Source organism: Myodes glareolus, chromosome X (assembly GCF_982192425.1).
Source record: "Myodes glareolus chromosome X, mMyoGla1.1, whole genome shotgun sequence".
NCBI lineage: Eukaryota > Metazoa > Chordata > Mammalia > Rodentia > Cricetidae > Myodes > Myodes glareolus.
In genome coordinates, this window is record NC_142053.1 from 39,247,001 (window position 1) to 39,381,555 (window position 134,555).

Below are 134,555 nucleotides of genomic sequence, written 5' to 3' on the forward strand. Positions count from 1 at the left end.
GTCTCTGTATGCATGTGAATACTGGCACCAGAGGAGGCCAGAAGACAGTGCTGATCCCCTGGAACTGGACTTATAGATGGTTGTGAATGCCTGATGTGGCTGTTGGAAGCCGGACTTGGGTCCTCTGCAACAGTAGGCATGCACTCTTAACTGCTGAGCCATCTCTCTGGGCCCCATCTTTTTTTTATTAATTAATTAATTTCTTAAAACGATCTTTTCTTATTTTATTGATTTTTTGAGCTCTACATTTTTCTCTGTTTCCCTCCCTGCCTCTCCCTTCCCCTTCAACCCTCTCCCAAGGTCCCCATGCTCCCAATTTACTCAAGAGATCTTGTCTTTTTCTACTTCCCATGTAGATTAGATCTATGTATGTCTCTCAAAATGATCATTTATTTTACATACCTATCCCACTCCCACTCCTTCCCCCTCCTCCCGTTCCCGTTCCCCCTGCTCCACCCTCTATCTATTCCTCAGAGAGGGTAAGGCTTCCCTTAGGGAGTCAACAAAGTCTGACACTTCTCTTCAAGGCAAGATCAAGTCCTTCCCCACTATATCTAGGCTGGGCAAGGTAGCCCTCCAAAAAGAATGGGCTCCAAAACGCCAGTTCAAACAGTAGGGATAAATTCTCATCCCACTGCCAGTGGATGCAAAGACTGCCCCAACCATCCAGCTGTCACCCACATTTAGAGGGCCTAGTTTGGTCCTGTGCAGGTTCCCCATCCAGAGTCAGTGAACTCCCACTAGCTCAGGACAGCTGTTTATATGGGCAGGCCCCATTATTTTTTTTTTAAATCCTTTTTACCTTTAGCACTGGTTTTAGGTGTTCTATTTTGGGGATTTTTTGTTTTGCTTTTGTGTGGTTTGTTTGTTGTTTTGGAGACAGGGTTTCTCTGAGTAGCCCACACTGTCCTGGAACTCACTCTGTTGAACAGGTTGGCCTTGAACTCAGAGACCTGCCTGTTTCTACCTCCTGAGTGCAGGGATTAAAAGCATGCACCACCACTGCCTAGCAGTTTTTTCTTTTTCCTGTCAAGGTCTCAAGTAGCCTAAACTGGGGCCTTGAATGCATTCTTGCTTCAGCTTCCAAATGTTGGGATTACAAACCTGTGCTACAAGGTTTAGCTTGATTAAGAACCATGTTAAACCAGTTGGGTGGCACACGCCTTTAATCTGAGCACTTGCGGGGGGCAGAGGCAGACAGGTCTCTGTGAGTTTGAGGCCAGCCTGGTCTACACAGTGACCTCCAGGTCAACCAGCACTATACAGCTAGAGCCTGTCTCTAAAACAAGCAAGACAATAACAAAACAATGTGTTGATCTAGTTTTAGGGGAAACGGGGAGTGGTTAGTGGGTTGAGTGGCTTGCCCTGGTGAGGCCTCTGAGGTGATTTTAGCCTTCTTCCTCATTTTCCCCACTTTGGCAACAAAATCTAGAAAGTTTGTTGGCTGTTTACAGAGTTAAGTTTAACCAGATGATGTCTCTGTTTAGACTAGGAGTGTCTAGAGGGCCGAGACCTGGCCTTCTTCAAGCCTGTTTGTTCTCAGGGAGGGAGCACTTACTTAGCCCGCAGCATTCAGCCTCCTGCTTGCTTGCACCTGGGGTTGTTATTTGTTATTTGTTATTTGTTAAGATTTGCAAATGACAAATGGGGCAAGAAACCCTCCCCAACCCTACCTGCCCCGGGAACATAAAGAGTAACAGGATGCAATGTAGGATGAGAAAGAACACTGTATGGAACATAGTTTGGAGAGAAAGGAGGATGGGCAGAATGCAAAATGAAACACTGGAGAACACAAATAGTGATCCATCAATACCCGCCAAGGCTTCTTGTGTACCTCTCTCCCCTTTTCTCAGTCCCCTTTCACCCGGGGGTAACTTAAACTGAACTGCTCTGCTATCCTGAGATGCTGCTTTCCACACCTGACTTAACCTTCAACTGACTGAGGTGCTGAAAAGGAAGGGAGACCAGAAGCTCCCAATTTGCTTCATTCTGGTAATTCTAAAGATCTCAATCAGTAGGATTCTTTTTTTGTCATAGGGCTATGCTGTTTTACTAGAGAGACAAGGCTTTTGATTGCAGAACAAAGCAGAGAATTAACATAATTATCCTTGTGGATTTAGTCCAAGGTTGGTTTGGAGCCCAAATTACCCTGGGACCCTCAAATGCCCTGCTTTGTCTGCTAAGCCTCAGGAGGGCAGGACCCAGTCCAGTGTTGTTCCTAGGTCTCTATGCTACACCTAGATAGCCTGTGGTGGGCCATTGTGGATGATAACTCTTGCATGAGTGCAATGGTTTGTGGTGTCCATAGGGTGCCCCTGTGACGGTAATACAACATGAACATTGATTCTGTATTTTAGAGTTGGGGGAAGGGACATACAATGAAGTACATGGCATCAGGCAGGCACTGCTTCTTGGTCACATATTAGGGTTTGCTTGAGTCCCTGCTGCTAGTTATCAACAAGACAGGACTAGGCTCTGGCTGTTACACTTCTCCTAAACAATCTCCTTTCTAGCACACCAAGGTACCTTTCTGAGTGTCCTGTTCTGGGTCAGTAGGTGTTAGGGACGGGAGAATTGAGAAAGCCAATCTTCCTGAAACAGGTTGTTCTGGCATTTAACAAAAGTGTTATATTGAAAAGAACTATGGATGTGGAGGCAGGGCTATAGGGATTCCTGGCTCAGAAACTCACTAGCTGTGTGACCTTGAACAAGCCACTCAGAGATGCTTAAGAGTCTCAGTTTCCTCAATAACAAAGCCAAGAGTTGTAGGGAGAAACAAATAGAAAGATAGAAATGAAAGGACATTATAAACATTTTGATGCTGTACAAAGGTAAGGCATTCTTATTGTGGCTATGCTACAGTGCTGGCCTCAAATAAAATAATCATTGCTATCTACATGCTTTAAAGGTTTCCCACAACTCTCCCTACACTGATCCTTGGTTTCCCATCATCGCCTCTAGGGCAGGAAGTCTGGCCCCCAACAGGAAAGGGCTCAGAAAAAGCTACAGTTTCACCCAGGAAACAACCATCTTGCCCCAACCTTCGTTTTGCCGATAAATGATGCAGCCAAATGGTAAGCAGCCCAGTGCACATTGACGTGTCCAAAATCCATTTCAGCCTCAAAATGGGGAGCAGAGTAACCCTAAGGTCCTAGGTCCTTAAGATTAGTGGTGATTTAGTAATTACCAGGATAATTAAAATCAATGAAAACAGTCGACTTAAAGCAGGGTCTGCAATAGCAAGCCACATGGAGGTGATTTCCCTCTTAAGTAATGCATATTGAGTTCATATGTTGACTAACTTAAACATACTTCTGAATCTTCTTTTTTCCCTTGGTGCCGAACACTTTTTAAATAGGTGTGTGCATGTATATTGGAAGACAGGTGTGGCTAAGTAAAACAGCTACTGAAGAGCAAAATATTCCCAAAGCAAAATATGATTTGCCCTACTATGTGCACATTGCTGGCAATTAGTGTTAGGTTGGTGAGGACACGGGATATGGGTAACAGAACACCAGATTTTAGCCAAGAGCAAAGCCACCACAGCCTTAGTTAGGTGCTTTTATACTCATGCACCTCCCTTAGACCAGGTGAGGGAAACATAGCAGGCAAGTCTCAACTGCCATCTGTGAAATCTTTACCAGGCAAAGAAAAAACACTCACCCCTTAGTTTAGAGTTGGAACCTCTAGGCCTAGAGGGGTGGGAGTGGGGGGTGTATGTGGAGGGGGTAGGGAGAAGAGAAAAATATCAATCTTGTAGGGTTTTGTTTTAATTCAAATGATCCCCCAGTTTCCTTTGCATAGATAAATATATAGTAAATAATATCAATGTATCTGGACATAAAGATTATTTTTCCAGATTCTTGTTACATTATTTCACATTCTGTTTAGAATCCTCTAGGAACTGCTGGGCATCTCTCCTGATTCCCTCCGCGTTGAGACAAACTTTCAAAGTCCTCACCGCAAGCTCAGGGTTGGAGCTACTAAGAAACAACTTAAGACTGAAAACAAGCCGGCCAGCAGCAGCTTCATCTCCGTCGCTAAGCCTCTCTCCCTGGAGTTAAAGTCATCAGAGTTCGAAAGTGGACCACAAGCTTCCAAGCCCTTCAAGTGCCAGGGATGGCCTGCGATATAAACACAGGAAGGATTTATTCCCTCGGCTAAGCAGGCAGTCCTGAGGGTAAAGGGGAAGGGTCAGGGGGCTCAGATTGGTGGCTCGAGAGCCCAGGGGAAAAGCAAGCACACACGAAGTCCTTGGTACTCTTTTAGCCAGGCTTTTCTCTTTAAGACTTGCAAAGCTTCCCTCTTTATAGACCTTTCGTTCCCCTCCTTCCTCCCTCGGGTCTCCCCGCCAACCCAGATGCTTCCACACCCAAGCTAGGGATGTCCACTGAGGGTGACCCAAGGTTTTTGCAGCCTGGAAGGTTGCCACGAAGAGTGGGCCAAGCGGGAGTCGCGAGATGAGGCGATGAGACCAGGCATTTTCCTTTGCCTAGCACCTGTCCTGTCCCACTTCAGCGCCCTGGCTGGGGTTTCGCCTGTGCGCGGCCTGAGTTCTGGAGCGCGAGAACCACGCACGGAGGTCGCCAAGGGTGGGGGGCCGGAGGAAGGGCGGGGTGTCTGGCGGGGGCGTTCCCCTCAGGCAAGACCCCCGCCCTCCTACATAGACCGAGTCAAAAAACGGGGGGAGCGTGTTACATATAAAACCTGAGCGAAAAACGATCGCTCTCCGACCCCGAACGGCGTTGCGGCACCCCCCCTCCCTTCCTGGAGCAGAGGGCTGGCTGGGGAAGGTGGCTCAGTTCTTCCCCTGTGGCCAGTGCGGGGTCTGCGGCTGCCCGGCGAGGTTCCGGCTTCCCCGGGGCTGGTAGGGGGGAGCCCCGAGAACTGCAGGCCCGCCCCCTTCTTCCTCCTCCTTCCCCCCTCCTCCCCCACGTGTCCTCCCGGAGCCCAGCGGCCTGATCCCAGCACCCCCCTCCCCGCCACCTCCCTCCTACTCCCGCTTCGCCCGCTTCCCGGGCGGTGTGCAGAAGAGCAAAGTTGCGACAGCAGCCAGGGGGCTCTGCCCAGGTGAAGGGGGCGCTGTGACGGGGGCGGGAACGGCGTGGCCCTGCGGCGGGGGTTGGGGGGGGAGGATAAAGAAACTTGGTTTCCGCAGCCCCCACCCTGAGCGGGTTCGGATCTTGAGTGAACCGAGCCCTCGTGGAGACGCTGCAACGCCGCCAGAACCGAGGCCGGCACCCCGACCCGGACCGAGACCGGGACCGCGCGCTTGGGCGGGCTAGCGAGGGCAGGCAGGCCGGCACCCAGGCAAGGGCGGGGTGGGTGACCGGACACCGGACCGAACCACGGACTCCGGTGGCGTGGGCGCGGGCCGAACCCGGACCGGGCCGAATTGGGTGGCGAAGTAGGACGTGGATTCGGGGGGCGGGGCGCAGCGGGAGGGGGGAAAGCAGGCCTGGCCTGACTGGCCTGGCCGTGGGGGCGGGGGGCGAGTTCGGGGCACTTGCTGGGCTCTGGACCGAGCGCTAGGGCGGGGCGGCGCTAGGGGCTGGGCCCGACCGGCGAGGAGAGGGCGAGGGGAGGGAGAGCAGGGGGTGGAGTAGGGGCGTGGAGTTGCAAGCGGGGTCTGGCCTCGGCCGGGGGCGAAGGTAGATCTGCGGGGCCGAGAGCGGAGAGTGGGAGGCCCGAGGCAGCGCGGCGGCGGCGGCGAAGGCCAGCTTCCGCGGAGTTTGTGCCCGGGCTTCCCGGCTGGGCTTCGGCCGCCTTATGCGCACAAATGGGGTTAGGGGACTGACTGGTAAGCAACTCCCAGTGTTAGACGGTGGTCCGTGGCGATTCCCGGAAAACTGAGGCAAGACGCCGTCTGCAATATGCCGCACCCCCCACCCACCTCTTAGCATATGGATTCTGCTCTTCGGGGGCCGCGGACCCTCCCCAGCACAATCCTTTCACTCTTTGAGCACCTCTTCCGTCTCCTCCTCATCCTTGGCCATCTGAAGCTCCCAGGGGTATGCGTTTGAGGGGTGGAAGGCGTCGGGGGTTGCACTTTCCCTCCCTTGGGGGATAGTGTAGTTTGTATCATATTCGTGTGAGGTAACGTCGCTTGGCGTCGTGTGGACATTGGGGTTTAGATAATTTAACCCTCCCTTCCAAGCTCTTTGATGGCTTTTAAGGAAAAGGACGGATCCCTGGGTTTTCATGGCTAGAATGGGGTTTGAGGACTGGGATTTACTCTCAGCTCACTTCCACTGCCAGCCTCTTTGCTGTGAACCATTTCTGTGGGGACTCGAACGTGGAGGGTGGGATTACGGGAGCATTAACGTGCTTCTCTGTCTTCCTACAGGGTCGGCGTGGCGAAGGACAGCTAGTGTCAGAGGAAAAGTAGACACCAGTTCAACTCCGGTCGTCCCCACTATTACTTCGGTGAGGGGGACAACGCTAAGGGGATGCTGGTGGGTTGGGGCCCAGTATAAGAGTAGGGAGTAGGGGTGAGTTGTCGTCCCCAGAGGGATTCTTTCCTGGTGGGGAGAGAAAGGCGAGCCCCAGCTTCGGGGAGGGTTCCGGGGAAGGAGATGGAGGGTGGCGACGACGGGGGGGGGGGGTGCGGGAAGAATGGAAGAGTCACACCCTACTTGCAAGGGGAGCCTCCCTCGGGCTCCTGGGAAAAGGGGACTGAATACGTGTGCTCTGTGGTATCGGGGCAGGGGAGGTCTGGGGATGGTCCAAAGAGTGATTTGCACACTGGTTCTGCCACTAGTGGCCTGAGAAAGTCAGGTCGGGGCATAAGGTGGAGAACGTTGGAAGGAAGGCAGACAGCCAACCCCTCTGGCCTCAGCGCCCTGACCATCTCTCTTCCTCAACCTCCCTCTTGAGGGTCGTCGGGGTGGGGGGCGTGGAGCTCTTGGAGCCCCGCGGATTGCGTGCCTCCGCCTTTCTTGGGAGTCTATCTTTTTGCCCAGCTTGCTACAGCTACCACTGCCTCCCTCTCCGGAATCCGCTCGGTTCTCTCAGCGATCCCCTCCTCCTCCTCCTCTCCCCTCCCCTCCCAGTGTCACCGGGGCTGCTTGGCTCTGCCCCCTTCGCCGCCGCTCGCTCCCAGCTTTAGTCCCTCCCTCTCATGCTTGCTCCCTCCCTTCTCCTCCTCCTCCCCATCCCCCCCCGTGTAGGCAGCATTTTGGGAGTTGTAGTATCTTGCAGAGCTGGCTGGCGCCGCCCGCGAACAAGGCCGGACTCCACTTCCCGTCGAGCCCTGCGACCGGCACCCACTCCACCAGGCTTCGCTCACACACACAGACACACACACACACACCGCTCTCCCCCTCACTCTTTCGCTCGCCGCGGCGCTGCCAGTGTGTGGCTCTGTCTCTCCTCGGCTTTGCTGAGCCCTCCCTTCTTCCTCTCAGTTCCTAGAGTCCGACCGTCGCCGCCGTGAGAGAAGAAGGAGGTCGGTGGCGATAAGGGGCGGAGGGGGGCATCGGATCCCAGCAGTGTTAGGCGGGTGGTGGTTCAAAGAGGGTAAGAGGGAGCTCGGGTGGCGGCCTGAGCCTCCCTGCGGAGCCGACCCGGGAACAGGTGCGTCTTTTTTCTCTCTCCCCCAACCCCTCCACCCCTTTTGACTCCCCGGCTTTTTCGTATTCCCCCACCCGCTTCTTTCTATCCTAAGCCTTTCCCCAACCCTGTCCGTTCCTCTCCTCAACCTCTCCGCTTGCCCCCCGGGGGCGCCGTCCTCTCCGTGTCCCCGGACGTAGAGCTCCCTAGAGCTCTCTCTGTCCTCGCCCCTCCCTTCGGGACAGCTCCCCTCCACTTCCCACCTTCGTACCCCATCCCTGCCCTGCCCTATCCCCTTCTCGATCTCCTTCTCTTTTAGCCAGGTGAGACTTGTTCACCACGATCCAAGAGAGTCTTCCTCTCGGCTGGGCGGGGGTCTCCATGGAAACGGGGGTCGGTAGATACTGGTGGGGGGAACCATAGGAATTACCCCACTCCACAGAAAGGGAGGTGGAGGCTACGGTCTTGGAACTACCTGGCCCCAAACCCTGATCCAAGGATCCGACGATCCGAAGGGAACCTGGCCAATAGGGCAGGGCGAGAAAGGGCTTGTTATTTTTTTGGGGGGGTGTCCGTGATGAAGTCTTGAAGAGACCGGGAGAAAATGCCCTCCAACCTTAGAGGTGGAGGTGCGACGGGTGCTCTCTCAGGGTTGCTTTCTCCCCTGTTCTGGGGTGCAGGAACCGTAGGGTATGGGGGTACCCCTAGGTGGCGGCGGGGCCTGGGTTCGGGAGTGGGAGTGCTGTGATGGGGGCAGGGGCAATTATCCGAGTCCCTGGAAAAAAGGCGGGGGATGACTTCGGAGCGCCCAGGCTCCGCTGCCCTCGCTCTAGGGGCGGGGGCTACCGGGCCAGGCGAGGCGGAGAGGGTGCTCAAATTGAAGGAGGATGAGATGGGGGCAATTCATACTGGCCCCGGCAAGCCTGGTGGGAGACCCGGTTTGCAAGCCCTCAACCCGCTTCGCGCCAGGCCTGGAGGCAAGGGGTCTGAGAGGAAAGCCCAGGGCTGGAAAGGAGGGAGGCTCCGGTTACGGGGCCGAATTTCGGGATCAGGGGCAATCCCCTAGCCCTTGGAGAAGGAGGGAGAGGGATGGCCGCGAACCCCAGGGTTCCCCCACCCTGGTTCCTAAGGGGCGTGAGGAACAGACAGCAGGCCCAGCAGAGCTGGATTCGTGCAGACCGTGGCCGGGGAATGGGGGGGCTTAGTGGTGGTCTTCGGGGGGGGGGGGGAGTAGTCCGGCGGCGGGGCGGGCGGGCGGGGCGTGGGGCTCCGGCGGGCGGCGGGGCGGGGCCGGGGCGGCGCTGCTGCCGCTGCCGCCGCCGCTGCTGCTGCTCCTGCTGGGGCCGCCACCGCCGTTGCCGCCGCCGCCGCTTCTGGGCGGGGAACCGAGGCCAAAGAGAGTCCCGTGCCGGGGCAGAGGGCACAGGCGGCGCGCGGTGGGGAGGGGGCCTTTCCGCGGGCGGGGGCAGGCTGGGGGTGGAGTCCCCGACGGGGGGGGCGGTACGAGCCAGGACGACGACGACGAGGAGCCCCGGGGGCCCGGTGCGTGGAGAACGAGGTGCAGGGAGAAGGAAGGGGGGGTGGGTCCCGCGACGGGCCTCGTGGGCTTGGCTCCCGGAGGTTCGGTTTCGGGACGGAGCCCTGCAGGGGCGCCCGGAGGCCAGGAAAGGGATCGAGAGGTGAACTGGACGGTGGAGGGGGCCCTCCTCGCCAGGGTCCCGCGGAGAGGAAGGCTGGGCCAGAGGGACGTCCGGGCAAGGCTGGGAGGAGCCGGCCGCACCAAGGCTGGGGTTTTCGTGTTATGGAGGTGCAGGAGATTGTTGTACCGAAAGATGTGGTCGAGGGGAAAGGCGGGAGGCAAGCACGCTGCAAACCCAGGAGGCCCAGCACCACAGGCCGGTGGGGGTGCCCTTCTGTTCCTCTGAGCCTCCCCTCTCCTCGCTGTATTAGAAGCACTGTTTTTGTTGCATTGTTTTGAAATTTTCAAGGTTGCCTGATCAAACTGTCGACGTGGTGATACTTTCTCATTCTTGCTGTTTTCTAGAGTAGGCAGTAAGGACAGCCTTCACTTGGCGAGCATTCTTCTAGCCCAGCGTTTTGGGGCTTTTTGCATGAGTGTGGGAAGGGGGCCTGTAAAGCAAGTCAGAGATGAATACTTTCAAGGCGACTTGGAGGTCGTCCCCATGACACAGGGGTAAAGTACAGTTGCAAATAGCTTTGATCAGACTTCTGGGGTACACTTGAAGGCTTCAAGGGTTAGTTCCATGCTTCTTTCAACTTAGAAGACTATTTCTCAGAATCACACTGCAGAAACACTTCGTGGGAAAAGGAATGGGGCATGAATTTGGAGTTGGGAGTTGATTAGGTTCATAATAAAATTCCAAGGACGGAAGGGAGTTATCTTTTTTAGTGGCCATCTTGTGCTATTCTCTTTAGTCTGTACTGCCCTTGAGTGTTGGAATTGAGGGCCCTTTCTTACTGGGTCACTGTAGGTGGCATAACCAAGGATGTTTGGGCAGAGTTTTGGGGTATTCAAATTGAACTTGATGTCACCATGTGGTACTGAAGATGACAGTCTGCAGGAAGAAATTTACAAGATTCCACTGGGGATTAAATGAGATAATCCCATTCCAAGAGTCACCCAGAGGCTCCAAAAGGAAGTGAATGGTTGAAGAGGAACCTGTAAAATTTTGACAGGGTAGCGAAGGTAGCAGGAAAGACTGATGGAGCCATGAGGACTTAGTGAGTCAAGTTAAAAGAGTCTGAAGTTCCATGATATACTTGAGAACTGACATGGCCATGTTGTGTAGTTTATGAGGATATTGATAGCAGGTAATTTTTGCGCCTGAGGAAACTGTCTTGAGGTTTTTCTGGGAGATGAGAGCCACAGGTCTTAGCAGAGGCTTGCTGACACTGACTTTGTTTAAAAGGGATTTTCACATACACTTAAACACAGGCATTGAAAAGAGAGACGAGAGACGGGGGCGGGGTAGGGGGCGGGGGGGGAGGAGCTATGATATGGATTGGACTAATCAGGGGAAAGTCACTCTAAAACTGACTTTTAAAAGTCTGGCTCTTGTTGGGTGGTGGTGGTGGCGGCAAACGCCTTTACCCCAGCACTCAGGAGACAGAGGCAGGCAAATATCTGAGTTCAAGGTCAGCCTGGTCTACAGAGCAAGTTCCAGGATGGCCAATGCTACAGAGAAACCCTGTGTGTGTGTGTGTGGGGGGGTGATTCTCTTACCCGATTTGCAGGAAGTATATGTAAGTTTCTTTTTGTTCTGACTCTGAGATGAAGAGAACTAGATACCCACTTGATAGAGGAAAGGGAAAGGATGCAGAAGTCTGGATTAAATAAACTAGTTCTCTGAAACAGAGCAATAAGGAAGGCATGGTTAATTGTTGGGATAGGGCAAAGGAAAGTTAAGTGAGTCCTAGCCAGCTTTGCTGTTGAAGTCTGTACTGTTCAAAGTAGAGGGAAGTTCTAGAAGAAATAGGGGTGGCACCAAGGGCACTCTTAAGGATCTGGCTTTTTTTTTTTTTTTTGATTTGCCCAGGAGGAGGCCCAGGGAGAGGAGATCCTTTTCTTTCTCACTGGCTTAGAGGCTCTTGGTAAGCAAAGGAGCCATCTCAGTGGGTGTGTATGTGTGCCTTATTCATGATGCAGTCTACACAGGCAAGTAAATGCTTGGTAAAGGTGGCAGGGGATCTTATGACATGATTAATCTGCACTGTAAGCTTTAGGGAAGAGCTTTGCTGAGAGAAACAGAATCATAGGAGAAAAAGTTTTCTCACTAGAAAGAAGACCAAAGAAGTCAGAAAGAGGGTCGGTAGGGCAGTGAAAGGGGAAAGGAAGGTGTCTGTCACTGTTCCCATGTCAGGTCTAACTAAGGAGAAAGCAGTACCTTGAAATCTCTAGGGTAATATTTTCCAAAGAAAGTTTGAGGAACCCTTAAGGCTCTTTACACTTTAGTGCTAGAATTGCTGGAGCAAGAAAGAAGATCTTGGATAAAAATAGGGCTAGGGAGAAACTGGCATTTAGAGAGAAATATATTTTCCATAAAGAAGTAAAGGTAGTATACATGCTAAAAATGTAAAATGCACAATGTGGGCTGGGCGTATAGAGTGCTTGTCTAGCATGTGTGATGGCCTGCATGCAAGCCTCAGTGTTGAAACAGAAAAAAAAATCCACAATGTGAAAGAAAAGGAGAGTAATAAAGAGCCATAGGAGAGAAGCATTTAGATGCTGTATGGAACTGGTGTTGAGGAGTGTAAAAACTCACTTGTCATAGCCACTGCTATGGAAGAACCCAGGAAATGGGGTTGGGATTAAGCTGAAACATTTCTTCAGAGATCCTGATGAATATAAGGATTCTGTATGGGGAAAGGGAGTCTTGGTGTCAAGTAGAATGGAGAATAGGAGAAAGTGGGAATACACCAATTTTCCGAGTCTGTAAGTGGGAGGAATCCTAGATAGAAGGAGGTGAGTGATGGAAATTCCAGAGTGAAACAAACAGGAGAAAGAAGAGGGACCTGTGAGTCTTGGGTCAGAATTGGAGGGTGGAGTTAAGGGCATCAAGAAGAGAATCTAATCAGGATTTGACTGGACCACATTTACACTGGTTTGTGAATTCTAGGTGGAGCTGCCTGGGACTGATTGGGTTGGTTATTAGGTGCACAGAGCTTTTTCCCAGGGCCAGCTAGCCTCTGAGAAACCATGGCAGGAATCCCATGTTGAGTTTGGGTGGGAAAATGAGCACTAGAGGGGAACTGAGAGACTATGCAAGGTGAACATTGTTACTTAAGTAAGCTGAAAAGGGGGGAGAAAACACTGGCGGAGTATGTGAAGGAAAGGGGAGCAATTCGACCTGAGGGTTTTGTTTTTAAAGAAAGGAAATTTCTTAATGTTAGCATTGGAAATCAGTCTGAGTCTGTGTCTGCTTCAGTGTTTAGTGTCATAACAGTTAAGGAGGGAGGAAATAAGTAATCTACCTTTCTGTCACTAGGGGATTCCAGGGCAGTATTTTATATGATCTCTTACATGAGCTAGGCATTATTCATGCCAGTTTGTAAAATGTAGGAAATCATCCTCTTTCTAAATCATATCCCTTTCTGCTATTCATAACTTTAAAATGGTCTTTTATGTTGAAAATGTTTTTTAGTGAACGAAAGTTGTGTTCTGGTCAAGAGGAAAACTTAATCCCAATAAACTCTTGTAGTTTTCCTTTTTTTTTTTTTTTTTTTTTGTAAAGTGGTAGCAACTCTTTCCTCATAAAACATGTAAAAATGGGTCATTTAAGGAACAGGGAAGAAAAAAAAACTTCAGTGTATGTGGTGCGGGGTAGAGGAGAGGGAAAAGAACTTCAAGGGAAGAATACTTTAGACTTTACTTTTTTTTTTTTTTTTGTGAGACAGGGTCTATGTGGACCAGACTGTCCTTGAACTCACAGAGATCTGCCTGCCTGTGTCCCTACCTCCTAAGTGCTAGGATTAAAAGTGAACACTATTATGCCCAGCCTTTTTTTTTTTTTTAAGTAAACTGCAGGCCAGATGTAAGGTTGTATTTTTCCTGGATAAATTGTGATGAATTTAAAGATGCAGCTTGTTATTTGTAAAATGCTGTAATTTTAAGAATTAGGTAAGGCAAAGTGTGACTTCATTTGGAGTTAAAGAATTTGACTTGGGAAGGACTGAATTTTATGGAGCGGTAGCTTTGTGTTTGAGGCTTCTTTACTGCTAAGAAACAAAACCTCCCTACTTCATAGTGTTGGTTTCATTTAAGGGTACAGTAGAATTTTCTCAGTGAAGGGGTATGAGGACAATAAGATTTTTATTTTTCCAAGTTCTGTGAAATGTGTAATACACAAATATTATCCCAGGGAGAAGATGTACTGAATACTCGGATCTATGGGATGGTTGAATATATTTTCTCATGAAGAGTCTATGCTCAGTTGAACTTGGTTCTACCATGCCCAGGTGAGCTTGCGTCCTAATTAATTTACTGCTTTGGAGACAGACCTGTGTTAGAGTTCTTCCTTGTTCTTCAATTTCCTAGCACTATGGCAGGAAGCAAGTCACTAACTTTTTTGGGCCTCGGTGTTCTCATCTAGACAATGGAGATGATACTAATATCATAGGATGGTTAGAATTATGTAAGATAAAATGTATGTAGTAACTGTTAATGTACTTAATACATGGGATCTATTTTTTAACTTAAATTTCTTACTGTGTCTTATGATTGCTTACCATATACAGTGGCAGAGTGAGAACAAAAATTCATTCTGCTACCTCCCCCTCCTCGTATCTTAGCCCTTTGTCCTTTTTCTCTACAATCCGTTTTAATTATTATCCATTCAGCATTTACTACATGGTAGGAAGTAATACCTTAACTCATTGCTGCATCTACCTCTGAGGTGAATGTGGTAGTTTCTTTAACAGGTGTACCATGACACTACTTACTGTTTCAGGAGAGGAATTGAGGACTGTATACCCAGTTGAAACTTTAAGGGATCTTTTGGGCTGCAGGTAACCTTTATTTAAAAAAAAAAAGAATGGTCCAGTTGGTAAAGTGCTTACTGCTCAGGTATGAGACCCTGAATTCATTTCTTGTGGTTTTTTGTTTTTTTTGTTTTTTGTCGAGACAGGGTTTCTCTGTAGCTTTGGAGCCTGTCCTGGAACTAGCTCTTGTAGACCAGGCTGGCCTTGAACTCACAGAGATCTGCCTGCCTGCCTCTGCCTCCTGAATGCTGGGATTAAAGGCGTGCACCACCACCTCCTGAACCCTGAATTCATTTTTTAGTGCCCATGTAAAATGTGGGAATTGTGATGTGCCTGTAACCCTGAGGCTGGAGATGGAGAAACAATCAGATCTCTGGGTCTACCACTGACTTCTAGGTTCAGTGAAAGAATTTCTCCAAAAAAAAAAAAAAGAATAGAGTAGAGAGCAATTGAAGATGACATTTGGCATTGACCTTTGGACCTTAAACACATATGCATGTGTGGTGAATGTATGTGTATATGATATCACTTTTTATTTATTTATTCTTACATATCTGTATTGTCAAATAACCACTTTAAAGTATTTTTTAGAGATTTATTTGTTTTTATTTTATGTGTATGAGTGCTTGCCTAAATGTATGTGTGTGCACCACATGCATGCCAGGTGCTTATGGTATCAGAAGAGAACATCAGAATCCTTGGAACTGGATGTATAGATGGTTGTGAGGGATCATGTGGGTCCTCTGCAAGAGCAGAAAATCTTCTTAACAGCTGAACCATCTCTTCTCACCTTTTATTTGTTTTGAAATTTTATTTTATTTTTTCTTCTTTTATCACTAATTAAGAAAATGTGAAATTTTATTTTGTGTATATGCGTGTTTTGCCTGCATATATGTCTGTGCACTGCCTGCATGCCTGATGTCCTGGAATTGGAGGTAAAGACTGTTGTGAGCTGCCATGTAGGTGCTGGGTATCAATCCTGGGTCCTTTAGAAGAGCATCCAGTGCTCTTAGGAACTGAATCATCTCTCTAGTCCCCTTTATTTTATTTTTAATCGTGCTTAAGTGGTGTGTGTGTGTGTGTGTGTGTGTGTGTGTGCGTGTGTGTGTGTGCGTGTGTGTTGTTTGGGTATGTATATGTGAGTTCAGCTGCCCATGGAGGTCAGAGGTATCAAATTCCATGAAGCTACATGATGATGGTGGTACTGGGAACTTAGCTAGGATCCTCTGCGAGAACAATGCATACTCTTAACTACTTAGCCATGTCTCTAACCCAAAATACTGCATTCACTAAATGGTTATTGTGTTAAATTATGGCTGGTTAGACTTTCTAGCTGTCTCTGGCAATTCTATGAAAGCTGATAGAACCTGGAGCTGATGTGCTTCTATGATAAACATGCTCATCAATGATTGAATGGGAGAGAATAATGCTGAAGAAAGCACTGAGTTCCCCAAAACAAACTTCTGGGCAAAGGAAAAACAGTTGCCTTCAAAGTAGATCTCCTCTGTGCAGCTGGAATGGACTTTGGTGTCAACAATTGAGTCTCTGTTAGCTATGCCAATATAGGGAGAGGCCGATGACAGGCCAATTGAAAACAGCAGATTGGCTGACAAATTAACAATTTCTGTTTGACTTAGAAAACACATTGTTATTCTCTACCTATTCTCCTACCCCCTGAAATTTACCTGCCTATTTTCATTCTGTTTAGGCAAATATTATGGTTGTTCCCTGAACACACATCTATAAGTCACCTGGGTTTAAAAACTAGCTGTGGATCTATCACACTGAGATAGTTGCTTGTATTATTTTGCTTGGCACAATTTTATTTTAGTTCTGTGATTGTCTTTATTATAGAGATATAGCAGGAAGAAAGTTGATGTGAGAGCAAGGCAGTAAAAGGAATACTTCCATCTAGTGCTGTTTTGTTTTGTATATTGTGTGTGTATATACATATGCACATGTGTGTGTATATACGTATGCACATGTGTGTGTATATACGTATGCACATGTTTGTGCATGTGCATGACAGCTTGTAGTAGATGGCTCTCTCCTACCATGTGGGTCCCAGGGATCAAATTCAGGTCATAAGGTTTGGTGGCAAGTGCTTTAATCCATTGAGCCATTTCACTGGCCCTCTTTTGTCTTGTTTTATTTTTGAAACGAGGTCTCATTGTATTGTCTAGGCTAGTCTTGCACTTTGTGGGTTCAAGTGATCTTCCTGCCTCAGTCTCCTGACTATCGTTGACTATAGGCATGCACCATTATGCCAAACTTAACTAATATTTTCTCTCTGGGGTGCCTGATCTCTGTAAGATACAGAAAAGGTGGGGCTGGAGATATGGCTCAGTGGTTAAGAGCATCGGCTGCTCTTCCAGAGGTCCTGAGTTCAATTTCCAGCAACCACATGGTGGCTCACAACCATCTGTAATGATATCTGGTGCCCTCTTCTGGCGTGCGGGCATATATGGAGGCAGAATGTCGTATACATAATAATAATAATAATACAGAAAAGATTTGGTTTTCTCTGATAGTTTAGCAAGCTATTTATTGATCCCATGTCATGTGACTTATATCATGCTAGACCCTACTGGAATAGGGCCAGTAAACCTATGGATGGGTAGTAGAGTGAGTCATTATGGAATTTGAAATCCTTTGAGTAAATACTGTATAATAAAAGGGATAAAAATGAAACATAGATTCAGATGAATTATATACATGATCTATATGTAGTCAAAGCAGAGTCTCATCTCTGGTAAGAGAACTGAAAAAAAAATAACTTGATAGTGGTCTCTCCAAATATGTGTGTATGTGCATGATTTGGAGAGTTTTACAAAAGTGAAACTTGGAAGAGGAGGATTCCTCTTTCTATGGAAAAGTCTATGTCATAAATACAATATACTGATGGAGACATCAGAGGGCCACTGTCATAGTCTGTGAAAGGAAGGACATAGAAGCATTGCAAAAGTGATTCAGATCTTCATATTGGGAGTGTGAAAGATACAGTAAATGTTCTCAGGGTCCTGCTGAAGATCAAGATGGAGGAAAACCAACTCTTATTTTTTGATTAACAAAAATTAGAAGTCTCTCAAAATGTCTCTATTTGCATCGATATCTTGGTGAATTGGCTTTGCGTTTTAAAATGACTAATTTCACAATGTTGACTTAAGTTTTCTAGCTATCTGACAGGTAAAAGTTGTACAAAATCTTTTTAAAGATTTATTTTCTCTGTGTCTCTCTGTGTGTGTGTGCATGCATGCATGCATGCATGTACATGAATGCAGTGCCTGCAGAGGACAGAAGAGGGCACTGGACTCCCTTGCGATGCAGGTATCAGGCAGTTGTGAACCACTTGACATGTGTACTCAGAAAGGAACTCCAGTCCACTGGAAGATGACTGCTAAGCCATCTTCTAGCCCCAGTTGTAGAAAATCTTATAGCTAGAGCCTGAGGGTAGTATATAGCTTTGAATACATTGATATATTTTCCTTAGATAGAATAAACCAGTTTCTTCATAGCAGGAAATGAAAATGAATGCTGTGAATAATAGGGGAGAAAATCAAGGCAGATTGTGGACAAACTAAAATAATCTCATGGTATGAAAATGTAAGGAAACCATGAAAACTTTTGTTTCGGCTCACTCATCCTCAACATATTACCTCTTGTCCTTGTAAGTGCTTCTGTGTTATGCTCAGCTCTTCGTTATTTGGCAGATGTAGTTAGAAGTGGACATAGTAGGATGGTCATGCGATGATGGCCAAGAAATGGGGGAGGGAACTGTTCTCTAAGGTTTCTGACACCGTTTAGGCTGTGAGTCCTGTACTGCATCCATTTAATAATTTTACTATACGATGGCATTCTTTTTCTTTTTCCATTTTTTGAGACTGAGTCTTATTATGTGTAACAGGCTGTCTCTGAAGTACCTATGTAGCCCAGGATAGCTTGAAACTAGAGATTTTCCTGCCTAACCTTCCTAACTTCTAGGTTTATACCTCCACACTTTTGGTCCTGAGTGGATTTGGATGTTCCTAAATATCCTGTCACCCCTAAAAGCATGGGATTTAGCACCTACACTAGTGAAGATATCGAAAGGGTGTATAGAATGCTCTTAGAATTCCATGTTAGTACTCTTGGGAGCGCTGTAGATTGTTGTAAGCCCTTGATCGTCTAGTTACTGAGATGACTATCCAGCCTCCCAAGGTGACTGCATTGGAGGGAACTAAATGCATTGGAATGAGTAAGCTTCCATGTGTTTAATAGACAGTTAACATTCCTTTGTATCCAGCCTCATAAATGTTTATAGGCACAATTTTCAAACATGGTGGTACCCAAGTAGTTTGAAGGTATCCACGCTAGAATCACATGCAAGCAATTCCTTAGCCTTCTTGTTAAATACAAAAATTAAGATATCTTGGAAGAGGATGCAATATGCCTTGTAAGTCAGATCTCTGGTAGTAGACACCTGTGGAAATATTCAGATAGGACAAAAAATCAAGGGAGCTAGGAAGTGTTACAATACATTAAGTCAGACAAAATGAACAACAGAAAAGATCCCCTCCCTTGTTTAAATTACTGAGTAGATACTTTCTAGTTGGTCTTTGTGTGTGTGCTGTCATATATTGTGGTAGAAGGACCTGCTTTGTACGAAGGAAAGCACAGTAAAGCAATTGGTACATGTCTACGCTATTTGAGTTTCAGGTACTGATAGTTGATAAGTAGCTAGAAAAGATAAGGAGATATAGATATAGGGGGCAGGGAGCAGAATATAAGAATGCTCTCCCATGGGAAATCACTAAAACAGAACAGTTTAAATTGGGAATGCATTCTCATTGGTGTTAAAGTTTGGGGTATGTAATGAATGGGAAACATAAATGTTACTATCCTGTTCAGTACACATGGAAGGAGGCAGAGCAGTGATGCTGCTTTTCCAAAAGTGGGAGGGATAGTAGGGGTAGCCTTTTTCTTGCTTCATTGCAGTTTTCAAGTTTTTTCTTCCTTATGGGAGTGGTACCCTGTCCAAAGCTCTGCATTGTTTTTTGTTTTGTTTTGTTTTTCTGAGACAGGGTTTCTCTCTGTAGTTTTGGAGCTTGCCCTGGAACTAGCCCTTGTAGACCAGGCTGGCCTCGAACTCACAGAGATCTGCCTGCCTTTGCCTCCCAAGTGCTGGGATTAAAGGCGTGCGCGACCACCGCCCGGCAGCTCTGTGTTTCTATTGGAATAGTAGCTCTCTTTCTTCATTAGTCACCACTGACTCAACCCTCCTCCTTAAATTGTCTACTGGCCACACCTATAGTACAAGAACAGATTTAAGGCCAGGCTTAAAGTTGAATATTCAAGGCCAGAGTCAGCTATGTAATGAATTTGAGGCCAGCCTGAGAAACATGAACCCCCATCTCAAAACAAAACAAAAACTGCTCCAAATTGATAAACAAACACAAACCTAACACAAATCATCTACTCTAGTGTAAAATATTTGTCATATTCTTGCTCTGTTACCTCCCTCCATGTTCTTCTCTAACTCAAATGCAGTGACGACCATGCTTTTGCTTTTAATTGTTGTGAAATTTACTTGTTTTATTTCGAAACAAAATTGTACCCTTTTGTAAACTCTTTGCATGTTAGAGCTGCCAATGGTGCTCCCAACCATTGTTTGGTCTAGAACTTGCTATATATACCTTTTCTTCCCTGTTTTGATAATGCATTCTCTCTAACCTCTTCTGAAAAACTACAGTGCTTCCCCACAGTATTTCAGTTTGGCCCATGATGGTGAAATAGTTCAGGTTCCGCTATTTCACTTTTCCCGTTTGATTGCTATATGTCATGGGCTTCTCTTTTATGCCTTCTGACTACACACTTTATGCAACCTATTTGCTAGATACATTTCCTATGATCTCAGTCAGTCTATTTCTTCTATCTATATAGGCCTTCTAGGTGGCAACGTTCTATTTTTCATACACACTTGCCTTCTTATGTAGGCACGTGGAACGTGTTCTTTGTCCTTATCACGAATTAGATAAGACTTTTGAGTTGCTTTGCCCAAAGTGAGGCTAGTTTACTTTGCCCATAGTGAGACTAGTGGTCCCACTCATTGCTTTCTGGGCAGTGACCAGCATTTGAGTTGTGGCTCATCCAGCTGTTCTTACCAATTACATGGTTGTGACACCTGGGAAAATCCTTTGAGGTATTTTATATCCTTGTGTCTGTGATTCCTGGTCATTTATTTGGGACTACCAGGTTTATTCCAAGTTTCTTTTTGGAATTTCACCTTCTATATAATAGTTCTTATGGGGGGGGCAAAGAAAGAGAGAGAAGTAGGGGGAGAGAATAAGAATAGCAATGTGGGTAAGTTTTTTTTTTTCCTTTTCACTGCCCTGTGTGCTTTATAGTGAATGATCACTAACTTGATTGGACAGGGCTGTAACAAAACAAAGACCTAGGCTTACTGAATCAGAAAATGTGGAGCTGAGACCTAAGATACTGTTTGGAACCAGCTTCTCAGTGATCTTGGCTTGGGAAACACTGGTTTGCATTGACTGTTCTGGTCCTGATCCTCCTTTCCGGCAGAAGCCTGTTCTTTTAGTGCAGCATTTGATGCTACCATTGGCTTCCTCTCTTGCTACATGAATCTTGCCTTCTTATGTAGGCCACTTAGTTCAGTATCCTGCCTGTGTGTCTGCTGTTTTCTACCCCTTGAGCACAACGACTACTGTTAATTAGCAGCAGTGGACTTCAGATGGTCAGGAGTGCTGCTCTACTAAGATCATGAGGAAAGTTACGGGGCCAAGATTTAAGAGGGTGTTTAGTCTTCAAGATTTCATGACAGCTAGAGGGCTGGGTGATTCAATGGTCATGAATGTGTACTACTCTTACAGAAAACCAAATTTGATTGCCAGCACCCAAATCAGGTGGTCTACAACCACCTCTCTGACTCCAGCTCCAATGATCCAACACCTTTAAATTTTAAAAACGATATCCTCCAAGCTTCGGGTGTCAGTTTTGCTCTCTAGGTTGTCATACGCTACATCATGAACATGTTTGTTTTTAGCTTTTGTTTTTTTTTTTGCTTCTACCTTTTCTTTTATGTTTTTGTTGAGCCTAAAAACTCTTTATCTCGGTGATATTTGGCATATTGCTCTGTTTCCAAGCACTGGGAATCCCACCTTGACTTCTGTCCTAGACCTGCAAATAATTTTTGAAAAAACAAATAATTCTGAGTGAAAATCATGTGGTCACTGACATAGCTGCTGCCTTCAGATACTTAGGTAGCTATTAAAGCTTATACATGGTGTTGAAATTTATCTTTTAGCAAGAGTAAGTCCTTCCATTGTCTGATTCCTCTAACACTTCCTAGAGAAGATGAAAAATACCCGGTGAATTAGCCAGCAAGCAGAATCATTATTTCTTTTTTTCTTTCTTTTCTTTAGAGACAGTTTCTCTGTGTATCTCTGGCTGTCCTGGAACTCACTCTATAGATCAGGCTGGCCTTGAACTCAAAGATCCACCTGCTTCGCTTCCTTGGTGCTGGAATTAAAGGTGTGCTCCACTACTACCTGACTAAACCATTTATTTTTAATCTAGGGATATTCTAAGATATTCTAACAAATGACTAAAACTTCATTAGCAAGAATACTCAGGGCATGGACTCATTTTTTTGAGACAAGTTCTTCCTATGTAGCCCAAGATGGCCTTCAACTCTCAGTCTTCTTTGGATTACATGCACTGCTATGTTTAGCAGATGGGGTCTTTGTTAAAAGTGTTTCTAAAATTACCTTAACGTTAGTAACGTTAAAAGATAATCTTCAAACTGGGTGGTGGTGGCACATGCCTTTACTACCAGCACTTGGGAGACAAAGGCAGGTGGATCTCTGTGAGTTTGAGGCCAGTCTGGTCTACAGAACAAACTCCCGGACAGCCAGGATTGTAGAGAAACCCTGTCCCAAGCTCCCCCCAAATAGATAGCTATCAGGGAAGCATAAAGCACTGTGACTCTCTAAACAGATTGAAAAATGAGCACATATTAAAGATTGTATTTTTTTTTAATGAGAAAGCTATATATGCTATAGCTAGTGTAAAGAAAAAGTCAAAAGCCACAAGTTTATATGGAGTAAGGGAATAGGAGTGCAAATGGAGGTAAGACTGATTTTTTTTCCACAGTCGGGGAGGTGGGGGCAGGAGGTCAATCCCAACTTTATGGGGTCGTGACAGAGTTTATATACCCATCAACTGCTTGCAATTTCAAGGTACAAAACAGGGCAAAGATAGTGAACTGGTGTAGCCTTGAAAGATGTACTATAGATAATATATGGAATTTTTTGGTAGCAAGCAAGCATATAGTAGTCACTTTTTCAGTTTGGTTTATTTTGCTTCTTGTGATTTCTCAGGGTCATTACCTCAGTTATAATCTAGAATTCAGTCCCATGTAGGATGGATTTACTGAGGCATCCTTACTGTGGGTAAAACATTGCAGAGAAACTAAAGACAGAAAAAGGATGTTACTCCTTAAGTCTAATAAGTGATTGTGTGGTGGAGAGACAGACATGCCATGTCCCCTGCTAACTCAGAGCAAAGGAAAACCCATGGTAGAATAGAGGAAAGAAGGAAATGTTTGAGGAGAACCAGAATGGGAGGGGTCAACGGTTCTTGAGCTGAGGCTAGGGGAATGACACAATGACATTTAAGTGAAGAAGCAGCAGAGTCCTGAAACTGGATGATCAGGAGCTGGGAGTGGCATGGATGGCAGGCAAAGGGTAGGACAAAGCAGAAGAGTGTTCAGAGGAGGTTTGAGGCCAGGTCCTAAGGGCCCTGAAGGCTGTCCTAAGAATTCTGGCTTGAGTGCTAGCTTGATTCTGATGGCTTTTGACTAGAGTAGGGAGGTCTGATCGAAGCAGCATTTCAGAAGATGAATTGATTGTGGAATCAAGCGATGGGATGCTGAGAGCAGTTAAGAGACCAGAATAATATTCCTGGGGTGAGATGATGAAGGCAGAGGCAAGAGGGGTAGAAAGAGAAAGGGAGATGGCTTTATCTAGACTTGACACCTGATGTCATTGGGTGATGGGGAGATGAGTTGAAGACATTTCAAGTGAGAGGACGGTGGTGCTAATAACTAAGGAAGCATGCTGTGACGACACGGTGAATGGGCTGGGGAGTACATTTATAGGGACAGATAACGAGTCAAGTTTGAGATATGGTGGATTTGCGGGACTTAGCATCCAGTTAACAGCAAGTTGCTGGCATCTGGAATTCTGGTCTAGACCTATGGAGAGAGGAGAGGATTAGAGAAATAGATGTACATCTAGGGGCGAATTGGAATTGTGACTGCTGAGAGAGATGAAGGGCAAGGCTGGCATACCCAGCAAGGAGAAACACAGAAATAGACCCAGAATGAAGGGGAGATAGACTGAAAGATGAGAGGGGAAAGAAGCAGAAGGTTGGTGGAGAAGTGGGGATGAGAAAGAATGAAAGGGGAAGCAAGGGAGGGAGGAAGGGAAGAATTACAGTGAAGAAGAAATGGGAATGCTGAGGATGAGATAAAGTAAGGGAAAGTCTGAGAAGACAAGCAGGACGGGAAATTGGAAGAGGCTGTGTTCAGAGAGTTGTCAGAAAAGTGGAGGGGCCACAAGACATCTGAGAGACCAATAGGAGAGATGAATGAGAGTGAGGAGAGAGCAAGGAGAGGAAGAGAGAGAACAAGAAGGAGAAAAAAGGAAGGAGGAAGAGATAGGAAGAAAAGGAAGGAGGAAGGGGAAAGCTCATCTTCAGTGAACACCCGGGTTTCTGGGGTGGATAACAAAAGGACCACATGCACAGAAGCCAGCTAGCACGGAGCCAGGAAAGGCAGGACAGGGAAAGTATAAAGGAAAGGGGTCAGGACAGGAAAGGCAGGACAGGGAAAGTATAAAGGAAAGGGGTCAGGACAACAGAGCCCCTTGGCTGGTGCAGAGATAAGATAAGATGAAGTCAAAGATAACAGTGGGGAGATACATCTCACTCTTCTTTCCTTACCACCTTCCTTGAATCCAACCGTGATGATTTCCTGGCTTTTTGTTGCTCTGAACAGGCAGCCTTCTGCTTTGAGAACTTGGCTTTCCTCTGTCTGGAATGTTCTTCCCTGTAGGTATCTACATTGTTCACTCCTTCATATCCCTTAGGTTGTTGAAATGTTTTCTCTTGGTGAGGTCTATGTTGATCACCCTATTGTGAATCAGCCCCTCCACTTACTCTCCCTGACATTGTACCCATGCTCTTTAGTCTATGGTGTGTAGCTTGGGATGTACTATGACAGAAAAATTTAATATGCTTAGTGTCCTTCCTGTCACCACCTCTCCAGAATGTAAGCACTCTACAGGTATGAATTTTGCCAGATTTTTTTAGTTGTTGAATCCCTAGTACACAGGACAAATGTTTGTTGAATGAGTAAGTGAATTATGTTGAATATGAGCAATTTGTGAAAATTGAAAAGAGGATAAATGGAGCAAATCTCTGATATGATTGTACATTACTGTGACTTTGCAACACAGACAACAGCAGAAAATTCTAATCACCATAGGGCTCTGTTCAGTTGAACTTTGGTGAATGATGATTTTAGCTAATAGGTTAACAAAGCAGGCTTACTGAATGAGGCTATTTTTCTCGATACTCCCTTTTCTGTCAGAGATGAAATGGCTGTGCAGTGGTTGTCAATAACAAATAGACTCTGGCTCGTGAAAGGGTTATTAGTAAGCCATGGCAGGGCAGACAGACTAATAGGAAAGGATAAGGACAGAAATGCGTGGTTCTTGATGGAGGCTTGTTTTTTATTCATTTGTTTGTGGCCAGAGTACAAGGAGTATTGCACCTAATTTGGAGGGAGCTCTCCACACCTTCCATAGTTGCATCGTGACCAACTTGGAAGCAGAGCAGAATACTTTTGAAAGGCTTATAAAGAAAGTGTGTGCTTCCTCTGGAGAGCTTAAATTGGCTGTGTCACTCAGATCCTTCCCTATCCATGGATTAGAGAGCAGCTGTGAAAAAGACCCCCAGTTGTCTTTCACTGCACTTGCTGCTCAGGTATGGATTCAGCACTCTGACTGGGTTGCTTGGGCTACATGTATGTTGACAATATACTGTCCCTCAACTGTATGCAGTAGATTGAATTTCCTCAAAACATTCAAGCATATGTGTCTTTGAAGATAATTTAAAAATCACTCAGGGTGATTGACGGTGTCCTCGTCTGCATCCTGAAATGTGGATTACTGGAAAACTAGTGTGATCTTTTCCTTCTTTGGACCTTCATTTTCCATAGCAGGCTGGCTTGGGAGAGTGATCACTTTAGCATTTCGATGCCATGATTACCTTAATTTAAGTGTTTCCATGTAAAAGGTGGCAAAAGTAGCTATGCTTGTTCTCATTTTTAATTTTTTTGGCATTCCTTTCCCCAGGGGGAGTGGCCGCAGCAGATTCTATCTGGCAGTGAGTGGCTGTCATGATCTCTACAGCACCGCTCTACAGCGGCGTGCACAACTGGACCAGTTCTGACCGGATTCGCATGTGCGGCCTCAACGAGGAGAGGTAAAGCTGTACCTAGTCACTGTTGTGGGTAGGACTTGGGGACAAGATTCTTCTTTGCTTTTAATTTTCCTCAATCATGGGGATCACCTGCTTTGCCACACTGTCCCTGTTCCAGTGAAAATGAGGAAGTCATCAGATGACTTTTGCCACCTAGTATTATCTGTGTCGTTATTAAGAGTTGTCAGATTGTGGAGTAAAGAAAAGCTCAGGTGCTTGCTGTTTCTACTTTTTATGTCAAAGTTGGCTGCTTAAAACTCCATGTAAAGAGATTTTCGTCTCTTGTCCAGGGCTTGGAAGAAAGTTGATCATGTAGCTTTTTAAATAAATATAACTTATTTATTTTTATTTCATGTGCAGTTGTGTTTTGCCTGCATGTATGTCTGTGTGAAGATATCAGATTCCCTGAAACTGGGGTTACAAGCAGTTATGAGCTGCCATGTGGGTGCTGGAAGTTGAACCTGGGTCCTCTGGAGGAAAAGCCAGTGTGCTCTTAACTCCTGACCCATCTCTCCAGCCCCTCATCATATAGCTTTAAGGTGGGAACTGGTCGCCAGAGTTTTGGGGGCCAGTACTTCCTGCATCAAGAAACTAGCAAAAATTTGTCAGGAAGATCTTACGTAGTATCCAAGGGAGATGAGGTTTTAATATAAAATTGAGTTGCTGAGGCCTGCCTGATCTGTATGTGTGTTTCAGCTTTCTGATATTTAGTTGACCAAGACAGGCCTTTTAAAAATTATACCTCATATCAAGGGTACCCAATTGTCCTTCAGAGTTTATATTTTTCTTTTATAACCCCTGGCCAAATTGCTCTGTGTGGTGGTCATGAGACTGGTATTTTAATCTATTGACTATTTAAATTCAAATATGCCATAGGAATTACAATAGGACTTTCCCTCCAGGTTAAGATCTGGTGTCTTCAAAAAGAAAAAGAAATAAAGAGCGTGGTTTAGGTCAGTTGAGATGGTTCACTGGGTAAAGATGCTTGCTGCGAAGCCTGACAACCTGAGTTTGATCCTCAGAGCCCATTAGGTGTAAGGAAAAAATAAGTCCCACAGGTTGTCCCCTGATCTCCATATGGACACACCAGTGCTACCCTACACCCCAAATAACTCAATGAATGTAAAAAAAAAATACAGCTGGAGTTTTCCTGGTAAACCTAAAAGCCGTCCATGTGTTGGGAGAGGTAATGTTGATAATTTTGAAGGGAAGAAAGAATGACAACTTTTGCTTTTATATACTAGGTTTTTGTGGTTCTAGTGATGAAATACTGGGACTCAGGAATGCTTAGCTTCATGTTTGTGGGTTTTTTGTTTTTTGTTTGTGTGGTTGGTTGGTTTTGGATTTTTAAGACAAGGTTTCTTTGTGTAGCCCTGCCTGTCCTGGAGCTAGCTCTGTAGACCAGGTTGGTTTGGAATTCACAGAGATCCACCTGCCTCTGCCTCCTGAGTGCTGGGATTAAAGGCATGCTTGTTTTTTTTTTTTAAATGCTCTTTTTCTTTAGTTCCTAATTAGAGAAGTATGTACTTGTCTGAGACTAAGTTTAGGAGAATAAACCCTTTTATTTTCTTACTCCATTAGCACCTGATAGCTTTTTGGTTTTGTACTGAGGAATGCATTAGAGATGGACTTAAAAAAGAAATTTAATTTTAGAATACAAAAATTAAAACCAATGAAAATAAGGTGAAATTCTTCTGGGAGATAGCAGAAAGAAAAAAGATTTTCCTTTGTGTATGAGGTCTGTTCTCACATCATTCTGAGAAATGATCTTTGGCAAGGCAAGGTGGTGGTTGTGATTTGTGAGTACACACTGGTCGGCCATGTTCTAGTTATAAGTAGTTGAGGCTAATTTAGAGCTGTTAGCCTGAGCCTTCAAGATGGTAGGCACAAGCTAGGTGTGATTACTCATGTCTGTAATCAGTACTCAGGAGGCTAAGGCAGGAGTACTGTGGATTTGAGACCGCGCCTGGGCTGCCTATTAAGTTTTAGGCTAGCCTTGGCTATATAAGTGAGACTCTGTCTCAGTAAAGCCAGGGCGGTTGTATGCTAACCTGAGAAATTAAAAAGCAGTGGACAAATTACCTTGGTTCACTGTCTGTGCTACATTTCTTCCAAGAAGGGAGTCGGAAGTAGATGTGAAATATGATTTTCTATTTTTACAGACCTTTCTTTAGATGCTAAATTAGCAAATATGCCCAGTGGTTAAGGTGACCTTTTAAGCATTGTCATTTCTTTTTTTTTCCATTTTTTAATTTTTTTTTAAATTTTTTTCCCCACCTTTAAAAGTTGGAAGGCATTGTCATTTCTGATCCCATCTTCTCTTTGTCACCTTCTTACCACAGTCTAAGCTATGTTACTGCTGATTTCCAAAATGTAATCTCACCCTATGTGCTTTTTTTTGAGACAGTGTCTCTTTCCTGCTGCCCAGGCTGACCTGGAACTTACTATTATAACCTAGATAGACCTCTGACTTGTAGCAATCCTACTACTTCAGCCCAGCTGCTAGGATGTCATGTGTGAGCAGCCATGCCTGGTAATTAATATTATGCATATATTATATAATATGTCCTTTCTATATAAATCTATATATTTTCTGTGTGTATAGGTGTTTTGCCTGCATGTATGTCTGTGCACTATGCGTATGCCTGGTACTCATAAAGATCAAATAAAGGGCATAAAATACCCTGGAAATGGACTTGCAAATGGTTGTGAGCTGCCATGTGAGTGTTGGAAATCAAACTCAGGTCCCTTGAAGAGTAGCAAGTTCTTTTAACTGCTGAGCCATCTCTCCAGCCCCCACCCTCTCCCCCATTTTGGAAACAAGAATTTTGCTATGTAGCATGGGAAGAAAGTCTTCCTGTCTTAGCCTCCAAAAGTACTGTAATTATAAGCATGTGCCACCAAGCCCAGCTTTACTCTATGGAAAAACCATCTTCCCTCATCCTTTCCAACTTAATGTAGACCTTACAGATTTGAGGTATAAAGCTGTATTTGGGGATAAACTTAAAATGCCATTGAAGAAATCTTCCCAGCTTCATCAAATATGATTGAGAACAGGAGGCCTTGCCTTTTTGACTGTTCCAGGTGGTTGGTCAGCTTTATAGTCAAACCTCCAGCTAAATCGGCTTGCTTGCTTCTGGCATTTAATTAAGTATTTATTCAATACAAGAGCAAACCGGTAGTACATCTTAGTACATTGCTGGTAAGTGCTGAGGTGTGGTGTGAACAGGTCCTATGGAGTCTCGATTCGAGAATGATGCATTTTCATGGGACTATCAGAGGACAGTGCCATCTGAGTCCAGGCTAGAGAGATGAATTAGGAGTTTGGGGTGAAGGCCAATATCCACATTTCCTTGAGTGTTTGGGAAAGGCCTTGGCTGGAGTAAAGGGGGTCCTGGAGCAGCAGTAAGACTTCAAATAGGAAAAGTCTCAGGGGCTGGTAAGAGGCTGGTTTCATGCATTCTAGGTTGACTATTTTCTTAGACCCAGGCCCAACAGGAACTGAAAAGGGCCTGCACGACAGGTCCAGGTGTGTTAGCCTTTAATAATTAGGAAAACAGCCCTGAGAGGTGGTGGCTCATTTTGGTTAAGTTCAACAAAGCCTTGAGCATACCAACTGGCTTCTAATGGGAAGAAACAGAACTTATTTCCAGTCCTGACGGGAATCTCCTTATATTCCCCCCCCTCACCTATATCCCCATAACCTTGCTCAGTTGACCCAGCCCCCCCCCCACCCCCTGCCTCTGCCTTTCTGATCCCAGGCTCCTCTCTCAGCGGAGCGTTTTTTAAATATTTGCTCAGCTTTGCATCCCCCTCAGAGGATTTGAAACATCATCACACACATTTTCCCAGAGCTTGGGGGCTGGTGGTGAGGCTTAGGCATGGCTGGAGTAGCCAGAAGTGCTGCTTCTGCTGCCACCACACGCTTCTCTGCCTGACTCTAGGCTTCCCTGGTAACTGCTGGCTTGCAAGAACATAGCTTCTGCTTCAAAGCAGGATTTCTGCCCAAGGAGGAGCCCACCAAGTGGGGAGGGTGCATGGTCAGGAGGGGAAAGAATGTAAACAAATAGTGCCTTCCCATGTGGAGTTTTGGAGGCAAGGACTGCTGTTTCCCCCTCACCCCCACAGCCCTCCCTCTAAACCATCCCTGGTGATTCTAGTTGGAACATGCTTCTTCAGCCCAAGGCTTGGTGCATATAGGTCCTGCTTTTCTGGTCTCTCAGGAGCTGATGTGAAAAGTGTGTTTTCCCTTTCCTTGGGGCCCTCCCCTTCCTCAAGACCCCCAACTGCCTCCAAATCCCTTGCCTCACAGTCGCTCTGTTTGTTCCAGCAGTGGAACCCTCCCACTTCTGCCACCCTAGCTGATTTTTAAAGGGAACTAGCCTTTCCCCCTTGGTTATCCCCTTCTGGAACACTGAAAAGATGGGGAGAGGACTGTTCTGATCCCCATTGTCATTTTGGGTTCTTTTACCCCAGGTACAATCTGGAAGTCCCTGTTTCAGTCAAAGGGAGAGAGTTATTTGCAGGGTACTCCTCCTTGTTGGAGTTGGCTGCAGGCACCCAAAATACCTCTAGACTAGAGTGGTTGGTAAGGCAGGGGCTGACTTTTCTTCACAGGCTGTATTGGATCTCTGGCAGGGCTCCAAAGATGGCAGGCAAAATCAAACAAAGAGCAGGCAGAGTAGTCTTATGCTTTGCCCACCAAGAAAACCTGCTGCAGCTTTGTTCTTTGACCCCCACCTCCTCTGCAGCCACTCCCACCCTGGCGGCTGCCCTATTGATATGCTCCCTAGTGCAGGGGCAGTGTGTTCCTGCTGCACTTAGAGTACCAAACTTTGGGTGTTTGTCCTTCAACTTTAGCAGTTTGATCCTTTTGTTTATTTATTTGTTTTGTCAAATGTAACATTTTTGAAGATTCTTACCTGAATTTAAAGAGTTCTTTATGAACAGGTGGGGGATACAGTTGGGTTTTTATCCTTTGAGCCGCAGCTTTCTGGCCTTAAGCCTTTACTTATGGCTCATACCAATATGAACGTGAAGTCCGTGGCTTTGAGAGGCTCCCTTTGGGAAGGGAGAAAATGTGGTGGTACAGAGAGGCTGAAGGGAAGGTGCTCCCTGTGTGTTATGAGATGGGAAAATGCTGGCTGGAGCCAGATAGAGTTCTAGAACCATTCCTTTGGAGAGAAAGAAGTATTTGTTCGTTCATTTGTTGTATTGTTTTGCCATGTTTAAATTAAGATAGGGTCTTACGACGTAGCCTTGCTTTTAAGGGCTTGGAAATTCCTTATGTAGACCAGAGTCTAGGCTGGCCTTGAACTCAAAAGAGATCCACCTGCCTCTGCCTCCTGAGTGCCAGGATTTAAAAAGATGTGGATCACCGCCACATTTACTCCATTTAGCTGTTGTTTTGAGACAGGGTCTCCTGTAGCCCAACTAATTTTGAGTTCCTTACCTTCCGGTCTCCACTTCCTAAGTGTTCAAATTACAAACACATGACACATGCTTGGCTAAATGTAGTATTTAAAGAGCCTCTTAGTGTCAGTGACCAGATAGCCTCAAATCAGAGTCGTTGTATGTGCTGGTAAATGTGAATGTGTACAGTCTCCAGGCATGCTCAGCCCACTGGATGAACAGGGGATTCAGATTTGGAGTAGACTTAAACACAATGGGAATGGTGATTTGTTTTGGAAGAGATTTACTCTAATATGGCACTTCCCATATAGACTTGAAGCAAACTGAGATTTAAAATAAAATAAATTGGCATGCCGTTGAGGCTTACAGGTCACATCTATCTCTGTTTGATGATGCCCTGTATTCCTAGATTGAAATGGTCACCTTGATGGGTAAGCTCCAGGGCAAAGGAGAAAGTGCTAAGATGGGGTTCACCCACACTTTTTGTGAGAACACTAGAAAGCAGGATAAGTAGCCCCAAATTCTGGTCAGACAAGGCTCCTATTGAAGAACTTGCAAAGCCACATGCAGAGACTCTGCTTTGCCTCCTTGATCCCCTTAGTACTCTGCTATCCCCTGAAGCCACCATGGAAAGTGAGGTAGAGTTTTGTGGGAAGGCAGGCAGGCAGGACTGTCTAGAGAAAGTGTCAGAGGCCTAAGTCTGAGCCTTATGTCCCTTTTCTGGTTGTGTCTTCCCTGCCAGAGGAGCACCTCTTTCTGATGAGGAATCCACGACAGGTGACTGCCAGCACTTTGGATCTCAGGAGTTTTGTGTCAGCAGCAGTTTTTCCAAGGTAAGGATCTATGTTTTGTCATATGCTGCCCATCAAAGGGTGAGCTTTCCGGGGGGTTGTGGCTGAGAATGGCAGCAAGAAGACAGATGTTGCTCTAGATGAGATAGAAATTGGTACATTGGTACTTTGCAGTTGGTTGAGTTGCAGAAAGGACCAGCAGTTACCTCTTAGGGGCCTCAGGATACTTGGATCAGCTGCCGAGAGCTTGCTAAGATGGGCATGCTGTTCTTTCATTGCAGGTGGAGCTCACAGCAGTTGGAAGTGGCAGCAATGCCCGGGGGGCAAACCCAGATGGCAGTACAACAGAAAAACTTGGGCACAGGTCAGAAGATCAGCCTGATGATCCCCAGCCAAAAATGGACTATGTTGGGAATGCAGGAGAGGCTGAGGGCCTCCTGGTGCCACTGAGCAGCCCAGGAGACGGGCTTAAGCTGCCCACTCCTGATAGCACTGAGGCCAGCCATAGCAGGGCCAATTGCTCCTGGACTCCCCTAAGCACCCAAATGAGCAAACAGGTTGACTGCTCGCCAGCCAGAGTAAAGGCTTTGGACTCTCGGCACAGTGTTGGGGAGAAGAACACTTTCATTTTGGCAACTCTGGGAACTGGAGTCCCTGTGGAGGGAACCCTGCCTCTAGTTACCACTAACTTCAGTCAGCTTCCGACACCTATCTGCCCTCCTGCCCCTGGGTCGGCCTCTGTGACCCCATCGGTTCCCGATCCATTCCAAGTTCCCCTTTCTGTCCCAGCCCCAGTGCCCCACTCAGGACTAGTTCCAGTCCAAGTTGCCACATCGGCTTCAGCTCCTTCTCCACCCCTAGCACCAGTGCCCGCTCTAGCTCCAGCACCGCCCTCGGTGCCTACTCTCATCTCTGATTCAAACCCTCTCTCCGTGTCAGCCTCTGTCTTGGTGCCTGTGCCCGCGTCTGCTCCCCACTCAGTCCCAGTGCCACTGTCGGCTCCTGCTCCTACTCCTCTCACTGTCTCTGTTTCTGCACCTCCCTTGGCCCTGATCCAGGCTCCTGTGCCTCCTTCAGCTCCCACTTTGGTCCTTGCTTCTGTCCCAACTCCAGTTCTAGCTCCCATGCCAGCATCCACGCCTCCAGCAGCTCCTGCCCCTCCATCTGTGCCAATGCCCACTCCAACCCCATCTTCTGGCCCGCCTTCTACCCCCACCCTTATCCCTGCTTTTGCTCCTACACCGGTGCCTGCACCCACCCCGGCCCCAATCTTTACTCCAGCCCCCACGCCCATGCCGGCTGCCACACCAGCTGCCATCCCCACCTCAGCACCCATTCCAGCCTCCTTCAGTTTGAGTCGAGTGTGTTTTCCTGCAGCTCAGGCGCCAGCTATGCAAAAAGTCCCCCTTTCTTTTCAGCCAGGGACAGTGTTGACCCCTAACCAGCCGCTGGTATACATCCCACCTCCGAGTTGTGGGCAGCCGCTCAGTGTGGCTACACTGCCAACCACTTTGGGAGTCTCTTCCACACTCACGCTCCCAGTCCTGCCATCTTACCTACAGGATAGGTGTCTTCCCGGTGTGTTGGCCTCCCCAGAGCTCCGCTCTTATCCATATGCATTTTCTGTGGCCCGGCCTTTGGCTTCAGATTCGAAGTTGGTCTCTTTAGAGGTGAACAGGCTCTCCTGTACGTCCCCATCCAGCAGCACTAACACCCAGCCTGCTCCTGATGGGGTCCCTGGACCTTTGGCAGATACCTCCCTCACCACTGCTTCTGCCAAGGTGCTTCCAACTTCACAGCCTTTGCTGCCAGCCCCCAGCGGAAACTCAGTCCCACCACACCCCCCCAAGATGCCAGGTGGCACCGAGCAACAAACAGAAGGAACTTCCGTTACCTTCTCTCCTCTCAAGTCACCTCCACAGCTGGAGAGAGAGATGGCCTCTCCACCCGAGTGCAGTGAGATGCCTCTTGACCTCTCTTCCAAGTCCAACCGCCAGAAGCTTCCATTGCCGAACCAGCGTAAAACACCTCCCATGCCTGTTTTGACCCCTGTGCACACCAGCAGCAAGGCCCTCCTTTCCACAGTCCTGTCTAGGTCTCAGCGCACAACTCAGGCTGCCGGCAGCAATGTCACTTCCTGCCTGGGCTCCACTTCTTCACCTTTTGTTATCTTTCCTGAGATGGTGAGGAATGGAGACCCAAGCACCTGGGTAAAAAACTCAACTGCTCTGATCAGCACCATTCCTGGCACATATGTGGGAGTGGCCAACCCAGTGCCTGCATCCCTGCTGTTGAACAAGGACCCTAACCTGGGCCTTAATCGAGATCCTCGCCATCTCCCCAAGCAGGAGCCTATCTCCATCATTGATCAAGGAGAGCCTAAGAGCACTGGTGCCACTTGTGGGAAGAAAGGCAGCCAGACTGGTGCTGGTGCTGAGGGACAGCAAAGCACAGTCAAATCCCGTTATACCCCAGCCCGCATTGCCCCTGGGCTGCCAGGGTGCCAAACCAAGGAACTATCTTTATGGAAACCTACAGGGCTGGCAAATATGTACCCACGATGTTCTGTCAATGGGAAACCCACTAGCACCCAGGTCCTGCCTGTTGGCTGGTCACCATACCACCAAGCATCTCTGCTTTCTATTGGCATTTCCAGTGCTGGGCAACTAACCCCCAGTCAGGGGGTGCCTATCAGGCCCACTAGCATTGTTTCTGAGTTTTCTGGTGTGTCATCTCTTGGCTCCAATGAAGCTGTTCATGGACTTCCTGAGGGGCAGCCACGGCCTGGGGGCCCCTTTGCTTCAGAACAGGATGCTGTCACAAAGAACAAAACTTGCCGAATTGCTGCCAAGCCTTATGAAGAACAAGTCAATCCTGTCCTTTTGACTCTCAGCCCTCAGACAGGGACCCTGGCACTGTCTGTTCAGCCTAGCAGTGGGGACATTGGAGTGAATCAGGGACCTGAAGAATCTGAGAGCCACCTCTGCTCTGATAGTACTCCGAAGATGGAAGGCCCCCAGGCAGCCTGTGGCCTGAAGCTGGCGGGAGACACAAAGCCTAAAAACCAAGTGCTTGCTACCTATATGTCCCATGAGCTGGTCCTGGCCACACCCCAGAACTTGTGCAAGATGCCTGAGCTGCCTTTGCTACCTCATGACAGCCACTCTAAGGAACTCGTTTTAGACGTGGTTCCAAGCAGCAAGAGGGGCCCCAGCACAGACCTTTCACAGCTTGGAAGTCAGGTGGATCTAGGGCGGGTGAAAATGGAGAAAGTGGATGGTGATGTGGTCTTCAATTTAGCCAACTGCTTCCGGGCTGATGGTCTCCCAGCAGTTCCCCAAAGGGGCCTGGCTGAAGCTCGGGCTAAAGCTGGGCAAACTCGCGTCAAGCGGGAAAGCGTTGGGGTCTTTACTTGCAAGAACAGTTGGCAACCAGATGAAGAGACAGAATCTCTGCCACCCAAAAAGGTGAAGTGTAACAAAGAAAAGGAAAACGAGGAAGAGCCACAACAGCAGCAGCAGCAGCCACCGCCACCACCACCGCCACAGCCACATGATAAGCCCGTGGTCCGGAGTTCCCTGGGAACCAAGGTCTGTACCAGTGTATGGCTGAGAACTCCTGATGGTCTGCTTCATTTGTGGGTCTCTGCTGAATTTGACCCCCTCCCTCCCCACTCCTAGACAGTGTTCTTGAGCAGCTTAACTGTGTGAACAGAGCTGATGAATGGACAGAGCTTTTAATTCGTGGTCTCTCTATATTTTTTACCTGGAAAGGGCAAAACTTGTTTCATAGGATGTAGGAAATGATTTCATCCTTGGGGCCAGGGAAGCCATTGTCCTAGATAAAACTGGAAAGCAGAAGAACGTACTGGCGAAGGAAATCACTTAATCACAGGCTTTTCCCCAAGGACCAGTTCTTCCTGGTCCTTTAAAGATGATGGACCACTGGCCTTAGCAGTTTGGGGCCCAGGGAAGGAAGGAACTTTTTGATAGGGTTTTTTTGGCCCTACTTCTTCCTAACTCTGTGACATTGATTAAGCTTGCTAGTTAATCCCTCTTACCCTTAATTCCTTCATCTCTGCAATGAGACAAATAATAGTACTTATTCTGAGGGTTGGTGGAAAGGTTAAATGAGATGTTGATATGAAATATCCAGAATGGGCAAATTGATAAGAGAGAAAGTAACCTGATAGTTGTCTAGGGCCAGGGGATTTGCTGAATAACCAATTAATGGGAGTAGGGTTTCTGTTCAGGGCGATGAGATAGTTCCTGTAGGAGACCAATGGTGATAGTCACACAATTCTGTATTTACACTAAAAACAATTACATTGTACATGTAAGTAAACAAATTGTACAGCATAGCTCAGTAAAGCTGTTAAAATTGATGAGATAGTATACAAGTGCTTAAAATAGAACTTGGCACGTAATTAAGCACTCAGTTGGTGTCAGTGGCTCCTTTTGTTTTTAGTATCACAAATAGAATGACTCCTGCCCTCATGGAGCTTATGTCTTGCCATGTTGACTTAATGATAGGTAGGCATAGATAGCTCTTCCTGTAGGAGATGATTAGTTCAGTAGGCCATTTGGAAAATGAGTGGAGCGGAGAATAAAGTTACAGGATAAGGAGAAAGCAACCAGCACTTCCAGTCCCCCCACCCTTTGGGAACCAAATAATCCAGGTGTTTTGTTGGGTCACATTTTCTTGAGAAACACATGACTGATAACTAAGCTAAGGTGAGGCATTAAATCAAAACAGCCCATTGCTAGGAGTGGCCAAGAGGCAGACTAGGTTCCTGTTGCTTGCTTGAATTGTGTTTCTTTCAAAATTATTATTGCATTTATATTTATTTGTGTGTGTATATATGTGGTACATGCATGCTGCACCATCTGTATGGAGGTCAGTGGACAGTTTCAGCAGTTCTTTTCCTACTGAGTGGGCATCTTGCCTGCCAAAGAATTGTTTCATTTGATGCTGCCTATCCTTTATTCTTGTTAACTCTGTTAACCTGAACACTGATCTTGATTCTCCATCCTCCCAACTTCTTGTGTAGTTGGAGTGCATCATATATTTTTACTTTCACCGCTTCCCTGACAGAAGATACATACAGAAATCTCTTCTAGATGTTTTGTTATGTCTATTTTAGGATGTAAAAGTTAATGATCTATACTCAAAAGAGACAACTAAAAACAATATTTAGAAATAAATAGGACATGTTCAAGTTGTAGTGTATTGAACTTTATTTCTCCTGACTTAAAATAGTTGTTCTTTGAATGGACCTGAAGGCCAGATTTTAAGCAGTCATCTTCATTTTCCTCTTTTCTCCCTAGGTCTTTGTTTCTTGACACTTTGGTTCATGGGAACTAGCAGTAACTTGAGTTTCATTCAGCTTAGTCCTCTGCTGAGTAATGGATAATGCCTGTACCTGGAGAATTGAGGGTTCTTTCCCCTCAAATATCCCATCAGTGAGAGAGCTGTCATCCTCTTTGCTGGAACTGGGGTTTGATAACTGTACTGGAAGGTGATACAGATGTGATTAGGGGAAAAAGCGCCAGTCTTCATCCTAGTGACTAAGTAGCTGAGAAAACAATGAGAGAAGAATAGTTTGTTTTGGCTCACGGATTTGGAGATTTCAGTCCCTCATAGTGGGAAGAATGTAGTGGAGTAAAACAGCAGACTGTGGCAGCCAAAAGGGAAGGAAGGAAGGAGAGAGGGAAAGAAAGAGAGACTGCAAATACTATTGGATGTCTGCAGTACTGGGCTCCCATTTTCCTATTTTGTGTTTAGGTGTGCTCTTGTGTGTGGGTATACATGTCCCCAGGTACCTGTGTAGGCCCAATGTCAATCTTGGATGTGAGTCTTCGTTAGCTGTCTATTTTGTGCTCTGAGACAGGGTCTTTCTCTGGAACCAGGAGCTCACCAATTATAATACAGTTGTTGAGGGATACACCTAGCTCTGCCTCCCTAGTGCTGGGGTTAAAAGCATACACTACCCCACTTAGTATTTTTCTGGTGAGGAAACTCAGGTCCTCATGCTCTTGTGGCAAGTACTTGACCTACTGAACTACCTTCTCAGCGCATCACTTTTCCATTTTCCATCTGAGTCCTCAGCCCGTGGTTGGTATGATGTTCCCTACCTTTACAGCAGGTCTCTTCCTTTCTTAGTTAATTCTCTCTGGGGGAAAAAAACCCACAGATACACCCAGATTTACATAGCAGTTTGTCAATTTAGCCAAGTTGAAAAATCAAGATTGACCACCACATAACTTCAAAGTTTTTTGTTGTTTTGTTTTGGTTATTTTTGGTTTTGTTGTTGCTGTTTGTTTGTTTTTTAGTTATTGAGACAAGATTTCTCTGCGTAGCCCTGGCTGTCCTGGAACTCGCTCTGTAGACCAGGATGGCCTCGAACTCCGAGATCCACCTGCCTCTGCCTCTTGAGTACTGGGATTAAAGGCGTGCCCCACCATGCCTAGCTGATTTTGAGTATGTTTAATGCTTCCTGTTTAAAAACTTAATGATTTCGCATTCCTTACATCTACAGTACTAGAAACAACTATTTTATCCCATTCTTTTTTTGCTTGTTTATTTCTGTTTTTTGAGATGATTTTTTTTTCTGTAACCCAGGCTATCCTGGAACTCACTCTGTAGACTAGGCTGGCTTCAAACTCACACAGATCCGCCTGCCTCTGCCTCCCAAGTACTGGGATTAAAGGCGTGCGCCACCACCGCCTGACTTATCCCATTTTTGTTTAGTGTCATAGAGGGACCTGAAAGCTTGTGAAAATTTGTGACTTTTGGGTAGAGTTCCTATAGTGTGTAATCTGATAAGCCAGCAGTAGATGGGAATGGGACTGAGCAGCAACAGCTGATGAAGAGACAGCAAATAGGGAAGGAGATTTTTCAAGGCTGATGAGAAAAGGCCCAGATCTGAGGGCCAGAAGTCCCAACTCTATCTTTCTTACTGCAGGTATAAATGAGCTACTTTGCAGGGTGGCCTGGTAAGTAGCATCCCTTGAGTTAGTATGGACGCTAGACTGTGTGTGGCCCAGGAAAAGTCAGTTGACCTATTGTCTTAGAGTCTCAGTTTCTTCATCTGTTCATTGAGATAGTTGTTATGATAAAGCAAATGCTAGAGTTCTAGGTGATAGATACAGAGTGTAAAGCAGCCTTTAATGTATACTCAGCTTCACTATAAATGGTATACCAAACCAAGCCCTGTCCATTATCTTCACAGGGAGATGGAAATCACACCTCCTATGTAATGTTCCTCTCATTGCTGTAGTTAAATCCATTTTATAGCCTTAACTGGTACATGAGAAAAATTTTTCTTGACAGTTCTCAGAATTATTTTCAATTGATAGTAATACTATTCACAGTGATGTTGCTTAAACTATATAGCTATACAACTTGCGGAAGAGGCATTTTTCTTTAATCCCTATCTCTTATTTGTGTATGGGTTTGCACAGTATGGGTCCTGACTTTGGACCTTTTAAAACAACTTTGGATGTGTGTTCAGGGGCCATGAATACAGATTTTGTAGACATCTTTAAAATTATATGGATGCCTGAAGGGACCAGCAAGGGCATTTGACTCAGTCCAAGAGAGCCCTTATAGCCCACTGTGTCCTATATTGCTATGACACAGACACCCCCAGTCTTAACTCTGGGAAGTTCATATCCATGCGTGAGCAACAGGCACATAACTTGACTGTGGGAGAGCATTCTTAAGAAGCAAACCTGACCTCAGATCTGACTCTTTCTACCTTTTCATAGTGCCGGAAGCTGCCTGGAGACCCCCAGGAACCCACCACGAAAAGCCCCAGAGGGGCTTTAGATTCAGGAAAAGAGCACAATGGAGTCAGGGGAAAGCACAAGCACCGGAAGCCAACAAAGCCAGAGTCCCAACCTCCAGGAAAACGAACTGATGGTCATGAGGAAGGTAGGTCCCAAAGACTATGCATGACCTTGTAGCCTAAGCTCCCAAGGGATCCAATGGAATTTTGGTGGGGAGAGAGTAGTTGAGAGATTGAGTAGAAAATGAATCCTTCTCTGCTGTGGAGTAGAGATAGAATTGGAACCTCTGAAGTCAACAGCCAAGGAGGATGGATGTATCCTGGCCTAATGCATTAGAGTACCACACATTCTGAAGTCTTAACATTGAATAAGGTGACTTGTAAACAGATAGAAGTTCTACAATAGAGTCACTAACCCAGGAAGTCAGGATTGTGAAGGGGTGCATCCACCCACTGAGACGGCAGGGCTGATCTAATGGGAACTCACCAAGGCCAGCTGGACTGGGAGTGATGGAGCATGTGATCAAACCGGACTCTCTGAATGTGGCTGACAATGAGGGCTGACTGAGAAGCCAAGGACAATGGCATTGGGACGAGGGCTGACTGAGAAGCCAAGGACAATGGCACTGGGTTTTAATTCTACTGCATGGACTGTCTTTGTGGGAACCTAGTCTGTTTGTTTGGATGCTCACCTTCCTAGACCTGGATGGAGGGGGAGGATCTTGGACTTCCCACAGGGCAGGGAACCCTGACTGCTCTTTGGACTGGAGAGGGAAGGGAAGTGGGGAGTGGGAAGGTATTGGGAGGAGGGGAGGAAAAAATTTTTTAAAATAAATAAATAAATAAAAGACTCAAAGAAGAAGCAGCTGTAAGAATACTTAGACAAAACCAGCAGAATTGGGATTCATAACACTGTTTTCTCTACCTTTTGGTATGTTGGAAAACTCCCATTCTAAAAAGATTAAAAACCAATAGCTGACTAGCTAGCTTGCTAGAAAGGTTTACAGATGTCTCAAGCCCTTTTTCAATCATTTAAGGATACCCAGAATGTTTGGATTGGGTGTGGGGTATACTTGACCTGTGTACTCTGTTGTGAACGGTCCCTCAATGTTTTTATGGGAGATGACCCAGGCATTCCTGGCTACAATAGTCCACGTTCATGATCTTGCTCATTGGACATGACCTACCTCTTCTACTTTGTTTCCATTTGTCTACCTCTTCCTGCCTTAACTTGCTACAGCTCAGTTAGAATGTAACAAACAGAGTTAAGTTAACCTTTGAGTTATGTAAGCAGATATTCTACTTTGGGGTATGCTGTTGAGTTGATTGGATGTATTGCCTTTATTGGTGCCAGTAAAAATGACCTAGCCCCCAATTTTCAAAACTACCATTCCCAAAGAAATGGGTAGTGATGGTGGCATAAGGAGAGTTAGTTGGGTAAAGCCAGGGTAACTGCAGGGTCAACACTAACCTTTTGGTTTTCTCATTTGAACATCCCATGTGGGCTTTCTGGTTTATAGATTTCTAATTGTGATATTTCTGCCTTCTGCCTCTAAACCACACATCACTCTAGGTTCCTTGGAAAAGAAAGCAAAGAGCAGTTTCCGTGACTTCATCCCTGTGGTTCTGAGCACTCGGACACGCAGTCAGTCTGGTGAGTAAGACTAAGTAAGAGTAAAATCTTGCCTTGGTGTCCTTGAAAAAGTGGGTTGGATGGTTTTGCTACTGGTACAAGTAGACAATTGGAATTTTGCTTCCCTGTGCTAAAATGACAGTCTCCTTGCAGGGACAAGAGAGTCCTGGGTGTGGGCAGAGGGATCACCTACAATCTTAGCTTTGTTAGATTAGGGATTTGGCTTTATCTCTTGTTAAGAGCCAGTGATGGGAGCCGGGCAGTGGTAGTGCATGCCTTTAATCCCAGCACTCAAGAGGCAGAGGCGGGTCTCTGAGTTCGAGGCCAGCCTGGTCTATAACAGCTAATCCAGGACAGGCTGCAAAAGCTACAGGGAAACCCTGTCTCAAAAAACAAAACAAACAAACAAAAAAAGAACCAGTGATGGAAAGAAGAAAGACCCGTGCCACTCAGGAAATTTTGATAATGCCTATCACATAGGATGATGAGATTAAGCCTAAAGGTCTGTACTTGAGATGAGCCTCAGTGATCATGAGATGGATCTGTAGCTCCTTTGCTGGTATGGCAAACTGTGATATGGGAAGCCAGGTCTTCCCTTCAGGAAGAGGAGGAGGTGCTTCCCACTGCAACTAAGAGGAGAAACGTGGAAAGGCCATTGAGTGTTCTGGGCAGGCACTATCACTTTTGATCCACTGAACTCGTCTAGGGTCTAAAGAAGTCATTTCCAGTTTGTGCTCTTTTCTGCTGGCTCTCTGTTGGTAAACAGGATAGAGATGATTGCCTGCGTTCACCCAGATTTCCATGCAAATTGCAAGGAAACATGACCCAATGAAAAGTCAATGATCTGACATCTCCTTAACTGGCACCCCAGCACATGACGAGCTCTGTGGTAATTGGGGCTTATAATGATGACCTGGAGGCTTCGAAAAGTCCTGAAGTGTCCTCTGATTCATCAAAGAGTGATTACATTATGGCCAGTCCCATTTTTGTGTTAAACACATTGAGCTGTATTTGATTCTTTGGAAATTGGTGGTTTCTGTGTGATCTCTATGGTGATTCTGTATTAACAATAATATTAGATTAACTAGAACACACTGTTCCCGGCCTGGTCCATATAATGTAAAGTTTAGTGGGATAGTTGCTATCTTTAAATAGTCTGACCAACTTGAAGCTTTGGTCAAGGATGTCTTTTTCCCTCCAACCATTGCTGTCTTCCGCTGACCTCACTGGGCTCTAGGGATTGTTGTGTTAACAGCTGGGCTTTGGGAGAAACATGGTGGTGTTGTTTCTGAGGAAGCTGCTAGATCTCCTATAGTGTAAAACTAGACCAATTTTAGAATTGTGCTTTTATTGTTAGCAGAGTTAAGGCTAAGTGAGGAGAGAGAAAATAGCCTCTTGGCAAGGTGGCCCAGCAGAGTAGGAAAGATGCTGTTTGTCCCCGGGTGATCAGGAGTGGAGGGGGTGTGCTTTCCCAGCAGCAAGGAACAGCTGCAGTGGATGGGCAGATGGACGAGAAAGAAAACTCCACCCTTAAACTTCTGGCTACTCTGTAGGGGGTGGGATCAGTTTAATGGAAGCGGGCCTGCTGTGTTCTACTGGGACATGCCTAAGTCAGGCTATGTCCATAGGAATGGGACTCCTTGCTTCCCTGTTAGAGAGAGACACTCTTTTGTGATGATTCTGCTTGGCCAGGGTAGCTCTGTTGGCCATAATGGTGAATCACAGAGAGTTGTTTATTCCTAAGTTGTAACACCAGGCTTCCTTACCTAACTCTTGCCTTCAGCTCAGATGGTCTTTACCAAACAGCAGAGCACTTTAGTTCTCTCCTGCCCTTTATGCTGTGTTTAGCTCCTGGTAAACACTAGGCAAGAGTTTGTGAAATGAATTCAGGAAACACTGTGCCATGGATGAGTAAGGATGATTTTTACTACTTAAGAATTGTATGTATGGTATTTTGTACTCTATAAAGTAAGTACTTAAGCATAAAAGACTGTCGTGTAAATATACCACTAATAACTGACAAAGCCTGAACTTTGTGAAATCCTACTTCAGGATAGTTGTATCAATACCATACTTAATTCCATGAAGAAACACCTGAAAGCCTTCTGTATATTTCATTCATAGGAAGCATCTGTAGCTCCTTTGCTGGTATGGCAGACAGTGACATGGGAAACCAGGAGGTCTTCCCTACAGAGGAAGAGGAGGAGGTGGCTCCTACCCCAGCTAAGAGAAGAAAGGTGAGAAAGACCCAAAGGGATACCCAGTATCGCAGCCATCATGCCCAGGACAAGACCCTGCTGAGCCAAGGCCGCAGACATCTGTGGCGAGCCCGAGAGATGCCCTGGAGGACAGAGGCTGCCCGGCAAATGTGGGACACCAATGAAGAGGAGGAAGAAGATGAGGAAGAGGGCCTGGTGAAGAGAAAGAAACGGAGACGACAGAAGAGCCGAAAATACCAGACTGGAGAGTACTTGACAGAACAAGAAGAAGAGCAACGTCGGAAAGGGAGAGCAGGTAAGGTTGGCTATGAGACTGCTATCCCTGTTGGGAAGTCAGCCAGGAAGCTGCAGGCACAGTGGCATTCATACCACCTCTTCACCAGTATGTGGCATCAAATCTAGAAGGAATGAATTTAGACTAGCCTACTGGTAAACTGAGGACTTGGAAACCCCTGCCTTACACCTTCTTATAAACATCTGAACCTGTGGTCCATGCCATGGTGACTTTCTTGGCATGGGCCACTGTTGTACTAGGGAGTTTTGGTTGGCTTGAAAGAGTCAAGTCTTTGGAGAATATAGGTTCTCTCTTTTGTAATCTTGGGTTTTAAAGTGGGAGGGCTAGAGAGATGGCTCAGAGGTTAAGCACACTGGCTGCTCTTCCAGAGGTCCTGAGTTCAATTCCCAACAGCCACATTGTAGCTCACAACCATCTATAATGAGATCTGGTGCCCTCTACTGACCTGCAGGTATACATATAGTATATATATGTATAATATGTATCCATGCACTGTATACATAATAAATAAATTTTAAAAAAAGAAAGAAGAACCAGGTGTGGTGGTATAAGCCCATTATCAAGCACTCAGGAAATTGAGGTAAGAGGACAGTGAGTTTGAAGTCACCCTGGGTTACATAGTGAGATCCTGTCTTAAAACAAATAAGGAGGACATTGGCTGCCATACCTGGGATGCCTTTGCTCATAAACTAAAATGAAAAGTAGTAGTTTTCTAAAGGCAACAGAAAAACTTGAAATATGTAAAATCTGGTTTCTCAGTTAAAGCCACAGTAGTTTTTCAGAGTCAGAGTAAAGTTTTGAGGTGACATAGGTGGCAGAGTATTTGCTGGTCCTGAGCTGTGAAAGCGGGTAGTTCAGAAAGAAAACTTCCTGTGACCATGTCAGATGCTTTAAATAGGATCATGAAGGGATAGACAAGAGGCTTATACCAGTATCTTTCATTAGCTACAGTTCAGGTTCATTCCCATAGTAAGTTTCTAAATGAACAAAAAACCCATCTCTGGATCCTATAGGAACATGTTCGTCTTTCCTTATTCACTGACCATTTCCTTTGAAGCAGCAATCAATTGTTTCTTATAGTGTATTCACTCTGAGCTGCTGATAAATATGTATAGCTCCCTTATTGTCTAAAGTAAAAGCAGCTCACATTGAGTAGTCAGTAGATCCTAGGTATACTATAATGCAAAGAAGGCTACACCTCATTTCTGACTCTGTTTAAGTAGAGATGTATATGATATCTATTCCTAAGACTCGAGGGTAATTGAGCTCATTTTCATCAACTATCTGAACAAGGGCAATTTTCCCCTTCTTTTGCCAGAACCGAAATGGATTAGTCATGAACAAGCTGTCAAACCATTGGTCTCCACCTCTTGTTGGGATGACAAGAAGCTTTTGTATCACTCAGTCCTCTCTAATGAAGGCTGCTTCCCTAGCTTGGGAGCTTCTCATAGAGTTATCAGCTCTTTTTTATTTTTTCTTCTTTTTTATTTTATTTTTTAGGAGATGTCTCTGTTATGTAGCCCTGGCAATCCTGAAAAACCTCTAGACCAGGCTAGCCTTGAACTCACAGAGATCCAATTGCCTCTGCCTCCTGAGTGCTGGGATTAACAGTGTGTGCCACCACTCCCAGCTTGAGTTCTCAGCTGTTTCAATGAGAGGAACCTCTTTGGAGTTGCCTGGTCCTATTTGCTACTCAGGACATACATAGAGAGATAAGTTTCCACAGCATCATGGTAGGGACTTACTAGCCTTTGCTAGAACATCTACCAGTAAACATAGAGGACAGCAGTGATTAAGGTATCTTTGGAGGCAGCCCAGATTGTTGAAAAATATATCATTCTTCTTCTTGGATATGCCTGGGAGCTTTGAATTGAGGCCACTGGTGTTGGCATATCTCTTCGTGCAGATTTTTTTTTTTTTGGTTTTTCGAGACAGGGTTTCTGTGTAGCTTTGGAGCCTGTCCTGGAACTAGCCATCTGCCTCTGCCTCCGAGTGCTGGGATTGAAGGTGTGCACCACCACCACCTGGCTCAGAAATTTCTTTGTAAACTGTATTTTTATTATTTTTTTTGAGATTTCTTTTGTTTATGAGCGTTTTCCTTGTATGTATATATGTGTACCACATACATGCAGTAAGTTAGGAGGTCAGAATAAGGCATTAGATCCTTTGGATCCTCTTTAACTGGAATTACAGATAGTTGTGAACCCATGCGGGTGCTGGGAATTAAACCTGTGTCCTCTGGAAGATCATCTACTGTTCTTAACCACTGAGCCATCTCTTCAGCCCATGTGAGAATTTCTTAATAACATTTCTCCTCAGAAAGCTCCAGGTTCCCTTACCTATTTACTATCTGGCTTTGAGGTCAGTGTCAGAGAAGTAGGCAATGGACAAACTAGACAGATCACCCTACTCCTATCTAACTCTTGTAACCTCTCCTTTCATCCTGTGCATGACTGTCTGCCTTTTTATTCTGTGAAAGAGGTAGAAAGACCCATTTCCATGCACCTACCCATCACCTTCACTCTGTGCTTTTGTAGGCTAGCATAAAGCTCTGTTTCTTCTGCAACTGAATATACTACAGAGTTTGCCCTGCCCTTGGTACATGGAATAGATGGTTATTTATTTTCTTCTTTATTGAACTCTGTAATGTGGTTTCCCCATGTTTCCTGCAGTTTTCACAAGGCATAGTTCTGTTCCTTCCTCTTGCTTTAACCCAAACTTGTTGGGTCAGAAGGCGTCGATTAAAGCTGGGTATGGTGGTATATGCCTTTATTTGCAGCACTCAAGAAGCAGAGGTAGGTGAATCTTCATGAATTCTGGACTAACCTGGTCTACATAGTGAATTTCAGGCCATCCAGTACTATATACTGAGACCCTGTCTTAAAAACAAGAAGTCTGATGGTGGTGGTGCATGCCGTTAATCCCAGCACTCGAGAGGCAGGGGAAGGTGGATCTCTGAGTTTGAGGTCATCCTGGTCTACAGAGTAAGTTCTGGGTCATCCAGGGCTACACAGAGAGACACTGTCTCAGAAAACAAAGCATAGACAGAACCTAAAAGATACCTGCTGGGAAAGTGAAAATCAGTTTCTTCAATGGAGAGACACTGGGTATATCATCTACACTCCAGGGCACCCATGAATAGTTGGGCAACACAAAATGGATTTCATGTTTTTTTTTTCTTGCTGGGATGTTTTTTTGAAAGAGAGAGAGAAATAACATGATGAAGTTGGGTAGGTGGGGAGGATCTGAGAAAGGAGAAACATTTTCAAAATATATTGTCTGGAAAATTTTTTAAATAAAAAAAAAATGAAGAAAAAAGTCCCGAGTTTGAGTGCTCTTGCTGGAAATGTCATTAGAGACCATGTAGCACAGTGTTTTTTGGATATACTGTGAGAACCCACTAATATACTAGGTGGAAAAGGGGATAGGAGGACAGCTAGGGCTTCTTTCTTATATGCATAAGCTATAGCCAATTCTTCATTCCTTTTTGTTGTTGTTATTGTTGTTTTTGAGACAGGGTCTCTCTACATATAGCCCTTGCTGTTTTGAAACTTGCTTTGTAGACCAGGCTGTCCTCAAACTCATGGAGCTCCATCTGCCTCTGCCTCCCGTGTGCTGGGATTAAAGGCGTGAGCCACCATACCACCCAGTTTTCCAGTTTTGAATGAGGACTCCTACATCTGCATCTGCCCTTGGCAATTTCACATATGAGAGTCCATGTCAAGTTTGGGGTGGGAGTAAGTTGAGAACTCTGGGATTTCAATCCCTTCATTTCACAGGTGGTAGAAACTGAGGTTACAGTTAGTTCATAGCCGTGTTGACCTTTTGTGTGCTAGGCTGTGTTCAATCTTGTACTGAAGTCATATAATATTAATGCCTTAATCTTTATAACACTTTATGGAAAATTTTGCTTGTATCACCTCAATTCTGCTACCATTTCTGGAACTTGAAATTTATTCTTCCCATTTATAGATATGAAAAATGAGGTTCAAAGAGATTATGAATTGCTTCTATTCCATTGCATAGTTAATGGTAAGCCAGGGATAAGAATAACTAGTTTTTAATTGGTTAGGATGCTTGCTTATAAAGCACAAAGGATTGGGTTTGATTGCCAGTACTATATAAACTGGCTGGGGTGGAATATGCCTGTAATTCCAGGAGGGAGGTAGAGGCAGAAGAATGAAAAAGGCAGAGCCATTGGCTACACGTTGAGTTCAAGGTTAACCTGTTACATAGTGCAACAACAAACAAGAGAGACCTTGCCAAAATACAAGGTAGAAGCAGAGAACTGAAACCTGATGTTGACCTCCGACCTCCATGTGCTCACCATAGCACACAAGTGTCCATACTCACACAACTGCATACATATACATTTACACATACAAGCCACACAACTCTATTGTGAGTGCAAGTGAATGTTTTATGTCACCTACACAAGAGGTTTAGGACAGGCCCTATGGTGTGAGGCTCTTGCTAGTGGAGTTTGTAGCAGGCCTTTTTGAAATTGCACTTCTAGACACATGTTGCCTTGTACCAGTGATACCAGTGACTTGATTTCCAATCAAGGAAGGCGGTAGCTTTCTGCCATTACACATAAGTTAAGTAGGCCCATAGCACCTTCTGAATTGGGGAGTTTCTGTTGTATTGATCTTGGTGTCTTCAGAGAGTGACAAACAGGACAGTTGGATGGGGAGAACTGAGACCATAAAGTCAGCTTCTACTTTAATCTTACATCCCCACTGTACTTGACTATTCAGCAAAGCTGCTAAATTGATTTTCATTTTGGAGAAAGAAAGAGAATGGAGAAAAGGCTGAAAAGAGATTCTGGTTTGCTCTGGGCTATGGGGAGAGCCTTTTCAAATGACCCACATTTTGGGGGCTAGCTAGATGGGCTGCCCCCTGCTGGCAGGGCTGGAAACTCTCTTATGGGTAGAGGAGGGATTTTTATGGCAAAGCACTAAAGGATGGTGTGCCATTTCTCTTACAGTCATTCTTTCCTGTTTCTTGTTCAGATTCAAAGGCCCGTAAGCAGAAGACTTCCTCCCAAAGTTCAGAGCACTGCCTCAGGAACAGGAACCTTCTCTTGTCCAGCAAAGCCCAGGGGATCTCGGACTCACCAAACGGTTTCCTCCCAAATAACCTGGAGGAACCAGCCTGCCTTGAAAATTCAGAAAAGCCATCAGGAAAACGAAAGTGCAAGACCAAGCACATGGCAAGCGTCTCAGAAGAGGCAAGGGTGCGTGGACACCAAAGAGATCAACATGGGGGGATATGAGCTAGAAAGGTAGACTTTCTACCAGATCCCTCTGGTAGTAATTTCCTCAGTGAGGGTGAAGGGAACACGTAGATAAGGGAGGTCAGCTGCTGTGTATGAAAGTATTCTAAACTAGTTCTAGAAGGCTTGGGACAGATTCGAAAAGTGGAGACTAAAGTTATAGGTAACTATATGGTTTCACCCCGATGTCTTTGCCCCAACCACCTTTGTGTCTCGTTTGAGTTAAGGTGTGGTTAAAGGATATGGCAGGGTGCTAGCCTGCATAGATTGTTAGCTTCTAATCGAGAAGCTTTTGTCTGAGCTTAACTCAGACACCAGTCATGGAGCTTTCTGAGACAATCAGGGTAGACTACATCTTGTAGAAACCAGGATTTTGTTGTATAGAGCAGGGTTTCTTGAGGGTCTAGGTTATCTGTTTTCCCCACCCTGACCCCTGTTCCTTTGCCTCATGAGGAAGCCTAGATTGAGCACTCACCAGTTAGGCAGGCAAGCATTCTTTGAATCTTTTTCAAAATCACCAGTTCATTTTGTTCTGATGTTCATGACAACTGGTGTTGGTATCAGATTCTTCAGGGTACCACTAAAGAAAAAATAAGACAGTCCTCATGTTGAGTGAGTTTTACATTTGAAGGAGGTGAAGGTCCAGTGTGTACCTATGATAGGTAGGCATCTGTCATTGACAACCTAAAATCAAAAGGCCGTGTTGGTTACTTACGATTCTTACTCTTCTGTCTAGTTTTCAACTAGGAATTCCTGAATGGTACTAGCAAAGAAAGGATGGATGCTTGTCTTCCCCCACCCCTTCCTCCTTCCTCCCTCATGGATCCTTGTTGCAGCTTACACAAGGCACTCAAGTCTATTTGTTCATCTTTAAAACTGGAGCTGATGCTCCTCGTCCTTTCTGTCTCACAAGGGTGCTTGTAGGGAACAAAGGAGGCAATGTCTGTGACAGGCTTTGATAGCGGTAAAGTGTTCTCTCAGGGTTGGTATGCCTCCTTGCACTTCAGGCAGAGACAGAAATGAGAGAACAAGAAGTACAGCATGATTAACTGGTCTGGCGTGGCAGGATGTCCATTCCCTGTAACCCATAGATTATAAGAAAGATAGGAGCCCACTGAAGAGTACAGAAACCTGCTCTGCATGAAAAGCATCTTTCCTGTTTTCAGTCTTTATTTCATGTATGTTCTTGTATCATGTGTATATGTACATTCAGGTGTATAAATGCAGGTTCATGCCACAGCACAAGTGTGGAGGTCAGAGGACAACCTTGATTGAAGGTCTTTACCTTCTACCTTGTTTGAAAAATTCTCTTTGTTGTTTTCCTGCTACATATATGGGATGAAGTAGCATGAAATTTTGTGTCAATTCTTCTGTATCCACCTTCCACCTTCCCGCAGAGCTCTGGGTTTATAGGCACTTGTATCACAGCTCCAGCTTTGTATGGGTTCTGGGGATTCAAACTCGGTCCTCAGGTTTGTATGGCAATTGCTTTTACCCACTGAGCCATCTCCCCAGGCTCCCTGGTGTCATTCTCAATCCTTGAGTGCTTTTTAGAGGTAGACACATGGATTATAGTCATTTAAAGGACTTGTGTGAGGTGACTCAATGGTCTTGCTTGCCAGAATCAAGATGTGAAACAAATTTGTCTGCCTCAGGAGGAGCCCTGGTTGTCAGTGTGCCTTGCCATCTTCAATAGGTGCTTTCTGCCTATTTCTGGGACATCCCTGGCAAGTCGATAGGTAGGCAGAAAACACTGCCACCTTTAAGCAGTTCTGAGAGAGGTAGAGATCCCAGGATCCTGCCCTCTCCTCCCCATCTTTTCTGGACACTCAGATGGCCCCATCCCACACAAAGGTAACCAGCCGCTTGACGCTCAGCAGCACACTCTTATGCCTCTGTCTGTTTGTTCTGTCTGGCGATGTGTCTGCTAAAACATTCTCCTGGAGAGGGTTTTGTCTCTCCCCAGGGCCTCCCTTCCTCCCTCCCGCCTTTCTTTCTCTCCCAGTCATCACCACCTGCTCCAGTTGCCCCCATGGCATGGGGCTTTGTAGTAGCAAGGCAGGGGGAGGGTTGGGGGACTCTCCTGCATCACTAAAGCGGGGCATTGGCCAAGGGCTTCTTCCCACAGAGGCTCGGAGCCAGAGGGAAGAGGAGGGGGAATGGGTCCCCCTTCTTGTTCTCACTCCTCCCCCTCCCAGCCTTCTTGCCTGCTCTAGCAGCCTGGCCTCCAGAAAGAAACTTACCCTTTAGAGTCTGGCTTAGCTTAGCAAAAAAAAAAAAAAAAAAAAAAAACCTGGGTACATTGCCCTGTGTCGTCTAATCCTGCCATTGTATTCTCCATCTTCCTGGTGGTAAAACAGTATCATAGCCTCATGGTTGGTGCTTTCTTGCTAGGGATTGTACCCTTTTGCTATGGAGACTAGTCATGACTTCTCATGATCTTCAGATTTACTAGAGGGCACAGATTCCCTGGACCTGCATCTTTTGTCTGTTAGTGTTCCTTTCTTGACTTTATGTAACTTTCTAGGTAACTCTTCTGACTGCTCAGGGCTTTCTACATGGAAATCTTGAATCAAGTAACACATAATTGTGATTGATAATGTACCCAGCTCAGACATCAGTGCTAGAAGCAACGGAGGAGAAGGTGACAGTATGAACTGTCCCCCTAAGGAGCTTAAGAACTAGATAGAGAGCCAGGTGTAGAGGGTAAAGAAAAGTTGCTTGATCCCTGAGTTGGAGGTCAGCTTAACAATGTAGTGAGACACAGTCCTAAAGGACATTTAAAAAGGAAAAAAAAAAGAGCCTTATTAGGGGATACACGACTTACCCATAGAAAACAGCAAGAAAATAAGGAAGTAGGGTGTCGGACTATGTGATTCTAAGTAGGCTCTGGATATGCAAAAAGAGGGCAGTGGGGCTAGAGCATTGTAGAATAATGTAGCAGACATAGGTTAAGTGAAATCTCGATGCTCTGAGGGTTTTGCGTAAACATACGTGTCAGCTCCATTGTGGTGTAACAGATCACTCCAAAATCTAGTGATTCTGCACAACAATAAGCATCTATTGTCTCATAGTTTCTGGAGCCCAGAAATTGAGGTGCAGCTTAGCTGACACCAGTGGGGAGTTTTGCATAAGGTTGCAGTCAGGTGTTAGACAGGGTAGATGTGCTCCCAGTGTAGTCCATACACATGGCAGGGGTGATGATGCTGGCTATTGGCAGGAGGCCTCTTTTCCTTTCCTCACGGATTTCCCCAAAGGGCTGCTCGCTTTCCCCACAGAAGATGAAAGTCACGCCCCACCCTTTGCAATCTCCTATTACTTAGGTGAGCCTTATCCCATGTGGGAAGGGAGCTTGACTGTTGGGGTAGGGTCCTCAGTCCATCATGGTGGCCACCCCTTAGTCTTCTTTCTGGCTTCTAATGGATTATGTCTCTCTTGTATGTGGGGTATACTTAAGCCCTGCTAACAGCCCTCAGGGGTCGCTCATATCTTAGGCTTGCAGCTGTGTGGAGCTGAGGCTGCTTCCACTTTTGAATACAATGGTGCTTTGAATACAGTTACTTCAACACAGTTATTCCTCATCTAGAACCTGAGTTTGAGGTACAAGTGACTAAGGAAAGCGCTGGATAACAAGCAATAGGAACCTTCTGTGTAGCTTCAATTCAAGGTAGGGGCAAAGGGAAGCACCCATGGGTCACTTATGAGGACACAACTCTTAGAACATTTGTAGCCCATAGCCTTTGTAATGGTTATCTCAAAGGCCCTCCAAGGGAGAAAGTAATGCTCGGAGGAGTTAGGTTGTGCTTCAGGTGTTATAACTAGTGGATGGCAGAAGCAGACTTCAAACCCAGCCCTGTCTGTTTCCAGAGCCCACAGTCCACTGCCCTGGGTGGGCCTGAACATAATCTTAGGCCGCGGTATGATGAAAGATGGGAGAAGCCTGTGAGATTGGATATGGGGCAGGTTTATATGAAAAGAGTGAAGGTATTGAAAATTATTACTAGTCAGACTACAGTCTCTTGTGTTTCTTTGTTCTTCTTGTTACTTACAAACATTGCTTATCCAAAACCTCATCAGTAGGTAGAAGAGGCATGTCAAGTGCTTTAGAGAAGATGAGCTGCCTCTGCCCAGTTTTCAGTCCTCCTGCCATGCCATGGTTTATTAGGACCTTATATCTTTATATCTTAGATCTTATATCTTTAATATCCTCCCATGGAAATGTAGAAGCTTTCCTCACTTTGAAAATAACCTTGCATAGTTAGTGACTAGCCTAGCCTCCAGTTTCCGTCTCAACACTGGGTCACTTGGCTTGTTGTCAGTAAAGCACAGCATGGGAACAGATGTTGTGAGGTGGCTTTGGCAGCCAAATGGCATGGCCATGATGAATTGGGTAGCCAAATGCTGCCTGGCCTGACCTAGAACTTCATTTCTTCTTTCCAGAGCAAAGGTCGTTGGAGCCAGCAGAAGACACGATCTTCTAAATCTCCCACTCCAGTGAAGTCCACAGAACCATGTACACCCTCCAAGTACCGAAGTGCTGGCCCAGAAGAGGCCTCAGAGTCACCCACTGGCCGACAGATTCCCCCAGAGGCACGGAGACTCATAGTAAACAAAAATGCTGGTGAGACCCTCCTACAACGAGCAGCTCGCCTGGGCTATAAGGTGAGTAAGCTCTTCCTGAGCAGGCAGGCAGTGACAGGATGCTGTTAGCCTGGACCTCAGGGAACAGCTATGCCATTGGCTCCTCTGGGGCCTACGTCTGCCTGATCTCCCTCTACTGTCCACATGCCTTTGAGGCTGCTTTGCCCCTTGTCTTATCTCAGTATATGGGAAGGTAAGCTCAATGAAAAGTCAACTCAGGATAAATGTAATTGAAATAGTAGTGCAATATCTTCTGCTATATCCCTAGGCTAAAAAGGAGATTTGGCATTTTTATGTTGTCTTAATTTACCTGTGTAGTGGCTCTTCCAACCAAGAGGAACACAGGGTGATTATTGTTTACACTTTAACTCCTGTAGTTTCTCCACATTTTGGCTTTCTTGTAGAAGGGGCAAGAGCATGTTCAATAAACCAAGCCAGAGCTAACTTCACTTCCTTATACTGGGAAGGAAGGCAAGCAAAGCAGTATTCCTGGAGCGCTTATTTTGTCATATTAAGGACTCTCATGTAAGCCTATCAAGGTAGATCTTATCACAATCAACTCTAGGGTGTTAGCAGTATTAAATGATATGACAAGATGGGTGTAGTGAATTACCCAGATGGAAATCCCAACCCCTAGGAGGTAGAAGTAGGCAAATCAGCAGTTGAAGGCTAATCTCAGCTACTTAATGAATTCAGAGCTAGCCTGGGCTACCTCTGACTATCTCAAAAATAAAACAAGATAAGTTGTGTCCAATATCATTTATGACAGTATTTTTGTCTGAGTTCAAACAAGTCTTTTGATTCCCAAGTGCTGAGAAATGGCAGGACTCCCTCATTTACCTTGATGAAATTTACCTGAGGCTGAACGTTGGCATACATTTTCATTCTTTCCCACTTTCTGTTGACACAAACGCCCCTGACTGTGTATCTTCACTCTCCATGATGATTTCCTCAGGATTTACTTGTGGATGTGGGCTTAACTGCAGTTCAGAGTATGCCTTCTTTATTAGACTTTCTGTACATATAAGCGTACAGACTGTTCTGTGCAGCTTCATTTGTGTCCGTATCAAGCAGCCAGTTTACCTTTCTGGAATATTTAGAGTGAATGTCTGCATGGCTGTCAGGGAGACCTGAATATGTTCTGAAAGCCAATCTCTACAGAACCAACAAACAGGCAAACATTGGGGAAGGAAAGACCAGCGCTGGAACTTGGTCTGGGAAGCAGTGGGCATCTGTATCAGTGACAGTGTAGGAGGCCCACGTAAAGGTAGCAGAGTGCTTTCCATATGCAGGAAACAACAGCCATAGTCCAGGCTCACAGTAGCTTTCTCTACCTGAAAGTGTTGACCTCAGAACAATAGTAGGTACCATGTTCTGGAAGCCAGTCACCCTATGGCACTGCCAACCCCCATCCCAGCTTATTCATAGCCTTGTCCTAAGCTAACAGAAGTGCTTCAAGTCATTTGAGTTCCACCTCTGGGTCCTGTCACCTTGTCACCTCAGCCCCAGGAAGGTAAGCATGACCTGAGGCTGAGTGACAGAAGTGTATTGTTGGGCTAGAGATGTAGCTCAGATGCTTTGCCTAGCAAGCACAAAGTCCTGGGCTCAATTCACAGCACTGCACACATTGGGTGGAGTGCTCCATGCCTGTAACCCAAGTATTCACGAGGCAGAGGCAGGAAGATCTGAAATTCAAGATCATCTTTGGCTACATATAGGGAGTTTAAGGCCGGCCTGGGATACAGTGAGACCCTGTCTCAAAATAAGGGAACAAAACGGAGTTGTGCTTGGTGCCGTGACCCTGTCAAGAACAGACCTCCCCATCTGTGTCCTGTAAAGCTCAAAGAGGTGAGCTCTGAGCAGCAGGGGGCCAGCTCTGAGTCTATCCCAGTGATCACCACCTAGATGAGTACTCTTAGTCATAAGAAATGTCTTCCTTCTGCCAAGGGAGCAGCTCAGAGCTGGGGCTCTGGCAGTGGAGGCTGAGGACTGACTTTGTCCACAGAAGATTTTGAAATGTGTCTTTTGTTCCCTAATATAAAGGACAGACTTTGAGATTTGTCAGACACTTGTGGAGTGGTGAGTCTAGCAGGAATGATTCCAGAAATTAGACTTTTGTCTGCTCACAGAGCTGTCCCCATCCCCACAGGACGTTGTTCTCTACTGCCTCCAGAAGCACAGTGAGGACGTGAATCACCGTGACAATGCCGGCTACACAGCCCTGCACGAGGCCTGTTCCCGGGGCTGGACTGATATTCTGAACATCCTATTGCAACATGGGGCTAATGTGAACTGCAGCTCGCAGGATGGCACAAGGCAAGAAAGCTGCTCCTCTGCCAAGTCTCAAACCGTGGTTCAGTCTTTGGCTGCGGAGGTCTCACTCCAGCCTGGGTACTTGCAGCACACCCAGCTGCTGACGTTAAGAAGGCTTCCCAGGAAGCCTTTGAAAGGGTTTCTGTGGGCTGAAGGGAGCCAACTTAGGGCAGGAGCTGATGAGTTCCTGAGTGTTCAGTCCGTACTGAACTAAGGAAAGGCTGAACTTGTCCAGGGTTCATTCTATCCCTTGTCAGGTTCACTCAGTCTTCCTGATGGGCCACTTGTCTCATGTGGAATTGATGCCTTCGGATCAAAGCTGGAAGCTAATCTTGGGCTAACATTCCAGATTTGTTTTTTGTAATTTGGTCTCTGTGCATTTAAAAAATTAGCTGCCTGAGTCTGTAAGATTAGCTTGCTATATAAAGGTACTATATAAAGGTACTTGCCACCAAACCTGAAAACCTTGGGTTCCCTATGATATAAGGAGACAGCTGATTCCTGCAAGTTGTCTTCTGACTTCCACACACAAATATTCATGCATACACACACACACAATGAACGAATAAGTAAATGCAATAGCATATTAATACACACACATGCACAAACATAAACACTCGCTGTGTTTTGGATAAGTCACGTCCGCTCTTCTCAGAGGACCTACTTCAGGAAGTTCCAGGGGATGCCGCATACCAATTAGAAGGACCCAGATCAAGATATGCAGGCTGTGCTTGGCTGCCACCTGGTATGGAGCCTCCCTATACATCCTTGCCCTTGAGCAGTCGCCTGGGTCCTTCCTCTTCAACAACCACCTGTAGCTGCTTTAATTTGACTTCCACCAAGGGGCCTGTTCTCTGCTCAGCTGGTAGTACATCTACACTGTGCTCCACATACTGTCCCCAGATGGAGGGGAATGTAAAGGAGAGATGGATATGAGAGAAGAAAAAGAGGTGCAGAGAAGATAAAGACATGGCCACATAGGATAAGAGTTTCAGGCCAGAGGTGGCTTCTCTGATCTAAATCTTACCCATGTTGTATTGGGGATACCCTGAGGTCATCACCGTAGCATCTCACCCCCTCACTCTAATGTGGTAGCCTGAAGCCTAAAAACTTACCCCTTAAGTTCTGTCTCACTGACCCTATATGACCTCCACAGGCCAGTTCATGATGCTGTGGTCAATGACAACCTAGAGACCATCTGGCTTCTGCTATCCTATGGAGCTGATCCCACACTGGCTACCTACTCGGGTCAGACAGCCATGAAGCTGGCCAGCAGTGATAACATGAAGCGCTTCCTCAGTGGTAAGCATGGATCAGAATTGCAGCCAGAATCCTCAGGGCTGGCCTGTGTTGCTGCTGGTGATGGTGGGGCTCTTCAACAACTGTCCTAGACAGCCCCCACGAGGAGGGTCCACCCTCTTCACATATTCCTTCAGTGTCTTGGGACTCTCTAGCTACTTTATAAAGCCCCTTGTTGTGAGTGTCCACATCACTACCTCTGTTAGGCCGCAACCTAACCTCCTAGAGGGACTCATTTCATCACTAGGTGTCCAGAGCAGGCTTTCTGGCAGGAGATTGGCTATTCTCTTAGCTGGGAGCAAGATATGTCGACCTGTGCTATGAATGGAATGTCAGTGTTAGAGAACAGATAATCCCCATTTTGCTGTTTCTGCCGTCTCCCCTTGATTGTAATTAAAGTGGTGCTGCTGAGACCCTTTCTGAAGCTTTATTCTTCATGGCCCTTCTCCCGTTGTAGCTTTGCTATTCCCTGTGCATTCCAATATTCCACTTCTCTCCATTCCTTCTCTCTTCCCCACCCTCCATCTCCTAGTGAAGTGTCATGGTCAGGCCCATGGCCAGGGCCGGAAGCCACTGCATTGATTTTCCTTTCTAGTAGGTAGCACTGTGTGTCTGCAGGTGGGCAGGTTGCTCTTACTGAGCTGGGCAGGTGGGATGGAGGAATGAAAGAGGGAATCTAGTTTAGTAAGCTCAGGGTCAGTCCCTTTTGACTTTATCCCAGGGCATCGGAACCTTCAGCTTCTTGTGACAGCATGGCTTAGTTCTGCGGGTTGCCTGAGTGATGGATGCTGCAGTTCTGAGTCAGAGCCATGACCCTTCCCACAGGCTTTAACTGTAGTAGAGTAGTCTGTTTCCTGCTCTCACCTAAGCTTTGGCCCCATTAGTCACCAACCATCCCTGCTAAGGATGCATTATTCAGTTCCCAGGTAGGGAGTTGCAGTTACTAAAGAAAGGTTCACTAAGTAGCTGTTAATGGAGGAAGTGAGAGAACCTGTACTAAAGGTTCCCATGGAAGGGGAAAGAGGTGGGAAGTACTACCTTTATATTGTAGAGGCTGCAGGGGGCAAGGGGATGACAGGTCACCTATGGAGGTTTTTACTTGAGCTCAGTCAACCTCCAGACAGGTCCCAGTGAACTTAATTAACCCTTGATGTGTAGGCTTCCGGCCCTGCAGCCTGACTTACGTCAGGCTGAGGGACTGGAGGCTTCCTTTTCCATTTTTTCCCCCCTGGCTCTAGGTCCTTGGGCATCTGATCATCATGAGACATAGCCACTTAGGAATTTCTTTTCTTTAATCCCTTGACTTGACCAGTGATGACTGGTACTCACCTTAGCAGAACCGCCCCAAGGGTACAGCATCTGTAGCATCCTCCCACATGTACACTCTGTCTTAGATATTGGCATGGCCCTTTTGCAGTCTGGATTCCCGGGACCATGTATGGACTAACATGTAGAGTATGTCTGTATAACAAAGACATTTCATGAAACTTGTCTTTCACAATTTGTCTAATGGGAGGGAAACTCTGGCTAGAAACTGCCCTCTCCAAAATCGAGGGCAAGTAAAGTAATCCCTCTGGTTACTTTAGTGGGGCAATGAACTCCCTTCTCTAAAACTCCAAAGGAATTTAAACGTTGACTTTTTGTTTTTGAGACAGTGTCTATGCAGTTGTGGCTGTGTCTCAGTTGTGGCTGTGTAGACTAGACTGGTAGAGATCTGCCTGCCTTCGCCTCTTGAGTGCTAGGATTAAAGGCATGCACCTCTACGTCTGATTGACACTATTTTTATTGGCTAAAAAATGAGAGAGAAGCACTTCTTCCATTTTATTTTTATAATCTTATCCCAATCTCCTAGGTATTTTTAAAAGACTTTCTGAGATAGTGTCTCACTATTTGGCTCTAACTGACCTGGAACTTGCTATGTACAACAGGCAGGCCTCAAACTGAGGTCGAACCTTTCTCTTAAATAGCATTCACCTGCCTCTGCCTCCCGAATGCTGGGATTAAAGGTGCCACCACACTCAGCTAAAAAGATTTTTAAGGCGTATGTGCGTGCGTGAATGAATACCATAGCCTGCATGTGGAGATCAGTAGACAGACAACTTTCAGGAGTTCAAACTTAGGTCATCAGGCTTGTGCAGCAAGCATGCTTATCCACTGAGACATCTCACTGACATATAGCTAGCCTTTAGACACCCCTTTCCTAAGTAAAGTGCTTCTTGTTGTTATAGATCCCAAAGGAGACTTTTCCAAACTCTAGTGCTCTTGCTGATCTGGGCAGAGCATCTTCATTCAGGTCTTGGCACATGTTTCTCAATTCATGGGTAGAGAGGTCATGCTCCAAGGGAATGTTCATAGACTAGGGCAACACTTCTCCGTGTAAGGGCAGGGCTCTTGTTACTAGGGAAAGTTCTAGCAATCTCGGCCCAGACCTTGGCATGATCCTCCAGTGGAGGCAGGCATTTGTAGGCGTCAACAGGTCCCCCATGCAGGAAAGACTTAGACTCGAAAACTCTTTCGATGAGGGGTGACTGAGAAGGTGATAAATAGAACTTTAAAAATGAAGGTGAGGTAGCTGTATGTGGTGTCACACACCTGAAGTTTAGCCCTGGCCGGAGGCAGGAGACTAAGGTAGGAAGGTGGCTGGTATCGTGAAGCTGTCCTGGGTTATATAGTGAGTTCCAGGCCAGCCTGCACTAAGGTGAACAGAAAGACCCTGTTTTGAAAAGGAAATGGGATCCATGCAATGTAACAAAGTTCAAGTGACTAATTCAGTGACATCAAGAGCATTCACGATGAGTAGTCACCACTGGCCGCTCTCGATGCGTCACACTGAGCATTCCCTCTCTCCTCTTTCATCCCTGGTCCCCAGGAGCCAAAAGGTAGAGGGATGTTCTTTTTTTTTTAAAAAAAAAAAAAGATTTATTTATTTATTATGTACAGTGTTTTCTACCTGCATGTGTACCTACACCCCAGAAGAGGGCACCAGATCTCATTATAGATGGTTGCGAGCCACCATGTGGTTGCTGGGAATTGAGCTCAGAACCTCTGGAAGAGCAGTCAGTGTTCTTAACCGCTGGGCTATCTCTCCATCCCCCATAGAGGGATGTTCTTAAGGGTGGAGAGTAGGGAAGTACTCCTGATGCTAGGCTATATATATATATATATATATATATATATATATATATATATATATATATATATACATATACATGAAATTCAGATGGATTTCTTTATTTATTTGGGCCTTTTGAGATGGAGGTTGTTTTGGTTTTTTGTTTTCAATTTCAGCTCGCCATTCTGGCTGTGCCATTTGAAAGTGTTCTCCCTTTCATCTTCAAGCACTTGCTTGACAGGGGCTCCAGAGATGAATTGTCTTCATCCTCCCCTAGCAGAGTGTCACTGCAGAAAATGAAGCAAACCCATGCAGGTTGCTAAGGGCTCTATTTTCTGTGCTCATCATAGCTTTTCTCACTGTGCAAGACTCCTGCTCTGCAATGGTTGCCTGGGACTGAGCCCTTCTAAGTCTCCAAAGAAACATCACTACTTTATAGTATTCCTGTAGTAAAGCAGGGGGTGACTGACTTGTTATAAATGTGGACTTCCTTAAGATGGGTTGACTCCAGCCAAGGCCCATTTCTCCTGAGCTCATTTGTTCTTTTGCCTATCCAATTATTGAGCTTCTATTAGGTTCTGGATGCTAAAGACCAAATAGTAAACCCTTTCTACCTTCTTGTGGGGATTGGAGCATGGAGCTGTCCAAACCCCAGGAGATCTTTGAAAGGCTTCTCCCTTGGGCCAAATTACAGGCCTGTTACTCATTTACCTTTGACCTTTAAACAAAAAGAGCAACAGCCAATTTGGTTGAGAAGGAAAAGAGACCCCATTTCCCCTCCTCTGTGGGGAAGAACACAGGTTGAAGGAAACTGTGCAGTTTGGGTTGAGGCATTGTTGAGCTGTGTGGACTTCTTTTCCTTTTACTGATAAAGGGGTGAGCCTTTGACCATTCAAGGTCACTGAAGCACAGATTTTTGTTTCTCCTGCCAGAGACCTCTATGGTATGACCCCATGTCAAAGACATCTCATTTCTTAGGTTTTCTCCTTTCATGTCCCTCAGCTGGTGACTTAGCGGTCGGGAGGGGTGTGATGGGATGCTAGGATCTAGAGAAACTACTGGCTACCACTCCATGGCAACAAGGAATTCTGTACTTAACCATGAGATTCTGAGGGTGCTTTCAATCAAAAAGTAGTGTAACGTAGAATTCATGATCACAAAGTGATTAGTTCAGTGCCTTTTAGTTCATTTATAGCATTCTCCAGCCAGCCACGACTTCTGTCTAGGTCTGAAACAATATCATCATCCTGCATAGAGCTTTGAACCAGTTAAGTATTTGCTTCCCAATACTTCCTCTTCGCTGTTCCAAACAGTTGCCACTCTGTAATCTTGTCTCTGTAGATCTACCTCTTCCAGACTTCATATAAATGGAGCCCTATAACCTGGGGCTTCTGTGTCAGCATAATCATGTAGTATAATGGTTTTGTGGTTCATCCATATCCTGGCATATTTCAGTATTCATATACTAGTATCTAAAATTAATTCCCCCTTTGTGTGTGTGTGTGGGGGGGTGTCAGAGAATAAGTTGTAGGAATTGAATCTGTCTTTCCACTATGCGGGGCCCTGGGATTGAATAGAGATCATCAGACTTGAGGCACCTTTACCCAATGAGCCATCTAACTGGCCCTACATTCTTTTCTGCCTGACTAATAACATGCCATTGTGTGTATGTATGCCACTTATATTATCTGCTCATTCGTGCGTAGTCATTTGCACCATGTCCATCTTAGCTTGTCAGTAGCGTAGCTTTGATCATACATTGCCCACATAACCTGTTTTGATTACTCGTTGTCATCTCAGTTGTGTGTATACCTAGAAGGGGAATAGGTAGGCCTAGGGCACTTTCTCACCCAAAGGATAAAATCTTGAAAGTTTGGTGTGGGTGGAAGGAGAATTAAAAAAAAAAAGGAAGGTCACTCATTTTGATGGTAGTCACATCTGAGAAATGTGCATTAAAGCTACACTATCAAATGACTCCTCCCTCCCATGTGTCTGTCACTGACAGGCCTGTTCCAACTTTAGCATCTTTGCTCATGCCAGTTAACTTTGAGCTGTCTCAAAAAGGCAAGTTCACCTGTCCAAGACAAAGCTTTGCAGGCGGCAGAGAGAATTAAAGGAATGTGCCGTGGGTTCTGAAGGCACTTCCTAGTGAGGAGCCCAGGAATGTGGTGACCCGTGGAATCCTTGTGTGGGGGGTGGCGGGTGGAGGGTGGTGAACGACATGACAGGAGCAGCAGAGTGCCTGTGTTTTGGCATGGTGTTGTTCTCTCCTTTCCCCCTTTTTCTACTCTCCTTCCTTCTCTAGTCTGTTAAGCTCTCTTAGGTCCCAGGTCCTGGACTTCTAGCACAGGAGAGACAATGGTAAACAGGATAGACCTGGTTCCTCCATTTTTCTAAATAAATGCCCCCTTTCCTTTATTTCCTATGACCCAGCACAGGACTACAAGTAGATCGACTCTTACCCAGCAGGTTCTTTTAGAAGGAAGTCTTGTCTCAGGTGGTACAGTGTATAGAAGAGGGCCTTGGGCCGTCTGTGTGGTGTGCAGAGGTCTAATCTACACAACTTAAGGTCCCCCCTTCTGCTATTACGTTGAAAGCTGTTCCCTGGTGCCTTTCCAATGGAACAGCTCTTTGTGTCCCAGAAGATAGCTAAGAAAGGATTGGCTTTGGTAACTTGCATTAACAGGCAAAGTATCTGCAGCACTGATACTTTGCCGTGGAGGAAGCAAGCTGCGCTCCTTGGGGAACAATTGCCAACTTCCTCCTGGGATTGGCTTTGCAGGTAGTCACCCTCACCTCCTTGTGTTCTTTGGACTCTCTTCTTTCCTGTTGCCTAGGTGCTACCTGAGAGCTGGTGGCAATCACTCACAGCTCAGTCAGTCTGCTAATTGTACTGTTTGGCACACTGGCAACTTCCAAACTGCACTCGCAGACCACAAACTTAATCTTGACAGGAAAGTCAGTAGGCCTACTTTGTATCTGTGTGGGAATAAGAGGTGAACCCGTTCACTAACGGATGTCTAGCTAGGAAACAAGGAGGCTGAGGGTGACCTGGGCTCCATCTTGAGAGTGAGGAAACAAAAGGCAGGTGTTTGGATTGTGGTGGCGCACACATGGGAGATCTTTGACTTTAGACAGTTGAGTCATGGAGTGTTGTTGGCTCTCACAGTGTGTGCTGCTGTCACCACCGCGTGCTTCCAGAACTTAGGGAAAACCCAGCTCCAATCTCAGTCACTGCCCTACCCCTCCCACTCCTCTAACACTGACATACTCAATTTGCTTTCTGTCTTTTTGCTTTTTGTTTTTTGAAACGGGGTTTTTCAGTGTAGCCTTGGCTGTCCTGGAACTTGCTCTGCCTACCAGACTGGCCTTGAACTCAGAGAGGCCTGAGCCACCACTGCCTGGCTTTAAAATGGGAAGGTTTAAGCTGGGCGGTGGTGGCGCACACCTTTAATCCCAGCACTCAGGAGGAAGAGGCAGGCAGATCTCTGTGAGTTTGAGTCCAGCCTTGTCTTCAAGAGCTAGTTCCAGGACAGGCTCCAAGCTACAGAGAAACCCTATTGCGAAAAACCAAAAAAAGGGGAAGGTTTACCTTGGTCTTTTGTTTGTTTTTATTTTTTTCTGCTTTCTTTCTTACTGGCCTTGCCTAGTGTAGACATTTCCTTGAGATGGAATTATATAATATGTGGTTCTTGTAATTAATTCTTATACTTAGCATCATGTTTTCAAGGTTCATCTATGTGATATATTGGTACTCTGTTCTTTTATATGACCTTTTGTGTCTGGCTTCTTTTAGTTACCTTCCATGTTCCTTTTTATGGTTTAGTAATATTCTTCTGTGTGAACTTTACCTGGTTTTATGTAACTCATTGGACATTTGGGCTGTTGCCAGCTTTTGACCCTCATGAATAGAATTCATTCATGAGGACAAAATTTTGTTTGAATACTTGTCCTCAGTTCTTTTTTTCAAAAATTAATTTAGTGTGTGTGTGCATATATTTGTCACCCTATGCAGGCTGCATCATATGTATAGAAGTCAGTGGACAAATTATGGGGTGTTGGTCCTCTCATTGCACCTTGTAAAGCAGAATCTGGTTTTGTTGCTGTGTACTCCAGCCTAGCTGGTCTGTGAGCTTTCAGTTGATTCTCCTGTCTCCACTTGGAGCCTTGTCACTGGAATTCTGAGACAGTAAATGCTTACTACTACACCCATTTTTCCATGCCTTCCAGTGATGAACCTCATGTCACCAAGCTTGTATGGCAGGCACTGTTACCTACTGAGCTGTTCTCTAAGCTCTTTAGGGTAGAAGCAAAGGGGTTTTGTTTTGTTTTGTTGCGACACCATTTCTTCTAGGTGTCCTAGGGTGACCTCGAACTTGATTCTCTTGCCTGAGCCTTCTGAGTAGTAGGGATTATATGTGTATGCTGCCATGTCTAGCTTTACTTTGTGTGTGTGTGTGTGTGTGTGTGAGAGAGAGAGAGAGAGAGAGAGAGAGAGAGCACTGTAAATTAAACTAGAATCTTTCACATGCTAAGCATGCATTCTGTCAGGAAGCTACACCCATAGTTACTTCCCTTTAAAGAATCAGATCATGACTGGGTACATTAATACTGTGATAGGCATAGGATTCTGCTTATAGAGGAATGGCCTGTGCTCTTTGAAACTGAGGTCCCCAAGCTACAAGTCTCCTGGCTGATGTGTAAAAAAGAGAAGAAGCCCAGTGAGGACTGGAGACTGTACAAGTCACAGCTTCCTCCAGCCAACTGTTGACATACAGGAATGCAGAGGCAATGCTGCCAGATCTTTAGATTTTTAACCTATTTTTTTTAAATAAAAAGTTGGAAATCTAATTTTTAAGTGAAATCTCCCTGTTTTAAAATACTGGAGGCTGTTTTTTAAATCTTTTTATTAAAAACTAGGCCATATATTGGTGAGCTGCATGGGACTTCTGCCTGCTTGCTTGTAGGCTGTCGTGAGCAGGAAGTGAACCTCTTTCCTGTCACCCTGGCCCCTTTCCCCTCCCCCCAATCCCACAGGGATAATCCTCACTATTTCTTCCTCGGTTCACGTCTTCCCCTCTCTCATCAGATCACCTCTCGGATCTTCAGGGCAGGGCAGAGGGCGATCCTCGTGCATCCTGGGATTTTTACAGCAGTTCTGTGTTGGGTAAGTTCTGAGTGGAGAGACTGGCTATATGTATGTATCTATATCACCAGTACTTCTTGGAGGTAGGAGCCCCCATTGTGGAGGCAGCCATTCCTCACCTGGTAGTAGTTTATAAGCCCTTTCAACCTTTCCCCCTCAGGCTCCAGTCACTAGTATGAAGCCTGAGATGCCACAGGGATTTGCATAAAATCTTCCTCCCCTGCCTTCTACCTCTCTACCACCCTGGGCGCTTTGTAAATCCTAGTGTTAACCTCTTGTTGGTACTGCTCACACTGTAGGAAGTGTCAGCCACTCATCTGGCAACTCTCATTCTCTGTCATTCTTCCCCTATGATGGCAGTCCTTGGTTTTTGTTTTATTTTCTTCTCTGGATTTGATTTTGATTTCCTTTGCTTTGTTTTTGAGATGAGGTTTTACTAAGTAACTCTGGCTGGCTTGGAAGACTGAGATCCTTCTGCCTCTGCCTCCCAAGAGCAGGAATGGAAGGCAACAAAAGGGATTAAAGGTGCGGTCCACCACCCCAGGGCTCAGCCCTTATTTTTGACATTGCTGGAGCCCTTAACCCTCTGGCCTAAACAGCAGGCAGCCCGAAGATCAGCACTCCTTTGTCTGTGATCATTCAGCATTTATCCAGTGTGAGTCAGGGGCTGAGGATGAAGAGCAGATTGGTCTTAAAGGCAGTGGGACACACCCACATGATTGGTTGGGGAGGAAACCTTTTAAGTCCCTGGCCGACAGTCAGGGTCAGGCAGTGTGGCAGATTGGGGATGCTCTAGGTAGAGGACAGGTGTTTCACCTCACTCGAGCCCTTGCCGGCTGCTAGTTATCTTCTGCCTTCCATCTGGAAGAGCTGAGCTGCCATCCTCTCAGAGTGCTTTGGCAAATTTTTCCAGTCAGAGGGTGGAGAGGGATAATGGACTTCTGACCACAACATACTTCCTTCCAAGTTTTCATGTGTCCTTTCAAGGATGTGGGCCCATAGTAAATCCAGCCAGGGACTTGTAGCCTTGTATTTATCTCCTGAGCAGCCCCTTTGTATCCCTTTATCTGGCTGGAAGTTTTTCCTTCCTTCAGTTTTATGCTACTAGCTGATCTCCTGGGTACTCACTTTACAGAGAAAAAAGACGGGTTTGCCTGCGACCTCCTCCATAATCCTCCTGGGAGTGCCGAGCAAGGAGACGATTCAGAACAGGATGACTTCATGTTCGAACTCTCAGACAAGCCTCTTCTCCCTTGTTACAACCTCCAAGTGTCAGTGTCCCGTGGGTAAGTGTCTGGGAAGTCTCCAGGGACTGAGCGAGTGTCCTGGCAACCACTGACCTGCCTCCCAGAGAAGGAAGAGCTCTCCAGAAGGAGGCAGGTGCAGCCTGGGGAATGAAGGCTGGGGCAGAGGAAAGCTGCTCTGCTCCCCACTCCAGAAGGAGTGCAGTTTACATCCAAGTCAAGGGTCACAGATCTCAAGTTTGGCTATCAACTTGGTGTATTTCTGGGCCCTCAAATCTGAGGAACTTTTGCACTCTTACTCTGTGTAGGTGGTAATCTGGGAAGTATTTGAGATGATGAGCTATTAGAATCTCTGGAAATTTTTTTCTGGAGAAAGCTAGACAGAATATTGGCAATTGGGATTCTTGGAAAAACCAAGGCATATGGTTGCCATAGCTTTGGATCTACTAGGATCCTTAAGCAATCCACAGCACAGCCTCTCATAGCCTTAAAACCAGCAAGGTGATCAGCACTGTTGGTTCAGGTGACTGTGCCTACTACAGGGGAGACCAGAGTATACCTATATTAGACTGAGCCCAACTGACTCTTGGTTAATTCAGAATTGATGGAATTCTAACTCAAAGGGAATTTGTCAGCCTTCAGGACCATGGATTTTGATGGGTTTTCCAGTGCATCAGAATATGGAGGTGCTGGGTAGGTAGATAAAAATGCTGGATCAGGACACTAGAGAGATGGCTCAGCAGTTTGGAGCACTTAAGGATGGCCCAGGTTTGAATACCACACCCACATGACAGCTCACAACCATCAATAACTCCACTTCCAAGGGACCTGATGCCCTCTTCTGGGCTCTGCAGACACCAGTCACATATGCGGTGCGTATATATGCATACAGGAAAACCCTCATAATATAAAATAAATATAATTTTTTAATGCAGGATCAGTTCCCCTTTTGTTCCTAGACTCCTTGTTCTGGGCTGAAGCTGATCCCAGAGGATGGGCCAGGCCTCTGGGACATAGTGTTGCACAAATTCCTCTGAAGTATTCAGCATCTCCTTCTCTGAAACAGGATCTTGGGCCACAGGCAGTAAAAGGACCAGAATAGTTTGCTTTAGGTACAGACAGAACATGAACAACCAAAGGCCACATGCCACCCTACAAGCCAAGGGATATGGGTGATTTGCCTGCGGATATATGTGAGCCTATTGCCTGCAGAGGCCAGAAAGAGGGCATTGGGTTTCCCATAACTGGAGTTACAGTTGTGAGCTGAGTACATGTGTGCTGGGAATTGTACCCATGTCCTCTGGAAGGGCAAATAGTGTTCTTAACCACTGAGCGAACCATCTCTCCAGCCCTTTAATCCTCATTCTTTTTTTTTTAATAATTAACTTTATTTTATGTGGATTTTGGTGTGAAGGTATCAGATCCCCAGAAACTGGTGTTACAGACAGTTGTTAGCTGTCATGTCGGTGCTGGGAATTGAACCTGGCTCCTCTGGAAGAACAGTCAGTGCTCTTAACTGCTATGCCATCTCTCCAGCCCCAATCCTCATTCTTTGAAAGAGATTGTTCAAGTATCTATCTCTTAGCCTAGAACATTCCATTCCCTAATTTTGTAATGTGACAGACTTTGCCATCATGTGGAAGAAATGTTGAATTTTAGGAAAAAGGATTGAGTTGTTAGTGAAGGCGTATTCGATAGGTATGCTAAAATAACCAGACCAGCTCAAAACAGCAGATATAATTTAATAATTGAAAACAGGGAAACTCAGGCGACCGGAGTAAAAGTTCCGATGTCCAAACGGGTCAGGCGAGCACCGCGCAGAGAGCCCTTGTACCTATCTACCCCCGTTTATCTACCTGGCTCCAGGTGGCCACACCCAAGCCAGATGTGATTGGCTGAGCTTCCCCATCATTGAGTCTAAATATGTGAGGATGTTTTGTTGATACAGGGTCTCTGTGTAGCCCTGCTGGCCTAGAATTCACTAGGTAGACCAGGCTGACCTCAGTCTACCTGTCTCTGTCTCCCAAGTGCTGGAATTAAAGAGTTGAGCCACCGTGCCCAGCTAGATAGGTGTTTCAGTTACTGTGTAGAGTGATTGATTTTTAGAACCATGTTTTATGCACTGGATCAAACTTTAAGATCCACAGCACAGACAATTCAAGCCTTCAAAAAACTCAGCCAAGTGTAGTAGACAGATAAGTGTGCAATTAGCTTTAATAAAAGACTAAATGTTCTAAGCAGGTTTATTATTGTAAAAGGAATGTCAAGTGAAAAATAAAAAGTTCAGTCTGTCTTGAGCTCTATTCCTAGGCACTAAAGAAGAGCACAGTTTATTTTGATTTTGTAGCCTTTTGGATATGGGCTGTTGGAAGTATCATAATAGGGCTGAGAACCAAGTGTCATGAGCCCATAGAAGATTGACTTAACACTTAGTTTCTTTGAGGTTTTGTAGGTTTGGACATGGCATCTGAGCTGGGCTAAAAGGAGAGGCATAGGGATGGCATAAGCAAAAGCTTTGCAACAGAAAGCAAAAGCCAGACATGATGGTACACACCTTAATCCCAGCACTCAGGAGACAGAGGCAGGCGGATCTCTGTGAGTTCAAGGCCAGCCTGGTCTACAGAATAACTCCCAGGCTAGCTGAGGCTAGCTGAGGTTGTATAATGAGAGTCTCTCTCTCTCAAAAGGGGGCTGGAGAGATGGTACAGAGGTTAAGCACATTGGCCTCTAGGACCTGTGTTCAATTCCTGGCACCAAGTGTACATAAAGCACAGACATCCATCAGGCAAAACATCTATACACATAAAGTCTTTAAAAATTATGTTTCTGGTAGGGCAGGTGTGCACTGTGGTAAGTGTATGTGGGGGAGCTGGAGACTGAATTGAAGAGGTTGAATTGGGGTCATCTTTGGGTGGTCTGTCTTAATATCATGCTAAAGAATTAGAACTTGCTGATGACCCAGAACTTACTATGTAGACCAGGCTGGACTCAGATTCACACAGATTTTCCTGTCCCTGCTTCTCAAGGGCCGAGATTAAAGGCCTGTGTCACCATATCTGGCTATTATGTTATTTTTAATTATATGTATATGTGTGCATTTCCATGTGGGTATGTGCACATGAGCACAAAGGAGGCCAGAGGGGTCAGGTCTCCTGGAGTTGGAGTTGCAGTTATGAGGTACCCAATGTGGGTGCTGGAAATGGAATTTGAGTCCTCTAGAAGATGAACATGTACTCTTAACCATTGAGACCCAAGCTGGTATATTTTTGCTAGAAGCCATTGGAGGCTATTTAGTGAGGGAATGGAGGATCATATTTTCATTTTAGAAAAGAGGATCCAAGTGACTATTTGAGAAACCTATACCTATACCTATGTTCTTGTGCATGTCTTACTTTCTGCTCGGCACCTCTTTTTTTTTTTTTTTTTTTAAACCCATGTGCTTAAGCCTGTGCTAAAATAGCTTTCTTAGTCCCCTCCTCCATCAAGAGAAAGGATTCAACAGAGACAGATGGCAAGTGTAAGGCCTTTCTTTGCCACTTCTGGTCTCCACTACCCTGCAAAGGCTAGAAATGGGATCACTAACGAGGGGAGAACGCAGTATTTCTTTCTGGAGAGAGCTGATGGAAGCCCTAGGCTGGTGACGGGCCTCTGCAGCACCCCTCCCAGCTGTCCTTAGGCTGCCGCCCAGTCGGATGTGCTCCACAAGGGCAGACTGGCTGTAATGTGAGCCCCGGGCCTGCAGAAACATTGGTGCTGCCGCTGCTGGAGGAAAAAAACGTTGTCTAATGCATTCCGGAGCCAAAGAGAAATGCCTTTTGGATTACCCACAGTTTAGGCCTTTCTCCACAGCTCCACCTCCACTAGAGAAGATCGAGAAGGACAAGTGAGCAGGAGAGAGATCAGGGGAGAGAAGCCAGGCAGGGTTGCAGGTCAGAAACAATTGGTCCCAGCAGACAGTAGATGTCAGGCCATGGGCTAGCTGGCTAAGAACCAGGGAAAGCCCTAAGAGGCCTTTTTTCCCCTGGCTTGCCCTTTGTGGGAGAACTAGCCCATAGGTGTGCGCACTGACACTCAGAAGCTGAAGCAGGTATTGTGTTGTCCCAACCTCATCCCAGAAACTTGTGGTTTCCTGGGAGGTAGAAGGGAGAGTCTCAGAAGTATGGGAGTAGGGGGGGTCACTTGGTCTCCTAGACTTCTATAATGCTTCTGGGGCCCCCACCCTTCCTCCCGAACCTGCTTCCCTAACTCCATTTTTATCTTTCCAGACCCTGCAACTGGTTCCTCTTCTCCGATGTCCTGAAGAGGCTGAAGCTTTCTTCAAGAATCTTTCAGGCCCGGTTTCCGCACCTTGAAGTCACCACCCTGCCCAAGGCCGAGTTCTACCGGCAGGTGGCTTCAAGTCAGCTGCTGACCCCCGCTGAGAGGCCTGGGAGCTTGGAGGACAGATCTCCCCCAGGCTCTTCTGAGACTGTGGAGTTGGTGCAGTACGAGCCAGAGCTGCTGCGGCTCCTAGGGTCTGAGGTGGAATACCAGTCTTGGAGCAGTTGACCGAAACAGCCCTCTGCGTTCTTCTTTCTCCTCCGAGTTCACCCTTTCCCCACTGCCCATGTTTCCCCCACCGAGCACCAGACTGCAGAATGAGGCAATAATACGGACCAACAAGAAGCCGCCTTATCAATGCCAGCATTAGTGACTGGAGCTTTTTTCTTTGGGTTACAGTTAGTTCTCATCTCCCTGTTGTTGTGATTGGTGATGGGGTGGAAAGTTGAACTCCACTTCTGAAGACAAGAGGTGTGGAGATGGTGGGAAGTGGCACCAGGGTCCCTGGGACTGGCTTCTATGCTTATGACCAAGACCAAACGTGGGCCTGGGTGACTGTGGCCTGTCCTAAGGAGAAATGAGAAAAACCCAAATCTCTGAGTGCCCCTCCCCATTTTCCTGTACTCTTCTGTCTTCCATAGTATTTATTTTATTAGTATTTAATTTGTATTGTTTCATTGATTTCTGATAAGTCTGTATCACTGTGACAATTTGAGACAACTTGTTGTATTGAGGGACTTTCTTTACCTCTTTTCCTTTTTCTTCCTGGATAAGCTTTGGGGATGCTCGCTCCCTCTATGAAACTGATTCCCAGGTTGTCCTTCCCCAGCTGGGGAAGGAGCAGGGTGAGGAAGGATAGGGGACATCATCACACAACTAAACATCCTGGCTGCTGCTGGTCCAGAGCTGGGGAACTGGGGGCAAATCCCTGGCCTTTGGTGCTCCCCCACCCCCTGCCAGTTTTGCCCCACCCCTGCCCTTTGTAGCAGCTCTGCCATCTTAGTGTTTACTAGGGAGAGGGGTTCCTGAGTTACTCTAATAAAGGCAGATTGAGAATGGGCCTGAGGAGTGAGGGGGCCTCCCTCACACTGCTCTGCTCAGAGTGCACAGTATGAACTTATTCTGGCATCTTTTGCCCTGTACCCCTCCTTGCCTCACCCTACCTCCCTGGGCTCCCCATCTTGAGATACTGAGCCTTTCACCTCCCAGCCTTTGCCTTGCCACCCCTACCACAGACTTCCAGCACCCTTTCCCTTGTCTCCTCCACCTGTCCCTGATTCTCCTCTGGAATCTGTAAGGGACCCTGAGGCTGACTAGGCAAGGGCAGGGACAAGTCTCTAGTCTGACTCTAAGCCCACTTGGGGACTTGTAGCTGTAGAGTGGCTTGTGGGCCTTAAGCCTAGTGTTAGACCTGTTACAGGGCGGAGGGAGGGAGGAGGAGCTTGGGTTGTTTCCATGGTCCTGCCCTCCATGGCATTGTCTTTCCCACTCTTCTTATTTTTCTATAGATTGTTATTTTGAGTATGTACCATCGAAAGGCAAGAGGCTATGGTTGGCTCTGGATGGAAATGGTACAGTTTATTGTACAGGTGCTAAACAACAACAAAAGAAGAAAATGGAAAAAAAAGAAAAAAAAAAGCCAGTTTGGGGATGGGACAATCTGTTCTCTGGAGGCTCCTGACCCATTTAGGAGCATTGTTTCTTTTAACTGTGTGTGATTTTTGTTCCCATGGGGCCCCCTTCTGTAGGACAACCCCACCATCCTGCCCAATTGGTTTTGAACAATTGTTTTCCCTTTTTAACAACAAAATTTATATATATATATAAATTATATATATATATATTAAGTTGAGGGGGCTTGGATTTCAATTTTCTTTGTTTTGTTGAGATTTATGATACTGTGTGGTTTATTTTGTTTTCTGTTTGCCTTTACTTTGTTTTGCATTTTGGTGTGTACTCTGGCTGCCCTTTTTGTTTCGTTTTAAGCAACTGGCTGTGGAGTCAAAAACACTTGCATACTGAAAAACCTGTGTCAGGGCCTTTGTCTTCTGTCCTCACTCTCCTCCCTTTATGACTTTTGGGGTGTTGAGTGGTCCCTAAGGACATGGTGGGTGAAGGCAAGGCAGAATAGAGCTTTTGGTCATTAGATCAGGTGGGAATCTGGAAAGGAAGGACAGGGGTATGTCCCAGGGCCCCTGCCCATGAGGATAAAATAGTCCAACTTGGGGTTGCCTTGATTTGGAGATGTGGAAGGAGCATTTCTTGTTAACAACTAGAGTAACAGTAGTAGGGGAGGGTCCCCCTTTGGCTGCTGGGTGGTGGTGTGATCCTACCTAATACAGTCAGAAATATCTGCCTGCTGATTCCTCTTCATGCTGGGACTGCCCGCCTGATTGCGCTGTGTAATTCCCTACCCTGCCCTTACCCTTGCTAGCGTCCTCACTGTTGTCCCAGTGCCTTACCTTCCCATCTGAGTCGTGCTGCCTGCCCATGGTTCTAGTTGCCAACGACAGAGCTGTAAAGGCAAGGCACCAATCCCTAGTTTTATAATTACTCCCACTTTTCGATAAACAGAAGCTAAAATTCTGTCTGCAGGCCCCAGAATGTGTCTGCTATTCTTTAAGTTAGGACGTTTTTGAAGGTCTGGATCCTACAAACTCTGAAGCTCTGTAGGGCCTCTCACTGTGGCATGAGTGGGCTGGACAGAACAATGGTGTGGCTGGATTCTTGGAGTCCGCCCATTCCCCAGAGGTAAACTTAAGTCCCTCTCCTTGCCCACACCTCGGAAACTTGCTTCAGCTTGAGTCTTCCCAGATACTGGAAGCTCACTAATCTGCTTCACTGCTTGTTTCTCTCCCTGCTTTCTGATCTCAGGCCATCCCACACACCCCATAGTGTTTCTAATACAGGTCTGTCCTCTATTTGAAACTTGCAATAAAAAGGCAAGCATACATAGTGGCACATGCTCATAATCCCAGCCTTGGGGGAGTGGGGCGTTGAGGCCCAATGATTGCTGTGAATTCTAGGTCAGCCAGGGCTATATGGCAAGACCCTGTAGCAAAACAACAAGCAAGGCCTGATGATGCGTGCCTGTAAAACCCCTTCTCTGAAGGACAGGGGCAGGCAGGTTTGAGGTCAGTTTGGGCTATGCAGATGAGACATTGTTTCAAAATAACAAAAAGAAACTTGCAGTTCAGAAGTCAGGCATGTCATTAGGGTACAGAAGCTACATTGTGGCTTAAAATAGGCCCAGAATGCTGTGGGAGCTCAAAGGGCTAAACAAGGGACCTAGATGATTGGAACAGAAGGCCTAGGAGAGGTGATGAATGGTGCACACTTAGAATAAATAGTATGGAATGATGTTTGGATTGAGGGCACAATCTGAGCAAAGGCTTGGAGAGAATTTTTTAAGAAGAGTCAACAGTTTCACATATGTTCATGCTTATGATGGGCTCTTATCCACACATTAACTGGAGACCAGTGTCAGATTATAAGGATCAAGGCTGGAAGCATAGGCTGATTTTAAAGCCGGTAACCTCTTAAATAATTTATTTTAACTTCATTTTATGTGCATTGGTGTGAAAGTGTCAGATCCCCAAGGAAATGGAGTGGGCTGCCATGTTTGTGTGGGTGGGAACTGAACCCCAGTCCTATGGAAGAGCAGCTAGTGAGTGCTCTTAACCCTTAGCCATCTCTCCAGCCCCAGCTAGTGGCCTCTTAATTAAAAGTTCTTGGAGTCCTTTCCTGTGTGGGGCAGGGATGAACTAATACTGCTCACTACTGTACACCTTGCTTGAGAGCCTAATCTTGTCGGTTACCAAACTGGTTAGGTGAGACTTTATAGAAAACAAAATAAGAGTTTAGCTGAGTTAGTTCATCTTTTGTGCCAAGGTCAGTTAATGTTGATCTTGCCAGGATGATCTTCTTCTGGCCTTGAAAGCAGCCTGATCCATAGATGATATAAAGTCGAGGAGTGGTGAACTGGTCAATAAGTTGCCCCTTTCATAATCTGGTCTAGTCAGGAAGTCTGTTGTCATTTTACTGTGTCGAGTCTTGACGTGTTTTCAAAGAGTCAGGTCTGCCCAAGGCATCCTTGACCACTATAAGGGAGTTCCCAAATGTTCAGGTCACGCTATTTTCAGAAGGAGGGCAGGCCTAGTTCTGTTACCCTCCTTTAGAGGGATAGTTTCCATTACGGGGGGGGGGGCACTGCAAGGATGAGCTACTGGGTGTGTGCTCCTCCCAGGCTCAGGGCTCCTCCTCCAGGAGCTTGGGTTCAAGCTGCAAGCAAATGGAGAACAGATCGTACTCCCGTTTTATGGGAGAAGTAAAGTGGTGGTTCAGGGCCTGTCGAGGGTTTGGTGGTGGCCCTGGGCTCGCTTTTGTTGCTCTAGGGAGGCTGTAGCGAGCCGAGGCCAGCAGTCTCGCGCACCTGCAAGTACGCGAGGCTGGGGGCGGGGCCAGGGAGCGGTTGGCCAATGAGGAGACACCCCACGGACCGCTGAACTCTGCATGGGGAGAAAAGGGGACCAAGGGGAAAGTTCGAAGCTCCAGAGCTAAGGAGGTTGTCGGCGGGAATCAAAGCCTTCCCAGAAGTTGGGAATCAGGGAGCGTGTTCTATGGACAGGAAGACACTCGCCTAGCCCGGTCCTCTGGGAGCGGTGGGCCACGCCCTGGCCGTCCCTCCCTCCCCGGCTCCGCCTTACTGGCCCACCGGCCCTGGCGCCACAGCGCCACCTGCTGGAAGTTAGCTTCTATATCTGGCGCACACGACAGCTAGAAGGCTGCTGCGCCTGGGGGCCCAAAGTTTGCTCACCCTGGGCTCAGAGACTCCAAAGCTCTAGGCAACTGCCTTTGTAAGTACAGTCATCAAGCTTGTGACGGTCAGAAAAAAAAACTTGTTTGTCCCCGCCCGAGGGGGGTGATCTACCTCAGTTCCACGCAGGGATGAAGAGTTGCTGGAAGGGAGGCAGTGGCAGTCGTTTGGGAGTCGCCTGCCAGAAAAGCATAGTTGAAAGCAACTCTGTGCTCCTTGTGAATCCAACGGCAGATAAACACGTGGGTAAAGGAGTAGCTTCCTGAAATGTTATATGATGGGCCAAAACGCTGTGGCAGGGACTAGGGATGTAGATCAGTATACAGGAAGCCCTGAGTTCCATCTTCAGCACTAAATAAATGGATTTTGGCAAACAATGTCTATAATCTCAGAACAGGGGGAGGTCATGTTTGGTCACATAGCTTGGGCTACATGAGATGGCCCCCTCAATGCTCTCAAAACAACATATATACTGTGATAGTTCCCGAGTATGGATTACCCTGCCTGTCCTCTTCCTGCTGCCATGTAGGGCAGGCGGTTGCACAATTGGAATCTGGACTCATTTATCCTTTCAATAAACATTTATTGAGCACCTACTGTGTGTCAGGCACTGTGGCTAGGTGCTGGAGATACATCACTGACTAGCACACAGCCCCTGTCCTGGAGGAGCTCACAGTCTATTGGAGGGGAAACATACATAAACACAATTAAAGAACTACATACATTGTGCTACAATAAGAGGTATATACAAAGTGCTGTGGGAGTCAGGAGGAGGGAAACACTTATCAGTTGCTGGGAGGTGCGGATCATCACTTGACTCCTGACTCCATTAGACCATCACAAAAGCAGGGGTATTGCTGCCACCTGACTCTGGTTAAAGTAAATCTGTCTCCTGAGGTTCTCCTCCAGCCTCTTCCATAACTCTTGTCAGCAAGGGTTAGTTAACAGGTAAGCTAGTTTAACACTTTGAGTAGGAAAGAAACCGGACAGGGAGGTGTCTTTAGGATCAGATGATGTTCAAAGTAATACAAATCTTGGGTGTTAAGATAGGGGATGGGGTGTACTGTAGAGGCACTGAGACAGGAATGGCAGGCCCAGGGCAGTGAAGCACCTGGGGTAACTATCTGAGGAGAGGGAAGAACAGGGGTCACCTACCTCTAAGTTTGGTACCCATCTTTCATCAGATCAATCAGTGACTAGTCACTGGTACTCATCTGTTTTATAGTGTGCCCAGTTTTGTGGGTGCCACAGTGATGCCTATTCCTCAGGAGCTAACACACACAGGAGACTAAATAGGTCCGGATCTAAACTTCAGGCCTACGTAACAGTTTGTGATTACGATAGAGATGTCACAGGCTGTTTATCATCGCCTGCCCATCAAGTGGCAGTTACAAGTTTAAGAATTAAACTTAAGCTGCTTCTACCAAATTCACTCGAGTCAATTTTTAGTTATTAGTGAGGAGAGAGAACATTTTGGTTGAACAGAACCCAGGAAAGAAAAAGCATAGGTGGGAATTTACGACAGTAACAAGTTCAAAGACCATGGAATCCTTTTTGAGTAGTACCTTGGCGTGGGGTGGGGAGTATTAGACAGGACCTAATAGTGAAGGGCCACCGACTTGAGCTTTGTTTCCTGGAGGAGCTGATACCAAACTTTGGATCTGTCTAGAATTACTGCCCACAGCTCTCCAAGTGCTTCCCAATTCCTGCAGGACCATGTCATATTTAAGGAACTAAAGGGTTAATGCTAGAACTCTAGAAAAGCCTGGAGGATGCGTATTTTAAATACTGGCCCTACCTGCGGGCCAGGATTCATTGAAGGCCTTTTGGCAGAAGAAGGACAGAATAAGTGACCTGCAAGATGGGAAGTGCTGAGAAGTCACATTGGACAGGATGCTTACGTGTGTTTGGAAGGGGGGAGGTGAGCAGCATGAGCTGGGCTGGAGGCTCTGGAATGAAGACAGGGCAGATGTCAGGAGATGAGGGAGAGGGACAGGGTCAAGTGCAGGTAGCCATGGGGCAGCTCGGAGAATTCCAGTCTAGAAGGTCAGGAAGCAGCTAACTAGAGCATAGGCCAGGAACTTAGAAAAGTAGGCTCTGGACTGAATAACTCATTTCAAAGAACTGGCCCATGACAATGGTGGGACCCCAGGAGAACACCCACATATAAAGAGATGATGAGAAGCCCACACAGAAACAGAAAGCACAATGGGTATAGAAGTGCTATGAAAAGTGTTGAAGGTTTTAAGATAATTCATTTCCTTGGAGTTAGGAAGTGTATACAAATATTATATTCCAGGTTGCTGTAGGACGATCCCAACTCACAGCGTGCCTTGTGCTCACTAAAACTGGTTGACTGGGGGTGTAGCACAATTGATGAGCATGCTTGTCTAGCCTGCACAAAGTCCTGGGTTTGATCTACAGAACAACACGAACTGGGCATGGTGGTACACGCCTCCAATTCTAGCACTCGCAAGGTGGAGGAAGAGAACCAGAATTTCAAGGTCATCTTAACCTACATAGCAAGTTCAAAGCCAACAAGCTATATGAAATATTGTCTCAAAAAACTAAAACCCAAATACGACAGCAACAATAACAGCAACAAGGGTGACCTTTTCTCAAGATGCTTATTTCCAACCATCGAGAGAGTGTCATCATAAGCTGATTTTATTAGCACAGACATTTCAGTGCCAATTGCTGGGAATGTAGCAAATGAAACTGCATAACCACAGATGCCCCCCCTCCCCGCCGCAGGGAAGGAGCTAGAACAGTAGGAGAGAATGATGACCAGCCAGGGAGGTAGTTAGGTCAAGTGGGTGCTTTGGCACAAAGGACATAGCAAAGGTCCTGGAGCACTGGTTCACATTAACCAAATTTACCAGAGGCTAGAGTTGCTTCTGGGCCTGACATCTCTAAGCATTGCCCCTACACCTGGTAGGAGAGAGGCAAGCAGGTTCAAGGAAGGGGGAAGGAGGCCCTTGGCAGAGAGGCTGACTTTAAGAGAGATCAGAACCCTGTGCAGGAACAGACAAGAAGTAGAGTCGAATTGTGCTGACAGGAGCTATGGGAACTCATGTGTACTAGCTCTTGTCTTCTTGGTGAATTGGGTTAGGTTTGATAGCTAGAAATGAAAAGCAACGGTCCACCTGAGAAGGAGAGGGTGGGATAGAGAGCACTGTGTGACTGGAGCTGGGTTGCCACGCCACTAGCCTCAGCGACTTGTGACAGGTGGAACATCTCAAACGGAATGAAGAAGGAACCTGAGACGGGGAATGAGGAGCGCTGTGCCAAAAAAGGCTACTGTCAAGCATAGGGCTGATCGCACACACAGCCAAAGGTCTGGCCACAAACGTTCAGTTCATTCAGGCCTGCCTAGGGACTTTATAATTGGGGCTGACTATAGGTAAGTGCTTTTCCCCACAACCTTGGGCAAAGTACTTCAGGTTCCAGACTGATGGTAAGGTGACTACAGCAAACAATTGCTCCCAAGGCTAGGTGTGCTTCTTTTCCCTCCTGCTATGCGGTTAGCATATGTGGCCTCTTGTCCCTTAGCAATGTCCTCTCGGCATATGCACCCATTGCAGATCTCCTACCTAGACCCGTTCCATCTCCATGATATCTATCCAGACTGGGGACATTCAACTCGTACTTTCTAGTCTCAGAATGGCATTGTGGCTATGAGAGAGAAAAAGAGAGAGAGAGAGAGAGAGAGAGAGAGAGAGAGAGAGAGAGAGAGAGATTAGATTAGATAGATAGATAGCACTTTCTCTTAAAACTGCCTCATGTCTGTGGCTGACCTAGGAATGGATGGACACACACACACACACACACACACACTTCAAGAAAAGACCTGACATCTACATCTCATCCTCCTCAAAGAAACGAAGGCACAGACCTACAAGTGCACACAAATACACACGAAGATATTCACATATGGGTTGGTAAGTTCCCTGTGTAGGGACTATAGATAACAAAGTATGACCAGGCTTGACTCTTCTCATGTGGCCTCTGACCAGCTCTGGCCACAAGGTGTTTTCTGGTTTGGGGCTCTCCTTCCATCAGCAAGTTAGTCCATTATCCTTCCAAGAGCATAACAACCCCCTAGTGCTCTTGAAGGCCATGGCCTGATGTCAAGGGATGCTTGAGCTGGGCATAGTTGGATCATGGTGATGTCAAAACAGGCCTGGAGGACCTGGTATCAAATGTATCACACCCCACTAGATGTAAGGGCAGGTATTCTACCTACTTAAGTCCACATGAAAATGCTTCACAAATTTGCCTGGTAGGTCATACTTTTGATCCCTTTCTTTATATGTCATGAGGAGGCTCCATCTTAATGAGGGAAGTGGGATTGAATGGGGAGAAAGGAGCGGGGGTTGGGGATGTGGTCAGCAGGCTCCCAGATGTGGTCACACTAGGCTCAGCTACAAGCATGGACCCTGAGCCTGATGAGAGCTCAAGTTCAGCCACTGGGGTTAGCCCAACAGTGGGGCGGCTGGGGGGAGATAAAGTCTGGTTCCCCACAAGGCTCAGGTTATGGGAACCTCTTGAAAGCACCGGACTCTGAAGTGGCTGAAGATGAGCCTGATCTCTCAGGAGCTCTCTCAGGGTCTCTTCAGGAACCAACAGCCCCTCCACGGGAGGCCCAGTCACCACACCCTGCACATATGAGGGGGACCTCAAGGGCCCCTCCTTTACCCCAGACACTGATGTGCCACCAGAAGTCCTGATAAAGGCAGCAATGACAGTCCCAGGGGGCTGAGAGCTAGGCCCTGCTGAGCCAGCACCTATGACCTGGGATGGTATTGGGTTGGTTGGATGGTTAGCCCCAGCCAAAAGTTGAGGGAGGCCACTGAGGATCAATGGGGCCCCTTGGGTTGCCACCTGGTTCTCTTGGAAACTGGTGTTCAGGGGGAAGGAGGCCTGCAAAGTGAAGGTGTCTTTGAATGTTGACACCTGTGGAACACTCTGGAGAACGAGTTGAGTGGGAGCAGTAGTACTGGCAGGAGGCCCATTGGTCAGCACCGTAGTCAGCGGGATGGTCTGCAGAGTGACAGTGGAGCCCGGCCCCACAGGGGTTACTCCTAGGTGGATGTTACTGGGCACTGAAGAAGTACTGAGAAGAAACAAAAAACAGAGCTGGTTAAGGCAGGAAGCACCCTAGCTGGCTAAGAATGAGGGCACAAAAGGAATGGAGTTGTACATCAGCTGTGCCTTTATTACTCTAGCTAATATTTGTTAATTTGTATAGGTCAGAGATCATTCTAGAAGACTGATACTATTCAAACTTCAAAACCACCCATGAACTGAATAAGTATAATATAATATAATATAATATAATATAATATAATATAATTAATATGCATCAGTTTGAGGAAACTGAGGCACGCAGTCCACAGCCCACAGAGCTAGTAAAGACTGGAGCAGGGACTTGGCATGCAAGCCTTATGAAACTTAAAGCACATGTTCCTCTACATTCTACTCAACTGCTTCTCCTCCTCTGAAGACTGTCCCCATGGCCCAAACCATGGGGTACAGAAATAACCCTAAATCCAATCTTTTCAGAGAGAACTGTAGGCCCTTTAGCATCAAAGAAAGTGGGTGCTTCCCAAGAGGCATGGAAGGCAGTTTTATGTCTGCAACGTACATACTCCGTTGTGAAGTGGAAGAGACTTAATGGCGTGGGTCCAGGTGTAGAAGCCCCAGATTGCTCCTGAGGACACATTCTGAAGTCACAAGACCAGTCATATCTTGTAGCAAAAGCACCTCCCCCAAGTGAAGTGCTTGCTTTGGATTACTCTGGTATGTGACTCCAGGCAAGTCACCTTTCTCCCTTCCTCCCTCCCTAGGTCCCTTCCTCACTTCCTCCCTCTCTCTCAAGATTTATTTTTAACTGCATTTTTTAAGATTAAAAATTACTTTGCTAATTTTTATTTATTTATTTGTGTGTGTGTGTGTGTGTGTGTGTGTGTGTGTGTGTGTGCGCGTGCGCGCGCACGCATGCCATATCCAGTGAGACCAGAAGAAGGTGCTAAGTCCTCTGGACTGGTTACAGGCGGTTATGAGCTACTCAATTTATGTGCGGGAACCAAACCTGGGTCTTCTGCAAGAGCAGTTCACACTCTTAACCACTGAACCCTCCCCATTATTCCTCTTCTGACCAGTAAGTGTCCTGCTTGCTTCTCAGGGAGTTCTATGAAGATCCTGCAAAAACTGGAAACACAGCAGAGCTTCCCAGGAAGGTGACAACTGACCCCTTACACTCAACATAAGGGACTAAAGGAAGACTCCAATTACTTTGGTACCCTTACCTCACAGTCTTGGTGAGCTTGGCCTGGCTCTGTAGTGGAGAGACAAGCATGGTGGAGGTAGTGGGGACCTCCTCGTCCACAGACAGTCCTAACTCCAGACTTGCAGATGGCTGGAGACCAGTGTGTTGAACCTTTGGCTTCTCCCAGGAAGTGCTATCCTTGTCCTGGGGGGAGGTTCTGGTTAAGACCCTGGAGCTGGCTCTCCGGATGGTGCTGGTAGAGGGTGTGGAAGAAGTAGAAGCTTGGGGAGGGGCTTCAGCTGTCTCAGCGCTCTCCTCCTCATCTTCAATCACCACCAAGTCTTTAGGCATCTCCTTAAACTGGTACACCAGCCTCTGCCCTTCCACTTTGGCCAGGATTCCTCTTTGGTAGTAATATCTGGAAGGCCAAAAAGTGGATTGGTGAGCTTATCAGAGTTGAATAAGGAGGCCCTGTCTCTACATCTGTCTATGCTAGTCTCTAGTGCAGGACAAGCATGGGATTCAGGCAGGCTGGGGAGGAGCAGTCCAAGAGTGGGGTGGGGTGGGGAGGAATCTTGTACACAAACTTTTGAATGACATTTTACAAGTCTTTCCAGTCTAACACATGTACAAAAAGGGGTCTTGAGTGCCAACCCCAATATTGTTTTGGGGCTGAGGACAGTGAGTGAAGAGGGGGAAGGAGCGAAGGGATGGATGATAGAACTTCGACAGCTCCCTGGCCTGTCCCATCTGGGACAACTCAAGGCCATCTCCGGCTTCTACAATGTGAGGAGATTGGGTGTGTGTGAAGCTAAATACCCTTTTCAATACAGAGATACAAGAGGACTCCTGAAGAAGAAAAAGGGAATGTTAGATTCATATCCTGCAGAGGACTGGGCAGGCCTTCTTTCAAATGGAAGAGCCTCCTTGGGCGTAGAAAGATCTTGGTAATCCCTCAGGGCATGAATTCTATTTTCCCACAACTCCTACCTTAGAGCCCGCCCCATGGTCTCATAGTTCATGTCAGGCTTGTTTTTCTGCTTGCCCCACAGCTTGGACACAGCCTTGGAATCCACCAACTTGAAGATGCCTTTCTCTCGCTGGGTCCACTTGATGTACTTGGGGCAGGTGTTTCTGTCTTGTAGAAGGGCCAGAAGGAACTCCCACAGATAAATAGTACTGCCTGCAGAGGGGTAGGCAGTTAGGGGCAGCTCAGGCCTCTGAAATTAAAGAGCACCCTGCTCACCTCACCTGAGCCCCAGCCATACCTTTGCCATCCTTGGATTTCTTCCGTATGGGAATGCTGGGGTCAGTGACAGGTGAGGTACTTCGGTTGTTCTTTGTCTTTCGGCCTGTGAGGAGAAAGTCGGTAAGCAGAAAGCTGAGTTCAAAGTTATCTGGGCAAGCTGGATATGACAGGACCAACCACCACCAGCAAGCCAGGTCACTAAGGCAGGAGGTCCAACCCTTCCCCACAGTCACAGAGAACAGGCATCTGCACCATCCATTTCAGTCTCTAAATGGAACTCCACATCAAGCCTACCACATAGGGAGATGCAAGGTTTGCAAAAGTACCTTTAGAAAAAAACCAGGGCAGACATTCCTGACCTAACTTTTGGAAAGGGAGACAGCCTACAGGTGTTTTTGTGGTGCAGGTCAGTGTAGTACAGAGAGATGAATAGGTGTACTGATGCAGTATCAAGCAGCCATCCCCCAAGTAAATCAATAACACAGGGGCTTGGGAAAGCCCAAAGTCCTTGCATAGATGGTCTGTTTCATAAGTGCAATAGAAGCTAGATAAGCATACAGCATGACTCATTTTTATAAGTGAAGGTCCCCAAAGTCCAGGAACTAGCCCAGAGTCTAGGCCTGGTATCCCAACACCCAACCTAGGATCCAATCAACTGAAACTACTGGCATTGCTTAGAGGAGTTTATGAACGTGCTAAACAGATAGGAGCCACAGGAGAAAGGCCAGGCTTTGGGATGAAAACCTAATGAAGCCAAGACTTACAAAACAGTGACCTTTAGTTCATCCCTGCTGGACCAAAGTGACAACCTCTTAAGGCATTTGTGAGCCTCAAGTCACTCAGTCCTTGGACCTCCCAGTCCCCCACACTTCTCCCAGCGAAGAAGACTCCCACAGTCTTACTTCTCTTCCTTGACTTCCCGATCTTCTTAGGACTTTCCTCTCTGGAAACCCTCTCCTCCAGAGACTGCTCCTTCTGGTCACCAGTATCGCTTGTCTTCTTCGGGTCTTCAGGTTCAGTGGCAGAAAACAGGAAGTTGGGCAGACTGACGGCCTGTACAGAATCTGAGTCTGGAAGTATTTCAGGTGTGCTGACTGCAGGAAGAAAGGGCCGTGGTGAGCAGAGCTAAGGGCAAAGATAGCCTCCCCCCGCCCCTTATCTCTAGTGCTGTGGCTCCAGAGCAAAGTGGTCAGCATGGGGGATGGTGGGGATGCCATTCTCTGTAGCCCCAGACATAGGATACACCTAAAGTTATCTTGGGGGTCTTGCCCTATGAAAGGGGAAAACATCTGCAGAGCTGTAGACATTGATCAGTCCCAATCACAATGGCTACAATTACTGCTGACAGCCAGTAGTGAGGAAGGTCTAGGTTGTATTTGGATAAAGGACTTGAATGTCCACTCATCGACAACTCAGAAAGACTTCAGAAATCATTAAGCCTAATTTCTCTGCTTTCCTGATAAGGAAACTAAGAAATGGCAAATCATGTGCCATGGTCACACAGCAACAGTGGCACATGTTGGCACTCAGTCATTATTTGCTGAATCCTGGCTCAGTGTTAGTGAGAGGAATGGGAAGAAATTTCTTTTAGCCTCAGAGATTTGTTTGTCTTCATAGTACCCACCTTGTGCAAGGGCAATCAAGTGGGGGGGGGCACTCTTTTGAAGCATTAGAGTACCTTCTGGAGAAGGAGCTGAGAGGTGCTGCCTGGGAGGTCTTCTAAGGACCTATGGGCCATGGAAGACCAACAGGCATTTGTGGCCTCTTAGAATATGGCCTTCAAGAACAGGCAACAAGGGCTGTGAGAGGGTTTGATAGGTAAGGCACTTGCTGCCAAGTCTTATGACCGGAGTTCAATCTCCAGGACCAACACGATGGGAGGAGAGAATCAACTCCTAAAAGTTGTCTTCTGACCTCCACATACAATATGGCATATGCATGCACACAGCCACACACAAAATATAATTTAAATTTTAATAAAAATATTTTAAAAGAACAGGTAATGGATTATTCATTCAGTTTTATCAGATGTAAAGAACTCTAAAGATGGCCATGATAGCTGTTCAACAATGTGAAATCACTTACCACTGCTGAGTTGTACCCTTCAAATTGACTAAGTTTTGTTGTATGTATATTTAACAAAAAATTGGTGGAATAACACTAATATTTTTCTGGCCATCTTTCCCTTGTCTCTAGTACCTTTCTGACCCTTTCCTGTCAGTCCAGGCTGGAGTCTCTTCCCATGTATATTGATAGATGCCAGTACCTAGACCTAATGGCCATGTGTCTGAAAATCCAATGTATGAATGCGAAGTGGACTATTTTGTCCTCTTGAATTTAGGTACTCGAGTTCAAACTTACAGATCTGCTTCTCGTCCAGGACTTCATTGGGAGATTCCACATTGAATAGGACTTCAGTAGATGACACATTTTGTGAGGTGGACTCATTGTCATCTGGTTTCAAGTTCCATGGGGTGGGGGTAGAAAGGATAGCTCTGTCAGGCTTCAGAACAGTTATAACAAGGGCCAACCCAAGAAGGGACTCTGTGGTACAGCTGGGCAGACAACAGAGTCCCTCCCACCCACTCACCCTCCCCAACCTGGTTTCCATTCTTTGTGCCACCCCACCTGAGGAGTTTATAAATGGATTGAGATGTCTTCTCTGTCTTTTGTGCAAAGCCTTGCCTATTATGTGGGGTTACTAGCAGCCACAGTGACCTGCTGTTCCCTAAAGGCAGAAGTCCTTTCTCCACCATACACCTTCCCTGACCAAAAAAAGAACAGACCTGCCAGCAAAATACCGCCTTCTAGGATCTGATCCTGTGTCATGCACAAGGTCCTGTCCCTTATGATGCCAGTGTGGACATCATCCAGATCCAGTCCCGAGTATAGATGCAGTAATTCAGGATAGGGGACCTGCTCCACAATCACAGCTGGGAACACTGAAGGGTCTTCCAGCTATGGAGAAGAAAAAGATGTGGGTCAAAGCTCATCTGTTTCTTTTGAGAAGCCCATCCTACCAGACGCCAAGACCCACCTCACTAGGTGATGTTTCTTTTAATTACGCTTTTTATTTTATCTTTTTAGAGGTAGGGTATACCACAGCATTTGCATGGTGATGGTCAGAGATCAACTTGCTGGAGTTGTTTCTTTTCTTCCATCATGTGGGTCATTAGGCTTTGCAGCAGGCACCTTTAATTGCTAAGCCATCTTGCCAGCCCCCTAGGTGATGCTTTAAGTGGGATGTTGATTAATAGAGATGACAGCTCTGTAGGACCTGCACTCAGCCAAGTAGTTTGTGTATGTTCAGTACAGGCCTTGTACATGCTAAACATGCATGCACTTTACCATTGATCTGTAGCCCCAATCTAGGCAAACATTTTTTTTTTGATTTGTTGGTTAGTTAGTCCATAGTCTGAGGTTAGAGCTGAGTCTGTGAGAAGAGCCACTAGTCGGGAGGGATTGATTGATAGCAAGGGTGAGGGGGCTCAATGCACAGCTACTTGGCAAGTATTCTAAAGCAACATGTGACTAGTGGTCCTATATTGCACTACACAAATATAGAACATTTGTAGCAATCCATAAATTTGGACTGGATTGGACTGATCCAGAGCCAGATTATCTGGATTTTAAACTGTCTGTTATTTCCTAGCACCATGACCCTAGGAAAGTTTCCTAATCTTTCTGTATGTCAGCTGCCTTATTTATAAAACCGGGTTACCCATATTATTGATCCCATAGATAGTTTAGACAGATCAGTAAACATAATGCAGTCACAACAGGCCCTGACATTGAATAAGTTACATTAGGTATCTTATACATTAGGAGCTTCTAGGAAACAAATGTTTTGTTTCTTTTAAAATTTTCAGTGTTTTACCTACATGTATCTAGGTGCACCACGTGAGCACCACTGTGAGGTACTCACAGAAGTCAGAAGAGGGTTGCTTGGAACTGAAGTTACAGCAGTTGTGACCTGCCAGATGTGGGTGCTGAGAACCTAACCAGGGTCTTCTGCAAGAGCAACAAGTGCTCTTACCTCTTCAGTCCCATGTATTGTTGCTTAACCTAAGTATATTCATGTATATTCATGTTTCTTTCTAGTCTATCTATCTATCTATCTATCTATCTATCTATCTATCTATCTATGTATCTATGAGTTGTGAGATCCTTTCTATTTCTGACATTTAACTGTAAAGATTGTTTTCTGTTGAGTGAAGGCAGATGAGAATGCAAAGGCATGGGGTAGAGACTGCCCTGTGGGGAAGCTAAGAAGCTGGTATTTTGAAGGAAAGATTTGATTCAGAGCTGGGGACACCTTAAGAGTTATATCTGAGAGATGTGAAAGATGAGAGATTGGGGGAAGAGATGATAGAGGTAAGGAGGGAGGCAGGAGGAATAGAAGGAAGCAGAGAGCGAGGAAGAAATGGAGAAAGGGAGAGAGAGAAAGTGATTAATTTTTTGAGATCTCGGAGGTAGGTGAGAACAGCTATATGAGAGGATAGGAGTTACCCAGGCAAGGGAATAAAATAGCAGATATAGAGATAAATGGGAGAAAATAGGGCAACTGAGGGAAGCCTTGGCTTTGAGTGGCTCTCAATTGGACCAGAGGCTGTCCAAGGCTGAGGAAAGGCTGAGGGTAGAGGGGTGCTTGGAGTATAAAAAATAGGGATAGCTGTTGACAGAGCTGGAAAGAAAGGAACGATGAAAAGTTGCACTGAGAATCCAGGTAAGGTTTAACTTTTCTTCTCTTCTTGTCTGATGCCTTCCACGAGACTGCATACCCCAGAACAGACAACAAAACTGAGTTATTTTGTTCAAGAACCAGCAGGTCAGAAAATACAATGTGCTCAAAGCTCACTAGAGGGCAGTCTTTGGTTAACCCAGTAAGAGTTTTCTACCCTCCCATAGACAGAGAGCATGGGACTCCCTCAGAGCTTTGGAAATATTCAGCTAGATCTTCTCTTGGACAAGATTTGGGATTCAGCAGCCAGATAGGGCAGGGGAAAGACTTGGACAGGTGACACTGTGTCCCAACTGAGATTAAAACCCAGCATTTTTTATTTCGATTCTCCCTTTCTTTTTTCCTCACCTGGTTGCCACATCTTTCTCTTTGTGAAAGAGCTGAGTAAGTATAAGGCTGTATAATATCTAGCAACACAGAAAGTGCATCCTCCCGGCTCCAGTGCACAAGGGATAGAGCAATGGGAACCAGAGTACGAGGATCCTATCCTATTTTCCATCTTCCTCCTGTTCAAAGAGCCCATCTCTGTCACATCCTAAATCCTCAGCCTGAGAAGACATTTATGTGTGAGCCCACCGACTTGTCTAGAACCATGTACCTGAAGATGCTAAGACTCCAGTTCCATGGTGTAAGTCCATCTGGCACTGTTCACTTTGCCATGTATTTGTCCCATCAGTTTTCTTACTGTGACATTGGGGCTGAAGGAAAGTAGCAGACACCCTACATGATGTTCAGTAGTATGTAAGTGTCCACTTAGTCCCATATACCAATTGACTCACAGCTCAGCCAGTTTGCCTAATAATTACTTGGCCAGCATGGTGACTACCCGTGCTATAATGGGATGTAGTTAATGAGCTCCCTGAGTGACCATTCAATGACACCTAGGAGTAGCTGGTGCACAGGCTGGCTGGCAGGTAGACCCAGTGCTCTAACATAGCAGGTGCCTGATTGGTATTTGCTGACTAGTTAACTATCAATCCCCCTGGACTCACAGGCTGGCTGTATGTGTGTCTGTTTCCCCCTGCTTGCCCATATTGGTTGACTGTGTTTTATTCCCAGAGGCCATACCTGGTGGATGTCATCCATCCCGTTGCTTGCAAACTCAAACACCAAATCACTGGGCTGCAGGGCAATAGCCATACTGGCTTCTGCCAAAGCTGACAGTGACACTCCCCCGGCTCCCTGGAGCTGCGGTGGTTTCTTTATGAAGAGATGTTATTCAGGTACTTTAGGATAAATCTAATGCCTTCTCTGAGCCTCCGTGGAGGATATCCAGAGTTGGAGTGGGTGTGGCCTAAGCCAGGTTCAAAACTGCATACTGGACTAAGCCAACCTCAAGAGCAACCTAAGGAGAAGGGAGACATAGAGACAGTGAGTAAGACAACTTCCTCGAGCTCTGTGGCCAGATTAGCTGGTGACTGGAGAGGATCTGCTGTGTCTGGACAGACTTCCAGCAGAGCGGCAGTAGAAACAACCTGGCCTGGCACAAGGCAGTAGCAGGAAAAACTCCATTAACTATTCTGGCTTGAGAACGACTCATGTAGGTGTGGGTATGAGAGAACCCAGGGAGCTCATGGGCTCAGTTTACCTTAGAAGTGAGGACCAGTTGGCTCAGAGATGTCTGCAGAGGAGGAAATGTCTCACTTGGGGTAGGGGGAGGAGGAGTGTCATGGCTGGTAGGTCATATGACTTGTATGCTCATTAGCAACCCTACCCCCACTGCCCACCACAGGATGGCCTCTGTGCTATGCTGTCTGTGGGTTTGCACTCTTGGCTTAGCTTTGCTTTCAGTTTCAAGAATGAACTGTCACCCTGGGAACTTGTGAGGAGAGCCCTGGCTGGGGGAGGGGCCAGCAGAACCTTCCTCATCCTCTATGGCTGGCCCAGCCCCCATATTCCAGGAAATCTCAGTCTGCTGAAGTCTCTCCCCAGTGCCTCTTAAGCTAGCAAGGCCTTGCAGCTGCCTGTCGCTTACCCTGCATCTACTCCTCCTTTGTTAGAGCCTCAGGGTGCTTCTAGCATGATCACACCCATGGCCAACTCCCAAAGACCTGATCTCCACAGAGTCCCTCCAACAGCCTGCTCTGCTCTTCCACCAGGAACACATTGGCCTTTGCACTTATCCAGGTACCAGGTCTTTTGCCCTTTGAGTTCTTTTCAGTGTGTGATGTGTTTGCAATGTGTGGATAACTACAAGCAGGCTGATTCAGCCACTGGAGCCAGAACACAGGTTATCCACAAGAGCACACATCCCAACTCCCTACTCCTATGTTAGTAGTGCCAGGGTGGCAAAACCTTATCCTGGCTTGGAAATAAATGAGGAACAGATGGGGGGAGCAAAGGGGGTGCCACAAGTGACCTCTCTGATGACCGCTAGCGCCCCTCCGCAGGAGACACCCAAGCCTCTCCCACTTCCTTTCCGTTAGCCCACAGGGCTAGCCCCGCCCAGTCTCCGCCCCCACACCTTTCCACCTACTCCATCAAACAGCCTGGAGAAGTTGCTCAGTTCAGTTTTACCCGTCCAGAGTAGAGTTTCCCTTGGATGGAAGAGAGAACTCTCTGTTAGGTCCATCCCCAGTGGAACTGTGGGGATGGGAGAGTGGGGCTGGTGGTGACAATAGCCTTATTCTGGTTCCATGGTTCCACCTTGCCCCACCCAAACCTGTCTGTGACCCTATCCCTCAGTGGCCTGCAAGACCTTGCAGTACCATTTGTGTCTGGCTCCCCTAGTCTAAGTGCCCTCAAGGGTTGCATTCCAATGCTCCTGCCCTCCCACAGGCCAGTCTCTCTGCCCTTAGGAAACATTCTCATAGTAATCAAATAGAGGCGATCACTTTCATCTAAACCCACTTTGTCTCAGCATGAAAGTTGTGTCTGCTCCTGCCCCAGGTCACTCACTGGGGCCCTTCCTTTCAGGTTTGTTTGTCTTCTTGTTTTCTCTTCCTAAACCAGCGTTTCATTTTCAAAAGTTCTGCTGGTGCTATTTGCTTAGGGACCCTCAATGCATTTCCCTACCTTCCCTATAAGATACTGACTTGTGCTTGGTTTATGGAATAAATGCAAGAAAAAAGGAGCAGTGGTAGGCATGGTGGCTCATGCTCACAACCCCAGTATTTGAGAGGCTGTGTTGAATAGATCACTGTGGTTTCAAGAGTAGCCTGGGTTATAAAATCCAGGTTTGGGGAAATAGCCCAGTCTTTAAAGTACTTTCCATGAAAGCATGAACACCTGAATTCAATGAAAAAAAGCCAGGCACAAGAGAGCATGCTTATAATCCCAGGGCTCAGGCAGTATGGCAGGCGGATTTCTGGGACCTGTGGGTAGCCTATTCTGTGAACTTTAGGGTAATGAGAGACCTCCCTCTTAAACAAACACCAAGGAGGACAGACAATTCCTGAGAGGTTGACCTCTGGGCCTCCAAAGGTATGATATACACACATGTGGGTTAGCATAGTACATACCTGCACCCACATGAACACACTGCCCCTATACCCACACACACAAAACCAAAGCAAGAAAAATAAATAAATAAATAAATAAATAAATGTAAAAAAGAAAGGAACAAAAGAAAGAACCAATGAATGGTACTGGTCTGCGAACATCCACTGTATATTTTTGAAGCTGTATATAACTAAATGTACACTGACTGCAGTTAAGGAGAAATGTACAAACTCAGATATTATTTTTGCATTTCTAATTATAGAGGTGTCTGTCTGCTGTGAGTGTGCAAACAGACCACAGGTATATATGCATATTTGGGGTGTGTGCATGTGTGCCAAGTATGAGGACATATGCGTGAGAGCCTCTGTGTGTCAAAGGGCTGCTCTGGTCTGGCCAGCTTGCAAAGCCACAAACTCAATCGTAGGTTCCTCCTCCTGCTCCTTCAGGGCAGGTAGCCTAAGCTGCCTGGGTGAGAATGACAAGCCCAAGCGAATGCTGTGGAGAAGATGGGGGAGGGCTGGGCGGGCCAGGCTTCTGCTGGTCAACAAGGATGTTTGACCATGTGCTTCGCAGGGGAAAAGAGTCAACCCTAGCATAGGTATGGGGCCTACGGGCCCTCGAGTGAGTGATTCCCAATCCTAGGTCCACTCTGCTAAGGAAGTGTGGGGGAGGAAAGGGCACTGTGTTGGATTGTAAGGAACCTTTAACCATCAGTGTAGAAAGTTGAAACAAGTTTGAAATGAGAATGGTAATTCCAGTAGCATTCTTTTATGTACCTGTATGTTCAAGTATCTAAACTCCTGTCTAGTGCTGGAAGATCTTAGAAAACCATCTCCAGTGATCTGGTTCTGCCTGAAGCTATGGAGTGTGTGTGGCTGTGGTGGTGATAGTGGTGGCGGCAAGGGTAAGAAACCAACCATGGAACTTTTCAGTCCAGAAATTTCCCCCTCCCCCTTCAAAAGTTTGAGGATTTGAAAGTGAGAGGTGGAGAAAGGCTCATTTGCATATTCACTCACTCTCCCCCCCCAGTCCCTCAAAATAACCTCCCTCTCCCAGGAACTTGAAACCAAAGAAGCCACCACCCCAGAAGGCACACCCTATTGGAGGTAGGCGAAAAAGACATGAAGGTTCTTCTGTCCAGGGTCCTCTCACAGCCCTTTGGCTAGGCCACAGCTTCAGTGGCCTATAATTCTCCTGGACACTGCTTTACTAGTGAGTGGAGGTCAGAAGACACAAATGGCTCCAGGCAAAGTCCATCCCCAAATCTATCTTACTGGAGTGGGAAATGATGTCTGGTTGATACACTGAAGTCTGATGTACATTGCCAAGAGTGTGTACCACAAGAGGGAGCAAAAAGGCCAGGGCGCCTGTAAACACACACATCTCTGGCTCTGACGTTCTGATTGCACTTCAAAACCAAGAAGCACAGAAGTGGTTTAGGATGATTGTGCATCACCATAACTAGGCCCCCTTCAGAGGTACAGATACTTCCTTCCTGGGACTGTCACTGGAATACATTAAGCGGCCTCTAGCGCTCACCCATCTAGGCCTCCCCCACAAGGGGCAGCTTTGAGGTGAAAGCCACGTCCATGATCGCTACCAAGGGAGTTTAAATCTAGGTTTGATCAGCTGAGTCAATGGCTCTCAGAATTGCTGGTAACACCCATGGCATTTTCACACATGCCAAGAAACATGGGGGCCAGATGGTCAGCTGGGCCACACAGCACAATTCCCCTCCAGTTCCTCATCCTCTCAGAGCCAACTGTCACTCCTGAAATACCTCATTCTCCATGAAACCTTTCTGGAATTCTTTGGAAAGGAAATGACAATTTCCTTCATGTCATTTCCCACTCCTTCACCGCCCCTCCCCCAACAGGCACAAACAAAATGGAAGTTGCCCCAGGAACAGAACAGCTGTCCCCTCTACGTAAAAAACAGCCTTTCCTCTGGTTAAGCAGGGAGGAGATTGCGCCTGCCGTACCATGTGACCAGTAGCCTGTATTTAAGAGCCAGAGGGCCAGAGTCAGGAATCAAGTGTGCAGTCCTGAACAGAGCAGACCTAAGCCATCTACAGAACTCAAACCCACAACCTTGTCCCAGTTAGGGCTGCACTCCAAACAGCCAACTGAATCCTTTTTCTTGAGCAAGTGCCCAGAAAAGTGGCTCCAGCCACAGCTATGTTGTCAGCTTCTTCTCCTTTGTCCCTTTATGTCTACTGCCTCCTCCACTAGGGATGAAATCAGGAAGGGGAAGGAGGGAAAAGAAAGGTTTTGCAAGGTTGGGGTTTCTCTATGCTTATTTGCAAAAAAATCCAGGTTCCTAAACTGGGTGTGGTTGGGCATGCAATTAATCCCCATACTTAGGAGGTTGAGACTTGAGGACCCCGAGTACAAAGCCAGCCTGGGTTACATAGCAAGACTTCTGTCTTAAAAAACAAAACAAAACAAAAACAAAAAACAAGGAGATGTAGTTCAGTTGGTGGACTGTTTGCCTAGCATGCAAGCTGGGTAAAACTGGACACAGTGAGACACACCTTTAATCCCAGCACTTGGGAGGCAGAGGTAGGTGGATCTCCAGACCAGCCAGGTCTACACAGTGATTTCCAGGCCAGGGCAAAAAAAAAAAAAAGCTAGGGTTACAATTCCCAGCACTGCATAAAAACAGGCACGGTGACACTTGTTATGCCTGCACAGGGGAGGTTGAGATAGGAAGATCAGAAGAAGTTCAAGGTCTAGGTTACACAGCACATTGAGGCCACTCTGTGTTAGACCCTGTCTCAAAAAACCAAACCAAAAACCTTCCCCAAACCAAAAAAAATCAAAAAATAAATAAATAAAGGAGAGACGTATTAAAAACAAAACAAGAAAACCCAAGGAGGAAATAAGTCTGAAAACCAGAAAACAGTCACATAGAGCATAAGTTTCAGGTGACCTCCAGAGGGCACGGGTGTCAGGTTCACTATTATGTCCCCCACCACCCCTATCCCAGGGTTATGGGAGCTGGAGAGTTCCAGTTGATAGCTAAGAAGAAACTCCTCTCCTGGGTTGGGGGCCCTTAGGGGTGGAATGCTCTGTCCCCCACCAGCGTCACCCCGCCCAGCACTTTGGGTTGTGGTTATGTAGCAAGAAAAGTACTACAGAAGCCCTAATGTAGGAGAGGAAGGGGAGAGGCAGGGGGAGGAGGGGGCTAACAAAAGGAACCAATTTCCTCAGTCACTGGGAGAAAGCTCACTGAGCACCCTCTGGAGGGGCCTGGGGCCACCACATCCTTGTCTCTAGTGCCACAAGGAAAGAGGCAATGGTGGGAAACCAGACTGCAGGAAGGGAGCAAGGCTAAGTGGGGGTAGCTACTGAACTCCAGAGCTACCAATGTGTTGCCAGTTATAGTCTAGAAAGTGGAGTGGAGGTCCCTGCAGACCCTACAGCCTAGAAGTGGCAATAGAGGTCCCTTCAGATTCTAAGAACATGGCCTCTCAGGTAGAAAACCTAGTTCCGCCTTGGAATTATGGGACGTCACTACCCTGTGGAAAATGGGCCTACCTAATTACTCCTAGGTAAGGGCTGTCGCCAAGGGCTAAATGAGCTAATGTAGGCAAAAGCTCCCTGGTTTGTCCCAAACAGCAGATGTCATTTTATTTTTTCTTTCTTTTTTTTGTGGTTTTCTTGAGACAGGACTTCTCTGTGTAACAGCCCTGGCTGTCCTGGCTCTGTAGACCAGGCTGGCCTTGAACCCACAGAGATCTACCTGTCTCTGCCTCCCAAGTGCTGGGATTAAAGTAGTGCACCACCACCATGCAGTTCTTTTGAATTTTTGAGGTATCTATGTGTAGCCCAGACTGGCATCTTACTCAAACAAATGCCCCTGCTTCAGCTTCTTGAGTACTAGAATTACAGGCATGGGCTACCATACTTGTCTCTGAACACATTTTTCAATTTCCTGGTCTGATTTATTATTTGTGGGGTTTGGTCATTCTGCTTGTTAAGTATTCAGGATGTTTTACCTAGATGGAGAGGTAGAAAGGGAAATGAACATAGTGGGCTGAAATGAAGGCCGAGGGGCCACAACCAACACTTACTAAATTCATGGAAAAGCCAGGCACAGTGATACACCTACCTGTGGTCCCTGCTACTTGGGAAGCTGAGGCAGGAAGATCTATCTTCTGTGGAGTTCAGAAAACATTAGCAAGACCTTGCTACCCCCAAATAAAAAAATAATAAATGAACTTTATGGTTGAGCTGGGTGGTGGTGGTACATGCCTTTTAATTCCTGCACTCAGGAAGCAGAGGAAGGCAGATCTCTGAGTTCTAGGACAGTCAGGGCTACACAGAGAAACCCTATCTAAAAAAAACAAACAAAGAGGGCTGGAGAGATGGCTCAGAGGTTAAGAGCATTGCCTGCTCTTCCAAAGGTCCTGAGTTCAATTCCCGGCAACCACATGGTGGCTCACAACCATCTGTAATGAGGTCTGGTGCCCTCTTCTGTCCTGCAGGCATACCGAATACAGAATATTGTATACATAATAAATAAATAAAATTAAAAAAAACAAAAAAACAAACAAAGAAAAATAAAGAAAAAATATGGTTGAGAAAAGTGTGTAGTTTGTCCTGGGAGAAGAGGAGGGATTGGTTGGGAGGACTGGTCTGGAGTTGGGTGTGTCGACAAGATCTAGATCCAGACAGTGGAATATGAACTTAATATAGAGAGCAACTGGGAGGGCCTGCTGAACCCTGAAGAAAGGCAGAGCATGGGAAAGCAATTCCTTAGGAAAAGTAATTTTGTCTTGTTATAAAAGAGCCCCTGAGTGGGGGGGATGGAGCTGGCCAGGTGGGACAGCTAAAATGGATACCACAGCTACCTCAGAGGAAAAGAGTAACAGATTGAGGTGCAATACATAGCTATTGAGACCCCAAGATGTGTAGTTTGTTGTCCATGGAACAGTGTTAAAAGATATGGGTCAGGGAGATGGCACAGTAGGATAAAACACTTGCCATGGAAGTCTGTTGATCTGTGTTCCATTCAGAACTCACGGTGGAAGGAGAGAACTGACTTCCAAAATTGTCCTCTTGACCTCTATACGTGTGTCACAGCACATGCATGCCTATACATACATGCATACACAGTAATAATAACAATATTAAAAGCTACAGAGTGATCAGGGCAAGAAATAAGGTTGAACAAGGAATTCAGCCTGGACACTTTGAAGCAAGGATTATTCTGAAAAACACCAGTTAATGGGAGAAAAGATGCAGATGGACACTTTCAATCTACTGTCTTTTTGTTGTTTTCTTGACTCAGAGCTTGGCTGTGGAGTCAAGGCTGCAAACTCACCATCCTCCTGCTCTTGTTTCCACTTATGCTAGAGTTTCACACCACCTCTCAGCGGGCTACCTTGTCTAGGCTAGGCCACAGGGAGGAAGCAACCTAGGCAGGTGTTCATTGGCTATAGGAATCACCTGACCTGCTGCAGAGCATGCAACACAAGGTGGCAGAGCGTTGCAAATACTGAATAGATAGTTTAGTACACCATGCCCAGTCCCTAGCAAGTTCTGTTTGCTTCCATTGTTGGGGAGGGGGAAAGAGGTAGGAACAGAAGCATGGAGTAAAGACTAATTAAATTCATTAGTAGATTTTTTAGAAGCTAGGGTAATCTGTGACTCCGCACTGACAGGATATTAAGTCAGATAACTTTTTATTGAAGGGGCAGTGTTCTTTGTCAAGGCCTCTGGCAGAGTGTGTCCTAGAAACTGATATGGAAGCTCCTTGCTTAGCTCTGGGCCCCTGACTAGAAGGGGCTATGGTGGCTATCCTTTCCAGGTGGACCCTTCCTCTACTGGCCATCCAAAACAATGGACAGAGTGTAGGGATCCAAGCACAAAGCCCCATAAATTAGATTCCCTACACAGAAGGGATGGTGCCTCAAAAGTTGAGGTAGGAAGCAGCCCAGTAGTGGTTCCTGACCAAACCAGAGATTGGCAGCTTTGGCCCCAAAAGTCATGGAGAACACTTACCCTGGGTTTTGCCTTTCACCTGCCCTATACACCGCCTACACACTACTAAAGCATCTCCTGAAACCAGGAAGTTAAAAGATCTCTCAACTTCTCTCCTCAACTTCTGTGAGTTTAATTCCCTCACGTCCTTCAAGATTTAAGTCAAATGTCACATTTTTTCTGAAGTCTTCCCTGCTTCCTCCCCACCTGGTAGACTCCATTCTTGACAATCTAGCTTCACTTCCTAGATCCGAACAGCAGTTGAAAAACTTACCAAAGAAGGCCCGCAAGGATGGGATTTTATGACATATGAAAATATTATGAAATTCAAATTTCAGCTCCCATCAACAGAGGTTTATTGGAACATGGTCATGCTTATTAGTTTGGTCATTATATGAGCCCCAAAGCCTCAAATGTTTGCTATCTGGCCCTTTACAGAAACCTTTGCTGATCCCTGAACTAAAATAAACACATAACCCCACTTTAGTGTGAATAAATTCGTCAAGCTCATTTCTGAGAAGAATGCCACAGAACCCTGAGTCGGTGGGGGGGTGCCTGGGGGAGGTGTAGGATGGTAAGTACAAACTCAGCAGATTTTCATCAGAATGAGAGTCGCTGGGTTAGAGCCCAGAGTGCTGGCCTCGGCTCTGCCCATCATGTGGCCTCAAACAAGAACGTCAGCTTTGTGTGCCTTAGTTTCCTCAGCAGCACACTGAGGGATAGGTACTGGCTGATCAGAGGCCATTACTAGTCCCATGTGCAGTGTGAGGATCCACTGTTTCTGAGTTGTTGCTGCTGTTAAGCAGGCATGGCCCTACTCATTTGCTCTCAGAACAAGGATTCATAAAGGGCTCCTCAGCCTGGCTGTAGTTTTTCTGCTATCCTGGCAGGTGGGGTGGGGTACCTCACCCCATACTCACCTTCCCAGTTGGCCTTTCCTTTCTGCTCATCTGTTGCTCCTGGTCTCTAATTCCCTTCCCTGCTAAGTGAAGATGCCCTCCTCAGAAGAAGTTTTCTCCTTTACCCACCCCCCTCTCCACCTCCAGTGGACTGTGTGGAAAGCCTCCTCTATTGGAGAGAAGGGAGGGAGGGTGGAGAAAGGACTGTCACTTCTTCCTAGTCTCCCAGGGCTCACAGTAGTCAGGCAAGGGCCAGGACACAGTCAGCTCTCACCGCACCCCTGCTCTGTGAGAGGAAGCAGCCCCTCTCTACCACTTCCTGTCCCAGGGGTTTCAGCAGTTTCCCCTTCAGGGCCTAGTGGCCCTTGCAGCTCCGCCCCTGCTCTGCACAGGTCAGAAAGTGCACAGAGGGGAGGATCCCTCACAGGAAGGCAGAGGAGACAGCTGTCTACACAGGGGACGCCCAGCAGCAATTCCATCAGCCTGACTTGTGGTGGGAGAGGGCCAGACAGGGAAGTATTACCTGGTGAAGGGACAGCTGTTCCCACAGCCTCTCTCACCCCTTTACCTAGCTGTGCTCTTTAGAGATCAGCAGGGTATGTCTGCCTGGTCTTTGAGGGCCTGGATTAAAACCTGGACTGTGAGGCCTGAGGCCAGTGCCTGGTAGATACTAGTAAGGGTGGCTACAGATGGAGGGACAGGTTGAAACAACAGGATCTGGGGAAACCAGACCAAGGGCTGGGGGTTGGGTTAATTTAGAAGAGCAGGTGACACTGAAACCAATATGACATCATAATGTGTCAGGGGCTTATCCTTAGTGCCAGTGAACAGAGGTAACAATGAAGAATTATTATACTGTCTTCAGGTCAAAGGGCAGCAGCCTTTCTTGGGGAAAGGAAAAGAACAGTAAACTCTAGAATTCCATGAGGGCTGCTGTTTTACGAATAACTTATACCTAAGTACCTCCCAGGAGTCCATGGGTACCTGTAGTCAATCTTTTAGACATATGACCCACTCCATGAGATAGCCCCAAGGCTGTGGGTCAGAAAAACATTAGCAGCCCAAGGTCCTGCAGTCTGCACAGCTGCCAGACCTTCAGGCCCCAGGCTAGTACTGCAGGCAGGAAGATGATTCCAGAAGCACTGGTGTCTGGTGTGAGGACCTAGCAGTAGATGGACACCACTACCTGAATCTCCCCAGGATAGTACTGTTCAGTGAGGTTAATACAGCTGTGACAAAAGGAAGCTTTGGGGACTCCTAGAAGTGATGCTCATCAGTGACCAGCAGACCACATGTAGGAATGGTCCCGAAACCCTACTCAGCTTGATGACAGGTTATCTTCCTGCACTGTTGGCCAAGAACCCTACCTGGGCCAGGCCTCCTGTCAAAAGAGCAGGGTGCTTCAGATCCATGGTGGCTCAACAAGTAAAGACACCTGTTGTCAACACTGACGACTTGAATTCGGTTCCTGGAATTCACATGGTGGAAGGAGAGAACCTCTTGTAAGTTGCCTTCTGATCTCCACATGTGCACTGTGGCATACACATGCCTGCACACATTCACACACCTATGACATGATGGAGGAGGGTTATCTGTCTATTGTGTTATTTTCATTGGTCAATAAAGAGACTGCCTTGGCCCCTTGATAGGACAGAAAATTAGGTAGGCGGAGTAAACAGAATAGAATGCTGGGAAGAGGGCTATGAGCCAGACGCCATGGAGCCAGCCACCAGGTCAGACATACTGAATCTTTTCCGGTAAGCCACTACCTCGTGGTGCTACCACAAGATTATTAGAAATGGGTTAATATCAAGATATGAGAGTTAGTCAGTAACTAACTCTCTAGAGATAATGGGCCAGGCAGTGTTTAAATGAATACAATTTGTGTGTTGTTATTTCTGGGACTAAGCTAGCTGTGCGGGAGCTGGGCAGGATGAAAAGCAGGCCTGCCCGCAGCCCCTCACTACAATGACATACAAAGTAAATGGACGGAACAGATGGCTCCGTGCTTAAGAGCAGGTACTGTGCTTGCAGAGAACCAGAGTTTGAGTCACAGCACCCATGTTGGGCAGCTCACCACTAACATAAAATATAAGCCCATATATACATAACATATATACAGAATTAAAAAATAAAATCTAAGGATGGAAAAGATGACTCAGCAGTTAGTACTGGCTATAGAGGACATTGGATTGGTTCCCAACACCCACATGGCAGTTTATACCATCTATAACTCCAGTTCCAGGACAACCAATGCCCTCTTCAGACACCAGGTCCACAAGTAGTCAACAGCCAAACATACAAAACACTTATACACATTAAATAAGAAATAAACATTTTTAAAATTAAAATATAAAATAGACAAATAAATGTGATTTTTAAAAAATAAATATAAAGAGAGAGCAGGGCCCTGGTTTTCTTCTCAACATACTCCCCAGGACCAAGCACAGCCAGTTCCCCCAAGACACTACCTCACTATCCTTGAGGGGGGCTAACTGCTTCCTCATTCCTATGTTTTGCGGTGAATGCTACTTCACAGCTGGTCCAGGGATGCCAAGAGAGCCTCAAAGGCAGCATCTGGATGTGCACCTGGGCTCCTGCCAGTCCCTCCCTACATCTGCAGTGCAAACCCAGGGCCAAGGTTTGGTTACAGGCCGACTCAAAGCTGCAGGCACGTGTTTGGAAAGCACATCAAGCCTGGGTGGAGGGTGTTGGAAGCACTTGAGGTTGCTGCCAGCTCAAGGAAAGCACTTGTGGAGTTGGCACCAGAGCAAGTACTGGGGCTTGGGTGGCGGGTGTGGCCACTGTGGCCTCAGTCACAGCCTGCTGGAGGAGGAGCAGAGGGGTGTGGGTGCTTGTTTAAATGTGGGCAAGATTTTCTTCTGCACTTTTTGATAGCACTTCAAGTTATTTCCCCTGCTTCTGGGGAGAGGGGCCAGACAGTAAAAATTATAGAATGACAGGGTGTAGCACAAGGAAGGTGACAGGGATTTACAGTTCTGGGCTAGGGACTGTGGGGCTGCTGTTCTAAGGAGCAGTCTATGAACATTACCTCTTTTCATTCTTCTTCCTTCCTATGCAGTGCTTCAGATTGAACCAGGGTCTTTCACGTGCTAGGCAAGTAAATGCTCTACCACTCACATGACCCCAGCACTCCAGCACTTGGTCTCTTCCCATCACAGGGTCTCTGTGTAGTTAGTTCTGGCTGGTCTGGATCTCGCTATGGAAACCAGGTCAGCCTCGACCTTACAAAGATCTGCCTGCCTATGCCTCATAAGTGCTCGGACTAAAGGTATGCTCCACCACACCGGGCGTGCTTGGTTTCATGAGAGGGAGTCTCAATATGTAGCTTGGGCTGCCCTGGAGCTCAGGATCCTCCAGCCTTGGCCTCTCCAGTGACTGAATTAGAGGTATGTGTCACCATGCCCAGATTTCCTTTTATTTTTTTCCTCCTTTATTATTACAAAGTAGCTCACCAGTAGAAGGGCTAGAACTAGAATTTAGGTTTATTTACAGTTGCTATTTTGTTTGAACCTTGTTTTTGTGAAATCTATTTTGGTGATAATCCTACTTTAACAATTCGTTATGTATACAGGGTCTGACTCTGCCTGGCTGGTCTCAAACTCACTTCATTATCCAGGCTGGTCTCAAACTTGGGGTGATTCTCTGCTTCCTGAGTACTGGGATTATAGGCCTATACCACCAACCTGGCTAAGAGATCCACTTTACAAACTGCAGAAAAGCTCATAAGCGATTAGGTAACATGACCAAGGTCACATTACTTGTCAAAAATGGAGGCAGATCTCAAATCCAGGCTTATATGACCTTGACCTCAAAGTTTATACTGTGTTCTCTACATATATTGCTGGCCATCTGTTGGGACTGAAGGTTCAGAACACAAGGAGCCCCATCTACAAAAGCTGCTCAGGCCCAGGATCCATACCTCTTAAGACCTCAATTTAAACTGGAGGTCATTCTAATAAACCAATCCTTAACTTCCCAGACCAGGTCTCTGTCTAAACGGTGGCAATATGAACTTCAAGCTTGCTTCAAGCTCTGTCAACTTCTGTATCTCAGTGACTACAAAATTTGGGCCCTAGACCTAAAGTAGTCATGGCATGGTCCCTGCCCTATAAACATACAGTTACACTCAGCTTACACATAATGTTAAGTCTAGGTTCTTATCTTAGGGTGTTGGTTCAGGTGTTTATTCAAATATTTATGGAAAACCAGCTCTCACATATGCCAGACCCACAGCCAGGGGCTTGATCACCTGCTCTGGCTTTTTTTTTCTTCTGGTAGGGTCTCTGGATATAAGGTTCCAGTAAGCTGAGCTAGCACATCTTGATCAACATGGCTAGACTTTCACCTTAAAACACATGCATAGCATCTATAGTAAGAATCCCTTCAGAACTGAGGCCCTGGGGCTGGAGGGAAATTGGGAATGACTCTAGTGGATGTGGTATTTCTTTGAGGGATGACGAAAATAATGTGGATCCTACTGATAGATGTGAAATTCTATGAATGCTAAAAACCACTGAAGTATACATTTCTAGTGTGTGAGTTTTACTATTTTAAAACTATTTTTACTTATTATTGTGATGTGGGTGTGGAGGGCAGAGGAGCACTCTGGGAAGTTTGTTCTCTCCTTACATATTTACCTGGATTCCAGGGATTTAACATGGGTTTCTAGGCTTGCACAGCAAATGGTTTTCGTGCTAGGTCACCTCACAGAGCCAAGATATATTTGTAATTGTTTTTCTAAGTCTTTATTAGTTCTTTGAGAATTCCATATGGTGTGTTTTGATCATATGGACCCCCAACTCTTTTAAAATTCACCTCTTCTTTCCTATCCACCCAACTTTGTCATTTTTTTAACCCATCAAGACAAATTTGTGCTGCCCAAATATTCTTGGATGTGTGATCCACTACCAGGGATTAGTTACACGTTTAGAGATTTTGTTTTTGCATGTTTGTTTGTTTTGAAAGAGGGTCTCATATAGTCCAGGTTGACCTCAAACTCACTGTGTAGCTAAGGCTGGCCTTGAACGATCCTCTTGCTTCCACCTCCCAAGTGCTGAGATTACAGGCACACATCACCAAGCCTGGTGAAAACTATTATCTTTCTAAAATTTTTAGAAATCTCTGTGGCCCAGCGAAGGGTCTGCTCAAGGCCATGTACAAGCAGATGGCTTTTGATTTATGACTCTGAGGCTCTTTCCTCCTTCCCGGCATCCTGTAGCCTTCAGCAAGGTTAAGTACAGATCCAGTGAGTATGCAGGGTACATCCAGGCCTCTGTGGGAGGCCTGGGGCCTGGACCTCCCACACTAGGGAAAATGGTGGGAAGCTTTTCAGGGCAAGAGCTTGAATTTCATGTCTGCTGTCAGGTGACCCAGCCCCCGTGCCTCTGAATCGCAGTTTCCCCATCTGTAAAGCAAAATATACAGGTCTGCTGATCTCTGCTAAAGGCTGCACGGGATCTGACCCTCTGAGGTTCTAATTAAAAGGCACTGCAAGACAGAGCTGAGCGAGCATCAGCCACATGACTCTTCTTTGTGGAGGGCCACGGGAGGCTTTTGACACAATTGACACAATCCTATGTTCCAATCAATGTTCCTCACAGACAGTAAAGGCGATGATTTTTCCCGTAAGAAACAAATTCTCTCAGACAATTGTTCTGGACAGTTTCTCCATGGGGGTATTTTGGCTCTAATCGTCCCACCATCACACATAAACACCTTCTCAGCAGTGGTAGATGGTACAGCAACCCATAACAGAGACCCATGAGCAACCCATAACAGAGACTGATTGATCATGTCCCTTTGAGATGTCAGAAACCAAGATCCTGGCTTAGTGCCCAGGCAAGCAGCCCCACCTTGTACCGAGGAGTTTGCCTCCCTATCATAGTGGAGGTAGCAATCACTGGTGTCCACCTCTCTAGCCCCTACTGGACAGGATGTTTCCACATCAAGCCCCACTTCCTGTAGCTAGGCCTGGGCTCCAGTTTCCCCTCTTCTCCTGCCATCTGGTAGCCTGCCCTCTGTCCCCCCTCTTGCTGGGTGTTTACAGGCCGCCTTATCAGCCTGGGGAATCTGGGCCTCACCCAACCAGGGCCCCGCCCAGCCCAGACAGCCTGCCCAGAGCCCTACCTGCTCTTTTTGCCCCAAGCCCCCTGGCAGGCAAGGGGTGTGGAAGAAGGCTTGCTGCCTGGCACTGGCTCTTAGTGCCTGGGGCCCTGCCTGGTGGGTTAAAACCTGACTGACTATTCATAGTGCTTTATCCAGCTTGCCCAGGCTGGGGAGGGCAGGCATTCTTTTTCCAGTTGGCATCTCTATCTGCAGGCTATGGAGACAATAAAAAAATGCCTGAAGGGCTGGGGAGAATTTACCTTAGCCTTCAGTGCCTTAACCACCAAGAGAAAAGCCAGGGTAGCACTATATGGGAAGGCTATGAGAAGTTCAGGCAGGCTGCTTCCAAACTGGAATGATACTGGCACTCCACTATGAATAACAGAAACTAATGATGGAGATGAATAGAAGGCTGTAGGCTGAGGATGGCATCACGGGTGAAGTTCAGGAATCCTTTCAAACAGCCTTGGTCTCCACCCAGGCTTCAGAGCCTCATAGGTCCCAAAGTCTCTCCATACCACTCCAAGATCTGGTCACACACAAAATGACAAGATGAGACAGAGCTAACCTCGGAGCAAGTCAAAGGTTCTCTCCTCAGAACACAAGGGCCTAGCAATTTGTCAAATGTATTCTAAACCAAGGAGACAGAAGTGGCAGGCAAATGATGCTGCAGATGATAAGATTTCCCTTCCAGCCCCTTTCTCAAAAATCTCTAGGTTCAGATCTACCCGTAGGCAGGGCCCACAAGGATAAGGACTTTTCACTGAATCTGGTCAACTCTCACTCTAGGACTCAAAGCTATGGTTCAAATTCCACTCATCTTCACAGGCTCCTGGGGGTGTTTTTTTCATTGACAAATGATTAAGATATCTATCAACTGATCCATATCTAGGGCAGGAGATTAAAGCATTCAAGTGAATATCAGACATGTATAGTGAGAAATATAGAACCTAGAAGGCAGAGGAAGGGGGATATCTTTGAGTTTCAGACAGCCAAGGTACATAGAGATATCCTGTCTCAAAAAGAGTGACTCATATTTCAGGGCTGTGACTGCTGTTTAATTGGTAGACCACTTGCCTAGCATGCATGGATCCTTAGTTCCATTCCAAGCATCACAAACTGCTGTGATGCACACCTGCAATCTCATCACTGAGGAGTTAGAAACAGGAGGACCAGAAGGCTATGTCCAATCTGTTACATAATGAATTTGAAAGCGATTTGGACTACATGAGACCCTATCCCAAAATAAATAGCCGAGTGCCGAGCAGTGGTGGTGCACACCTATAATCCCAGAGGTAGGCGAATCTCTGAGTTCGAGGCCAGCCTGGTCTACAGTGTGAGCTCCATCCAGGACAGCCAGGGGTACACAGAGAAACCCTGTCTTGAGAAACAAAACCAAAACCAAACCAAACCAAAACAAAACAAAAAGCTGGGGAGCAAATGTTACATCACAAAGAAATGTTATGAGAACAAGTCTTCTAGCTCAAGAATCCAATTTAAGACATTTGCAGTGGCACATTTGAACTGTTTGGTCAACTATTTGGGAGACAGAGGCAGATGGATCCCAGTTGAGTTCAAGACCAGATATAACTACATGGTAAGACCCTCTCTTCCTCCCTCCTTCCCTCTCTCTTTCTATACATACAAGGAAAACTCTGCTAAAATAGCTTTGCCATTAGTGTTACATGGTTCTTGAAATCCCAGGTTCCCATTCTCTAGGACGAGATTTCATGACACTCAGGGCTCCCTACAGGCTTACTATCTGGTCCCCATTTCTTCCCTCTACCAAAATTTTTTGGCTGAAATCCCATCTCTACAGAAACAGTCTTTCCTACCAGTTAGAAGTGGAGCGAGGAGAAGCTTTGGTCGATATATGTTATATGAAAAAAGAATAAAAAATAAGTTACACATAAAAAATAAATTAAAAAGATAAAACTCAAACCAATTTAGTGTTGATATGTTGGTAGCTGATACTGGGTGAACAGGTCATTTCTCTCCTGAACACATTCCTTTTTCCTTAACACCAGGTCTCATTATGGAGCCCAGGCTGGCTTTGAACTCACAATTTTCCTGTCTGAATTTCCCAAGGGAAGAGATTACAGGTCTGTACTGCCATACTCGGTTTTCCCTTTGTTGCTTTCTTTTTGTTGTTGTTGTTTCTATGTTGAGACAGCATCTAGTTGTGTTGCCCAGATCTAGTTGTGTTGGCCTCAATCTCCTGAACCGAGGCTCAAACAATCCTCCCTTCTCAGCCTCCCACATAGCTGCTCTCGGCTTTCATTTTCATTCTCAGACACCATAGAGAGGTTTTCGCCTAAGGTGTCAGGGTAAGTGGAAGGGTGGGGCAGTTAGTAGGTGAGTTTGTTGGTAGCGCTGTCTCTTGTCCCATCATCAACTTCCCATGCCAGTGATCTCTGTTATGAAGCTATAGGGGAGGAAGTGTGAAAGCCTGAAAAAAAAGCTAAAAACTGTGCTTCTCTTTACTGGGAGTAAGAAAGATCAAGTTCCACTCTTGGTACTGCCTCCACCTAACTCCTCCCCCAGCCTCTGAGATGGTGCCAACTTCTTCGGGACACACATCGAGATCTGTGGCTATGGCCACAACCAGCTGGACTCCGACTCAGCAGAGCCCCAGAGTCCAAACTCATCTAACTTGGTTTCCAAAGGTCCTTAGCAGTCTGACCCCACCCTACCTACTCAGGCTCGTTCCCATGATTTCCCAACTCAAGCTGGGCTTCTAGCCCAGTGGTCTCCTCATGGTCCCCTGAGGGAACATTCCAGCCTCATTCATGGAATTTCTCAGGCTTGCCATCCCTTAGTGATCCTTTTTGTCTAATCAAACAGTACCCATCTAGCAAGGTCCCAAACATGTCCCCTAACCTCACAGAGCTGTTTATGTTCTAGTAATTACAATCCACACCCACAGAGCCCCCCCATTAAACTCCCCAGAGCCTTTAAGTTCTGTCACAAAATCTACTTTAGCCCACGTGGTCTTGAATTGCTGATTATTTCATGTGTATCTTTTCTTTCTCCGGCAGGCAGTAAAACCCATGAAATCAAGCTGTATTTGATTTTCTTTTGTTTCCAACCTACATCTGAGCATCCATGAATTAAACCCACAAAAACTGTCAAGGTACAGGTTCTAAATGATTTTAGGATTACAGTCTAGAAGTACATCTAGAAGTACAGTTGTCCTGCAGTTGGGAGACAAAGGACTCCAGAAACTCAGATATTACTTTTCCTCTCTGGCTGCAAGCTTCTGTTAGAGGAACAAATGACAGATCGCGTTATTTGCCCAAGTGCCATTGAGGAGGCAGTGGATAATCAAGCTATCATCAAAAGCATTACTTTTTTGGTACAAAATCACAGTCCCACCCTGGGAATATTGGGTTCTAGTCACATCACTGTACCCTTGGGAACAGTGTCTGTACCAGGTCTAAGATCCAAAATGATGTGAGAGAATGGGATATGAGAAAAACTATATGAGATCAAACATTTGTTGTTGTTGTTGTTTTTGGTGTGTGTGTGGGGGGGTGGGTAACAACGTCTTGTTCTATACCTCAAGCTGACCTCAAACTCATCGTTCCCTGCCTCAGCACACAAACAGGGCTACAGGTATGTGCCACCACGGCCAGCTAAACTTTGATTAATGAGAACTGCTATCTTGGCAGACATGGTTAAAAGGGATAATATAGGCATTCATACAACGATGTATGAAAGAAATCATGGATTTATTCACCCAAAATGGGCAAAACCAAAGCCTTATTCTACAAATGTAAAGTTAAAGTACCTGTTAGTCACAGAACATCAATAAAAAGCATCATCTAAAACAACAGTAATATCAAGCACACACCTGACTATAAGATTCAAAAGCAAAGAACTGGAGTAACTCTCAATAATTAGTGCAAATAGGGTATATTCAAGAATTACAAATATACAGTTTTAAACTTCATATGATATTGCAAAGGACTTAAAGGAGACAAAATCTGGGCTGGCAAGATGGCACAGCAGGTGATGACCTAAGTTCATTCTCTGGAACCTACCATGAGTAGAGAAGTGATTCCCAAAAGTTGTCCTCTGACCTCCACATGTACTTGGTGGTGTGAGTGTATGTATCAACACACATCTACATCCACGCACACACACTAAAGATTTTAAATTACTTTAAAAATAATCAGAATAAGGCTGGGAAAGTTCTTTCTTAGACCACAGAAAGCTCTGGGTCTCTATACTGAAAAATTAACTCAAAATGTATCACAGACCAAAATTTGAAGCATAAAGTTATAAAGAAAACATATGATGAAATAGTTGTGATTTAAGCCCAGGCAGAGCCCTTAGGTGCAGTACTGAAAGCATGATCTATAAAAGGAAAAATGAAGGCTTAGGACATAGTTTAATGGTAAGTAAGACTCTTGCCTAAGTACAAAAAGACCTGAGATTCAATTCCCAGCTCAATAGGGAAAGAAAAATAGTGATTAGTTGCATTTTGGCTAAGACTGAGTCCAAAATCAAAGACTTCTAGAACTAGATAGTGGCATACAACTGTAATCCCAGCACTTGGGAGGTGGAGGCAGAAGGATCAGAAAAGAGAGAATGTTTATAAAGCAGGAATCTCATAGAGGCCTTGCAACTAGAGTTTATAAAGGACTTTCTTGGCAAATAGACTTGAGAAGACATTTCACCAAAGAAAACATATAAATAATAAATAAACACATGGAAAATGATTAAAATAGTAAATCATTAGGGAATGTAAATTGAAATTACAATGTAACACAATGGCACATCTATGAGAATGGCTGAAGGTAGAAAGGCCACCCGCCCATCCTTATATACCAGTGTTAGTGAAGATGAACAACTTGGGCTTCTCATCCTTTGGGGAGGGGACACAAAATGGTAAAGTCATTCTGAAAACAGTGTAATGTTTTCTTTAAAAGTAGAAGCTTCATTACTGTTATGATCTAGTTACTTCTCTTCCAGGTATTTAACCAAAAGAAAAGGAAACTTATAGCCACAAAAAGATTTGCACACAGACGTCAGAGCAGCTTTGTTTGCAATGGTTTTTAAAAACTGGAAAAAAAGCATCAAATGTCCACAGGCGGATGAACAGATAAACAGTGTGTGTTTTATCCATACAATGGAATGCTACTTTGCAATAAAAAAGAATGAAACATCCGCCAGGCATGATGGCGCAAGCCTTTAATCTCAGAACTCCGAAGCAGAGGTAGGCAGATCTCACTGAGTAAGAGCAGGCTGGTCTGCATAGTTGAGTTGCAGGGCCAACCAGGGCTACAAAGTGAGACTCGGACTCAAAAGAGGAAGGGATGGGGGAAAGAGGGAGAAAAAGTGAGGGAGAACAAACACTGATATATACAAAAACAAGGAAGAGTTTTAACATAAATATGCAGAGAGAAGCCAGACCAAAAAAGACTGCATGATTCCAATTATATGAAACTTTAGAAAATGCAAACTAATCTATAGTGACAGAAACCAGAGCAGTAGTTGCCTTAGGATGGGAGGCAGGATTGCCATAGGGCACAAGGAAACTTCCCAGAAGCTGCACATATGTTAGCTCTCTCTTGAATATGGCAATGGTTTCATGGGCCTGTACATATGTCAAATAGGATCAAATTGTGCACTTGGAAATATCTGCCATTTATTGTACATTGATATAACTTCAGTAAAGCTATTAAGTAAAATAAAAAGAAAAGGTGTCTTGGATTGTACGAAATAACAACCAGTGGGAGAACTATAGTACTAACCCTGCTGGCTGGTAGTGGTGCACATCTTGAATGCCAGCACTCAAGAGGCAGAGGCAGGCGAATCTCTGAGTTTAAGGCCAGCTTAGTCCAGAATGGCCAGGGCCACACAGAGAAACCATGACTAGAAAAACAAAAATAGAAGTAACTGGGAAAGAAAACACTGACTATGTTTTTGTCATTACGCGACATTTCTTTGTTTATGGCATTACACTGCTTTGCCATAGTAGCGAAGACAAAAAGGCAGCATATCTCATGTTTCCCTAGAATAACATATTTTTTGATGCTACCACTGGGAGTCTGATTCTGAACCTGGAACTTATCATACATGCTGACTGTGGTGGGCTTATGATGTTGTACCTCTGGCTTTCTCATGCCAATATGTTTTATCATGCAGCCTGGAATGCCCCTAGAACATAGCCAATGGTCTATCTTTCCTTTTTTGAAAGGTCACCTGTCCTTTCACCTCCAAGAATTCTTCCCCAATAAAGCTAGGGAAGAAAAGTGATCTTTCTTTAGCCCCCCATCATTAGCCCCCCATCATGCACCTGCTCACAGTAAGAGCACTCGTGTCCCTGACACTCTAGAATGGGGGTTGGAGTCTTTAAGAAGGGGTCTGGGTCTTTTTGCCCTCCTCTTTTTCTTCTTTAGATCACTGTGGTGTTAAGAACCTGGTCATCTTGTGAGCTTGTAAAAGGGTATCGGCTTTCTGCACAAGGATTTTCAGACCCAGAAGAGTTAGACGAACCACTTTTATCCCAGAAAACACTTGAAAAACACAGATTACCACCTCAGTTTACACCTGAGTACCTCTGTTATCAGGTTATCAGGTATTTAGGGAGGTGAAGACTAATTGTCCGCATTGCTCAAGGTCTAGCTTCTTAGCCTAATGGGTGGGGACCAAGGGAACCAGTAGCATGCTCCACTCAGGGAATGCTAGTCCCCTGTATCCAGTTACAGCAGATGGGACCTCCAAGTAATCTGGAGGACCTCTGGGAAAGGTTCCTAAACCCTAAGATCTCCTGGCCAAAGGCAATGCCCCAGCCTCAAACAAAGGCCTTTGGGCATTTGTCCAGCAGGCACCCAACATCTCTGTAAACTGAAAGGAGGGAAAAACAAGTCAAGCAGTGGTGAGCACAGAGTTGGCCAACTGGCTTCCAGAGTTCTACCCTCAGGAGGCAAACAACAAACCGATGATTGCTAAACAGTCTCCAGGGGTAGAATGCTATGCCTTCTTTCCAAGGAACAAACTTCCTCTGATTTCTTCTTCTTCCTTTTTTCTTTAAGACAAGGTTTCACTTCGTAAGGGAGGCTGGCCTGGAACTTGCTATGTAGGCCAGGCAAGCCTTGAACCCTCTATCTTCCAGCCTCAACTCCAAAAGTGACCAGATGGCAACTGTACAGCATTACACCTAGCTCACTTCTGATTTCTTCAGTGAATATTCAAAATGAAAATAATGAAGACAGGGAAAATGGCGATATTAATACAAATATTAAAAACTTAAGCCCCACTCTTTACACATGTGGGGGGGGGAGGGTGCCAGGGCTCATATGTGGAGGTCAGAGGGTAATTTGCAGGGATGGTTCTCTCCTTCCACCATGTGGGTTCCAGGAACTGAGTTTAGGTTCACCCACTGAGCCACCTTGATGGCTCAAGCTCCACTCTTTGAAAAAGATTGATTAGTCATTAATGTGTGCTGTGTGCGTGCTTATGCGAATGTGTGTGTGGTGGGAGGGGTGTCTGCAAAGCCAGAAGAAAGTGGCAGCTCCCCTTAAGCTGGAGTTACAGGCAGGTGCAAGCTATCTGACATGAGTTCTGGGGTCTGGAGCTTATGGCCACCACGAAGAGCAAGTAAGCTCTTATCCACGGAGCCATCTCTCCAGCCCCTCAAGCTCCACTATTAACTGCAGGACTGTCTACCACTCAGAATGGCTTTGTAGATAATTCACATACAAACATGCACGCACATGCATGTCCGCACATGCTGATTCTTTCATATTCCCTCTTTATCCTTCATAATAGCACACTTAACAAAAATGGTAGCAGAAAAATCTACAAAATCCTAGTGTTTTCAGGAATGGGGTGGCATACCCTGCCAGCACTTCTGGGAAAGTGGTAATCCAGAGATCTTGGAAAAGTCTGAGGTATGTGAACAGGGAAAAGATTGTATGACTGGCAAAAATAATCTCAGACCAGGACTGATAATAATACCAGGGAATATTTATTGGGTGGGTACAATGTGCAAGGTAACACGCTCAGTGTTTTACATACTCATTCTTCCTGTGACATGGACAGTGAGACCCAGAGAGAATAAGTCAATGAGTCCATTGTCACACAGCCAGAACCCGGCAGGATGTGAATGAATATAGATTGTGCGCCCCTCCTGGAGACAGAAATGCTTCTTGAGGAAGGTATTGTGTCAGATTAGAAGGCAGGAAGCTTCCAGAAGGGAAGGTAGACTAAGAGGCAAGAAGTATTCACAGTGGACAAGGAATGCCCTACCCTGAGGTAGGAACTTAAGGCAAAGCTTGTTCAACTTGAATCACCTACTTAAGCTCTTGATGTTTTGTTTTGTTGTGGCAGGGTGTCTCTACTACGTAGCCCTGGCTATCCTGGAACACTATATGTAGACCAAGCTGGCCTCAAACTCAGAGACTGCTGCCTCTGCCTCTCAAGTGCTGATATTAAACGTGTGCGCCACAGCACTCTTATTTCTTGTTAGCCTCTTTGAGAAATGTTCCAGAACTTTCCTTGAAAACCCTGCTACACGAAACACCCTTCTCTGCTGCCTGAGCCTCCCCCTTCCTCTGGGAACAGGTGAGTCTCTTTGTCAAGAAATTCACCATATGACACAATTTCCCAGTTCAAGCCAGGGCATTCTAGTAGGTTCCTTTAGGTGTTTAAATTCATGGAGGAGAGGCAAAGCCAGAAGAAGCAAGGAGAGAACAAACTGATGTGGAATGGAGGTAGTCCGGGTGTTTTCATCCAACTAAACCTAACAAGAGCCAAAGCCCTCTTCCCATCCAGCCACGGAAGACACAAAAGTAAAACAAACACATGGTGAATTTTTGGTGGCCAGGCACAAATGTGGAACTCTCTTAACTTCAATTCCCAGCTGACTGGGGGAGGGGGTAGTGATGAAAATCTCTGCTCTCTACCTCCAGGGTTCCAGAGAAGTCTCAAAACCTGGGGAAAGGTGGGAGTTAGGCAGCCCATTTCTCCTGTGAACTACTGTAGCATGTCAGGTTTGATGGCTTCTACCTCTCACTTCCCCTGCTTCCCTCCCTCCCTTCTCGCCTAGCCTGCCTGTGTTGGAGGGTGCAGTTCATAATGAGATCCTCTCAGCTTGGGTGGCAGGGAAGCCTGACCACCCTTTGTGTATTATCAATACAGGCTGGCTCACTGTCTAGGCCAACCATTTTGTATGTCCTGAAGTGGAGATCGAGGTCTGCACGAAGCCACCCACACTCACTGACCTGCTCTTTTATGTGACATGCATTTACCAAACAATCATCCAGGCTTCGAAGGTCAGTCCGTGGCCAGGGAATAGAGAGAAAGGCGTCTTTTCTCCCTTTTCTGCCCAGCCACATCTCCCCCTCGCTGCCCCCGCCCCCTTTCAAGGTCTAGCTCTCACTCGAATCCCTCACAAAGCCTTCCCTCCCTCCTCTAGCTGCTGCTGACCTCAGAGTACTGGCCATGCTGGCCTCTGCTCCAACAAGTACAATTAGCACCTGACCAGCCCCCGGCCTGGCTGCTTGTCCTCGCCTCTGATTGTTTCAGCTCCAGCGTCATCTTAGTCAGCTTTGCTCCACCACCTCCTTCCCTCAGCTCCCCCACAGCTCCTAGCGCAGGTTGGGCACACAGTAGGTGTTAATAAATGGCTGCTGAATTGAAACTCAGCAGCCCCTATGAGGTCAGAACCCTCATAAGCACCCCGACCAGCAGTTTCTTGGCAACCAGCGCTGGGGCCCGAGCTACAGGGCATTAGCAGCACAGCCGCTATTACAGGACACACGAGGCTCAGCAGCCAGAGATTTGCAGGCAGGTTGGTGTTGATGAGAAAAGCCCCTGACCCCTAGGAAAGAGCCCGTGGGATTGTGGGTACCTTTCATGAGTTTCTTTTCTCCCCTGCAGAACTAGTTTTCAGTCTGCGAACCACAGAGGGAATAAATTGGCAGTGAAGCCAGGGACCTTTTTGCAGCTTAGAGGACCAGGAGTGATAACCAAGGCCAGGTTGTGGTCAGGCCCAGAACAGAGGAGCAAGGGTTGCCCAAGGCTCTTCTTAATTCAGCATGGGACCCTGGGATGTGAAGGAGGCGTGCCAGCTGTGAGCCCTTCTATTCCACAGAGATTTGGGGGTGTTCGGGAGAGGCCCTAAGTAATGCCATCCTGCCCTGACACCCAGTAAATCACAGTCCAGATGCCTGCCACTTGCAGCCCCTGCATGAGCCCACTTTCCCTTCCTTCTCCTTCACCGAAACCTTCGGGCAGGCTTGAGGGACAGATAACATCCAGAAAAGACCGATCCATGGTCCCCATGAAAGGAGAAGCCTCCCCATCCAGGAATTTGAGTTTGGCTTTATTTCTATTTTGTAAATTTATTTTTTGTGTGAGTGTTTGGGCTGTATGCACATCTGTGCATCACACGTGTACCTTGTGCTCAAGGAGGTCAGAAGATGTCAGAATCCCTGGAACTGGAATCACAGACATGAGACACCATGATAGTGGGAGGAATCAAACCCCAGTCCTTTCCAAAAACAGCAGTGCTCTTAAATGTTGAGACAATTCCTTTAGTTTGGCTTTAAACTACATTATTTATACAATGTATCCACTCTCTCTGACTTCTACATCCTACCACCATTTCAGCCTACAGACTACCCTGGAAGGCAAGTGATGTCCTTCTCATAGCCACATTTTCTCTGCTGATACTTCAACTGGGGCCAGCTCAGTACTAGGACCAGGTTCCAGCAAATGCTTGTTGAGTTGAATCTTAGGCACTGTATTAGCCAATATCATAATGCCAGTTCCTGTGTGCTGTGTACCACACAGTGTTCTAATAAGCAGCCTATATGTATGAATGTATTTGCTCCTCTCCAACTTTATAAGCTAAGTTTCTCTTGCCACGTAAAGAAATTAAGGCATTCAACTGACTTGGGGCACATAACCAGAAAAAGGACAAAGTTGGGGTTTCAACCCAGACAGGTTAGCTCTAGTGACTGGGGGCAGAATGAGAAAGATGGGAAAACCCAGAAGTAAAGGGTTTCCTGGGGAAGCCATACTCTCAGCCAGTGGTTGACTGGGCCGCCTTTCTGGGTCCAAAGCCCTAAATTGTTGCAACATTAGAGGTTATTTTGAATATGTTATAAATCAGACTCAGAACAGGTTACAGGGGCCTCATTTTTAGGCCCCAAAATATAGCAGACGAGGCTGAAGCTGTTGTGTCATCACTTAGCACTATGTGAAGAAGGCTGGGTACGGGGTCCCCAGATTGGCTAGGGGTGGGCATAGTTCTTGAGGAGCCAGCAAAACAGTACAGTGGAGGGAGGAATGCCAGGCATAGCTGCAAACAAGCCACTCCTTCGGCTCACAGAGAGAGGCTGGGTGAGGGTGGCAATGGTGGAGCCTGCTTCATAGACAACCCCCTACACACAGACACACACACACAAAAAAAACACAAAAAAACCCACAAGAGATGACTGGCTTTGAACCCAGCACCGGAGACACTCATATGCAAGGCAACTCCTTACAGCAGCAGTTCCAGGTTGTTGCTGATAACCTCTGCACACCTAGAGACAGCTCATGCCAGCCTAGGTTTTTTTTTTTTCTGCACTGGGTCAAGGAAGTACTTTCAAACTGGGGAAATCTTGCAACTGACTGACATTCTTCCTTGACCTACAAATTTCCTGGGTATTTTTTATACCAAAGCACTCTGTCTCCCCAAAGAGGAGAGAGCTAGATAGGTTCCCTTCACCTCCCTCCATCCTGGCATTCAGGCCAAGCAAAGGTCAGCTCACAGGAGTTGAGTCCCTAATGGGTGTGCCCACCAGCTGTTGGAGCCAGCTGTGGTGGCTCAGGCCAGGGGTGGTGACCTCACTTCCGTTCTTACCTCCTTAGAACTCCTCCCATTTGAGGCCCCACCAGGCCAAAATCGAGAAGTCCAAGGTTAACTGTTACTCCCCACTTTAAGAGCTAATTAAAATGATTAGCTACAATGAACTGTCAAACATTAACTAGAAGAAGCTGCAGGACCAGACAGGCCTCTATCTCAGGCAGAGGGATGAGGGAGAAGAAATCAAAGAGCTATCAAATCGCTGGGCTCCTCAGCTGGGGTGCGGTGGTAGTTGGGGGCACCCAAGAGAACCCCGCTGGGCCGAGGTGCCGAGGGGTCAGGAGGTAACTCCTCAGGAAGTCTAAATCCCTGGCCCGACCCCGACAAAAAGGCAGCAAAGTTTAGGGGTACCGTGGAGAGGAGAGGAATTCATAAAGTGATTGCCAGCTCAGCAGTCTCCGAGCCGCCAGAGCCAGACTCTGGCATTGGGGGACCTTTGCGCTGTGCGGTGGCTGAGTCCCCTCAGAAGTATCAGGGGAGGAGGCCAAGAGGCGGGAGAACCTTGGAGAGCGGGAACGCGGGAGCGGGAAGCCTGGCGGCTGGCTCACACGGAAACTCCAGCCCCTGCCAAGAGGTCTCTATTTTGGCAGTTCAGGTCTCCAAGTCATAGGTTTACGTGCGAGTGTGCGAGCATGTGTGTGTGTGCGCGTGTGCGTGTTCGCGCGCGCGCGAGTGAGTGTGTGTGTGTGTGTGTGCGTGTCTCAAGCGCCTGACTGTGAAAGCCCTAGGGGCCACCGGTTCAACCTTGTCGCTCCAGTCTGCTCACCCTCCTGCCCTCAGGCGCTGAGATTTGAGGGGGGGGGGGGGTAGCGCCGCAGTCACCACGGGCCCTTCCCCACGGAGCCTCAGCCGCCCAAGCTGGAGAAGGGCGCCTTCCCGCCCGGCTTCTGCCAATCCCTTCTACTTGTCACCTCCGGAGCCCGGGCTCCACAGGGTACCCGGCGGAGCGAGGCAAAGGCGACTCGCTTCAAGCCGAGGCTGACGCGCCCTTCTCGCACCCCGCCCCGCCCCCCCCGCCCGCCCGCCACCAACCGACCCTACTCCCCGGCCTCGGCGCCCTTAATTTCCCTACTCAGGCAAACTTTTCGAGGTCTCCCCGCGTCCCGAGAAACGGCGCCATCGACGTACCTGAGGTCCGCTGGTTTGTCATTCGGGTTCAGTCACACGGCTGCTCCTCGGCTCGGTGGCCGAGCGCTCCCCTCCCCGTCCCAGGGCTCGGGGGACCCGAGTTCCCACCCCCTGCCAGGCCGCCTTTTCCCGCCTCGAAAGCGGGGGGCTCCTGGCAAGAGGCGCCTGGAGCTCGGCGCCGCCGAAAGGAGAAGTGGAAGTTGAGCGAGGCGCCCGGTCTGTCCTCGCGGCCACCCGCCCGCCCGCTCGCCCGCCCGCCGGGGGCCGCCGTCGCCCGCCCTCCTTCCCCTCCCTCCTTCTCTCCTCGGGGCCCGCCTGCCCCCACCGCCCCGCGCCCGCCCGTGACTCACCTCGGCGCCGGGGCAGGCTGGTCCGGGCGGGCGGGCGGGCGGGCGGGCGAGGCGAGGCTCAGGGCTCTCCCACACGTCGCGCCGCCGCCAATGGCAAAGTTGGAGGGCGAGATGCAAACACCAGGTGAGACGGCGGGCGGGCTGGCGAGCGGGCGGCGGTGGCGCCCGGGCTGAGAAAGGAGCCGGGGTGGCAGCTGGGCGAGCAGTGTCCGAAGCGTTCCGGGGAGGCCGGGCCGCGCCGAGGGAACGGCGGCGGGGGGCGCCCGCGGAGGGGCCGCTAGCCGGCGGGGGAGACCTGAGCCGAGGCGAGCGAGAGAAAGGGGAAATCGCACTGGAGACACACGTCCCCGCGGGCGGAGGCTGGGCCGGGCGCGAAGGAGGCAGGGCGAGGAGGGACTGAAGAGCCGGAGGGAGGGACCGACGGGAGGGACCACGGGCGGGCGGGCGGGCGGGCGGGCGGGCGGGCGGGCGGGGTGGAGTGGGGGGGGTGTGGGGAGGGACTAGGCACCGCGGTGGAAACAGCGCCCCTCCGCCCTAACCCCTCCACGGTCGCCAGCACGGCAGGGGGAACCCTTGCCAGCGGCCCGGGCGGGCTCTCCTTCCCTTCAGCGAGGCTCGCTGCCCACCTCACCTCAGAGAACACACAGCCCCCCCAGCTCACGTCGCGCGAACGGCTTCTCGAGCCAGCACCCCCCACTCGGCTCATAATTGGCGGGCCCCGGGGCCCTCAGCTCTGACTGGGCGCTTCTCGGCGGGAAGTCCCACATGATATCCCGTGGAGATATCCTGGGGATTCTGGAAGGCCCTATCCTGCCACTGGGCCTGGGCACTCGAATCACTTGATACCTCTGCCGCTCGCCCCCCACCCCCCAGCCCTCTACATTATCAAGCATCTGCTGAGTGCCAATCAGGCGGCCTAGCAGTGGGTGCTACTCATAAATGGACAGAGGGTACGATTTTTGCAAACAATGTCAAACCCCCGCCCCCACCCCGTGGAGTCTCGGGCCAGATATTTCCTGGATTGGTGTGACTGAAGAGTTACAGGGACTTCTAGGGAAGCCCGACCTAGGCCACTTTGGAGGCCAGCACAGCAGGTGTACAGCCAGCCGGACTAGGGTTCACGGAGAGAGCCCACGCCCGCCCGACACATCTTCAATATAAAGCCAAGTAATGACTGTACTTGAGCTGCCTACTTCAACCCATTTTTTTGTTTTCTTCCCCTTTTCTGTCCCTGTATTCACCTCTGTCCCCACCTGGTACTACAACTCGGAGGTCCTGTGCAGAGTGAAGTCAGGGTGGGGTGGGGGTGCGGGAGAGGCACAGGAGAGTGAGCAAGTGGAGAGAAAGGGGATGGTGGGGGAGCCGCTAGACTTGACCTTGGCAGAAAAGCTACTGAAGGGACTCCAGGGGAGGAGGGCCCTTTGAGAGGTGGCCAAAAGGGTCTTCAGTTCAGGACACACTCACCCGCCTCCAAAAGCCTGCTTCATCAACTTTAGGAAAGATGATCCCTGGCACAAGTCTAGGGGACAGGAGTGGTGGCTGGTGACATCATCAAAGACAGTTGTGGATCACAGCTGACAGTAAAAAAAAAAAAATCTAGTGGCTACACTGAGGTACTGGCTCCTGAAACCTCCTGGTTACTCATAGACAGACAAGTCCTCAGAGCAATAAGCAAGAGCAAATTTTCGCTTCTTTTTCTTTTACAAGTGAGCACATTCTCTTTGGGGGATTCTAGATCCTGGCAAAACACAGCTTTCTGCTGGACTCTTGCCGGTGAGGCACTCCTTTCTAGTTTGGGGTAGGTTCTGGAGAGCTTCAAAATGCACTGAGGCTAAAGTGCGTACAAAAATTAAAACAGCAAGCCCCATGTGATGCTGCAAGCCTTTAATCCCAGAACTGGGAAGGCAGAGGCAGGTGTATGTCTGTGACTAAGATCTGCCTAGATTACATAGTAATTTCCAGGCCAGCCAGGGATACAGAGTAAGATCTGTCTCAAAAGCAAAACCAAACTGGCTGGAGGTTGTTCAGTAGTTAAGAGCACTTGCTACTCTAGAAGAGGACCCAGGTTTGGTTCCTAGCACCCACAATGGTGGTTCACAACAGTCCCAGTGGATCTGATTCTCTTGTAAGACCTCTGAGGGCACCAGGCTTGACATTTGGTATACAGATGTACACTCAGGCAAAACACTTCAATACATAAAATAATAAAAATAAAAAAAATAAAAGGAGGATGAGTCGGGTGTGGTACAGGCCTTCAATTCTAACATCTGGGAGGCAGAAACAAAAGGATCTCTGAGTTCCAGGATAGCCTGATCTATATAGCAAGTTGCAGGCCATCCAGAACTAAACAGTGAGACCCTGTCTTTAAGGGGGAGCGAGAGAGATGGCTGGAGAGTAAGAGCAACTGTTGCTCTTCCAGAGTATGCAGGTGAGATTCCCAGCACCCATATGGCGGCCCACAACCATCTGTCACTCCAGTTCCAAGGGATCCCATGCCCTCTTCTGACCTCTGAGGGCACCAGACACTCACGTGGTGCACAGAATACACACAGACAAAACATTCATACACATAAAAATAAAATAAATAAATCTTAAAATTTTAATTGAGAATGGTAAGAACCACCCCAAGACAGTCAATGACTGTGCCTGGTGCCTAAAAAGCCCTCCATAAATGGTAGCTATCTTCAGCAGCCTCCGTTTGCTTACTCAAACCAGTTCTTGGAAGAAGTAGAAGGACCAAGGCAGAAGCTGCTGAGGACTTAAGGTGGATTCCTCCTGAAAATCTGTGTCATTTCAACCAAGGCTGGAGATTCAAGCCAGAGGATGAGCCAAGCTCTTCCTCTTGGGCAGGGAAAGAGGTCAACACTGTGAACCACTCAAAGTGGTCCAATGGTGACCTGCAGCCCAGAGCTTGTAGGAATCCTGTAAGTTACCACCTTCCCCAGCCACTCAGAACTAATCACAGTCCCACACCCTTCTAGTTGAAGTCAAAGCAAACCCCACCCCACCCCCAACTTGATGAAAATCTTGGGCTGATCTCACCTTGGGAAGCCATGAGCCACCTGAGTGACATTTCTGGCTGCCTTTCCCCATAACCCTGTTGCTTTTCAGCCTGCTAGCTCTTCCCTGCTTGCCTCTCCATGCCCCATGTACCCACTGGGTAAGCCCCCATCAGGTGGGGCCAGCCAGACTGATTTCACCATTCTCCAGGGGACAGCCACTGTCTCTGGCAATGGCTCATTCCCTGACTTGGCAGGAATTCCCCTTCTCTTATTGCCTGTAGATGCCCAGAAAGAACCATCCAGCAGAGCCCTCTCAGTCTCTCTCTCCTCCCTGTTCCTCATCCCCTCCCATCCCTGCCACTGACCCCAGTATGTGCAGGACCCCTTCTAGCCATGTGCTCTCATTTGACCCTTCTCACTTCGACAGCCTCCATTGCCTCCTCTCTCAGGCAATGGCTACATACCCTGTTTTCTGCTGGAAAACCCACCAGGTTGCTTAAAGACACGATGATTTCTTGTTTTCCTTCATCACTCAAATCTCTGACTTCAACAAATTCTGTATGAACCTGTGGCCAGAACAAAATCCTGCATTGCCCGTTTCTGTGGCCCTTGCTTTCTACCACAGAAATATGCTAGAAAAGTCAATCAGACTTTTGGAAGGAAAAGCATATTCAGAATCAGGGAGAGGAGTTTGTCTCCCTCTAAAGCTGAGAAGACCCATTAGCCCTCCATAAAGCAAGCCATCACTTTTCAGTTGCGTTTAGTAACCACACATCTGTAGTCATAGGGTTTCCAGAAAGGCCTAGGTATCCAAATGACAGGCAGAAATCTTGATGCCTCAGATTATGGCTAATGAGCAGAGGTAAAGCTTGTTGAAGACTTGGCAAGATGGCCCAATGGGTGAAAGCACCTGCTGTTAAGCCTGAAGACCTGAGCTTGATTCCCCAGGACCCACATGGTAGAAGGGGAAAGAGAACTGATTCCCTAAAGATGTCCTGATTAAAATCACATACCATATAGCATGTTCACACCCATACACTCTCTCACACATATGCACACACACATACATGTTATTATGTTTTTATGTAATGAAAATTTTTAAAAGAAAGGCTTGCTGATTAGCACCAAAATCAAGGCCCTTGGAATAGATGATACAAAAAAATCAGTTTTCCTTTCTTAAAATGGAGATTCCTAGGAAGTTGCAGTAGCTTACTGTTGTAATCCTAGCATTCCAGAGGCTCAGGTAGGGGAATTGCTATAGGTTCGGGGACAGCCTTGGCTACAGAGTGATACCTTTAAAATAAAAGGCTCTTGCCATACAAGCTTGACCAACTGGCTTCAATCTCTAGAACCCACAAAAAAAGTCAGAAATGGGTGGTGCACATCTGTACTTCCATGTTGAGCTAGTAGGAGGAGAGAGGTAACTCAGTGACTCAGGGAAAGCTCCAGGGCTACCTGGATTTGCAGTGGCAGAACAACTAGACAGACCCTGCTTCAAAACAGGAAGAAGGCAAAAACTGACTCCCAAAAGTTGTCCTCTAATTTTCACATATGTGTCATGGACACACACACACACACACACACGTATTTTAAAAGATTGAAAAAGGGTTTACAAGCTTGTTCTCCTCACAGTCCATCCCTGGGACACTGAAAGCCCCTACAAAACTTTAAGGGACACTGTGTCTCATTTCTTGGTAGGCTGGAAAGTAGCTCCAGAGGCTACCGAAGGGAGTTGGAACCTGATAGCTGATGCTATGGACCCTGAGCTGGCTGGCACCAGCTTGTCAACCCTAGAGGCAATGGCTAATAGCAAGTGCTGTCCCTGTCACATCCAGGAGCCTGGCTGGTGTTTGGGAAACATACGCATTTTCCATGGCACCTCAGGAATGGTGGCAGGGAGGTTTGGGAAATGGAAAAGGGGAGAAGAGACATCCCTATGATTCACCTGAAAGAAAAAGAAGTAGCCTCAGGCAGAGCTCAGCAAATTAGGGCAAACCCCCCTCAAGCCTCAATTACTGTGGGTCATCAGTCCTTGCTCTGAGAATCTCCCAGAGATAGTACAGCATCTAAGGGTTCAGGGCCACTGATCAGTGGAAGCAGAGTTTACCTTTCACTCCTCAACAGCTTCTGGCCTAACAACACTAGTCTGCTATCCTGCACTCTCCCTCCCTCCCTCTCCCTCTCCCTCTCTCTCTCTCCCCCCCCCTCGTTTTTTTTTTTTTTTTTTATCAAGACAGGGTTTCTCTCTAGTGTTTGGAGCCTGTTGATTGTCCTGGAACTCGTTCTGTAGACCAAGCTGGCCTCAAACTCACAGAGATCCACCTGTCTCTGCCTCTCAAGTGCTGAGATTAAAGATTAAAGGCGTGTGCCACCACTTCCCAGCATGTGTCATCTTTTTAATAAAAATTATAATTTATTTTTGTGTGTGCATGATGTATAGATATGTGTGTACACATGCACTTGCATTCATGTATACTGTGTTATCTATTCCTTTGACTTCTGTGTTCTTAGAATGAAACTGGAGAGACTTGGGCCTAACTAACCTGCCCCAACACAGTGTGAGTGGACCGGAATATCAAAACATGGGAAGGTTGTTTTTATTTTGTTGATTTTTGCCAGAGGAGTGCTCTGAGGTTTAGAGACACAGTGGCCAAGAAGTTGGCATTCTCTCCTATGACAGAGAAGAGTATCAAGGAAGAGGAAAGGGATCCAGTCATACATGAGACTATACATATTTTATAAGCTGAATGTGTCCCGTCCCTCCCCCCAGAGCTGTGCAACAGTAAAGGCAGACCTAGCGCAGTTGGGGAGAGAACTTGGAAAGGAAGGAACGGCAATTATGAAGAGTACCAACTGGATGTAATGTGAGGTATGCACCCAGTTCCCAGAGATACAAGACAGGGGATGGGGATGGGGATGGGAAAGAGGCTGGGGGGGGGCATTAGTGTCCACAGCATATCCAGCTGAAGGGCAGGTTCAGTTTGGGGGTAATACCTGGAGGTGAATGATTCTGTTCTCTTTGGATTATCCCATCACACGGGAAATCAAGGACAAGCCTGAGACATTTGCTAGACAGAGGCAAAGCCGTAGCCCATTGAGAAGACAGACACTCCTCAGTTTCCCCACCCTGACACCACATTAGGGTTTGAGTGTTGTTGTTGTTTAATGCAATATTTAATGTCTATAAAGGTGCACTATGAGTCATTTCATGGAATGTCTAGGCCCCTTTGCTGGCAGAAAACAAACTTTCCAGCCCTCTTTTGAGGAAGCCATCCAACTCAGCTGCTGCTGGTTTGTGTGTTACAGAATGAGTGTGCCTGTGGGTCTGTGTGTGGCATGGGTCTCAGCTAGAGCCTGGCTTGCTTATGTGTGCCTCTGTGTGAGTCTCATGGCTATAAGTGTGTGTGTGCGTGTGTGAGTGTGTGCACAGGGCGTGTGCATGTGTGTCTCCGCAAAGCAATGTGGTATGTGAGCCTCTGCATCTGAGGGTGACTACGTGTACATTTTTCCCCTTGTTGCTGGCAAATTGTCTTCCCATCTCTCTCTTTGCAGAGTGAAGGGTTGACTGAGGGAAGGAAGCAGTCCAAAAAGTGGGTAGCAGGGGAGGGGAGAGGGGCTGGAGGCAAACCAAAGCAATTCCACTGGACAGAGGGAAGTGTCAGCTAAGGATGAAACTGAAACCAAGGCAGCTCTAATACACTAGCACCCAGGGATCTTCCCTGGCCTTGGGTTCCTCCACTCCCCTACTCCCCCAGCCGGTAGTGGAGATTAGACAGCCCGAGATTATCAGATTCCTGTCCCTGAAGCCTGGATTTGACATTGAGGCAAAGAAGTTCAGCTAGAGTTTGGTCCACGGTTAGTTAGCACGTGACCCCATTAAGCACCTATTATCACATTAACACAAATTAGTATATCAGATCATCTCCCAGTCACCTAGTAGGGCATAGGGCCAGGTTGGAGAGAAGACAGCATGGTGATAGCAGGGGGCCTAGGGTGAGAACTAGGAGTTCAGGTTGGGGCAGACTCTAGAGGTAGAAAAGGGATGCAGAGAGCATCAAGTTCTGCTCATTTGATCCTTTTAGTCATGCTCTGGGAGAGAAACCTTGGGGAGGGGGCTCAGAGAAGGGAGGGACTTCCAGGAATAGCTTAGCTGGGCACCAACCCTAGGAAAGAGGCCGGGGTTCTGAGGTCTGGGCAAGAGACAGACTGTATTTCTCCTGGCACACAGTGAAACCTGGGAACGTTTAGGATCCTTTTCAGTTTTTTCCTCTTCCCTCTTCTTTATGGAAAATCTTTAGATAACTTTCTTAGATGACTGAGCACCCTGAAAGCATAGAGTTGGAAGGACTGGCAGGGGAGAAGATGCACCCAGAAATCTGGGGCGGCATCTGCTTTTATCTGTCTGTCTGTCTGTCTGTCTGTCTGTCTGTCTGTCTGTCTATGTATTTATGGTTCGGCAAAGGGGGAGTTACTCTGCCCATATATTTTATCTGTAAAGTTTTATCATGGAAACCGGCCCTCTAGCTTTTGGAAAGGATGAGGCTGGAGTCCCCTGGCTCAAAGGTGTGTGGCCACAGGTTATCTCGAGGCCTTGGTAGTCTTAGTTACCTCAACAGTTAGCACATAGCCATAAACTACAATGGGAGGTCTAACCAGCATTATGGCTCCAAGAAGTTAGAACAGAGCTGTGGCTATGGGGCTGGAGAAATAGTTTAGCAGTTAAGTGCACTTACTGTTCTTTCAGAGGACCAGAGTTCAATTGTGAGCACCCACATGAGGGGTGGCCCACAACCAACTGTAACTCCAGCTCCAGTGAATCTGACGCTTTCCTCTGAAATCTACAGTCAGCTCCACTCACACGGCCACAAGCAGACACACATGTAGACATAATTTAAAAAATAATAAATCTTTGAGAAATTAAACAATCTGCAGGAAGTAAAGCTGCTGAATTTGTGCCCCAGAATGAGCCTCAGCCTTTTCTTCCATTTAGCTGCAGAAAACTGAATCGATGGGCATGGAACCCCTACTGGTTCCAAATCCAGTCTCAGGCCGAACCCTCATCTAGGTTGAGCCTTAGTCGCAGCCTGAACCCCATGCCTGACCACGGTCTGGAGTTCTGTACTGGAGCTCTGTGGTCTCACGGGGAGCCGGGCTTTTCAGGGAAACCCACCCCCAGTGTCCGAGACGCGACTCAAAGTTTCCATTCTACGGCCCACAGGTCAAGAGCACCATCCCCAGATTGCAAAGAGGCTCTAAAACTGCAGTCCTTTGGCTAAAGTGAGCAGTCGGGCCCCCTAGCTCTTCCAGGGCCTGAGAGGTGGCCCGAGGGATTACGGAAAAACTCGCCTTTTTCGTCTACAGTCGGAGTAGCTCTCTCTCCTGCTACTTGGGAAGGAGGCCTTCTTTTGAGTTGGGATGAACATCACGAGCAGCGGTGGGGGCTCTGGTCACCCATCACGCCTTTCCTCGCCATCCTTTTTCTAGGCGCCGGGACCTCCCCACCCCGAGATCGCCCTGTCAGGGGCTGAGCGCTCCCACCCACTCTCGACGCGCAGGACGCCTCTGCAGCGCCACCTACAGGCAGAACGCGCATGGCACCGTGACTCTAGCCGGCGCTTACTCTGGCCGCAGCCGCAGCTGCTGGATCTAGCTAGCCAGTCTCTGGAAGAACAGCAGAGGTTTCTCCTCAGCTACCTAAACTCTCCAGCTTTCCTGGATGGTGCCTTACCTTCCCTAGCCTCCCCTGACCCCAAGTGTCCTGGCCAGTCTGGCCCCAAGCTCGGACCCTGCCCGGCTCAGGCAGCCGATGCCCTAACCTTTCCACTCTTGCTGCTGCACTCTAAGAGGCCTCCTGCCCTGGGGCGCCTCTTCCTGGGAAGCAGTGAAGTCACGCTGGGCCCCCAATCCGCTGACTCAAGAGAATGAGAATCCTCCGCCCTGCCAGGCACACCCCTTGAAACTTCGCCTCAATTCTCTCTTTCTTGCTCCCGCCCTCCATCTCCTTCCTTTCGTCCCCCAGGCTAGCAGGAGCGGCTGGCCTTCTGGGAAAGGATTCATTGTGGCAGCTGGGAGGAAAGTGTCGAGTGAGTTCACGTGGAGACCTCCCGCACTCGATTCCAGTCCCACCAAGCTGCACTGTTCTGAGGCTTACAGGGTGCCCCAGCAGCGACATGTTTGCAACTTTGGGCAACACTCCCATTAGGTATCCTTTTCCAGTTAACCACCGCCTACGGGAAGGGCCTGCAGAGAAGATTGCTGGAGAGCCTTGTTCCCTCTCCAGAGTCTCAGGATTGCCTGGGAAATTCTCTGAAAGCTGAGGTCTTCTCTTTGGTCTACCCCTGCACCACTGAATGTAGCTTGCTGGGGTAGGGATAGCCCAAAAAGAATTGTGTCACCAAGGGGACCGATTTGGAGTGATCTGAGTTTTGAACTGTCCTGGGCCCATTAATCAAATCAAAATGATTGCCTGATGTGTCACCGTGGTTGTTCCAACCTGGTACTGGACAGGTTCAGGTTGCAGTGGAGGCAACTTTGGGGTGGTTTTCAGCGCTTCCTTTTGTACCAATACATGAGGATAGTGGAAGGTTAGGAAATTGGTTTGTCTTACTGGGTGGTAAGGGTAACAAAGGTAGCTAGCTGGTAAGCACAGGTAAGTGCATGTGTCGAGGGGGTAACAGTTTCAAGTTTGACCTCTAATAGGTGAAACACAAAACCTGTAAACTTGACTTTTCTCTTGTTTTGCTTTGTTTTGTTTTTGGAGACAAGGTTTCTCTGTATAACAACCCTGGCTGACCTGGAACTCACTTTATAGACCAGGCTGGCCTCAAATTGACAGAAATCCACCTGCCTCTGGCTCCCGAATGCTGGGATTAAAGGAGCACATCACCGCTTCCCGACTGTCCTTTCCTTCTTGAGTGGCATGGTCTTTTTTACTTAAAGATTTCATTTATTTTACACATATGGTTGAGAACAGCCATGTGGGTGCTAGGAATAGAAACCTGGTCTACAAGAGCGACAAATGTTATTAACAGAGTCTTTTCTCCAGCCCCAAGGTGCATGATCCTTAAAACGTAATTTCTTACCAGCAAATAATGGGACTAGATTGTGCTCCCCTCCCCTGTACACAGTTTCCCTTTGCGCATGTATATTGTGGTTAACAGTTCAGTACAGAAGTTTACAAGCTTCGTGGCTCATGTATCACACTACTTCAGGGCATGGTGCTGCCAAGGCCAGAGTCAGTGTGGAAATGGCCATGGACAAACAGCAAGAGGGTGGTGTAAGGGCAAGGCTTTGGGCTTCTATGGCATGGGGGAGGTTTTCTGAAATGCTATATTCACATCGAATTGAGAACCAGCTTGGGTTATGGTAGCTTTCTACCGACCATCTGTGCAAGGGGACTGGAGCTCTTAAGCGGCTGGGTAGGAATGCATGCACAATGCCATGCCTGAGAATTACACTCGGCTTTTGTGTGTGTGTGTGTGTGGGGGGGGGATTCTGGGTTTGGAGCCAAACATTACTTTAGGGGCTAAAAGGATGTCATATTTCACAGAGACCAGGTTTGAATTTGTCAGATCTCCATGGAAGGGAAATCAAGCAGGATGCAATTTCAAGGACTTCTAGAGTCAGATGTAACTTGCTTGGTTAAAAAAGACTCAAAAGTCATAATCTGAAAATAAGATTAAAAACTAGCCAGATGTGGGGATGTACACCTATGCCAATAATGCTAACACTCAGGATGCTGAGGGAGGATGATCACCATAAGTTCAAGGCCAGCCTCATCAAAGCAGTAAGTTCTAGGCTACATGAGACCCCATCTCTGAAAGAAAACAACAAACCTGTAAATCTAGTTCAGTCAAACAGGAAGCAGAGTGATAGTGGGGTGGTCAGGTTCTCTTAGCATCTGCTCTAGGCCTCAGGAATGACAAGTGGTAGAGACCATGGACAGATGAGATACGAAGAGACTTCTTTTATACGTAGGATGTTAGGGCAAAGGTAGAGAGATGATCTATCTAGCCTGTTACATTCACTTTATTTATGGGAAGGCCAATGCCTAGGAAGGGGCTACCCATACAAGCAGTGGGTAGCAGAAAAGACACTCATATCCATGAATGCTCTTTTTCACTGTGCTCCACTGCCTCAGCAGAAAACATACAGGCCTAGAGTACCTGCTGCAACCAGAGGAAGAAACACAGTGAGACAGTAACCCCATGTATGGTAGCAGGAAGAACAGCCAGGTTTCAGGAGGAAAGCAAGAGAATGAAAGGCCTGAAGGAAAGGGAAGAGAAATGTGTAAGCACACTGAGCAGGACTTTAGACGACTCTTTTTAAAGCATAGTTTACTCCATGTTTTGTTCACAGGGAATAATAGAGTAGATGGAAACAAAAATAGTTTAGTCAGTGAAGCAGAAGCAGGACAATAAAGCAATGTGAGAGGCAATGAAATTCCATTTGACATTCACACAGCATACTCCCAATACTTGGGTTGCACCGATAGTCCCTTTTGGCTTGTCTATGTCTACCACCAGGTTATAAAGCCACTGAAGGTGGGGCCTATATATGACTCATCTCCTTATCTCTAGGACTTAATATAGTACTATGATATGCAGTAGTTTTCAGAAAAGGTTGAACAAATGTTACCCAAGTGAATACATTTCTGCAGATAGTTTCAAATTCAACACCCATATTAACTGCTCCTATGCAGTATCTGTGGGTAGTGTTGCCAATGTCAAGGCATTCTAGATGGGAACCTTTCCTCAACTGAGATGTAGACCTTAAAGGCTCCTCAGGGACTATGTCAGGCAATTAAGAAGGGGGCAAGACTAGGCAAAATTGCCCTGGATCTCTGTCTGGTAATGGGCCTGCTGAGGAGCTCGCTTTTTGCCTCCAAATTGTCAGTGTTTTCCAGCCAAAGCCCAAGAGAATGCCCTCGTGGTGGAATGGCTTGTTTATTGCTCATTGCAGCAAGGAAGGTGGCACACTATGGGAGTCATGGAGAAGCTCCTAAGAGGGTGTGGCAAGGAATTGAAGGGACGTTGGTTACAGAAGCTGGGCTTTGCACTGGACTAGCTGCTGTCAGGAATCATGAGTCATTCCATGTTTAGATTTGGCTTTATTGACTGATTTTTGTTGTTTTGTTTTATTTGAAACAGGGTTTTCTCTGTAGCTTTGGAGCCTGTCCTGAAACTAGAGACTGACTGATTTTTATATTTGAGACAGTCTCATTAATAGCCCTGGTTGTCATGGAACTCACTAGTAGACCAGGCCGGCCTCAAACTCAGATCCACCTGCCTCTGCTTCCCAAGTGCTGAGGTTAAATAAGGGTGTACAATACCACCACGCCCAGCCTGGGTTGGCTAGCTTAACAAATATTACTCAATAGGAAGGTAGAGTAGCGCTAAAGCTAAGATTGGTAACAAAGTAACAGTCACTTACAGTACCCAGACTTGGGGGGGGTATTTGGTCATTTTGGTTTTTGTTTTGTTTTCCAGGCAGGGTTTCTCTGTGTAGCTTTGGCTGTCTGGGAACACACTGTGTAGACTAGGCTGGCCTAAAAATCACAGAGATTTGCCTGCTTCTGCTTTCCAAATGCTGAGATTAAAGGTGTGCATCACCATTGCTGGGATTATTTGATTTTTTTACCCCAGATTTATCATGGTCACACAGAACCTTGTGCGATGCCAGTGTCCTGTGACTTTATGTTCAAAATACTTGGATCTATGAAAGCCAGGTTAGCTGCTAGTCATAACAAGGCCTTCCTGATAGTACCAAGACAGCTTCCGGGTGTCAGGGGTACTTTTCCTTCTCAAACCGCCCGTTTTGAGATGATCTCTGGTTTACAACCAGAGTTTGGCAGTCTAGTATCTAAGTATTTAGACCCTCCCTGTACTATGACCCAGTCACACCCATATGTAGAACCAGCCAGGCAGGGAGACGTCATTTCTGGCTTGAGCTGTGTGTATGTGTGTGTGGTACTGTGTATATGTCTGTGCCCACTAGAAATTCCCTGATAGAAATGAAGCCAGAGCTGAACCTACTTCTTCTACTCTGGTTCCAGCAGGACTTTACTTCTGCCCAGAGTGGAAGTATTGGGATGGAATGCCAACAATCTCCAGGACAGTAAGGGTAGTCCATTTTAGGTGGAGTCAGTGAAAGAGGGACAGAAGGGATATTGCAGCAGCCAAATTTGAGAGGAGCGGGAAAGGGAAGAGGTAGCTGTGGAAGGGAGGGGAGAGTTCCTTTGTATAAATGGGTCTCTAGAGAAGCTGCTGGTTTTCCTTCAAGGAAGCAGCCTGCAGTAGGTCACTGTGTGTTCCCACCCCTATCCCTTTCTAAGTCTCCTGTCTCCAAAACAGGCCTTGTTGATTAGAATAAAAAAAAAAACCACATGTGTTGATCTCATCCTTCAGAGGCTCAATCTGACACCTTTCCAATCAAGTGAACCTCCTCTTTGTTTCATCTTGCAAGTCTTAAAAATACTGGGACATCTTGTGCCATGCCTTAGGGGTACCCAAGCAAAGGTTAGCATCAGCATTAAGAGGTGCCAAGGTAGCATCTGATAGAATTTGGAAATGGCAAAAGGAACAGGGCTGAAGTCAGGAGGGTGGGCTCCAAATAGTTGGTGTTCTGGCAAAAGCTCTGACTGTTCATCCCAGGGCGTGTATTGCCCTGTCCTGCATTGTGGTATGGCCCTGCTAATGACAGAGCTGCTACTTGAGGCTAAACCTCAACTGGCACTGCATTTCTGTGGAGTCAGAAACCAGACTGTGTGATCTTCCATGGCCTAGGCTGATTAAATGTATCCTGGGTAAGTGGCAACTTATGGCAGTGAGTGACGTGATGGGTGTTTGAACATCTTTTTGTAAACAATCTGAATTACAGAGATCAGAGCCTATAAGAGGCTCATTTTGCAGCCAACCTGTTACCTAGTATCAATCAACCAAGGACAGACTTTTTCAGCACTCCACCTGGATTTTCAGGTTTATGGCTTGTGGGCAACATCATGTGGTGGAGGGGGTCACTTTGTTCTTTGGGATAGCTTACAATACATTCAGACATGAAGACCAGTAGCTATGGGTTGAGGGGATAGTTCAATGGCAACCGAGACTCTAGGCTCCATATCTAGCATGGGGGCTGGGGAAATGACTATGTATGCCCTATTTTGAAAATTATGCAATGTATATATCAAAGCCAAAATTAAAGCATCACAAGTCACAAGTTTTGTGATGTTATCAGCTATAAAAATTAACTTAAATTTAAGAAAATTTAGAACAGCAATAACTTTATTCTATTTCTTTTCCCTTTTATTTTAAAATCATTTTTAAAATTTTGTGTTCAGTGGTGTTTTGCCTGTGTATGTTTGTGTGAAGGTGTCAAATTCCCTGGAACTGGAATTACACACAGTTGTGAGCTGTCATGAGGATGCTGGAAATTCAACCTGTCAAGAACAAACAGTGATCTTAACAACTGAACCATCTCTCTAAGCCCCACTTTCGTTTTTTTGAGACAGGGTCTCATTACATACTCCTGGAGAAGTCCTTTTTTTTCTTTTTAAAAGAATTTTGAAAAAGTAAAAGAACAATAAAGATTAGGGTAGTAATTACAACTGGAACTCAGAGATAAGAGAAATCATACATGGACACTAGTCCAAAGCAGGGCTTAATTTGGGTTGAAAGAACAGGTTTTGGATAGTGAAAGGGAAAGGATGATGGATTTCATATGTGAAAATAGTTAAGCAGAATTTAGAAAGTATAATAAATCAGATGTACATCTGTACGGACATGAGTATATTAAGTTATGAGAAAGGCCAGGGGTGGTGGCACACAACTTAACCCAACACTTGGGAGGCAGCGGTAGGCAAATCTCTGAGTTTGAGTTCAGCCTAGTCTGCAGGGTCCCAGGCCAGTCAGGGTCTGCCTCAAAAAACAGAGAAAGGATATAGCCTGGAAGGGTGAGCTGAGATCCCAGACTGCTATGATACTTTGGAATTGATATGATGGTGACAAACAGGAGCTTCTTTTCTTTTTGTCTTTCTGAGATAGAATCTCACCGTGTAGCATCTCACCTTCCCTGGCCTGAATCTCAGGACAAGGCTGGCTTCAAACTGCCTGCTTTGCCTCCTGAGTGCCGGCATTAAAGGTATGTCCCATTATGCACAGCTGTTTTTTTCAAGTGTATATTTGTATGTATTCGTATTTGCATACATGTGAGTATGCACATGTGGGTGTGTGTGGGCATGCATATGAAGGTCAAGGGTTAAAGTTAGGAATCTTCCTCAGTCTGTCTATATCTTAAGTCAGTGGGGCAGGGTCTTTCAGTTGAACCCAGAGCTCGTTGATACAACTAATCAAATAGCTAATTTGTTCCAGATATTCTGCCACCACCTCAGAAGCACTGGAATTATCACTAGAACTACCTGGCATTTACATGGGTTCTGGGGATCCAGGTCCTCTCGCTTGCCACTTATGTGAGATGCACTTTAACAACTGAGTATCGCCCCAGCCACACTGGACATTTTTTTGACTGGCTGATGTAGAACTTGCTATGTAGATCATACTGACCTCAAACCAACCTCTGTCCCTCTGCCTCTGAGTACTGCGTTTAAGACCATGTACCACCATGCCCAGCCATAGTCCTATTAGTGCATTTTTCAATTATGGCATCTACTTAGCTCACAAAAGGTAATGAACACTGATTAGATGGAATAGGTCACTTATATTTTTAATTCTCTGCATTACAGTGACATAGAGACAACAGCTGCCAGAGAACTAAACTGAACTGAAAATATCATAAAAACAAATCAAAATTCATTTTTTTGAGGGAGGTCTCACTATTGGCTGTCATGCATCTTTCTATGTACCACGCTGGCCTCCAACTCACTGAGGTCTGCTTGTTTCGGCTTCCTGAAACAATGTGATGTTTTAAAATGACTTGAAAAGGCCTACCCCATCTATGTAAGCTGCAGTTATTACTGCATAATGATCCTATTTCATAGGATACCGAAGAAGTTTCTACATACAAGTTGGGTATGTCATGCACAGGATCATAGTTCACTAAACCTGTTTCCACATAAGAATCTGTCCTATTTCAGATGATTCTTGCAGTGAAAACATGGCCTATTCTGGTATTCAGCAGATAAACCATTTGTAAGCTTCTTTTAGCTTTTAAAAAGTCAGGTAAGCAGCATTTTTCTGCTTACAGAGTATTCATAACTGCATTCTCAATTCTGTGGTGCCAAGGACATAACTTGGGGGCCTTACACGTGCTACATAAGTGCTCTGCCATTGACGTGATGGATACTTGGAAGTAGTGAAAAAATTTTCTCTCAGTGGAAATAGATTCTACTTTAAATTTTTACTTATTTACTTTTGGTGCTGAGAATTGAACCCAATTCTGCCTATATGCTAAAGCACACATTCTACCACTGGGCTACCATTAGGAAAATGAGATTCAATTTTAACAGTTACATAACTTAGTTGTGCCTTGTGGTATTGCCCTGTTATCACAGCTACTGAGGAGGCTAAACAGGGAGATTACCAATTCAAGGCCTGCAAAGTAAAGCCAGGCATGGTGGCACATGTCTTTAATCACAGAACTA

General features: G+C 46.6%; 2 protein-coding genes across 8 annotated transcripts; one reads left to right on the forward strand and one right to left on the reverse strand.

The window, feature by feature from the left end:
* The first annotated feature begins 4,951 nt into the window (after window positions 1–4,951).
* On the forward strand, window positions 4,952–73,108 carry Bcorl1 (BCL6 corepressor like 1). Of its 6 annotated transcripts, none has more exons than XM_087902934.1 (16): window positions 4,952–5,070; window positions 6,347–6,426; window positions 13,431–13,527; window positions 25,467–25,596; window positions 31,748–31,838; window positions 32,078–35,386; window positions 39,566–39,731; window positions 41,159–41,239; window positions 43,343–43,732; window positions 48,745–48,968; window positions 53,448–53,669; window positions 55,798–55,964; window positions 57,118–57,263; window positions 65,462–65,539; window positions 66,654–66,804; window positions 71,028–73,108. In XM_087902934.1, exons 4-16 carry the CDS (start codon window positions 25,511–25,513, stop codon window positions 71,308–71,310), a joined length of 5,394 nt encoding a protein of 1,797 aa, XP_087759060.1. In that variant the 5' UTR covers window positions 4,952–5,070; window positions 6,347–6,426; window positions 13,431–13,527; window positions 25,467–25,510; the 3' UTR covers window positions 71,311–73,108. The 6 variants fall into 6 exon arrangements, with proteins under 6 accessions (XP_087759060.1, XP_087759062.1, XP_087759059.1 ...); XM_087902933.1 differs by lacking the exon at window positions 4,952–5,070 and adding an exon at window positions 5,651–5,800; XM_087902936.1 differs by lacking the exon at window positions 13,431–13,527.
* A 3,352-nt stretch (window positions 73,109–76,460) lies between these two features.
* Elf4 (E74 like ETS transcription factor 4) lies at window positions 76,461–118,297 on the reverse strand. Of its 2 annotated transcripts, none has more exons than XM_087902938.1 (9): window positions 117,960–118,297; window positions 89,228–89,504; window positions 86,205–86,376; window positions 85,780–85,872; window positions 84,321–84,512; window positions 83,438–83,521; window positions 83,160–83,352; window positions 82,210–82,587; window positions 76,461–81,014 (listed from the first exon to the last, which is right to left on the reverse strand). In XM_087902938.1, the coding sequence occupies exons 2-9, from the start codon at window positions 89,297–89,299 to the stop codon at window positions 80,207–80,209; spliced, it is 1,992 nt and encodes a 663-aa protein (XP_087759064.1). In that variant the 5' UTR covers window positions 89,300–89,504; window positions 117,960–118,297; the 3' UTR covers window positions 76,461–80,206. The 2 variants fall into 2 exon arrangements, with proteins under 2 accessions (XP_087759064.1, XP_087759063.1); XM_087902937.1 differs by lacking the exon at window positions 117,960–118,297 and adding an exon at window positions 117,610–117,845.
* Between the last annotated feature and the right edge of the window lie 16,258 nt (window positions 118,298–134,555).

Bases quoted from the DNA above. Each gene is read 5' to 3' on its own strand.
- Bcorl1 (XM_087902934.1), top strand. From the start codon at position 25,511: ATGATCTCTACAGCACCGCTCTACAGCGGCGTGCACAACTGGACCAGT. The intron at 31,839-32,077 runs GTAAGGATCTAT...CTTTCATTGCAG, and splicing joins TCAGCAGCAGTTTTTCCAAG to GTGGAGCTCACAGCAGTTGG. The intron at 48,969-53,447 runs GTGCGTGGACAC...TCTTCTTTCCAG, and splicing joins GCGTCTCAGAAGAGGCAAGG to AGCAAAGGTCGTTGGAGCCA.
- Elf4 (XM_087902938.1), bottom strand. From the start codon at position 89,299: ATGGCTATTGCCCTGCAGCCCAGTGATTTGGTGTTTGAGTTTGCAAGC. The intron at 86,377-89,227 runs GTATGGCCTCTG...TCTTCTCCATAG, and splicing joins GGATGGATGACATCCACCAG to CTGGAAGACCCTTCAGTGTT. The intron at 85,873-86,204 runs GTCTGTTCTTTT...ACTTGAAACCAG, and splicing joins AGGCGGTATTTTGCTGGCAG to ATGACAATGAGTCCACCTCA.